The sequence below is a fragment of the Panthera uncia genome (genome assembly GCF_023721935.1).
Source record: "Panthera uncia isolate 11264 chromosome A1 unlocalized genomic scaffold, Puncia_PCG_1.0 HiC_scaffold_17, whole genome shotgun sequence".
Taxonomy (NCBI): Eukaryota; Metazoa; Chordata; class Mammalia; order Carnivora; family Felidae; genus Panthera; species Panthera uncia.
The window spans coordinates 28,875,014-29,019,192 of record NW_026057577.1 but is presented as its reverse complement, the minus strand read 5'-3'; the positions used below and the strand labels follow the sequence as shown (position 1 = coordinate 29,019,192).

Genomic DNA, 144,179 nt, shown 5'->3' with positions numbered 1-144,179 from the left:
AAGCAGGCCTCCGTCTCCTGGGGCTCGCACAAAGGAGGTCTGTTGAGAGGCGGCGAGGTTTCCTGACCACTGTTTCCTGCAGCATTGCTCAAGCCGCTGCATATAAAGTTTTTACGGTGACTGATCAGACTGGGGCCTGAAATCACGGAATGGGATGCCGTCTCCCCCCAAACCCTCTTTGCTCGATTAGCTATTGTATCGTGCTGGTGCTCTTTAGGACCTGAAATAAAAGCTCATGTGAATTTCCAAGTAATAAAATTCACTCAAGTCGCTAAATAGGGGCCCACTGGTAACCACTTCCTGTAATAAAATCCATATGGCAGGCTAGACAAACAGCACCAAAGACTCAGGTTCTTCTCTTTTTGGAAATGCAGCAAAACCTCCGTCTGACAATGTCGTGTCCTTTGACTGGAGGACAGTGTGTGGCCAGCCCCCTTCCTTCCTCCATGGAGTTGGAATCCAGGGCCTCCAAGCATCCAAGTGGCTTCAGGGTCCCGGGTCTCTGTGTGACTGGACACTGCAAAGTCTTCACCCCGAGGCCCTGGGTTTAGTGCCACTTGTCTGCTTTCAAGTTTAAACTCTTCCTCCAGACTTGGGCCCCTTGGTGACCTGGGCTGCCTCCTTCCCCGAGACGCTTGGCTTCCTTTCACCCCAACACACACCTCTGCTCCAGCCTCTTCCCTAAAAATTCTCACTGCCCAAGTCGGCCCCATGCTGAGACGGTCCTCTCTGCTCCAACCACAACTATGTTCCCCATTTCCCACTCTCGTCTTCACCCAAACAAATGCACCAAGGGACCCATTTTGGCTGGAGGGACCCCTTGTCAGCGCCAGCCAACACAGCCCTCTGCCCCTCCCTTCGTGGCCACCTATGGCGCTGAATTCCTGGGGGTCAGATGGTAGCTCTCTCTCTCGGGTCTCGGTCCATGTACACATGTGAACCGCAAGCCTGCTCCTTCTCAGTCTCTGAGAATGGGGACGCGTTCTACTGCCTCCCCTTTCCCTGCCTGAGGCCTCTGGACCTCTTCCAAGTCAGCTCCTCCGATGTTGCATGTGATGTTCCAGGAAGGGACCCTCTTGTCCCGGATCATGAAGTTTTATATCAATTCATGGTTTCCTATCCTCATTTCCTGTTTTTGAAGTCGCCCAAAGCAAAGGCCACATGGAAGAGTTGAATGTGCACGCAACCCCTTCTGCCTCTGCAGGACCGGGTCAACGGCTGGGGCTGGGCATGGGGCGCCGCATGACTCCACGCTACACCTCACTTTCCCCCCCACAGCCTAGCCGCCCATTCCCTATCTACCCCAGGCTTCCCCTATGCTCACTGGCGTAAGGTTGCTGTGCTACCACATCACCACCTCCTTAAAGCCAGACCTTCCCCGAGGGAAGAATGGGCCATCGAGAACATTTGCCAACACACAGCTATGCGGCCTATGCCCTGTCCTGTTACATAGATGAGAAGGGTGTAGGTACTGACAGCCAATAAGCCAAGGTTATGACTCATCGTTGACAGGGGTATCAGCCGGGAACTGCTGAGGAACGTTACCCAGCTACGGTTAACTGGTCAGGCAAATGCTTCTACACAAGGCTGAACAAAATACCACAGCCAACACCACTACCACTCCGAGGCCAACTTGACATTACAGGTGGCTCTCATCTTTAGGGAAACCAGCACTAACAAAAATGTGCAACTCTTGAAACCCAGGGCTCCGAGATGTAGAAGGGCTATTTGCTTGGTACAGGTCTTTGGTCACCTTCCAAGAAGCAATTATGTGCGGCCTACCTCTATGCTTAATTAAGTAATTAATTCACTGTTACATCGAGTAGATAATACACACACATGGGAAAAATCAAACAATACTAAAGACTTTCTTGTTGTTTGTGTAACAAACACCGTGGAAGGACACCATGGAAGGATGTATGGTATAGAATTTGCATTAATCTCTTTTTGTCCACGGCAGCAAACACTGCTGGGTGTTTACTCAACTGAACCCAGAAGGTACGTCCTCTTAGTTCACTCAGCCCTTACCTTTGAGGCTGGGTGTGGTCAAGCGAGAGCCAGCTGTCATGGATCTGCCCTTGACAAGCTCCCAGGGAGCTGCCAGTCTCTCCCCTGCTCTGCCATGAGCCCTAATTTCTCCTGATTCATACCAGGATTGATAATTGCCTAAAGCAGTCAGGGTCACAGGCTGGGATATTTCTTTTCTATGTACATTTTCAGGAAAGAGCATTTTCCCTTCTTTCGCAGGTTATGAAGCCGAAGGAGACGTCTACTCAAAAGCAATGTCGCAAGCAATACATTTAAAATTCCCTAACATGGGAAAGAGTTCAAGAGAGTGGCTTAGAAGCTCTTAATCCTCCTAGTATGCAGACAAGAGGAAGGTCAGGCCCTCAAAAGTGGCCCAGGAGGTTTCTCATAGCACTTCTTCCTGTCTGTAGCAGAGAGCCAGCTTTGAGATCGGTTGACTGTTGGTGCCAAAACAGATTAAGCCTCCTAGGAATTCTGTTAGGACATGCATGCCACCCTGTTTCCACCAGGCAGCACAACTGGGGCGAATGCCACCTCCCTGGATGCTGACAGAGGCACTGAAAAGCCCTGTTGTAACCACACTGGTCCACACCCCATTGGCACTCTCACCACTGTCTGCATGGCCTAGATCTGCAAATAACAGCAGGTAGCATTTACTGAGCATTTACTATATGCAAGGCACCTTATTCAGCCTTAAATGCATTCCTTCATTCGATCCTCATGATGACCCTGTAAGGCAGTCCTTTGTTGTTCCCATTTGACAGATGAGGCAACTGAGGGTTCCAACGGTGAAGCTGCCTGCCCAACTAAGTGGCACAGCCAGCATCTGAAGCAAGGAAGCCTGAGCCTATGTTTTTAACACGTTTGCTGCCTCATAACATGCATGTTTCTAGGCATCCAGTCTTTTGGGGGTGTTTACCTTATGACTGCAGAGCAGGAGTGCTGTGTAAGTTCACCAGTGGGCTCTCTTTCCTAGAGACACAGGCCAGTGGCATCTCTACTGACTCTGTACCACTTGGTGAGTATTGAGAAGCATGCCCACACATACATGCACACACACACCATGGTTCACGCTGCTTATAATCCCACAGCAGCCCTGAAGAATGTATCCAAGTCTTGTCAGGAGCCTTAAAAACGCAAACCAAAGTTGGCCAGCCTCCTGGGGCACCTGCGTGGCTCAGTCGGCTAAGCATCCGACTTCAGCTCAGGTCACAAACTCGCTGTTCATGGGTTCGAGTCCCACGTCGGGCACTGTGCTGACAGCTCAGAGCCTGGAGCCTGCTTTGGATTCTGGGTTTCCCTCTCTCTCTCTGTTCCTCCCCTGCTTGCACTGTCATTTTCCCTCTCTCTCTCAAAAATAAAGATTAAAAAAAAGAATTAAAAAAAAAAAAAAGTTGGCCAGCCTCCTAAAAGCGCCCCTCCCCAGGACACAGCTGTGTGACACGTTTGCACACGCATCTGCTTGACTCCTTAGGCAGCCTAACCTTTCAGAAGGCCGGCCCTGGCCCAGGGGCCCTGCAACTGGCTTACGTGCAGTGTGCCCTCTGAGGTGGCTGGCAGTCTCGAGTGCTTACAGATACTCACGTTGATTTGCCACAGATCTTCCTCTGGTACCACTGCTTGCAGTTGGTGAAGTACTTCTTGTTGGTGCCGATGAGCTTCTGCACAGCACACACGTTGGGGCTGAAATAAAAGCAGTGGTGTCAGCAGGACGGTCGGCACCTCTACCCGACTACCATGTCCTTCCCGCCATGTGGTTCTTCCAGGGTCGTTAGAATGTTCTAGAATGGGTCGTTAGAATGTTCTAGAATTGTCATGGGAATGTATTAGAATGGGTCATTAGAATGTTCTAGATATGGAGAAGGCACAGTCATGTCAGTGTTGGGACCTGCGGGGTGGCTCGGGGGCAGATACTCTCTCCCTTGATTTCGAGCTCCCCTGCAAGTTTCCTACCAAATTAAACCCTGTCAAAGTGTATCTCCCACACTGACATAATTTCATGGAAGTATCCTTCTTTGACATAGGTAGTGGGTCCGTGTAAATAAAAGCATCTTAACATTTTTAGATCAGATTACAGATTGAGAAAGCTAGCTATGTAGTACGTTTGTGAAGCCAGGCAGCTTTGAGAGAAGCCCCCGGCCCTTCTCTGCACCCCCAAACCCCTCTGAGACAAAATGTCCACAGGCTCTAACTGGGCATCCCAGTGCACATAGCCAGCCCCTCTGTCATGAGAGGAGGCCCAAGTCTGAGCCCAGCACCTCCTAGGCAGCTCCACACAGACACACTCCACATCCCTAAGCCAGGAGCCTGGCTCTGAATACTACTATGCTGGCTGAGGTGAGGACCTTGGTAGGCGACACTCTCCCAATGGACTCTCAGCCATTCACTAGTTAGACCCCTGCCTGAGTCCACTGTCCCCAGAAAGCCTCCCTCCAGTGTCCCAGGCGACCCTCTCCTGTGCAAATCTACCCCAAAATACGGCCCTTGTTTGATGCTTGGTACCAAACAGAATCCAAAACTGATCAGAGTACATATCTTTCTTCTCTCCAATTACCCCCCCAAAGACCCTTGAGGGTAGGTGCGCTGCCTTGTTCTCACTTTTACGTTCTACATGGGGCCCAGCCCTGGGTCAGGGTGAAGAAAGAGCTTGGAAATGACCTTGCTGAAGATACTGTTGCTGGGACCACCCACTCGGAGGAGTTCTCGGGAACGCTGGAAAAGCTCAGTGCAATGCCCAGGGTTCTCTTGAGAAGCCCCCCTTCCCAGAGCTGGGGTGGGGGGGTTTGTTGGTGTGTCTTTTAACCAATGTATGGAGTCATGACCCAAACCATGCTCAGGCCACGCAGTGGCAGGATCTTCATTAGGAGCCCCGGGGGGAAAGGAGTTAGCTGTGTAGCGGGAGACAATTGGGAGGGGGTCTTCCTGACCTGAGGCAGGAAGTTCCTCGGCTGAACCACAAATCGGAGGAAAACAAAGCGAAGAGACTGAGGGCTTCCACAAAACCTCTGTGTCCTGAGAGATTCAGGTGTCATTTTTATATATCACCTCCTCTGTTACTTTAAAAACGTGCTTAGCAATCATCACTTGCTGTCAGGAAGCCATGGGTACTGCAGCAACAGCTACACCTACCATCCCCATCATATCAGCTGCAGGAACGTGGTCAGCTCTCAAAAAGTCAGAATCGGGTTATTAGGTAGGAGGGCGCACTGACCTTTTGCTTCTCTGCCCTCTCTCTTCTACCATATGGAGGTCACTTCTTTGTCCAGTTTGTGGCTTAGGAGGCAAAGGTGCACGGGCCAAGGAGGCACACTAAATATTCGTGAGTCGGCATAAGAAGCGGAGGGCAAGGGAAGTCGGGGGGGGGGGTGGCAAATCACAGGCTGGCAGGGAGGTAAGCCCGTGTCCCCTTAGTCCTAGCTGGGTCTGACCAGATGCCCAGAGGATTCTAACCGAAGCCACCTTGCTCCTCTGTTTGCCGCCTGGGATTCACAGGTTACAGCCGTCCCCAAATAACCCCTGGAGAGTCCCCACTGGCACACTCCAGCCCTAGGTACTGTTTATTGCTGTACAACCTCAGAAGTTCTTCTATCTGCCCAAGCAGGAAACAATTACTGTCGATGAATTCCCTGCAACTTTCCGTAGGCGGCTGGCGAATCTTCAGTGAGTCTCTTGTGGATGTGGCTCTGACATTCCTCTGTGGAGTGAGTTTCCACTGCTGCGGCCCCTTTGAGACAGGAGCAGAGGCTGGGGGTGGCTCCCACTCACAGCAGCGGGGGGAGGGGTGGGCTGTATACACAGGAAATCTAGGCTGAAGTTTAATAGAAATGACCTAGCCATTTCTGGGCCCTCTGCCTCCAGCACAACAGTTCTGCTGTTCAACTTGGATTTGAAAATCAAGTGCTTCTTGGGGCACCTGGGTGGCTCAGTTGGTTAAGCGTCCAACTTCAGCTTAGGTCACGATCTCCTGGTGTGAGTTCGAGCCCCACATCCGGCTCTGTGCTGACAGCTCGGAGCCTGAAGCCTGCTTCAGATTCGGTGTCTCCCTCTCGCTCTCTGCCCCTCCCCCACTCCTGCTCTGTCTCTCAAAAATAAATAAACATTAAAAAAAAAAAAAAAGAAACTCAAATGCTTCAGGAAATCCAGTCCAGTTTTGGATGTTGGAAGTCAGAAGTGCAAATGCGTTTCTACTTCTCTGTCTGTATTTCTTTTCCCCTCCCTGTAGCGACATGGATGCAGCTGGGAGTCAAGAGATCACATCACAATCTCTACTCTCCGAACAGCTTCCCGTGTTGGGACTAAGTCACTCCAACCCACTAAGCTGCAGTTTCCCCACCTGTAAGATGGGAACACGAACAACAGATCTCCCGCGCTGTGGTGGAGATGGGGGTGTGGGGTGATAAAACGCTGTCCGTGGGCAAGGCACACTTCCTAGTTCTCCTTCATGTCTTGGAGCATGCCGCATTGCCTGAAAAGAGCAGATTTTTCTTCCCTCTCTGCCACTTCTCACTTTGAATGAAGGGTTGGGGCTTCAACAGGGTTACCCATTTTGCACAGGGTGCCACACCTATGTGCAAGGCCAGGCAGTCCCTCGGAATTTTCAGGGACAGTTAGATCACAGTAAATGCAACTGTGCCTGCAAGCGTTTGGTCACAGTTCACCTGCCTGCACACCCACACTTTACTGGGAAGGGTGCGTGTGTGTGACTTCCCAGACCATTCTCCCCATCCCAGATCTCTATAGGCCTTCCTAGAGGCCTTCCTTTGCACCCCCCAAGAAGCAAAACAACAGGATTGGCCTGCAGGGGCATGGGGAAGAGGGGTGCAGAGGCAGTTGAGCTAATATCTGAAATCCATAACAAAGAGCACTCGCCTTAAAAAAAAAAAGTCCTATTTTTCAGTTGGTCATTGTCTCTTCTGAGCTCTGAAGGGAAGGAACTTCTCTATGGAGATGACTCTTGGTGGAGCCCTGACAACACCTTTGGGGAAGCCTCACTGTGGTGTGCATGGAGATCCCACTCTGGGGGACAGCACTGCTCGGCATGCTATCGGGACCTTCTCCTGACTTAGTGGCTAACATACAGAAGGAACAGAAACCTCCCAGGCAGACTGCGGCACCCAAACAGAACATGCTTCTTTGGCAAGAAAGGCAAGAGAGGAAAGGTGAGCTGGGCAGAGACAATGAAGATGCCAGTCGCACACATTTTGACTTTTACGTCTCTTATGATCCCCCTCAACTTTTTGAGCTGCCCCCCTCACCCTTCTGTACACACAGCCACAGTCGAAGGTGATTCTCCCCCTTCCCTAAAGACCCCAAGACATTCTCCTGTGCTCTACTCTTTCCAGGAGGGCACTGAGGCCACAGCTCACCCTGCCAGTCTGCAGAAATCCCCCTCCCCGCAGCCCTGGGCACCTGAAAGGCCAGGTAAGCCCAAGGCAGAGGGAACTAGGACAATTGCTCTCTGTGGGGGGGCAGCCGGCACCCACCCCTGGAGCACTCCTAAGGGTGGAGAGCCAAGGCATGGTGAGGCCTCTGAAGTCACCTGTAGTCACCCCCAACAGTGAGTTTTGACCTGAGTACAGGTCTGCCCAGTCATGTGGCAGCCTGGGCACCACCTGGGTTCAAATGCCAGACCCAGTGGCATGACTCTATCCACGTATGGTTTTACTTACTTGTGAAAAAAGAGTTGGTGCAACGGGACGGGCTGGAAACTATGGCAAAGCCCGGGTGAGTGTGAAGCGGGATGGTCTAGTCTGGGATGTAGAAATATCACCTGTCCCTGCCTGGGTCTAGGCTGGTGTCTTTACCAGGTCAGACCCTCTGCCTGGGTTTGCCTCCTTCAGCCAACACATCAGTGTCAGTGTCTCAAAGGAATATCTGTGAGATCATGTGCCACATTTATGATCCCAGTTAGTGTTTTAAGGCAGATTCCAGTGTTGGCTCCAGTGCAGGACTAGAGAAAAGGGATGTGTCCTCTCTGGACTCAGTTTCCCAGTCTACACAGCGTGGGTGAGGCCCACGGAATTCTGCTCTTCATCTGGCAGGGGAGGAGGTGCCGCTCGGCCCCTGGGGTGCCTGGTGAGCACTGCCTGGAGCCAGGTGGTGGGCGCGGAGCCTGACCAGGTGAACAGGAGCCCATGGGCTTTGGACTGTGCCACCTTGTGCGGCTCCAGTGCCACATCTGTAGGCGCTCTCCGGACAAGGCCCTGGCTGCACTGGACCATGTGCCCTGCCGGGTGGGCTTCCTCTCTGCCCTGGCCACCTTTCCACGGTTATTCTGGGCACGGCCGCCAACTCCCCCTTCCTACCCCTGGGAGAGGAAGCTGAAAGCCTCGGTCGTCCGGTGCTCTTGTCCCGAGGGCCGGTGTTGCCGCTCAGTTCTCCCACCCCTTCCTCTACGAAGCCCGTGCCACGGGCTTGCCCTCCAGGTCCCCCACCTCCTTCTCTCACCCGGTGCAGGGCCGGTCCCTCCGGCCTCCCCGTGCTGCCTGCTCGGCGTTTTTGCGCTCTGTCCCCTGCGCCCCCGGCCCGTCCCGCGGCCACCCCCGGCGCGGCGGCCGGCTTACCCGTGTTGGCGGCCCCGGAGCCGGCTGTGCTGCAGCACCAGCTGGTAGGGCGACTTGGCGGGGCCCGCCAGGGTGGCGGCGGGGCCCAGGGCCAGCGCCAGGGCGAGGGGCAGCAGCCGCAGGAGGAGCGCCATGGAGCGAGAGGACGCGGACCTCGGGAAGTGAGAGCGCCGCCGCCGCGGGCCAGGTTAAGTAGGCGGCGAGCGGGAGGGAGCGGCCGCGAGGGGCGGGGAAGCCGGGCGCCCCCGCCTCCGACCCGCCGCCCCCGCTGCGCGGCACCCCCGCAGCCCCAGGCCCGCGCTCCCCGCTGCGCCCTCCCCGGGGCCACGGGTCATCCGGCAGCGCAGCGGGTGTGGGGGGCTGGCAGCGGGGACAGCGTGGCGGGCGGGGCGGTGGTGTGCTGGGTTCCTCACACGTCTCTGTCCTCCAGGCCCGCAGCTTGCCCAGCTCCGAGGTCCCTCCCTGGTCTGAGGCTACAAAACTCTGGGGGAGAGGGGTGACTGACGGGCACCGCTGATGCCCACCGCACTCCCATCACACTCGGCCTCTGCATTTCGGGAAGAGCACTCACCCCAGGGCTTGCTAACTGGCAGACAGATAAGGAGTAAACCTTATGCCTGCCAGAAGCTAAAAATACATGGGGCAGGTTTTGTTAGACGCTAAGCTACCCTTGGAAACCCTGGAGAAGGGTGGGGTCCCTTGCCTTGGTACACACTCATTCTCTTTAAGTAAACGTCTCTGCAGCACCACGCGCCAGATGGATGCTGTGAAGAGATGGAAGAAGGGGCAAGATTCCTGGCCCGGAGCAGCGCAGAGTGCCTAAGCAGACAGTCACATGGGAGGGAGCTAAGTATCCATCCAAACACCTATTAATCACCCACCAGTTACCTGGCACCGGTAGCCCTGGGGAGACAGAGGCATGCTAGCAAAGGAGATCGAGGCTCTTTCTGAAAAAGCTCACCGTTTAGAGATCCCTGAGCCAATACCCTGCCATGGAGAGTGGCAGCTGGGGCCTGGGGGGCTGGGAGGAGACCCTTGGCTCTATGGAAGTGACACCTGTTCCTCGGCCTGAGGGTGAAAAGGAGTTAGCCAGGTAACCACGGCATGCATTCAGGAACAGGGAGGTCAAGGAGAGAGGAAGCGGGATGACACGTCACAGGACCCAGACCCAAACTAAGAGTCATGCAGGTGACGGAAAAGCAGGCAAGTGACATGATCAGTGTCAGGAACAGGCTGGGAGAGGCCCAGGCAAAACAGGGCGAGCCTGGGGTGGGAAGGTCAGGTGACTAGGAGGGGGACCATGTAAGAGCTGGACCAATAGTGGTGGAGGTGGGCATTCAGAGAGGCGGACAAACTCCAGGGGTGTGGAGGAGGTAACACACTCAGCAAGACTTGGACGCTGTACGTAAGAAGGGGAGAAGGAGGAGGCACAATGACTAAGGTGCTCTTGGCATGGGCATCTAGGCGGGTGGTGATACCATTTTTAGAATAAGGGACACGGACCGGGTTGCAGGTTTGCCAGGAGAGGGTAAGTGGTTTTGGATCCTCTCAGGTTGATGTGCTTGTGACTCATCCAGGTGGAGGGTCCCACAGACAGCTGGATGTGGGATGTGGCTCTCTGGGGGGGCTGGGGTATGGAGATTCCCACGTGGGCGTCACCCTGGGCCTGCATGAAATTGAAGCTGCAGGAGTCCCTGAACTCTGGGGGAGGGCAGGCAAAGCAGCAGGTGGGTGACGGCAATGATGGGGAGGAGGCAGGGCACAGAGCAGTCACCAGGCAGGTGGTGCAGCTGATAGAGGGACAGGAGATGGGGAGTGTGGAGCTACACTGGGGAGGGGGCCCCGCAAGGAGGGGCTGTTAGCAGCACTACTGTATACATGACAGACTCAGCCTGCCCCGTTACAGAGAGCCCCTGGGGACCTGGTTGTGGGCAGCAGGATGGCTGAAGCCAGACTGCGGTGGTTGGAGTGGTGGCACGAGTATGGAGTAGAGAAGATTCTTCTCAAGAATCCTGTCTGGGAAGGGAAGGGGAGAGTCAGGACGGAGGTCAGGTGAAGACAAAATTAAGAGAGGCTTGTACATGTTATAATGCTAATGGAAAGGAAGAAGAAAGGGAAGAAGGGGTCATCAGAGTGTGGGGTGCAAGGAGAGGAGGGGAGCAGAGCAGTTGAGGGCCGGGGGAAGGGGCAGGAAGAGCTATTGGGGGCCTGACTTGGGGGAACAGAGGGAGTCGAGAGGGGAGGACAAGTTGCAGGGAGATTTCAGGGTAGCCTTGACTAGACTTGGAAACCCCGTGGGCACTGGAGGGTAAGGGAGGGAGGGGGGTAGACAGAGTTAACCAAGGCTTGAGGCTCAGATGACTGGATACATGACGAGCACCCCGGGAAGGGCACACTGAGGTGCCTGTGGGGAGTGAACCACGAGTCTGGGTGTGTCCACATCATGCCTTCTGGGCCCCCTGCATTTCCAGATGGAGAGGCCCAGGACAGACCTGCCCTCACAGGGCCGGAGGCCAGGGGAATCCTGAGGCCTGGAGATGCAGATTTGAGTCAGCACACCAGCAGGTGGTGGCCAAACCGTGGACTAGGTGAGCTCTCTGCAGCTCCTGCGTTGGAAAAGACAAGGAGGAAGAGCAAGGGGACGGGAGGTGAGGAAGCAGGTCCAAGCTTGCGGAAGGATCCATCTGAGAGGTGGAGAGGCAGGCAGAGAAGAAACCCTGAAGGGAGGCCAATGGAGAGGAGGATTTCACAGAGCTACCACCACTGTCAGCTGGGGCACAGAGTTCCAGCTGGATCCTATCACTAAGCGGCTTCTAGCCTCTGGCTGGCACTCAGGAAGCCAAAGACCAGAAGGCTATAGTTTCCGGGAAACCCCACTTGTGTCTTCTGCCCTGAAGACCAGGAGGTGATCTGGAGTGGTCCTGACATTGACCTTCCCTGATGCCCTCCTTGTCTCCTCCCCTCCCCACCTCCCCAGAAGGGAGGGTTGGGACATTCACTCTGCTGGCTAGCTGTGGGGGCCAGGCTCAGCGCTGGGACCTCTGCCACTTTGGGGAAAATATTCCCTTTGCCTATCTCTGTCCAGATGAGGCTCATTCTGCTCACTGGGGAGCACTATCAAATACACACTTCAGTCTGGAATAAATGCACTTTCCTGAAAACAAATTTCTGAGAGAGGAAAATGTCTCTCCTGCTGCCCTAGGTTCTGGGTTTGGGCCCCTACGATTTAGCTCCACTTTATCTATGAATTCTTTCCTCATCATGGTGCTTATTATCATTTCTTTTTTCTTTCTTCTTCTTCTTTTTTTTTTCTTTCTGGACCCTGTGGGAGAAAATCCAGAGATTAGCATAGGAAGAACTATTTTGGTGATTTTCCCATCAAAAAATCCTATCTGCTGACTTTCTGCTCAGCCAGTGGTCAAGCAAAGAGAGAGGTATTTTTGGCAATGGCCCCACTCACTGAGTCAAGATGGATGGCCTCTCAGATCACCAGCTGGGAAGGCTGCATTGGCTGGGCTGAGGTCTGAGCACACAGCAGCCTCCATGGTTTGGCATCTGAGTGTGAGATGCTGTAAAATAACTCCTTTAAAAATTTGGGGTGGCTTTGACCAGAAGGGTAAGGTAAGAAACAACAGGAAGTTTCTGGGAAGGAAAGGGAGGAAGCAGCCCTTGGCAATTTCACTTAATGGTTCAGGTTTGCAGCTGGTTCACGTTTGTCCCCACGCCAGGATCCACCATGTAGACAGCCAGCCTTGCCTGAGTAATGACACCAGTATAACAAAGCTGTTGAGTACAGGCTCTGGAGGCAGATGGCCTGAGTTCAAATCCCAGCTCCTTATAAGCTGTGTGGTCTTGGGCAAGCTGGTCAATTCCTCTGAGCTTCAACTGCTACTTATCTCATAGAGATGATCATCAAAACTACCCCACAGGACTTAGGGTAGATTATAATATAACTCAAGTCAAGTGGTTGATGCATATGAGATGCTTACTTCTCCCCAGTAACTGTTTTATATAATAGAGGTCACTGAGTAGCAACTCTAGAAGCGATCATGTGAAAATGATCTTTTAATTAATTTCAAGCAGAACGTTTCTCTGTTTCAACATGACTGCTTGGCACAGGACATTAGGAAGCACTCAAAGAGATCCAAGCCCAGGCTTGAAATTTCCCCCGGGGCTGGAGCATTAGCTGCATCGCAGTTTTAGGGAAGATGCATCTTGTGTGTAAGAGCCCGGGAGCCCTGCTTTCCCAGCCTAACTCTCCCTGTAGCAAGATTTACGGGCTTTGGAGCCAGTCAGGTAATGTTGCTGTAAAACTTCCCTCATCTGTAAAACTAACATTCGATGACTTGAGTTTTTCCATGAGCTCAGTAAGAGATTACAGTAATATTTCATTGACTGTTTAGATGTAAGTAAAAAATAAATCCCGTTCTTGCCCACCACTGCCCCTCTCGGAAACTGTAAAACACAGAGCGCCGTGATTGTAAACATGCTCTCCCACCAGAGACAGCTGCTTGGAGGGGTGTTTTTGGACCACAGGACAAGATGCAGCTGGAGAGAAAAGCAGGGGTCCCCCATCCCCGCTGACCTGGATCCAGCTAGGGCGAGCACAGCTCACTAAAAGACCGCTCACTTGGAAGGGATTTTCTTTTTCTTTCCATGTCAGACAAACTGAAGAGAAAGACCGGCTTGTTTGGAACAATAATTACTAGGCTTTTTCAGGCACTTTATAAAAATGACTACTTTCACATTCTGTGGCTCATGTAAGATCACCAAAAACAGTTCAGTTTTTGAAAATAACCCTGTTGTGCTTGACGACACGCCTTAAACATCACGATGAATTAGTGGTTCCAGCAAGTTCCCCACAAAGGAAACCGAGAGAAACTGGTTTGGGGGTCTGTGGGTGGGAGAACTGGTGTTCGCAGCTTGGTCCACTTCATACCTCCCTCTGGCCATCCTTCCCAGAGCTCCTGGTGATGTCTGTGCATCAGTGGGGACAGATGACATGGCCAAAATAATTTCCAGAGGGCACTCGGCCTAAAAAAGCTGCCGCCATGTAGCGAATTAGCTCTTCAGCACCCTAAGACTTGCTGGGGAGAAAGAAGGATGAGCTTTGGCATGAGATATCCAACTTAAAGGAACACATGAGTCACATCTGGGGGAAAGCTTCCATTCTTTGTACAACACACAGCATTTAGAGCAGTACTATACACACAGCAGTTCTCTATCCCCCTGACAAATGCAAGAAACAGCCCTGTCTACTAAAATTGAGGGGTTACTGCAGTGCCATTTGGGGAATTTGGATTTGGGTTGTCAAGGGCGTACCATAACCTTGCCCCTGAGAACGTGTGGAACACATGCAGAATCTTAGACACCCACCCCCCATCAGATACTGTATTTTAACAGATCACCAGGTCATTTGTGTGCATGTCAAAGTCTGAGAAACATAGCCCAGTGGCGTTTTAGGTTAAACGGGAAAGCTCAGATGAGTTTAAACTATGATTCAATTCATGTAAAGCTTTTCAAGAAATACAGACATCGACAAAGGGAAAGACACCCGAAAATTTTTAGCAGCGACATGACCACGTTGGAAAGTGGTCAGCTGCTGCACTGAGGCCCAGCTGACTTTCTGAATGTCGGTCAAGATACCGTGGTGACTGGCAGGTGGTTTGTCTTTTGTTTTGCTAAGTCCAGTTGTTAGATATTCAGTGTCTTCTCCACAATGAACAGGGAAAGGAAACTGTGTCTGGTCGGGGTCACCTTCAATTCTTCTTGCTTTTCAAAGCCTGCAAAGGGGGCCTGGGTGGTCCACAGGCTGGTACCAGCAAGCGCTTAAACCTGCAGCGTCAGTCTCTACATCTGAAGGGGACAGAACCAACTGTCACAGTCCTAAAATGGCATGAGGCCCCCAGTGTTTACTTTCCTAAATGACTGGCTGTTGTCACAACTTCTCCAAACACTGGCTTTCTTAATCAGGGCTTGCCAAACGCTACTACTTGTTGGTTAGAACCCAACTTCATTTTCCAGGGAAATGGATTTTTCACACGAGAGTTGCATTGATTTGGCTCAGATAAAATCTCCTAGAAGAATCCGCAGGCACTTTTGAGGTTGCCTGACCTCAAATACTTTCGAGGAGTGATAGCCACAGTAGGGAACTTAAGACACAAAGCTTACCCATGCCTTTTCTCTACTCCCCTCAAGTTTTCCTGCTTGGAGGGCAAAGGCCTCAAAAAAATAGACATCACCCAAAGGCAATGCATTCCAAACTCCAGCAAGCCCCAATGGCTGCTTTGTCTCACTCCTCTCCTTCGTCCCACTCCTCTTGGCTTCTATATTCCTGCCAAGGGCACCGCCCAGGGTTGGAAACCCCACAGCAAATTTTGCCTCTTCCCTCTTCTTGCCCCCCACGTGCAAACGGTAACCAAGACCCTCCAAGCATTCTTTCCACACCTCTCCAGATGTTTCTGCTCCCCCAGGTAGCACTCAAATACCCCACTGCCTCACTTCTCACCAGCAGCAGTCCCCAGCCAGTCTCCTTGACACCCTACCCTCACTGCCGCCATCCACCTTTCCCAACACTGCCTGCCTTATCTTCCCCAAATACCGCTTCTCTGGAAACACTGATCTCCTAGGACACGCCCAATGGCTTCTATTGTTTATGAGAGAAAATCCAGACTTCCCTGTCTGTTTTCTTTCATTTTAATGGACATTTTTTTTTTCTGGTTAAAAAAAGAACGCATGCAGATTATACAGAGCTTGGAAAACACCGAAAAGGCTAGATCATAGAATAAAACTGATCCCATCCATAATCCCTACACCCAAAGTTACTTTCCACGCATTGTCGTTCTTTTGCTGTGCCTGGCCGCTAAGGCTCCTATAGCATGCCTCCTTTTGATGGATCTAGCCTGCTCTCCCACGTATCCTGACATCAGCCTTGGCTCCTGTGGGGCAAGGCACACAGCACACAGCCCACACCCCACACAGCCCCACTTCTGCTTCCGCTATGCAGAGCACTGGGCTCCTCCTGGTCTCCACTCATGTAAGAACAGCTTTGCTCCTGAGAAGCTGTGTGCCCTCAGGCAGATTCCGTAACCTTTCTGGGCTGCTGTGTTATCATCTCGTCTTCGTTCCTTGGCCTTCCCACTTGAGGGAGGCTCTCCTTTCCCATGTTAGCCCTTAGGTCTGCCGTGACACTTAGCCCAAGTGTTTACACATGCTCTTCTTTTAGAACTTCAGAATAGCTCTGCATGGAGCCCAGTTAACAGCTACAGCCTCAGTAATTGACTGCTGTCTGTGTTTTGGAAGGTCCAGCCTAAATCCCTTCTGGTGCAACCCCCACCCATTGCAACAGATGGGTCTGGAGTAAGCGGAGACAGACACCACTTTAGCTGGTGGTTCCTCCACGCAGCTAGGATTCTGATTTAAGTGGCCCTCAGAGTCGGGCAGAAACCAAGGGGCTTAAAAAAATGTTTGTCCTGGCTCCCCTCCCCACCTTCCCTCCCAACGTCACATCCTGATTTTGATGCCCCCCCCCCCCCCCCCCGTGCTAAAATGCAGAGAAAACCTCCACTTCCTCAGCCGCAAGCTGTGTGACCATCAGAAGAAGGGGGAAGAGGTTGCAGCCATCGAGAGATGTGGCTCTACAGCAGCCATCCAGAGAGCCATGTTGAAAGTGCCTAAGAAGTGCTCTGATCCTGCCCCCACCCTGCCTCCCCCAAAAGGCCTCAGGACATTTGAATCCATGGTACAGAAGGTGATTTGTGCAGGCCAGACAGCTTGAGAGATAACAGACACATCTTGCCTGCTGGTTGGCACACTTTGGAACATGCCCGTTCTCTAGATCAGCACCTTTACCCTGAAATGGAGGCAAAATTACTCCGCATTTCAGGGTTCCGTGATACACACCCTGACTTCTCTGGACCCGCCCCGCCCCTCACGCAGCAGTCAGGCTGTGGGCCCAGAGCCCACCTGTCAGCACCAGCCGCCTCTCCAAGCCGGCTCCCTCCCACTCCCAGCCTTCCCCAGCATTTCCTCCTCAGCCTTCCACCCATGGGGCTCCTGACCTTTCACCAAGACTTGAGGGCCTAAATGCTGTGATGAGAGGAGCCACAGAAAGGGGCTTGGACTGCTGCTTCCCAAGACAGCAAAAGCAGGGGTTAGCCCGGGGATCCCCCAGATGAGGCTGTTTCTAGAAAGGCAGCGAGCTTCAGAGCCAGGGGAAGCCGAGAAAGGCACATACGTGCACGCATGCGCACAGGCTATACGTGTACGCATGCGCGCACACGGACTATTTACCCGTTTGCACACCACTCCTAGCTTACCAACGGCAGGTGCTGTCTTAAGTACTTTCTATGCATTAAGTCATTTCATCCTTAACATAATCCTATGGGTTGGGAATCGTTTTTCTGTTTTACAGATATTAGAAAGGCAAGGCTGGGAGAGGCGAAGGAGCTTGCCAGAGAAGTGATGAAGCTGTAAGCGGAAGAATCAGCATTTGAACAGAGATGGCCCACCAGGTCCTAGCAGCCGCACTGCCTACACCACTGTTGAATGCCCCTCGGCGGGCAGTGTAGTTGCACACTTTTCGAAAGCTCTAGAACTTTCTCTCTCTTGCACAGATGTTCACTGAGCAAACCCCGCAAGTCCCCAGCAGACTTTCTGGTGAATGAGGCAGCTTCGGTGAGGAAAGTGGTGACACAGAGCCTTTCCCTCCCACCCCAGAGAGGCAGAGGACTGAGCTGTGGAACCATCGTTTATCTTCACCATGAAATCTGTGTTCCTTTGAGTGACTCAACTAGAATTATTTAGCACCCCTCAACAACCTTACCGTTAGGCCACTCCCAGCCTACAGAAAGAACCATCTGTATTTACTGCTTGGTGAATCTAGATGAGCCCGTGCCTCCCAGATACAGGGGAAGGGATTATCCACCTGCTCCCATAGCAGTGACTCGCTGCTCCTCCAGATTAGCCACTTGCAGGGTCCTCTGATGAAGTCTCCAGAATTTGCGTTGAACAAATAAAAATGCTACTCAGCTGGCATAGGCAAGATGAGAATTGCTTTCTTGAATTTGGGGGAAGCACATCCCTGTCTTTTCCCCAGGGCTTAAGCAGACACCTGAGGGAGTTTGCAGCACTGACACTGGGCTCCCCATGGCCTGGGACCTCCCAAAGGGAACATTCCCACCTGCACCCAATTTACCATCAGGTAGCCTCTAGGCTCCCAGAGCTAACTTATGGTCTCAGCACATGTGGACTCAAACATACTGCAGCAAGCGCTGGCAAGGCCTCATCATTCCTCTTTAATTATCTAGACCCCTCTTTGCAGCCTCCCGTACTACAGCAATGACCTCCATCTGACTCTTTGGCTGGCAAGACAGATCATTTTCTTTCCTAATACATTTCACACTGCGGATGGACTATGTATTCTGAGCCCTCATTTCTCTTAAAGCACCGTAAAAGTGTGTAACATAAGAAGTGAAAGATAATTCTTTGGGGTGCCTGGCACAACCCCACATACGACAACACTCCGGCAAGTCTCATTTAAACAAAACCCCAAACTTTCCTTTTATTCCTCTTTAAATTACTGATCAAACATCAATTATCTGTCCTTGAGAATTCTTCAAATTAACGGCACAGTCACTTAGATTAACATTTAATACAACAGAATCCCAGGACAACAAAAGAATTAAAATGACCCCCAGAGTCTGTAGAAAAGATGTGTCCGGATTAATTAGCACGTTTCTGAAGTCACAGTTGAACTGTAATTTGAGTAAGTCCTATTTTTCTATGTCATTAAAAAAAAAAAGCTACTGCCGATGCATGGGTCAACCGTCTCACTCCACAAAGTGGTTCTGGACTGATTGTACAAACACTCACAGAAATCATGCTACGAGCTCAGCGACAGGCTGCCTGTGGCAGTTGCAGAAATGACTCAGTCATTCCCCGTCCATGAGGCACTCAGTCTGGTGGGGGAGCCAGGCGTATATACAATGAAATAAGTGCTTAATATATGGCTCCATAGAAAGGAGCTCGAAAGGAAAGTACCCAACCACACGGGGCGAGGGGGGGATGGTGGCTGGCTAGTCGGTCGAGGGTGAGAGGAGTGGAGGGGGTTTGGGATTCTTCCCAGAAGAGGTGATTCATCATCTGGTTGGGAGGGAAGCCAAGTCAGCAAGGTAGACTGCAACTCATCAAACCCCAAACCAGAGACAGAGTTAGTACCAGAGACAGACATACTGCTAGTCTGGGTTTCTGGTTCTCGTTAGCACCTTACAGTTTCTGAGACCTACAAGAGCCTGGAAGAGTTGCTTTTCTGTGCATCCATTCTCAATGGCCAAGGAAAATGCCTTCTTGATCATTCGATTTAAGACCATCCTTCTCCACCCTTCCATTGTATAGAAATCTAAATATCCTAACGTTTGAATTTGGGTCCTTTTCAAAAAGCCCATCTTCCATATAGCACTTTCCAAACTTTAGAACCAATAAGCACTCTGGAACAGGCCCCTAGGCCTTGTGGACTATTTCATCTTCAGGGCACTGTCAGCAGCTAACGGCACATGGCACTGGTATGTGCAGACACAGGTCAGCCTCCACTGAAACATTTCAGTTACTTACAGTTTAAAGGAGGCAGGCGGGGAAGGTAACAAGTGTGTCCCTGTGTGTGTGCGTGCGTGTGTGTGTGTGTGTGTGTGTGCACGTGTGTGCACGCGTGCGCAAACAGCAGGCTCTATCTGCATGTCCAAATCCAATGAGCACAAATCCTAGCGTGCCCTGGAGACCTATGTGGCAGAGTCCTGCCAAGTTGGGGAGGAGCATGAAGCTCGAGGCAGAGCTTAGAAAGGCTTGGCTTGGTGATTAAAGTCCAACACACTATGCAACTTCAAAACATGTTTATTTAGATGTAAAGTTCATCCAAGACCCCATAAATAAGATCTTGGCCTGTTTTCGGAGCGTATTGTGACTGTCGTGGCCCCTTTTTAACTTTGGTTCCTGTAACTTACACTGGGGACCTGAGTTGATCACTCCAAACCAGCAAATTAATAAATAAAGCAGCAGAAAGGAACACTGCAGGGTCATGAGGCCCAGGCTTTCATGCCTCTTCTTTCTTCATAACTGTTTCCAGATGTGGGGATTGGCACAGTGCCAGCTCAGTGACAATAACTAATGAAAGTCCTTCCTCCCCAGCTAGCAGCAGGCGGCTACCGGTCCCGGCAGGATGGCCTGTTTGTGTTTTCATTTCAGAGGACTCACTTGGCTGGAAGCATGGCCCTTGTTGAGTGTGTGGCTGGCACAGGCCTTGGAATTAACTGCAGCCAAACACAAGCATCGCAGTGCAAGGTGTCTCCTGGAAAAGGCAGTTGTGCAAAATGGCCTATTTGCAAGAGAGTTCAAAGCGATGGAGGAAGACAGGGGATGGATTTGGGCTCAAACATCCCGCCAGTAAGGAAATGGTACCTGTGGAGTCGGTAGCCTCGGACCCCATCCCTCCCATTGACAAAATGCTTCCTCTAGAGCTGCAGAGAGGACAGTCAAGAAATGGTTTGTTCCTGACTTCACAGGGCTTACAACCCAAGGTGGGGCACACAGCCATGAAAGAAAATCCAAAGGAGTGACCAGGGCCAGGTGAGATCGGTCAGGAAAGACATCCTGGAAAACACACATGTTAAAGGTCTTGTAAAGGAAAGTTGGGATTACTTTTAGGAGCAAAAAGAAGTGCTCTTAGAAACGGCAGACTCACTACTAGGCATTTATATCCAAAGGATATGGGAGTGGTGATTCATAGGGGCACGTGTATACCAATGTTTACAGCAGCACTATTAACACTAGCCAAATTATGGAAAGAGCCCAAATATCCAGTGACTGATGAATGGATAAAGATGTGGTGTATATGTGTGTGTGTGTATGTGTGTGTGTGTGTGTGTGTGTGTGTGTATAAAATGGAATACTACTCAGAAATGAAAAATAATGGAATCTTGCCATTTGCAACAATGTAATATGCTAAGTGAAATAAGTCATTCAGAGAAAGACAGATATCTTATGTTCTTACTCGTATGTGGAATTTGAGGAACTTAACAGAAGACCATGGGGGAAGGGAAGAAAAAAAATAGTTACAAACTGAGAGGGAGTCAAACCATGGGAGACTCTTAAGTACAGAGGACAAACTGAGGGTTGATGGGGGGGGTGGAGGGAAAATGGGTGATGGGCATCGAGGAGGCCACTTGTTGGGATGAGCACTGGGTGTTGCACGTAAGTGAAAAATCACGGGGAATCTAGTCCCAAAGCCCAGAACACACTGTACACTCCGTATGTTAGCTAACTTGACACTTAATTATATTTAAAAAAAGAAAGAAAGAGAGAAAATGGCAGGCTCTAGTATGGTTCAAGTGGCCAAGTCTCCATGTGCAGGGAACTTCACCCTAGACCTCAGACTTTGGTCAATGTACCAGTCAGGCCAACAGAGCCAAGTGTTCTCACATTCTGCTTTACTCTTTTTCTGATCTTTGGGAAAGTCTCCTTCTACTGATTTTTCTTTGTCAGCCAACCTGCTCATCACAAGCAAAGGGAAAATAAACTGAATTTTTTAAACTGGAAACACATAAATTAGTTTGACATAAATGTAGCCTTCGCTAGCAGACGGATAGGGAGTGTGTTTGCCTGTGTGGTGATATCACTGACCACTCTGGAGCCAACCGTAAGAATGAATTTCATTGTTTCTAGTACACAAGTAGCACTTACTTGTGGATTTCCAGGAAAATCTTGCAACTGGGAAGGCTCTGAAAAATCACAGAAAATCTTTGCTTTCATGCCTCAAAAGACATATCTGATCTCAGTTGGTGGATTTGCAGTGTCCAGATCTTGTTTCTTGTTCCAATTGCAGGAGTTAATTTTGCAGACTGGAACAGAAAGCCCCAGAAAGTATGGAGGAGAGAGAGTGTCCAGGGCCACTCCGGGGAAGCAAAAAAGGCTAGTCTGTCTGCTGGTGACAGGATTTGACCTTCAGTCACAGAGAGAGAGTATGAACAGACAATCCTGCTCTCCCTGCCCTGCTGCTGACTCTGTGCTCTTCTCTGATCTTGAGATCGAAAGGCAGACTGGGACAAGCCACACATTTCATCCACCCTATAGACCCAAAGCCCCAGCTCTGAGGCCACGGGGTCTGTCTGCCCCTTGCAGGTGAAGTGCTCCCACATAATCCCGATTTTGATGTGTGAACAGATATTTCAGAGCATGGCTTCCTGGGGATGTGTGTCCTAGGGACAAGCAGATGGGGTGCTCTTAACCCATTTCCTGGCTAGAATGGGTTCTATGCAGTGCTCCAGGAGGTAAGAAATGAGCAAATATAGGGTGAATACAAAAGATGTAGAAAACTCCTTGTGTTTTGACCATCTGGGAGGGGCAATAGAAGGCAAGAAATCAAGCTTAGGACTAGGAAATCTTCATCCATGGTCAAGTTTACTAAGTCCTATTCTCAAAGCTCAGTGGATCTTTTCTTACCTCTAGGCCTATGAACACACCGCTCCTGCTGTCTGACTTCTAATTGTCCATTTGATTTTAGTTTAGACAACACTTCCTTCCAGGAAGCCTTCCCTTCCTTGATGCCCCTTACGTGGGCTTGCGCTGGCCCCTCTTTTTCTACTATTTTGGCATCTGTCAGTGTTGCAATTGTCTGGTGACATCTAGACCGCAAGTTTGGTGAAGGCAAGGAAGTGCCTGCCTCATTCCCTCTCCCCGATTCCCAGCATTCATTCATTCACTGATTCATTGATCTGCTCGCGAAGACCTAGTGTGAGCCAGTCAAATGATCAACGAAAAGAGAGGTCATTGTGAGGCTTTATCACTCAGAGGGGGCATGCTGGAGGAAGTGCACTGTGATGTCTTCTTTGAGGAAATTTGGACAAGGAAGACAAGAGGATGCATAGCTGCCTCACACTACCACCCCCCACAGGGCATTTTATGCCATGGGAATGAAATCTGGGGATCATTAATCAGGTGGAAGGGCGCTTACATTCAGGGAGCTCCTACCACACGCCAAGATGGCTTTCCAGATGCCAACCATGTTAATAATATCTGCCATTCATCCAGAACTGGCTACGGGCCAGGCTACTTCTTGGGCTCTCACATTTGCTCTTTCAGCAACCCTGCTGAGCAGAGATGCTTGTTCCATTTTTTGCAGACGAGGGGCTGACCCTCAGAAAAGTGGGACTGGGCCAAGACTGCATAGTCAGTGAGCCAAATTTTAAAGGCAATAGTTAAAGATCTTTACCATATGTTTAAATAACTGCCAAAGATGCCCGAGTACTGTACTTTGAACATGGACATCACATTGTATTTTTGTCAAAATGTTGGAACTATAGATTGAGTTTGTGAAATTTATAGAAAATGTCAACCCTTACCAGCCATGTGACTGTGGACAGGTTACTTAACCTCTTGTACATCAATATTCTGTATCAACTGGGAATAATAGTACTTAATTATAAGGCCTTTGAGAGGATTAAATCACTGCATTTGTGTAAAGTGTTTAGAATAAGGACTGGTCCATACGGCTAAATAAATGTATGATCTAATTGCAAAGTCAGTCCTCATTGTCAACATTAAGCAAAGTTGACTTACTTCTGGTCAGAAAAGAATGATTTCATCTTTTAAATTCAAATAAGCATATTGCTGCGGGCCCTCCTGAGAATCCCTTACAAGATATGATTCTAGCAGCGATAGAGAAGGCTCTGTGCTCATGAAGCCAAGGGCAACACCGTCAACTATTTCTTGCTTTGATCGCAAGAGCCTGCATTTTCTCGTTGCCCTCTGGTTTGAATCGTGGGGACTTTTGCATCCGGCCACAGTGCCCCATCCGTGGTAAGGCCTATGAGAGGGAAATCTTCCTTCTGCCAAGGGTGAGGGAAGAGACTGGGAGGGAAGGCGAGGAGGAGTAGGCGGGTCAGCATGGAGGAGGGTGCCCTCCGGCGGATCTTCTGTGGGACAGCCTAGCTGTGGAAGTTGAGGAAACGGATCCAGCAAAAGCTGCCCATGCTCGCTCAACCCCTGAAACGTCTTCCTCTAGCCCTAGGAGTATGTGTGCTTCAGTTTAGAGTTCCCATTTGTCCCTGAAGGACAGCAACCGCTAGTGAAAAAGGCTGCCCTCCCTCAGCAAGCGCCAGCATCCCAGGGCATACCAGATGGAAGAGGTCAAATGTTTTCTGTTTTTCCTCCCCAGCAAGATTCAACTGAGGCAGGTGCTCTGCGTGGCCGAGTCCTAAGGACCCTTTTGCTACTCCAAGAGTGGCCCGTGGACCAGGATCACTGGCATCACCGCAAGCTTCGAAAACAAGTCCCACCCCACTGAATCAGAATGCAAACGATTCGTTCTTCACCTTGATAGCATCTTAGAATCAGTGACTATGGGCAGCTTTTCACAAATCCTAATGCCCGTGGCTTCACCTCAGACCATTTAAGCCCAAACTCAGGTTCTGTGCTCCCAGCCTCAGTTTTTAAGCTCCCGGCCCCGCTGACAGTCACTGTCACAGACACGCCTGCAACAGCACTGCCAGACTCGGCTCCTCTCCCCTGGGCCACTGCGGCGACCCCCAGCCCTTTCCCTCCCACACCAGACCCTCCACAACCTGGCCCTGATTACCTTTCTCAGACTCTTCTCCAAACTCTCCTCCTTCCCCAGGCATGCCTCCAACTTCCCCATGTGCCCTCTTTTCATCTGTCTTCTACTCTGTTTCTTGTCCAAATCCTGACCATCTTTTGAAGTGCATCCTAAATATGCCTTCTCCACCTGATGCCCCCTGCCTGGTGGTGATCTCCCTGCAATGTTCTATCAGACTTTCACATGGCCCTTCATACTTTCTGCTTTGGATTCACATTGGATGCCCTCTCTCCCCGTCCCACCTGGCCCCCTCAGGCTCAGAGCTGCCATGAGGGCACAGTAAGGTCGGCTCATCCTTGTTCATCCTGGCTCTTGGCTTGGCACTGAGAGCTACTCGTGAAAAGCTGCACCCCTAGGCGGCCGGCAGGCCCAGGACAACTCCACAGCCTGGAAATTTCAGGCAGGGCTGACAGCCCTTCAGCACTGCAGACCATCTCCACCCCCACTGGGGACTATTTGGCATGGCAGTTTGTTTCATTAAATTAAAGCTCTTTTAAAATTACTACTCTAAGGGGAGTGGGCAAAACCCACATTAGGCAAGTTGTTTTGGTCTCTGCAACATAAAAGCTGTCTGGAAAAAAAAAGTTTTCTATCATTTGTAATAATGTTAATACAGAACTTCAAATGCGGGCCCCCTCCCTCCTAAATAATAGCCTTCTTCTTTGGTGGGATAAGATAGGTTCGCTACCACAGCCAGCAGAGATCTGACCACCAGCTTCAAAGGAAGCACTCTCCAATCTCTGCTTCCAGCTCTCTCTGGCAGCCTGAGCCTGGCCTTGGTTCAAACCCATAATAAATGTTTCTTTAATGCAGAGACTTGCATTAGCATTTAGGCTTGGACTCCTCCTCTGTTTTCCCTTCACGCTATGAAAAGCATTCAGAGATTTGCTCAGGCAGTGAACCAGATATTTAATGTCTAGAAACAGGATGCCGGGAGGAGGGCTCCACCCACCATCACTGCTCCACGTGCCTCTAAGCAGGGCAGACCTGTGTCTTCCTCCCCAGGGACCCGGGGCCCCAGCCGGTGCTCCTTTAGTGTTGGGAGGTCTTCTTCACCTTCACCTCCTGCCCTTACCAGGCACCCACCCACACCTTTTTTTAAATGGAGGGATAATTTACATATAACCTTGTATTAGTTTTATTTCTCCAACATAATGATTTGATGCATCTCGCAAAAATGATTACCCTAGTAAGTCTAGTCAACATCCATCACCATACATATATATAATTATTTTTTCTTGTGATGAGAACTTTTAAGATCCACTCTCTGAGCAACTTTCAAATTTGCCATTCAGTATTATTAACTATCGTCACCATGTTGTACATTACACCCTCGGGACTTTATGATGGGAAGTTTGTACCTTTCCACCCCCTTCACCCATTTTGTCCCCTGCCCCTGTCCCCTACCACCCAGTCTGGCAACCACCAGCCTGTTCTCTCTTCTTTTGATTCCACGTATAAATGATATCAAACAGTAGTTTGTCTTTCTCTGCCTGACTTACTTCACTTTGCATACTGTCCTTAAGGGCCATCCATGTTCTCACAAACAGCAACAGTGCCTTCTTTCTTTCTGAATAGTATTCCATCCCGTGTGTGTGTGTGTGTGTGTGTGTGTGTGTGCACCTCCCCTTTCCTTTAGCCACTCATCCATCAGTGGCACCTGGGCTGCTTCCATATCTATCTGTTATATATTCCATATTTATTATAAATAATACCATAATGAACACTGGGGTGTAGACATCTTTTTGACTTGGTGATTTGGTACCCACTTCTACGGCTCCGCCAGCCTATCTATTAGACAGGGTTCTGATATGCATCTGTGTGGGTCACATTTGAAGCTCATTTTTCCTCTGAGATCAGAATTTATACTGACAAGGCTGCAGGTGTATGGCAGGATTTAGTAAAGAGCTGCAAATTTCGGCCTCCATATCTTCTTAGCACCAAACCATAGGCCTCCAGAGAAATTTGAGAAGGTGTTCCTTCCTTAGTCACATCACTTAAGAGGGAGCATATTTAACAGAGATAGAAATCAGTCTGTCTCTCCATACCTCACCTGGACATGTGGTATTAAGGCAGCGCCCCCATGGGGTCCCCAGATTAGACCAGGGCAAATTTATATTACACATTTAGAGGATTTGCTCTAGTGTTAGGCTTGGGACGGATTGCAAAAGCTGCTGGGAGGTGTCCTGAGATCTTTAGGAGCACACAGCCATGCATTTGGCTGAGGGCAAGCACCGCAGAGAGGGGGAGGGGTGGGGAAAGGGATCTTTGAAAGCTGCTTCTACGTTGGGACTTCTTGAGGAGTGCAGTCGGCCTCATCCTAACTCAGGAGAAGCTGGCTGGGCTTTTGGGTAAGCGTGCAGATCTCCAGATCACTGTCCTACTCCTGCTCTACTGCAAGGGTCCACTCTCACACAGAAAGTGCAGGCCAGAGGGGAAACAATCGAGCTTTCTGGGCCAAACACCAAGAGACTTGTTTGCACATGCCTGAACATTCATCTCGTCAGAGGTAATAGCACAGTCCTCGAAGATCTAAATTTGCAACTGCTCCTTGTTTCCAAAAAATCCTTATGAAAACGCCACTTCAAAGCCAAACAGCCCCTCAGAGATTTCTATTTCAGCTCCGAAATTTCTGATGAGAACAGCAGTTCCGCTACTTATCGGGAAAAGCATGTATCAGACACTTGTAGTAAGAAGAGGAAATGGCTTACCAAATATCAGCGTAAATTCTCCTGATTCCGTTTAATTACACAATACTCGACTTCCTCTTCCTCCGTGAACATGAACAAGCAATTGTCTGAAATTTTAAATGTACAAAACCAAAGTATTAGTAAATACTAACTAATAAATCCTAAAATTATATATGTGTGTTCTTCATGGGCAAAGACATGGGATTCCGGCTTTCCAGCCCCACCCTGTTCCCTGGAGATTCCAAGAAACTATTTTCCAAGTTCGATTCCTGACTTAACAAAACCACAGGCTGATAGCATTAACTGGTTAGCTTTTCAATCTTTGGCTGCAACCACCCAGGGTAAATTACTCCCTTATTAACATAGGGAGAATAATCATCAAGTAAAAGATCGTCTCTTGTTCTTCACCCATGATTTGTTTCAAATGCATCTATTCAGCCCACATCCAATTATTTTTCACATATGTGAACACTTAGACGTGGGAATACGTCTCTTGTTAGCTGTCATTGTGCACTGCATTTCAAAAGATTTAAAAGATCATCAAATAAAATTTAAAAGATCATCAAATAAAAATATTTAAAAGTTTAGAACAAATCTTCCTGTTGTATTCACAACTACTTTTTATCTCTTATCATAAGGTCAAGCAATAGTTCTGGCTGTTTTCCCAAACAGACATATTTTATGCGAGGCGTGAGTCACAGCAGCCTGGCTTTCCTGATTAGGGACAGCCTCCTGGAGTGAAGAATAAAATGGTTCTTAAGTTATTGGTGATGATGGACTGGGAACTAGACATTTATCCAAGTGAAGAAACACAAAATAGGAAAGTGTTGCCTACCAATTTTAAATAAAAAAGAGCTAATGGTCTTAATATGAATGTGTCGACTGAGAAGTATAGAATCATGGCAGAGCCTAGACACAACAGACATTTGCGAGGAGTTAAATCATGAATGAAATAATTTAAACTCTAGATTAAGATGTGGACATTGTAAGTGTTTCAGGAAAAAAAAGTACTGTTTTTCCTCCATCTGATGTTGTTTTCTGTGTAGTAAATTTTATGATGGTGATCTATTTAACATACGTGGGATGAGACAAAAATGATTGATGTATCGGGTGCCTGGGTGGCTCAGGTGGTTAAGTGTCTGACTTCAGCTCATGTCACGATCTTGAGGTTCATGAGCTCAATCCCTGTGTCAGGCTCCCGTGCTGACAGCTCAGAGCCTGGAGCCTGCTTTGGATTCTGGATTCTGGGTGTCTCTCTCTCTGCTCCTCCCCCACTCATGCTGTCTCTCTCTCAAAAAAAATAAACATTAAAAAAATTTAAAATAAATGATTGATGTATTTATATCTAGAGCCTTTGCCCTTTGATGCCCCCATCTGGGAGAGCTTCTTTTCTGCCAGACCACTTAGTGGGACTTTTGTATTTTCAAACCAAGACATCAGGTCAAGGAAGACAGAACCAGGAAGGAAAGAGGAAGAAGCAGGAGGAAAAGGAGAAAACTGGGAAGTCTTCATTGATCTGACTCAGCACTGTGCAAAAGAAATATAACATGAGCAACATATGCCACTTAAAATTTTCTACTAGCCATACTAAAAAAGCAAAAGGAGGGGCACCTGGGTGGCTCAGTCAGTTGAGGGTCCCACTTCGGCTCAGGTCATGATCTTGTGGTTTGTGAGTTTGAGCCCCACATTGGACTCGCTGTTGTCAGCGCAGAGCCCAGTTTGGGTCCTATGTCTCCTTCTCTCTGCCCTCCCCCTGCTTGCTCTCTCTCTCTCTCTCTCAAAAAAATGTATATATACATATATCCCATATATATACATATATATGTACATGTATATATATATATTATATACACATATATATGTACATTCATTTAACCCAATATATTAAAACATTATCATTTCAACTTGGAATGAATATAAAAAATCAGTCAGTTATTTTAAATTTCCTTTTTGAATTTAATATCAAGCCTTCAAAATACAGTGTGTTTTTTACACTTAGTGCACATCTCCTTTCAGATCAGCCGCACTTAAAGTGCTTAACAGCCATATGTGGCTAGTGGCCACCATACTCTGGACAGCACAGATCTAGGTAATTAAATACTAAGAGGAAGAGTAGAAATGAAGAAGAAAGGCCACATGGGCTGTGGGGTTAGGTGTTTTGGCAAGGGCAAGAATTTTTTTTTTTTTCTTTTTTTTAGAGAGCACAAGCAGGGGAGAGGGGCAGAAGTTGGGGGCGGGAGAGAGAAAGAGAGAGAGAATCTTAAGCAGGCTTGACACTCAGTGAGGGGCCCAACAGGGGGCTCAATCCCACGACCCTTGGATCATGACCTGAGCTGAAATCAGGCGTCAGATGCCCGACTGACTGAGCCACCCAGGTGCCCAGGAAGGGTATGAATTTTGAAGAAATCTGTGCTAGAGAAGCTGTGAACTGTCAGGTAAAAATGTACAGAATTGCTGTGAAGCATGTACTTAGATTCCCTTCAGAATTTTCAAAGAGTAAAGAATAAAAATACTTGAGCCATTTTGAAATTAATTTAGATAGATGGTCTGTGTTTCTTGGAACTGTGCCACTTGGTCCTGGCTTTATAAAGGTTTCCTAGCCAATCATATATGGAAGGGAGGTAAATGAAAAGATGCAGGTGGTTGAGGGCAGAGGTCAGAGCTATATTATCATCTCCACCTGCACAAAGAAGGCCTGTCCCTTATCTGGCATGCGTCACAACCAACCCAGGAGGGCACAAAAATCAATCTGTTGCAAGAGAGAATATCAGTTATAATAGCACATTGTGGTTGTGGAGAAATGGTCTCAAAACCCTCGAGGGAGAGAGGCATGGCCATGTGGTATAGATCCTGACATGTGGTGTAGTGTGGGGTGGTACAGCAGCAGGGGACAGGATAAAGGATGCCTGCCACCAACAGGCCATCCTCGGGGGTTACGGACTAAAAGGGCACCACAATCAGGACATGAACAGGAGAGACTGATGCTCAGGCCTTCACATGCACCTTGAGCCCAAGAGGCATGGTAGCCCAGAACTCTGAACTCATCCTGTGTCAGATGGGAGTAAAAGTCATCCCAAATCAGGGGCACCTGGATGGCTCAGTGGGTTAAGCATCTGACTTCCGCTCAGGTCACGATCTCCTGGTTCAAGCCCTGTGTTCGGTTCTGTGCTGACAGCTGGGAGCCTGAAGCCTGCTTCATATTCTGTGTCTCCCTCTCTCTCTGCCCCTTCCTCACTTGCACTGGGTCTCTCTCTCTCTCTCTCTCTCTCAAAAATAAATAAACATTAATTTTTTTTTTTTTAAGTCATCCCAAATCAGCATGTCAGCATCATTCTGATGGCCATCTTGTGAGATCCAGTGAAAGAAATACCATGCTACCCTGGGAGAGTGAACTACTCATCAGACCATCATCCTGGAACTGGGGCCTGTCCACAGGGCCCCAGGATAACCCCACGGATGTGAGTTCTCAAATTCCTCCCAGCCTATGATTGACTCTGTAGGTGAAAGAGGGACCTAATGGAAGAAATGAGGACCAGAGCACCTATAAAGGGACTGATGGCTCCAGCTCCAGTAATTTCAAGGAAGTTACTCCAAAGCATGGGGTCCCCTGAGGCATGAGGTCCAGGACAGACACTCCACCTTGCAGGACTGAAGGCATCTGGGAGGAAGCTCTGCTAGAGTAAGAGAAAATAAAGTCAGTGCAAAGAGAGAAACAGAGTGACAGCTGACAGAGACAGTCCTGCTGACACTGAACCATTCAAGTTCAAGCACAGTCACTATCAGTCTTGGCAGCCGACAAACTCCCTTTCTGACTTTAGCTGGTTCGTGTGGTGTCTCTCTCACTTACAGTTTAAAACAGCCCTGGTCAGGGGTGCCTGGGGGGCTCCGTCGGTTAAGCATCTGACTCTTGGTTTCAGCTTAGGTCATGATCTCATGTTTCGTGGGCTTGTAGGTTTGAGCCCCCCGTCAGGCTCCATGCCTGCTTGGGATTCTGTCTCTCTCCTTTCTCTCTGCCCCTCCCTGGTTCTCTCACTCTCAAAATAAATAAATAAACTAAACACACACACACACACACACACACACACACACACACAAAACCAAAGAGCCCTGGCCAGGGTGGAGTTGTTCAGTGCTTTCAAGCCCAGAGTTGTGGCTTCCGTCCTCCTGAGAGCCAGTCTCTCTCCTCTACAGGCCCAAACGTGCACCGGAAGGGCTAAGCAAGTGAGGTGGTAGCGAAAGAGCAGCAGAAAGTCACGTCCCTCCCTCAAAAGCAGCATGACAGTGGAAGGGTCATCCCACAGAGGATGAGACCCTGGTTTGATCACGAGGTCTTCTCAAAATGCCTCCATGAACAGATTTGTGCCACCCTCCCCCACCCAGCTTAGAGCACCTCAGTGGCTTCATGGCACAGGTAGACTAATCCAGGTGATCTGGCCTCGGCCCACCCGCTTCTTTATTCCCACGCCACCCACTCCCCACTTCCACTCTGTGCCCTTTAGCCATCTGGATGACTTCTTCCTGTTTCTCTAGCATGCCACGTTTAGTTCTGCCTCGGGGCCTTTGCACTAGCTGTCTCCTCCATCTGGAAGGCTCTTCCCTCTGTCTCCCTTCTTTTGTCCCCAGAACTCGCTTTAAAGGACACAGGTCTTCCCTGACCCTTATCACTCTCTATTCATTTTCATTCCTTTAACAACTGCTGCCATTTGATTTGTTGGTTGGTTGTTATCTGTCCCCTCATTAAATTCGAACTCCTTGCGGGTAGGAATCTTCCTCGTCCTGTTCACTGCTGTATCCTCAGTATCTAAAAGAATACCTGGCATAGAGTAGATGCTCAGTAAATATTTATCAACTACAGAAACCGAACACACGCAGGCCGTGTGGGTGCCTTCTGGGGAATGCTGTTCTCTCTGCTCTTTAGCGAAGTCTTGAGCTGACCTATTTATTCGGTGTAAGCAGTCGCTGCTGAGCACTGAGCATGCGCTCTGCATAGGCTGCGTCTGAGGTGAGAAGTGGACATGGCGTGCAGACTGATGGAGACACAGCCACACAGACGAATACGGGACAGTCTGGAAAATGCTGTGACCCAGCTGGGGAAGCAGAGAAGGCACAATCTTCTGCTGACCCTCAGGCAGCAAAGTCCGGGGCAGCCACAGAGAAGGATCCTTTGGGATGCGTGCGTTTCCCCCTCTTGCAACATTTCACAGATACTAAAGATAACAACAGTTCTCCCCACTCTCCTCTCTCCTGCAAGTATGGGTGCATGTGAGAGGCACCAGTATGAGCAGTTTGTCTCGGAAGAAGGGGAAACTGCAACACAACTACCAGGGAGCACTTTCGATGATCTCTCTATTGGGTTGCAGATCAACAGCCAGTTAGATTATTTATCCCCCGCACAAGGATTTTGCGTCAACCTGAGCATCTGGTTTTGGTGGTGTCTTATAATCTGCTAAATTAGCTCCCTGCCCTCCTATCCTGGTGGTGGACGGGGGTGGCGGGGTGAGGAGTTCTCACATGAGATACAGTGGAGGGAAGCAGGGCCTCCCGCTCAGGAGGACAGCCAGACAGCAGTGTCCCCACGGGGAGGACAGTCCCTGAGGCCCCAGGTCTTTATCTCACTGACCCAAGGCAGGGCAGGGTTGGGGGAGTCATACCTAAGACCAGCCTCTTCAGACAGCAGTGTGCCAGGCTGCTGTCTCCATGGGTGGTGACTCACCTCTGCCTGCCAGACGCTCACAGAGAATATGGAATTCTGAACACAGGAAGAAACTCTACCTGGAGCAGAGGAGGATCCAGGCCAGGTCCCGAGGTCTCCGCATACCCTGATGTATCAGAAGTTACTCGAGCCTTAGACCTCTTGTCTAAACTTGGCCTAACAAAAGGGTCATGGCTTATTGTCAGAAGGAAGCAACACCCAACTCCTTAGGGCTAAATTATGAATCAATTATAAAAGGGAGAATGGACTTTTCCCTTTTGAAAAGGCTCTGACATCCATTTTCTGCTACACTGAACACATAAATGCACACAGGCGGGATGATTCAAACAGACAAGACCTTTGTAAACTTCATGCTCATATCGTTTACAGGCCATTATGCGTAAGGAAATCTAGGAGACAAAGAGACAAGCAAGAGACATGGAGCTGAGCAGCCCTGGAGGTATGCAGGCACTCCCAGCACGGAGGCAGGACTCAGGGAGGGGTCTGTAGTTTCTGCTTCTTTGGCCTTTAGAGGTGATCCCTCAGTCCAAAGGCAGCCCATCCCTCCTTTCTACAGAATTCCCACTGAATCACAACAGCTGAGAAAGATGAAGAATGTTGGAGCGGGAGGCATACTGGAACTCTCTAGACCAATTCCCTCATTTGTAAACAAGGGAAGAGAGTTCCAGAAGGGAGCCCTGCCTTGTCCGAGGTCACACAGCAAGTCCATGCTGGACGCAGGAAGGAGAAGCCAGGGTGCCCGAGTCCCAGCCTGCTGTACTCCCAGGGCACCCATCAAAATACACTGTCTGGGATTGTGGGTTATTTTCCACATGTACCTGTCTTAGCCCCTTAATGAGACTCTAATCTTTGTTGGCTGCTTGCAGCGCTTTATTCTTTGTGAGCCCCGATAGCTCCTTAATCAGAAGCTTCCTTAGAACTCGAGTTTTTAAATGATGCTTGGTTAATAGCTCCCTAACAAGCCCTTCCCAACTTCTCATGAAAATACCTAAGATTGGAAACATTGGAAACAGTAAAAACATCATTCAGTGAGTTAAGATCAATATTCAAACAAATGCCAGGCAATGAACTGGATTAAAAGTGCCACGTCAGGACCTCTCATTCCATGAGCCAAGATCCCTAAAACCAGAACCACAGGGCTGACCTGTCCGAAATAGCAGGACACCATCCAGAGTGCTGCGTCCATGGGCACCCCTCTCTTCATGTCCTGGGAAACGGGGGTGGAGAACAATGAGGCTCCACAGCAGCCCAGGACGGGAGTCTTCACAGATACGACACGACAGTCACAGCCTGCAGATGGCACAGCCCATAGGCAGGCACGCCAGGGCACCGTTCTTTCTACGTTCTCCATGTCTCCGCTGCGTCAGAGAGCTATCCAGCGGGGCAGGAGAAGAAGGATTTCAGTTAACAGATACTCAGTAAATGCTACCTGATGGTCACTCGGAGCAAGACCAGGAAGTTGCACCACAATCTATGACTCAACTCCTGGAAAGAACTTTTGACAGACACCACCCCCAATGACGGGGCAGCAATAAGCCTAAGCCCCCATGACCTCTCTTATGGAAAGTAATGGATCGAGATAGACTTCTCACTGTGGAGAAAGGCTGGAGGGGGAGAAGCAACAACATGAAAATAACATCTGAGGAAAAAGCACTCAGGTTTGCAATTTAGACGTGTTTTTTTTTTTTTAATTTTTTTTTCAACGTTTTTTATTTATTTTTGGGACAGAGAGAGACAGAGCATGAACGGGGGAGGGGCAGAGAGAGAGGGAGACACAGAATCGGAAACAGGCTCCAGGCTCCGAGCCGTCAGCCCAGAGCCTGACGCGGGGCTCGAACTCACGGACCGCGAGATCGTGACCTGGCTGAAGTCGGACGCTTAACCGACTGCGCCACCCAGGCGCCCCAGACGTTTTTAATGCAATACCAGACAAAAATCTACCTCCCAACCCTGCATTAGGGGTGCAGGAAGCAGAGCTGAGACCATAGAACCATGAACGAGTAACATGGAGGACAAGCATGGAAATAGAAGACAATGCAGAGAAGACAGGCAAAGTGATGGAAATAAAAAGGAAGAGGGGTGCCTGAGTGGCTCAGCTGGTTGAGTGTCCAAATCTTGATTTTGGCTCAGGTCATGATCTCAGAGTTTGAGAGTCTGAGCCCTGAGTAGGGCTCCAGGCAGACAGAATGGGGAGCCTGCTTGAGATTCTCTCTCTCCCTCTCTCTCTCTGCCCCTACTCACTTTGTGCTCTCTCTCAGGAAAGGAAGGAAGGAAAGGAAGGAAAGGAAAGGAAGGAAAGGAAAGGAAAGGAAAGGAAAGGAAAGGAAAGGAAAGGAAAAGAAAGAAAGAAAGAAAGAAAGAAAGAAAGAAAGAAAGAAAAGGAAAGAAAAGGAAAGGAGGAAAGAAGGAAGAGAAGAAAGGAAAGGAAAGGAAAGGAAAGGAAAGAAGAGGAGAGGTTGTGTCCTCCTTGACTATCTCACCAAATTCAAGAATTATAGAACGTCTTAAGGAAGAAACTTGTACAACCAGAACCAAAGCAATGATGAAAGAATTAAAGACAACTTTATTTAGTATGCAATTTGAAGGGGCTCATCACATTCTAAGGAAAAATAAACTGAAAGAGGGCTGTGCAGAAAAGAGTTAATAAAGCAGACTGAAGCCGCTGCCCTTAGGAAGCCATGCTGGCTGGTATCTGGGAACTTGGCTGGTAACTAGTTCCCTACACTGACAGAAAACTTCGCCTAACTGGAAAGAGTGGCTCACAGTGCCTGAACTGTTTTTACAAATGCTGGGGTATATGCTGACACCTGCTTTCCTTCTGGGAGTCTGGAATTTTGGTCCACGCTAGCTGGAGGGCCTATATGATCAGATGCCAATAAAAAAGTTGAGAATGGAGTCTCTAATGGGCTTCCCTGGGCAGACACATCACACATATGTTGTTCCGTTTTCCTTGCCAGGGGAAGAGTGAGCTCTCTGTGACCCCTAAGAGAAGGGAGAGAGGAAAAAGAAGCCTATATTCTGCCAGACTTGCTTGTGCCTTTGCCCTTATAAGCTAGCTGCATATTCCTATGACTTTGCTATAATATATCTTAGCCACAAGGATACTTCAGGCCGAGTTCTGGGAGTCATTTTGGTGAATTTCCAAACCTAGTGATGGATGGCCTTCAGGACCCATCACACAGGGGCTTCATTTAAAACACATTCTAGCAAAATATTTGAATATTAAGAATAATTTACTTTTACATTATAGGCATCAAGGAAGAAAAAACAACTTCTTATAAAGAACATAAAATATTGATTGGCCTTAGACTTCTTTTCCCACTCTCTGTGTAGCAGCCTTCAGAGGGTTCTGGAAGGAAAAAGTGGGGACCCAATCATTTTGCAGTCTTTGGAGCAAGGGCAATAGACATTCCTGGACGCGTAAGCATGCAAAACAGACTTAGGCTGGTGGCTGAGATCATGAACTCCAAGAATGTGAGAATGGGGAGTTGTGGATATGCACTTCTTCTTTTCTGGAGATCCCAAACTCAAAATCCAGTTGGGTTGCTTTGGTGGAGAGTTCTGCCACTTTACCTCATCTCTTCACTTATTTTCCTCAGCTGTTTTTCAGCTTGTGCAGTTTTGCTGAGGCTAAGAAATGGATTTTTTGGTGCTGTATCTCTCACGTCACATCTAGGAAGAATCTTCTGCCATGGTTGATGGCCATGGAAACTATCGGGTAGTATACGTCTATTCTTAATGATTGCTGAAGTTGATGGCCAGGAATAGGCCTCAATTTATGAGACTTACTATACTAAGGATTGTTGTGTTGGGGAGGAAACCGAGCCACATGGGCACTCCAGAGGAAAGAAGAAGGGGACCAGTGAGTGATGTCTGTCTTGGGGAATCCAATGGAACATGGCAGTAAATGTGTCATACATTTGTTATCTCTGATTACATACTCAAGATACTGCGATTTAAAAAAAATTAATAAACCGAAAAATCTTAATTTTGTCCATGAAAGAATAGTTGGTCTCACAGTGTAAGAAAAAAGAGCATTTACATTTCAAGAAGCTAGAGCAAAAGTTTTGGGGAAAAAAATTCTCCCATTAAATGACTTGGGTCATTTTGTGTGTGTGTGTGTGTGTGTGTGTGTGTGTGTGTGTGTGCGCGTGCGCACATGCGCGTGCACCTGCATGTTTTAACATATTTGGAAAGTTAATAAACTACTCAAATGCAATGATTATCTGTCATCAAACCCTTCTTAAAACAGTTTTTGATTTGGACCTCGGTTTCCTGGTTAACTATGCTTTCAAAAGCAATTATGTAGTAGATCTCAACTGTATAAAAGTAACCCGTATGACAAACTCATTGCAAACTGACCGAAGTGTTAATCAAAGTTACCTCTGGAGGGTGGACTTCCGAAGGATTTTTAATTTTCTTCTCATCTTTATCCTGGCTAATTCTCTGTGTTTCTGCTTGCCATGAGACCCATTCTCCACGTCTCTCGACCTCGGTCTGTGAACTTGGATCTGTAACCTCTATAGGACACAGTACCCAGGCTCTCTGCTCTGGCTTCTGGTTGGGTTTTGCCAATGAGCATGTCTGGAATAGATTAAAGGAAGGAAAAAAAGAGAGGCCAAGGAAATGTAACATTGGAGTAACACTGGCATTCAGTGGTATTTCTCAACAGTATGGTGGATCACTCATGTACATATTTTACTGCTCCTTCCTGTCTTTTGGATACCTTTCCCCATGTATATAAGTAAATGAGGCCATCTATAAAGGTTTTGCAAGTTGGAATCTACCCCATACTTGTTGACCTATAAGATTTCTATTCCTTTCCATGGAGAAGAAATTGAGAAGGCATGGAGGCACCTGGATTGGGGACTTGAGGCTGGGATCAGGATGGCACTCCTTGCTTCTGAGCTCTGTGGCAGAATATAGATGATATCTTAACTCTGAACATGTAGAAACTGGGTGCAGTTCTATGTTAAAAAGTGCTTCAAGTCATAAAATGTTAGCTTTATAATGATTATGAAGAAAATTAAGCAACACTTTCTGATATTTAAAGAAAATACATATGAATTCCATTCATAAGGTAAGAAATGGTGATATCTTCCTTAGAAGTTTGACAAATCACACCAAAAAATAAACACATAAACATTTCTTTCTCCTGTAGTTGTGTGATAAGATAAAACAACATAACTGTGTCAGTCTACATCTCCGTTTCAGGATCGATGTGTTACTGGGTTGTGTTTTCCTGGGTAATTAGCTGGTATGGTTTCATTTCACTCTCTTCTATCACTGAGTCACCCACTCTGACATCTCAGTGCTTTAGTTCATGTTGTAGCAAGTTTAATTTTAAGCAACAGGATAAAATCCACATTCAACATGAATGTTTATGTCATATTGCTGAGGAGACAGAAGGAAGTTAAAAAAAAAAAAAGTAAAGGAAGCAGGCACAAAGAAAAAGATCAATAAATCAGCTGCATAACATTTTCAAGCCTCTAACGAAAATGCAAAAACATCCTAAGGTAAACCGAATTGAATTTTATCTTAGGATAAAACTGACTAAAAGCAAGACAAACTGAGATACCTATCTGCAATCCAGAAAGCAGAGGATTAATATCCTTAATCTAATAAGTTTCTGCAAGTCAATCTAAAAATAAATCACACACACAGTAGAAAACTAGGTAAGGAGCATAAGCAGTAAATTTACAAAAGAATAAATTAAAATTGACAATGAATAAATAAGAAAGTTCATTGCTTGATCACTAAAAAAATAAGTTAAAAGTTTAAAAGTTAGATATAAATTTTTTAAAATGCTGGGGTGCCTGGGTGGCTCTTGGTTTTAGCTCAGGTTATGATCTCGTGGTTCATGAGTTTGAGCCCTGCGTTGGGCTCCATGCTGACAGCAGAGAGCCTGCCTAGGATTTCTCTCTCCCTCTTTCTCTGCCCCTTCCTGGCTTGCTTTTCTCTCCTCTCTCAAAAATTAATTAACTAATTAATTAATTAATTAAACAAACAAACATTAAAAAAATAATAAAATAAAAATGCTTGCCAGTTTGATAGAAGATTATAACACTGAATGTTGCAGGTATAATTTTTCTTAAAGGTGATTTGCCAGTCTTTCAAAACTCTTTCATGTGTGTGTGTGTCCATTCACACAGAATTCCACTACCATCAGATCACGGGAGGTGGGCTTAAAAAATCTGTACTGACTGATCATCTCAGGATCACAATGGCAAAATCTGTAACAATCCAAAACCAGGGAAGTGGCTACAAAGGTTAAGATAAGTCTGTGCAGTGGGATATAGGCAACTGTAAAACCCATGTGTAGAGGGCTATCAAAAGAATGAGAAATTAGTCCCAATTTGTTGTTCAGTGAAAAACTGGACACACATTAGTCTGTATCCCACACAGATGTGTATCGTGAGGTGGTTTGGAGCTGTGGAATCTGCAGAGCCCAGCCTGCTACTGAATCCTGGCCCCACCATCGCCTTGGGAAGTCCTGGGCAGATTTCCTGCCCCTTCTAAACTGCAACGCCTTCATTTGTAAAAATGGTGGTAATAAAAGTGTTGACGTAACAGGGCTGTACTATATGCAGCCTGAGAGCATCCAGGCAAAGTACTTAGAATGATGCCTAAATCAGAAGTGTATAATTAGGTCATTAATGTCTTTAAAAACAATGCTGAAAAACATTCACGGAAAATAGACTGGCAGAACACATACTGACCCTTGGTAGTGGGACTGTCACGAGTTTTCGCTTCTTTTTACTCTTCTGGGTTTTGTGCATCAAATGCAGATTACATTTATAATGTTAAAACACACATACAATAAATACCGCTTTTTCAAGAGGTTACCAGGAGTCTTGAGGAAACAGCTGAAAGCCATCTTTCTAGGAAGAAAAGAAAGAAGAAATGGTCAGATGAGGGGGAACCACCCCCACACTCTAGGAAAGCAGATCCCAGCCTCTGGGGCCACTCCCCAGCCTGCCAGGCAGCAGGCCCGGGGTCACCGCTGCGGCCGCTCTGGGGGCAGGCTGCACACTGGCCCATTATGTTCCATGGCGGCACCGCGGTCAATGAGAAGCAGATGGCCCAGACGCCCTCGCACGCTGTGCTTCCCCTCCTCACACACCTCCGATGCGGGCCGGCTTTGAGCCCCCGGCAAGGCAATCTGCTTTTCATTTTATAGGCAGAGAAAAGCTGCAGAGGAAGGAGGGCGGGAGGCCATAGTTTTGAAAGTGTCAGGGGAGTTGATGTAACAATGATTCAATTCTCTCCTATTCTGAAAGGCAAGGCCGTGCAACCTCCCTGGGTGCCTGCCTTGGCTGAGCTGTAAACTCAAAGCCCATCTTGCACTGCCTCAGGCGGAAGCAAGTCGACCCCTGAACCCATGGTCTGGACCCCGCGGCTCTAGGCTTTTAGGACCAGCAAGGGAAGAATTCAAACTGGGGCTTCTTCGGTTTGCATTGTGTACAGGAGCTAGGAAGGAAGGTGGAGGGGCCGGTGGGTAGCAGGCCTTGCACCCTGCAGTGAAGGGAATCATTATAAGCACTGGCAACAAACAGGTAGCCATCCTGCACGTGGGGCTCTTCCTTCCCCTTGCCTTGAGGCACCATGCTTTCCTGGGTGGGGCATGGGCTCTGGAACCAGCTGTCCTGTCCAGGATTTCATCCCAGCTCTCTGCTTACTTGCTGCGTTACGTTAGGCCAGCTACCTAAACGCCATGAGCCTCGATTTCCTCATCAGACAGATGGGCATGAGACTTCTGTTACCACATAGGAAATATCATGCAGGAGATAATCCATAGCAGGTGTCTACAGAGTAATTGGCACACAATAAGTGTTTGTTAATGACTGGCTATCATTGTTATAATTGCCAGATTCTCGCTGTTTTATTTCCCTCCTCTTTACACCACAGCATAACTGACACCACGGCATGCTCTTGTGCCTTATTTCTTCCCATAGCAGCAACTATTTTCAGTCTTTCCTTGAGGCTGGTCCCTGCCTATGTGCCCCACATGGATCTCCACCTGCAGTCACCAATGATTTATGCTGTCTTTGGGAGGAGTCCGGATTGTTGTATATGATCACTGTGTGACAGTCCAATAAGGCCCTGTGCTTCCCCCCATCAGGCAGTTGTGTAGCAGGGACAACAGTCTTGAGAGCCAGATGGAGGTTTGTAGATAGTCCCAGTAGAGAGGCATCCCCTGAAGCCCTCAGATATGAGGGAGCAGGAGAAGAAAGCCCTTAGTGGAGGGTTGCAAAGGCAGGTCTACGAAGAAAAGGGGGAAACAGTCCTCAGAGGAAGGGAAGCAAACAAGGAGCATTGGACAAGACGTCAGAGAAGGGACAGACCTTCAAAATGCTCAGGAAAGAGAAACAGTTCAGTGGCAGAAAAGAGAGATCTAAGAGAGAGACATAGTCAACACGCAAGTCTGTAAACACAAGAATCATAAAGTCGTCAACATGATGGACAAATTACAGGTGTAGGAAAAGAAAAGAGCCAGGGTCTGTGTTGACTGCACGGTAATTGAGATTTTCAGAAAGTGGGGACAGGGAAACTGCATCAAGCACATCCAAATCAGGAGAGGGTACACCTGCCTGGCTGCTTTCCCCAAATGTGCTAATTACACATATTTGTTCTCAAACAAAAATAGCTTATTTGTCATAATGGCCAAGGTCCCAGGGTGTGAGAAAGCATCTTCTCAGTGAGCAGGTGGGTAGTCCTGCTTGAATGACAGAAAGAAAATACAAGATGACATAGCAACACCATCACTTTTCATGAAGGTTTTTGGATTGGGTCCTACAGCTATATCTCACAGAAGAAAATGGATCAGGCTAAGGTGAGAAGTTCCATAGACAACAACCTAAATGTCCATCAATAGATGAATGGATAAGGAAAATGTGCTATAGTCAGATACAATGGAACATTATTCAGCCATAAAAAAACAGTGAAATCTTGCCATCTGCAACATGGATAAAACTTGAGGGCAATACACTAAGTGAAATAAGACAGAGAAAGGCAAATACTGTATGATTGCTCTTACACGTGGAATCTTAACAGAAACAAAAAACAAAACCAAGTTCATAGATACACAAAATAGACTCGTGGTTGCCAGAGACAGGGGGCCTACGGGGTAAACAAAATGGGTGAAGCACATTAAAAGCCATAAACTCCCGGGGCTCCTGAGTGGCTCACTCAGTTAAGCCTCTGACTTCAGCTCAGGTCATGATCTCGCAGTTCATGGGTTCAAGCCCCGTGTCAAGCTCTATGCTGACAGCTCAGAGCCTGGAACCTGCTTTGGATTCTGTCTCCCTCTCTTCTGCCCCTCCCCTGTTCATACTCTGTCTCTCTCTCAAAAATAAATAAACATTTAAAAAATCTATAAACTCCCAGTTATAAAATAAATAAGTCATGGGGATGTCATATACAGCATGCCAACTACAGTTAATAATACCACACTGCATATTTGAAAGTTGCTAAGAGAATAGATCTTAAAATTTCTCATCACGAGAAAAAAATTGATAACCATGTATGGTGACACATGTGGTCATAAAATTATGCAAGTATTGAATCATTATGTTGTAATGAAACTAATATTGTGGGTTAATTAGGCTTCAATTAAAAGAGAGAGAAGGTGGCAGCAAGATTAACATTGATACTGTCCTTTGTATCAGCCAGGGATAGGCTAGGTTATGCTGCAGTAACAAACAACCCCAAATCTCAGGATCTTTAAACAACAAAGGTTTATTTTTTGTTTATGCCACAGTCCAAGGTGGGTTGGCTGGGGCTTTGCTATCCTCACCTAGGGACCCAGGCTAAAGGAGCAGCCACTGTCTCAAATCTTATTAGTCACTGTGGCAGAGGAAAAAAGAGCGACACAAAACACACACACTGGCTCTGAAAACTCCCACTCAGAATTATAGACGTCGCACCTGCTCACATTCCATTGGCCAAAGTAAGCAGTCCTACCATGTGCTGCTCAGAAGGAGAGGAAAGGGTGTATGTGTGGACAGCCCTAACAACTACACCAACCACCCATTCCACAACGTACCCACCTGTTGTCACTTGGCTGTCCTCTCCCTCAGCACACACCCTTCTCAATGACAGTCAGCCATCTTTGCCCAGCAGGTCAGCACAATCTTTCAGTCACATTTTGGAGGAGAGGATTGGTAACAGAGCTTCCACCTTGAGTCCATAATCATAAAGGAAGGGAAAACACAGAGCAGAACCTCTGAGAGGACCTAGCCGACAACTCCTCGCTTATAGGTGGAGGAAACGGGGAGTCAAAAGAGAAACCAAACCACGTGTGGTAGGCAGAATTCGAAGATGGCTCCCAGCCACCCACTCCTTGGTGTACATCCTGCCTGATCTCCTCCCCTTCAGCATGAGTGGGATCTATAAATATGATATCAGTCCAATGATTACATTACTTTACACGGCAAAAAGGGGTTCTACAGATGTAATTAAGATCACTGGAGTCAACTGAAAGGGAGGTTATCCTGGGTGAAGCTGACTTAATCTGGAGTGCCCTTAAAAGAGACAAAGTGACAGCAGGCTCTCTCCTGTTGGTCTGGAAGAAAGCAAACAGCCATGTTGTGAATTACCTATGGAGGGGGCCACCTGGCTGGAATCTGAGGGCAGCCCCTAGATCAGCAAGGAAGTGGGGACCTCAACCCTACAAGTGCAGGACTCGAACTGTGTCAACATGCTGAATAAACTTGGAAGAGGATCCTGAGCTCCAAATGAGAACACAGCCTCAGCCAACACCTTGATTTTAGCCTGATGAGACCATGAGCTGAGAACTCTACTTAACCTATGTCCCAACTACTGACTCAGAAAACCGTGCAATTAAAACAAAACAAAACAAAACGTGTTGTTTCAGCCACTGATTTTGAAGTAATTGTTATGCACCAACAGAAAACTAATACACCATGACAGAGGTATGTTGTGCGACTTCCCGCCCCCATTGTGTCTCGGCTGCACTCTATGACCAGGCATGTTTTGCAGCTGGGGAGGCCACCCTTGAAGCTGGCAAGAAAATGAGCTCAAATGAACACCTACTGTTTGTTATCTCTATTCTTGCACTCTTTGCTCCATTCAAGCTAATCTGCCCACGAATGATGGGAATCTTTCAAAAATACAGCTTTTGCCCTTCCCTGCTCAAAACCTACAGCACCTCCATTCTTTTTGCTTGGGACATCATTTCTGAGCTTCTAATCCCAGTGTTCAAGGCCTTCCAGCCCTTTTCTCTCCCTCTCACTGAACACAACTTCTCTATTCCAGGTCTGATGGAATCCGCATGGCCCTTCCCGCCTGCCAGGATTGCTCCCTCCTGTGTTCCACTCCTGTCTACTCCCAGGAGCACTTCCCCTGCCCCTTGCTCCTTAGTCCCCATTCACTTGATGGAGCTTTAACATACCACCCCCTCAGATAAAATAACAGTGACTCCCTCCCACTGTACTCCCTCACTCTCTGACTGTTCTATCACACCTGGTACAACTGTTAAGCATCCCTGCAGTTGATTACAACCAATAATACACCTCCACGAATATCACATCATTTAAACCTCTTCCTGCCAAGATTTCAAGCTCTCTAAGGGCAACAGCCATGGTTACTCCAGGTGCTACATCCAGAATCAGAAAAGGCATTTGTAGTCATAATACCCCCTACACTGGACACACAGGTAAAGAGATGAACCAATCGTGCGATTTCCATACAATGGAATACTGCTCAGCTAAAGCAAGGATAAGTTACTAATAACATGCTATCATATGGATGAATCTCAAAGACATTATGCTGACCAGAAGACAGGAAAATAAACATACTGTATGATTTATGTGTATAAAAATCTAGAAAACGCAAAGCTAATCTGTACTGACAGAAAGTAGATATGTAGCTGCCTGGGGCTAGGGGTCAGGGGGATGACTGCCAAGGGGCACAAAGAACCATGTGGGGTGATGGAAATGTTCTGTATTTTGATTGTGGTGCTGGCTACAGGGAAGTATACATTTATCAAAAGTCATCCAATTGTATTTTTAAAATGGATGCATTTTGGGGGGCACCTGGGTGACTCAGTTGGTTGAGCCTCTGACTTCGGCTTTGGTCATGATCTCATGGTTTGTGAATTTGAGCCCCGCAGCAGTCTCACTGCTGTCAGCGCAGAGCCTGCCTCGGATCCTCTGTCCTCCTCTCTCTCTGTCCCTCTCGTGCTCACGCTATCTCAAAAATCAATAAAACATTTAAAAGATAAATAAAATGGATGCATTTTATGATACGTAAGTCATGCCTCAAGACTGACTTAAAAATAAAAAATCTTTGTATATTCGTAATCAACTAAGACTTTGTTGGCAACGTCATAGGCCATACCGTTCTGAAATGGAGATGTGCACGTGATTTGTAAAGGGTGAGCCCGGGAAAATGCCTGGGGACTCATGTTGGAGGCAGCCAGCCCCTAGAACGCTGATAACGCCATCTCTCCCAGACAGATGAGCTCCTAGGCTGAGACCAAAATGTGGCTTATAAGGTGAACTAACCGACTTAAAACAGTGTCCGCTCAGCAACAAAAGCCCAGAAAAAGGAGAGAGAGGAAAACAGAGAGGGGCCAGGTATTCTGAAAGAGAAGCCTGGATTTGGAGGTTCAAAGATGGTCTGGCCACCCCCAAGCTTACCCCATGCCATGCAGCAGGTAAGCCATGCAGAGGTCTCACCATGGCTCAGAGGGAAGAGCTTTCAGGACATACCATGTTGCTCTGAATCCACACGTCCTGGCCACCAGCCTGATTACAGTCTGAACAGGGGGCATGGGGTTTCCCACCAATGAAAGGCATCCTCACCAGGATCAAGGGTCAGAGGGCCATTGCCCAGGTCCTGCTGCCTGGTGCGGCCTGTGGCTAGCCAGCCACTACCCCACTTCCCACTGTCACTCAGGATACTGCCCACGAGATGAGGTTCAGCAAAGGCATTGGCTGGAAAGCAAGGAGACGGCAGCAGGATTCTAGACATGGAGAGAACCAGGTAAAAAGAAAACATCCCCATCTTTGGAAGCAAAGAGCTCACACCTGAGCAACTAGCACCCCTAACTGTAAAGAGGCAGAAACCAAGTCCTGGGGTTAAAACAGAGAGCGCTTACACATGGGCTGGTGGCTTGTGAGAAGTGGAGAGTCTCAGGAGGTCGTGGGTACTGGGAAGAGGAAGAAGGCCGTGAGCTGAGCAGTGGTTAGTGGCAGCAGCGGAGACTAAAAGAGGAAGAGTGGGTGATGATGAGGAAAGACAAGTGCAAAGCGGCTTTAGGGTCTAGTAGGATCACGGGGCCTGTTTATACAAATGGCTATCAGATGGCCCCTCTACCTGACCAAACTCCAAATGCTCCTCTTCTCCCCCTGAACACGATCAACAGCACCACCTTGTATCAGGGCCCCCAACCCCACACTCATCGGCGTGGCCCTGACCCACTTAACCCAGCAGTCTGGACTCTGCCCACCCCTCCCTGGGGAGACTGCTAGAATCACCTCCAGCCACCCCACTTGCTGAATTGCGCCAATAGGTGCTTAGTCACAGACAAGAGAACCAACACATATTAAGTATTTCTTATCCTAGACATTTTAATTACAATTCTCATAACAACCCTGGGAGGAAGGAAGTCCTAGGTCCACTTTGCTGACAAAGAACCTGGGGCCCAGAGGGTTTGACTAATTTGCCCAAATCTAAACAGCTGGTGAGGGCCCCCTGCCATGATTCAAACCTCTTCCCTCTCCTCTCTCCTGATCTAAGGCAGGCGCAAACACAATTCCATTCAATGCATTTCCCTGATTGAAATCCTTCAGTGACTCCCCAATGCCTACAGCTGGTGTTTCTAAAAGTATTTTCCATGGTTATAGACTATTTTCTCCAAAACCCATTGACACAGAACACTAACCTATCACACAGATGGGAGCAGGTGTGAGGGGGGTGAGGCCCGCATGCCCGGTCTGCTTTCCCAGTGACCTCTCCGCTCCAAGCCTCAATCTCCTGTCAGTCTGTTAAAGACGAAACTCTTTGATTGGACCCCTGGCCTCTTCCTGAACTTCCTATTTTAATGAATGGTCAGACCATCCATGCAGGAACCTGAGTGCCACTCTTCTTTCCGTCTTCTCATTCCCTCACCTTCCATACGTGATCAGAAAGCCCACTTGGTTGGCCTTCCACATCTCCCTTGAACTAGCCTCCTGCTCTTCATTCACAGCGCAAACACCCCATCACCCAAGCCCAAGCTATTACCGTCTCTCACCCGGAACAGTGGCACAGCCTCCCCACCCCTACCTGTGTACCCTGAGGGTGTAGTCTACTCCCCACACAGCAGCCAAAGTAAGTTAACACAAAATTCCCAGCCAAAGAAGAGGGCCACTCTGACACAGGAACTTGCAGACCTTTGAGTGGCATTGCCCTTCCCCTCAATCAAATGTGGCCATACATTTCTCCTTATTTTTATTTAAAATACTTATGAGGTGCCTGGGTGGCTCAGTCGGTTAAGCATCTGACTTGGGCTCAGGTCATGATCTCACAGTTCGTGAGTTTTGAGCCCCGCATTGGGTTCTGTGCTGACAGTTCAGAGCCTGGAGCCTGCTTCCGATTCTGTGTCTCCCTCTCTCTCTGCCCCTCCCCTACTCACGCTCTGTCTCTCAAAAATGAATAAACATTTTTAAAAAAATTTAAAAATATACTTTTACGACTTTGAGCAGAGACTATCAACCAAAAAAGTAAGCTGAGAGCCAAAAGGGTAGGGTGCTGGTTACTTGATTTGTGGTGTGACCACTGAGTTCCATCAGACATAGAACAGAGTTAATGGAATCTGTTCCTTCTCTCTTGCCTGCAGTTTTCACAGAAATAAATTATGTAAAATATTCAGAATTACAAGGAACATATATATCTACAGCACTCTTGTGATTCAATGATGTGAGATAATAAACGTGGTTGACAATATGAGGTTCTAAGATTTAAAACAAGTTTGAGGATGTAATTAAGTACCTATCTTTCCCCTTTTACTCATGTTTAGAATGAGATCCCTCTCGGACTCTATCTGTGTTTATACATGGAGTTGGCCACAAATCATATAAATCATGTGAAGATTTGGAGATGTTACTGGGTAGCTGGAATTCTGTTAGGACTACATTTTAATGGAAAAATGACACGGAGCAGACTTCCTACATGCTTCAGAGATAGAGTAATATAGCTACTTGAATATTTATATTCCAGATAGGCTGATTTGTAATCAACGAACCTGATTGCTTACTGTCTGCTCTTGGATGAGTCAGACAGCCGAGGGGGTAGGCATTTCTGGGCAGGAGGGGAGTGAGCCACTGGGGAGAAAGTTTCCAGTATCTTCTCTGTCGGGGTGGTCTTGTGCCCTTTCTCCTTTTGCCGGCTGACAGAGTGCATCTCCCATGGGCTTTCAGCCTCAGAAACTTTTGCTTGCAAGGAGGTGGTAAATGTGAGCTAAACCTGAAACCCCACCAATGACAGAAAAGAGATCTGTGGCTGTGTACATTTCAAAGGTTTTTGAAATCATCTGTTTTGTTGGTGTTGACTTCTTAGAGCCTGTTTCATCTGAAGTCTTTGTTTTGGACAATTTTCTAGAAATGATTTTCTAGGGAGGCAGAATGTCCTTCTGAAGATGCCTATGCTTCTGAGACAAAGTAGGTGACGTTCTGCTTCATGTAGACTCTGGCTCCCGTGTTTTTATCTTTCCCTTTCAAGTTATCAAGTGGAGCAAGCATCACAGAACCATCGTCCAGATAGTCTCCTTCTTCTTCTCTGCCTTCCCCGCCTCCTCCTCCTCCTCTTCTCCACCTTCCCGTCTTCCTCCTCCTCCTTGTCTTCCTCCTTCTCCCCTTCCTCTTCCTCCTCCTCTCCTCCCCACCCCTCCTTCTCCTTCCCCCCCCCCTTCTTCTCTTCCTTCTCCTTTTTCTTTCTCATAACTTAAAAAATGAAGAAGTAAAGCTACAACATTCAATGTGGGAGGTCTGGTGGATAAATGGATTGGAAAAGGACTTAACCCAAACAATGACTCAGTTAGATTTTCTGAGACAGAATAAGGTTGTTGATCTCACCTTAGGTTAGGTGTTCTGAATAACTTAACACACCATTTTCAGCTGGGTGGCTCTCTGTGACTTCAGGGGAGAGGTGGGGTGGGTAGGCAGAAGTGGAACTGTAACAAGTGCTCCCAGAGTACATGCTGGGGTTTGGGATGGGGAGACACTGACATGCTTCCCTCCCCCTGCCGAGCACCTGGGCACAGAGGCCTTGCTGTTAGCGTTCTTCCATGGAAAGAGTCTGGGCTTGGAAAGGCAGCCACGGACCCAGCACGTGGCCTGTGTCATGTCAGAGTAGCCTGGGTTCAGTCTGGCAGAACGAATGACAGACAAGAATGACAAGAATGCCATAAATCCAAAAATCACTTTTCTGGCTGAGGTAATTACAAGGATCACCGAAAACAGAGTAGATGTTATCAATGTGTTTTATAGAGGGGCTTGGGCATGCCTATTAAGATTCGGTACCAAAGCTAGACTAAACTGCCCTTATCACTTTGCTGTTTCAAAAATTCATTGGATAATTACTGTGTACTAAGCCCTGTGAGAAGTTCAGTGGTCACGTGACAACCCAACGAAACAGATTTCCAGGTTGTTTGCATCAGCATAGGGTAGTTTGCATCACACAGAGATACACAGACCCTAAGAACATACAACAAAATATTATCTATGGCCCTTAGGATAATTGGATAATGGGCAATTTTTATGTTTATACAGCATTTAATAATATATACATACCACTACCTAGGTTATGTCTAACTTAGCCTACCAGGAAAATGTCCTCTCGACAGTGAATCATCAACACTTAGCAAGGACAGCACGTTATTTGCTGCTGTAACTAAACAAATTGTTACCGACTGGTCACATACTGCGTTTGCCATTGGAAGCTGGTTGATTTCAATGTCCACTTCTTAGAAGCCCCCAGACTTAGGTCCTTTTGGATTTTCGCAGAGCTTTGCATAGTTCCTTGTTGGACGAATTTGATTCAATTCCCAGAGGACCCACAGGCCAACGCCTAATTTGTTCTGACGTACTTTACGTGCAAGAAAATGGAACGTATGCCAATTTCAAAGCCATCCCCAAAACCAGACCTTCCATTTTCCTCCAGAAAACTGTGACACACTGCTGCTTTTAATCTTTTTTCTTGGGCCAAGTTTAGACAAGACATAAACTCTAGGCAATTCAGAATGCACCAAGGCATGCAGGGACACCTGCTATGTGAACAAGGAGGACTTGAATGAGTAGCAGTGAGGGCACACTCAATGGTGAGTGATGGCCAATGACTCAACTCCTTATAAATGCTGATTGCACTGAGTAAGCATTTTTGGTATTTCATGTAAATATTTCTCTTTCCACATACTTACAGAATCTGTAAGAAAACAACAATAAAAATTATTTGGTGAAACAGGCATGACCAGAGGTCATCTCACTGCAGAGGGTGGGGGGGAGAGGTGTGTGGAGTTGTCTTACATGAAATTTGATACTGTTGTGAGATCCGGATACACCCCAAAGTCACAGGACACTTTGATCATTATCCATAGTGACAGAAAGCCCACCTCACCACTGCTACAACGTTCAGGGCACACACTGTATGAAAATTATTTCTGCTTTGTAGCCAAGTAGTGGAAAATCCCAGTTTTGAATGTGGACCTGCCAAAGGGTACCTCTAAGTTATGCTTTGATTATCTCAGCACAAATTTTCTTAATATGTTTGCTAAACAGGGTAACATTGCCATGGATACTTTCCACTGCCCCACAACTTCCCTTACCCATTCTGGCACTTTCCTCTGCAAGCGACCACATATGATACCAATTGAACGCATTAGCATGTCATTTGTTCTCCCCACGGATGGGAAATCCAGAGGAAAAAGCTGCATAGGAATATGACGAAGAGAGAGGAAACATAAAATGGAAGAAAAGGAGCGAGGGGGGGGGGGGGGGGGGAGAAGGGCAACTTGACTCAGAAAATGTACTTGGCTGACTTAACCCTTTCCTGGCTCATGCAGCCTCCATGTCTGGGTGAATCAGAAGTTCCCTCTTCCGTGTGAGGGAACACATGGAGCTAGCTGACAACAGGGGACACAGAGGAAGGGCAGCTGGAGCACACAGAGAAGACAGGAGGCAGCTTTTCCTCTACTTATCGGTGTGGGTGCTAAGAACCAGCAGCTCCTTGTTACCCCAGAGTGGGCCACGTGCAGAGGGCCTGGGTTCACCTGCCAGCTTCTTCACACACCTGAGCTGCATCGAATGGAAACGTCTTCCCTGCAGTCACTCTGGAAGGCCTGTCTGGGAACCGACCCCTCTGAATGACGTACTGGGCTAATCTGAAGGGCTGATGGCACTACTGGTAATCACCCAGGTACTTTGTGCTGGGCAGTGACAGACTGCAGTGAGCACAGCACAGCACATGAGTGTTCCTGTTATCGTGCTGCTTGTATTCCCTCCGAAATGTCTCCAAACTTTGTCCACTTCTCTCCACTTCCACTGCCAGCGAAGACTCAGCCACTGATACTGCGATGTCCTCCCTGCTACCCTTTCTCAGTCCCTCTTTGTCATTCTCAGTTTCCCTCCCTGCAGCCAGAGTCCTCTTCCCAAACACAAATTCGATCATGGCTCTTATTCTGCTTATAAACACCTTCAGTGGTTTCCCATTTTATTCTGAGATAGACACCGAAGTCTCTCATGTGGTCCATGAAGTTTGTGCGCTGGACTTCTGCACACCTGCCCCAAGCCCCACCTGTGGGCTCCTCTCACCCCACATTCCCTTCTCGTGCCCCTGCAGGACACACAGGTCATCTCTGTGCAGGGCACTGGTGCAAGCTATGCCTGCACCTGGGATGCCCTTCTCTTCTCTCCCCCTTGGCATTGCCCCAGCACCAGCCCCCTCTGATCCCCTGCCCTTCTTGCAGATCTTGGCTCAGGCCATTACTTCCTCAAGGAATCCTTCCCTGACTCGCAGGCTAGGCCAGACTCCCTTGTTATTCACTATAAGAGAAGCACACACTTGTCCTCAATGGCACTTACTAAAGTTTGGAATGAGACATTAAGCAAGAGGGGGAAACGCACACATCCCAAAGGATCCTTCTCTGTGGCTGCCCCGGACTTTGCTGCCTGAGGGTCAGCAGAAGATTGTGCCTTCTCTGCTTCCCCAGCTGGGTCACAGCATTTTCCAGACTGTCCCGTATTCGTCTGTGTGGCTGTGTCTCCATCAGTCTGCACGCCATGTCCACTTCTCACCTCAGATGCAGCCTATGCAGAGCGCATGCTCAGTGCTCAGCAGCGACTGCTTACACCGAATAAATAAGTCAGCTCAAGACTTCGTTAAAGAGCAGAGAGAACAGCATTCCCCAGAAGGCACCCACACGGCCTGCGTGTGTTCGGTTTCTGTAGTTGATAAATATTTACTGAGCATCTACTCTATGCCAGGTATTCTTTTAGATACTGAGGATACAGCAGTGAACAGGACGAGGAAGATTCCTACCCGCAAGGAGTTCGAATTTAATGAGGGGACAGATAACAACCAACCAACAAATCAAATGGCAGCAGTTGTTAAAGGAATGAAAATGAATAGAGAGTGATAAGGGTCAGGGAAGACCTGTGTCCTTTAAAGCGAGTTCTGGGGACAAAAGAAGGGAGACAGAGGGAAGAGCCTTCCAGATGGAGGAGACAGCTAGTGCAAAGGCCCCGAGGCAGAACTAAACGTGGCATGCTAGAGAAACAGGAAGAAGTCATCCAGATGGCTAAAGGGCGCAGAGTGGAAGTGGGGAGTGGGTGGCGTGGGAATAAAGAAGCGGGTGGGCCGAGGCCAGATCACCCTGATTAGTCTACCTGTGCCATGAAGCCACTGAGGTGCTCTGAGCTGGGTGGAGGAGCATGGCACAAATCTGTCCACGAGGGCATTTTGAGAAGACCTCATGATCAAACCTGCATCAAAACCATCCAGAGTTTGTGGGAAACACTCTAGCCAAAAACCTCTGGGTAGGGGACCCAGACATAAGCATGTTCAATAACCATACCAAGGATTCTCATGTGTACTGACATTTGAGGACCACATAGCTGTACTTAATCTTCTGCCTTGAAGGGTCACATCTTTTCCAGTTTTATTCTTCAACTTGAATTTGTAAACTGTTAGGATAGGGAGAAAGAAGGATGTAGAATAAAGCCTACAGTTTTCTTGAATCTTCCCATTTGAAGTCACTGGTACTTGGGCTGAGTGAGGGACTTGTATGTTATGAAGGCTTAAGAGAGAAAGAGTGTATTGCTAACATTACAGGAATTATCTTGAATAAGAGAAGGGCATTCCTCTCAGTGGCCTCTGGCTGAACTGATCCAACCTACTACTTAGACTTACAGTCTAAACAGACTTTAGGCAGCCTAGGAGATCTGGCAGTGGAATCCAGGGCCTGTCAAGTAAAAGACTGAAGTCACCCGCTTTGCTTCAGGGCAAGACACTGAAAATCATCTGCACCCCCAGGGAGTAGGGGCGAAAGAGGGGGGTAGGTCTTGCAGGGACTGTAGCTCATCTGAATCTTAGAATGCTTTTGAGCTCACCCTGGCTTCCTGGGATGCTTTGGGATCTGGCAAAAGCAAACATAATTCCTTTCTAGAATTATAACTGCATCTTAGTCCTCTAATTATTTCTATAAAAAATTTGTAAATATGATGTTCAACATGGGATTCAAAATAACCAGAGGCACACAAAGACATGACAACATGAGAGACAATTAAGAAAAACAATAGAGAGAAGAAATAAACCCACATGGGCTTCAGATGTTTAAGTTACAACACAGACTTAAAAGCAACTATGCTATTTACCTTCAAAGAGATAGGAGATAAGCTTGAGAATATTGGTCAGAGAACTAATAGTTATAAAAAGAATCAAATGTAAGTTTTGGAAATTAAAAATACAATAAATGAAATTAAGAACTCAATAGATGTGTTTAGTAATAGAGATAACCCACGAGAAAATTGGTAAGATAGGCTAGAATATTATGCTTATATTATGGTCTGTGGACAAGCAGCACTGACATAAGCTGGGGGTATTTTTTTAAGTAGATTTTTAAATTTTTAAATAATTTTAGATTTCAGAAAAGTTGCAAATATAGTACAGAAAGTTCTCATATAACTCACACCCAATTATTGCAATCAGTAATATCTTATATTGATATGGTATATTTGTTACAATTAATGAACTAATACTCAAGTCCAACTTTATTCATACCTCCTTAGTTTTTTTTTGTTTTTTGTTTTGTTTTTTTTAATGTTCTCTTCATGCCTGGGAGCATTTTAGAAATGCAGCATCCTGGGCCCCACTACAGGCCAAGTGAATCAGAACCTATATTTTAATGAGATCCCTACGTGATTTTAAAGACATTAAAATTGGAGAAGCATTAGTCAGAAAAAGGAAAATTTTCAGAAAGGAAAAGGTACTAAACAACACAGAGAAGAAAGGAAGAGGCACAGCAAAGATGGTGACACTCTGGTCTTACAAAAGTGTAGTTGCAATCTCCAAACAAGATTACAGAGAGACTGGATCCCAAGCAAAAATTTAAGAGACAGTGGTTGAGGGCTCTCCAAAAATGATACAAGATATCAAGCCACAGAGCTTAGAAGCTCTAAGAACCTAACAGGACTAAAGGGAGAGCCACAATAGGACCATCACAGCAATTCTGTTCAAAATCACAAACAAAAATAAGCAAACAAAAACAACTGTAAAAACATCCCAGACAAACATTAAAAACAGATTACCCGGGAAGGAGTAATTATTGGATAGACAGGTGAGAGCACAGAGCCTGTAGGCTGCTTGGGATTCTGTGTCTCCCTCCCTCTCTGTCAAACACAGAATCCCAAGCAGCCCCTCCAGGCTCTGTGCTCTCAGCACAGAGCCTCCAGGGGAAGGACAGAGAGAGATGGAGACACAAAATCCCAAGCAGCCTCCAGGCTCTGTGCTCTCAGCACAGAGCATCCAGGGGAAGGACAGAGAGAGAGGAAGACACAGAATCCCAAGTAGCCCCTCCAGGCTCTGTGCTCTCAGCACAGAGTCTCCAGGGGAAGGTAGAGACAGAGGGAGACACACAATCCCAAGCAGCCTCCAGCACAGAGGCTCTCAGCACAGAGCCTCCAGCGGAGGGACAGAGAGAGACGGGGACACAAAATCCCAAGCAGCCTCCAGGCTCTGTGCTCTCAGCACAGAGTCTCCAGGGGAAGGACAGAGAGACTGGGAGTCAAAATACCAAGCAGCCTCCAGGTTCTGTGCTCTCAGCACAGAGCCTCCAGGGGAAGGACAGACAGAGAGGGAGACACAGAATCCCAAGCAGCCCCTCCAGGCTCTGTGCCCTCAGCACAGAGCCTCCAGGGGAAGGACAGAGAGAGATGGAGACACAAAATCCCAAGCAGCCTTCAGGCTCTGTGTTGTAAGCACAGAGCATCCAGGGGAAGGACAGAGAGAGTGGGAGACACAGAATTCCAAGCAGCCTCCAGGCTCTGTGCTCTCAGCTCTCACAGAATTCTATATCCACCAAAAAATTTCTTCAGAGATGGTGACATGAAAAAATTCAGACAAGTAAAAAATGAGAGATTTTTTTCATCAGCAGGCTTGTACTGAAGTAAATACTAAAAAGTATTTTTTGGGTAGAAGGAAAATGATCCTAGACAGAAATCTGAAGATGCAGAAAGAGACAAAGAAGAAAAGAAATGGACAACATGTGGATAAATCTAAATGACATTCAAGTGTGTAAAATAATAATGTCTTATGTGTTTAAAAGTCATAAAAATGAAAATACAACCAAAAGCAGAGAGTTAAAGTATTAAATAAAATCACAGCATTGTCCAGAAAGAAAAACACCAATTCACACTGGATTTTGGAAAGTCATAATATGTGCTAAAATCTCTAAAATAATTATTAAAAGAATGACTAATAATCTGCAGATTCAACACAATCTCTATCAAAATACCAACAGTATTCTTCACAGAGCTAGAAGAAATGATCCTAAAATTTGTCTGGAACCATAAAAGACCCCAACTAGCCAAAGCGATCTTATCAAAGAAGACAAAACTGGAGGTATCACAATCCCAGGTTTCAAGATATACTACCAACTTGTAGGAATCCAAACAGTATGATACTGGCACAAAATAGACACATAGATCATTAGAACAGAAGAGAGAGTCCAGAAATAAACCCACAATTATATGGTCAATTAATCTTCAACACAGGAGGCAAGAATATGCAGTGGCAAAAAGACAGTCTCTTCAACAAAAGGTGTTAGGAAAACTGGACAGTAACATGCAAAACAATGAAATTGGACCACTCTCTCACACCATGCACAAAAAAAAACTCAAAATGAATAAAGACCTAAATGTGAGACATGACACCATAAAACGCCTAAAAGAAAACACAGGCAATAATCCCTTGAACATTGGCCTTAGGAACATTTTTCTGGATGTGTCTCCTGAGGCAAGGGGAACAAAAGCAAAAATAAACTATTGGGACCTCATCAAAAGAAAAAGCTTCTACACATCTAAGGAAACCATTAACCAAATGAAAAGTCAACAAACTGAATGGGAGAAGATATTTGCAAATGATATATCCAATAAGGAGTTAATATCTGAAATATTCAAAGAACTCATACAACTCAACTGCAAAAAACTTGTAATAATCCAATTAAAAATGTGCAGAGGATCTGAATAGACATTTTTCCAAAGAAGACATAGAGATGGCCAACAGATACATGAAAAGATGCTCAAAACACTAACCATTAGGGAAATGCAAATCAAAACCACAATGAGATATCATCTCACACCTGTCAAAATAGCTAAAATCAAAAGCACAAGAAATAAGCATTCGTGATGACGTGGAGAAAAAGGAGACCTTGTGCACTGTTGGGCAGAAATACAAACTGGTACAACCACTGTGGAAAACAGTACAGAGATTCCTCAAAAAAATTAAAAATAGAAATACCATGTGGTCCAGTAATTTCACTACTGGGTATCTACCCAAAGAAAACAACACCAATTTGAAAAGATACATGAACCCCTATGTTTACTGCAGTATTATTTACAATAGGCAGGATATGGATGCAACCTAAGTGACCATCAATGGACGAGTGAATAAACAAGATGTAGTGTGCATGTGCAATGGAATGCTACTCAGCCATTTTTAAAAAGGATGAAATCTCACAATGAGTGACGACAAGAATGGATCTAGAGGTATCATACTATGTGAAATAACTCAGGCAAAGAAGAATACCATATGATTTCACTTATATATGGAATCTAAAAAGCAAAACAAATGAACCAACAGAGGGAGACTCATGAATACAGAGAACAAAATGGTGGTTGCCAGAGGGGAGAGGGGTGGGGGAAAGAGCAAAATATGGGAAGGGGATTAAGAGGTACAAACGTCCAGTTATAAAACAAATAAGCCACAGAGATGAAAAGTATAGCATAGGGAATACAGTCAACAATATTATAACACCACTGTATGGTGGCAGATGGTGACCACATTTGTTATGGTAAGTCCTGCATAATGGAAAGAATTGTCAAATCACTATGTTGTACACCTGAAATTAATAAAGCGTTGGACGTCAACTATACTTCAATAAAAAAGAGGAAAAAAGAATGACTAAACATACAAAATGCTTCTGTTAACAGAGGGACTAATGCCAATATAAAAATCCTTAGTCAAAAGAAAGGAAAGAGTGGGGAGTAAAGCTAATATAGAATAGGCAAGAAAAATGGAAAGGGACTAACATGATGGATTTAAACAAAAGTATCAGTTTTTACATTAAACGAATGGGTCTACGTAACAAAGAGAGTCTGCCTCCATTTTTGGAAATTTCAGTGCCGACAGGTCTTAAGTCTCACCCTTCCCTCACCCTCCCCCACATCCAGGAAAACTGATAAGCTGGTGCTCTCTCCTTTGGCACCAGTAGGAGATGCAAACCACGTAAGCCCCCAACCCAATACTCTAACCACAGTCTCCCTTCCTTGCTCTCTCAAGCCATTTCAGACCTCCTCTGGGAGCCTGACGTGTTCTCCCAGACAGCTTCACTTATGTAAGTGATAAACCTTTTCATATCCTCTGGCATATATGTGTGGTGCCAGCAGCCTCAACGTCCAACACATTTTGCGTAGGGACCTATCATGCTTCTTCAGTGTGGCTAAGGCAGTTTACGTATTCTAATTAAAAAAAAAAAAAGATTATGACACCTGATTTAACAATACAAACCCCAACTATATACCATTTATAAGAGATGTACCTAAAACATAGGGATCCAGAAAGGTTGAAAGTGAAGGAATGAAAAAAGATTAACACGGAAACCTCTAAATATATTTGACTTTGTTAGATTAACATTTAAAGATAAAGGAGACTTTAAGGTAAAGTGTATTACCAGAGATGAACACTTTTTTAAAAATAAGTAGTTCAACTCACTACTATACAATGGAATACTACTCAGCGATCAAAAAGAATGAGATCTTGCCGTTTGCAACAAGATGGATGGAACTAGAGTGTATTATGCTAAGTAAAGTACGTCAGGCAGAGAAACACAAATCTCATATGATTTTGTTCATATGTGGAATTTAAGAAACTCAACAGATTAACATAGGGGAAGGGAAGGAAAAATAAGATAAAAACAGAGAGGGAGGCAAACCATAAGAGACTTAAATACAGAGAACAAACAGGGCTGCTGGAGGGGTGTTGGGTGGGGGGATGGGCTAAACAGGTGACGGGCATTAAGGAGGGCACTTGTTGGGAGGAGCACTGGGTATTACATGTAAGTGAGGAACCACTGGGTTCTACTCCTGAAACCAAAGCTCCACTGTAGGTTAACTAACTTGAATTTAAACAAATTAAAAAAATGTTTCTGAATAGTTCAATTCAGAGGATAATGCAATTATTCTAACACTGTATGCATCCAATAAAATCGCCTCAAAATATAAGTGTGTGAATAAAGTATCAGAGAGGATACAGGCAGGAGATTGTTGTGCACCTATTTCAATAATCAAAAGAGCAAGCAGCCAGCCAACTGAAATATAGTAAATGTAGACAACATGATTAGCAAACTAACACAATGGACACATCTTCTACAATCCCAAACACAAAAGATACATTTTTGTTCTCAAGCCTACATGGAATATTTACAAAAATGGACCAAGTGGTAGTTGCACGGGGCTTTCTTTTTTGATAAATCATTGTGCTGTATATTTGTATTTTATTTACATTACTGTTTTTATACTATTTCTCCACATTAATCTGGAAATTCTCTGCCTAGGATTATTAAGACCCTCCACTGTGTCAGAGACTGAGGCTCTTTCTATTTCCTGTTTTCACAACACATATATATCTTCCATTTTCAAGGCTACCCCTGGTCCAAAATGACTGCTGAAACTCCAGCTGTTGGAACCACTTTCCAAATATGGGAAGAACAAGATAAGAAAAGGGATTTCACAGCTCATTTAATTAATTAATTAATTAATTTAGAATGTGCAGGCGGGGAGAGGGGCAGAGGGAGAGGGAGAGACAATCTTAAACAGGCTCCATGCTCAGCACGGAGCCTCATGTGGGGCTCAATCTCATGACCGTGAGATCATGACCTAAGCCAAAATCAAGAGCTGGATGCTTAACTGACTGTGCCACCCATTTAAAAACAAAACAAAACTTTTTTTTTTTTTTTACAAGCTCATTTAAAAATTTTTTTTCAAGAATTTGCAAGTCCTATTTCTGCTTGTATCTCTTTGGCCAACACTTGTTACTTTCACATCTAGCTTCACAGAGGCTGGCAAGGGAACTTTTATTTTGGTTGGCCACGTAGCCAGCAAAAAAGAAAAAAGAAAGAAAGAAAGAAAGAAAAAGAAAAAGAGGGTTTCAATGCTACACAGGGAAAACTAAAATGATATCCAGACACTGAAATGGAAAGAGAGAAACAAAAGATTCCCATTTTGATCTTATCTTATTAAATAAACAATTTTTTTCCAGCCCCAGCCTATCACCACCACCACTATCAGAAAAAGACAAACGTAGCTCCCTAGGGTCCTCTTTGGCTGTATTCTTTTGGGGTAGTATAAGGTGGGAATGGATGCATCAGGGAGGAATGCATGAGCAAGCAGTTACTAGGTCAAATGAGTTTTGCATCCATACCCTAAACATAGTAGGTTTAACAAATAGCTATGGAAGTTGTGAGTTCCAAGTTAAAATGAGTGAACTGCATGGAAACTGAAGTCATTAATAAATACAGCCTCTATTTCATGTGGGATGTCCAAGGCTAAATCAAATGCAACTGTTGAAAGGCCAGATGTTATTCCCATTGCTACATTTCAGTGTTTTCCTGGAAGTGATCTCACCGTGATGGCAATGCTGTTGTCCAACTGTGCATACTATTTATATCTAGAACCCCAGCTTTCAGGTTTATAATGCAACAAACTGAAAACAGCTATTGCTTTGAATATTGAGCCTGTCAAGGGAATTCAAGCAGAATCCTCGGACTGTGGTGTATTAACTCTGATGGCTGTCCAGAAGGCAAGAACTTATGTAACTTGTAAACACGTGGGGGTTATTGTCATGGGGATCTGATGCACGGCTCAGACAATGCTACCACATTGACCCATGTGGGGAATCAAAGTCTCCACTGTCCTTCACTGTCCTCTTCTGTGAAGAAACAAGTTAACCACAATTATCACCTACACATTACAAAGTGTATGTGGAAAAGGACTTTGGGTCAGAGCCATAAACACAGTGCCAATCCTTAAAAGAAAAAAAACACAACAGAAAAGAAAAAAAGAAAAAACAAAACAAAGAGAGGGGTGCCTGGGTGGCTCAGTCATTTAAGTGTCCAACTCTTGATTTTGACTCAGGTCATGATCTTGCAGCTTGTGGGATTGAGCCTTGCGTTGTGCTCCATGCCAACAGCATGGAGCCTGCTTCGAATCCTCTCCCTTCCTCCCTCTCTGCCTCTTCCTTGCTTGTGCTCTCTCTCTCTCTCTCTCTCAAAAAAAATAAACTTAAAAAGAAAAAAGAAGGAAACAGACTATCAGGAAGAAATGTGGTGATGCCTTTGATCTGGAGTGTTTTCTTATTTTTGTTTTCATCTTTTTATATACTTTTTTTTTTAACATTTATTCATTTTTGAAAGGCAGAGAGAGACAGAGCATGAATGGGGGAGGGGCAGAGAGAGACAGAAACAGAAACAGAAGCAGGATCCAGGCTCCAAGCTGTCAGCACAGAGTCCGACGCGGGGCTCGAACCCACAAACCATGCGATTGTGACCTGAGCTGAAGTCAGATGCTTAACTGACTGAGCCACCCAGGTGCCCCATGTTTCGACCTTTGTAAATGTGAGGGTGAAGAGATGCATCAGGAGAAAACAAACTGTTTTTGAAGACTAGCATAGAATTTTTTAAGCAGAATTATAGCACTTTGGTTTTATTTGTTCATTTCACAATAACATTATTTATATGAAGGACAAATGATAGAGTTATTAACATATTGATAGCTAAATATACTTTTAATATTTTGCTTACAGTATAAATGGGAACATAGATAGTTCTTGTGTTGTATATCAATATGAAGGAAACTAATGCCTTAGAACGATAGAAACAATAGCTAACATTTTTGGGGTGCTTCCCATGGGCCAGGTTATCTGCTAAGTGGCTTGTATGCTTTATTTCACTGAATAGAAGGAGGTTCTAGTATCATCCCCAGATTCAGCAGAGGAAAATGAGGCACGGGAGGGTATATCACTTGCCCCAGCCCACAAGTCTCTTGAGAAGCAGAGCTGGTATTTGAGCGCAGGTTGCTGGCTCCAGAGACTGTCCTTATGAGGCTGGACTGCACAGCCTGGGATTAAATGAGACATAATGCATTTGGGGAGCTTAGCCTAGCACTTGGCATACAATGACCGGCCAATAAGGGCAAAGTGAAGGACATTTATTCAAAAACAGACCAATACAAGCTGCAACTCACATACCTTCCGCATCACTGAAAATGCCAGAGAGGGCAGTTAAGGTAATGAAAGCTACGAGGAACCTTGAGTTGAGGGTCACTTTTTGGGTCGACCTCTGCCTCACAAGTATCCCTGGGTTCCAGCCCTCTGTGGGGCTGGGTGGCTTCCAATCACTTAATCCTCTCTGGATCTTTCTTCTGTAAAACAAGAGGATTTGACTAGAATGACTCCTAAGCTTTCACTCTGCTCTGAACTTTTACAACTTAAGTCATCTCTAAGATTTTGCCTGTGAAAATTAGTCCAGGAGCCCAGGGAGGATGAAGCCTGCCTTGAATATGTAGGAAGAGATTAATTGCCTATTAAGAGAGCAGAGCAATAGAAGGGTCAGCATTTTCCACAAAGGATGAACTGTTTTGATGGCAACAGGCTGTGGTGGCAAAACAGCAAGCTTCCAGTGTGGGCATGACTCAAAACCAGAGAGCCAAGGAAGACCTTCAGAATAGCTGATGGCGTCGAATTATGCCCAATGACTTTCCTAATCCTATGCCATTTCAGACCCAAATGCGTCAGTCAGGATGGGAAATGCTGCAGGCTACTCCAGAGAGCAGAGGCAGAGGCAGTCTCTGAAGTCTGCTCAATGGCACCCACTAGTGGAAAGCCATGATGTGACCATGCAGACTAGCTGGCGGCAGGGGTTCCAACAGCTCTGAATACTGCTTAGGCCAAAAGTCCACTCGTGCATCTCATGGGGGTGGGGGCGGGGGGCGGGCAAGGAACTGAAGGAGAAAGAGGGAACACCTTGTCCAAGGTCACCAGCTAATTAGAGGTAGAGTTGGCCTGTTGGCAGTCATTTTGGTCCATGCCGAAAAGTCACCTTCTGTACAATACACTAATCCTTCATCATTCATTTAATATTTATTTGTTGCTAGATACTAGTCACCATGTTACAATAGAGTGCAAAGTTGCTCTACGCTTAATCCAAGGAAATATAAAATATCTGGGAGAGTCTTAGTTCTTTTGATTCTGTCATAATTTAATAAATGTGAAAATAAATGCTTGGGAACCCCTCTCCCATGAACATTTTATTGGAATCAAATGGTTCATAGAGATAAATAATATTGGAAATAAGAATTATTTGACACATATTCTGAACTCCTCATGAGTGACCAGGACAACATATTGCAAATACTCAAATATAAAAAATCTGACAAAACCCACCAGTCTCAAAATAAGTATGTGGTAGTAATGCCATTTACTGGATAATCAACCAATACTTTTTACTTTTATTTTATTTTATTTTATTTTATTTTATTTTATTTTTAATGTTTAGTTATTTTTTGAGAGAGAGACAGAGCACGAGTTGGGGAGGGGCAGAGAGAGACAGAGAGACGGAGACACGGAATGTGAAGCAGGGTCCAGGCTCTGAACTGGACCCCATGATCCACAAGATCATCAAGTGAGCTGAAGTTAAACCTTAACCAACAGAGCCACCAAGGGTGCCCCTCAACAAATACATCATAAATTAAGCATAGTTGTGTTCAAATAGCATTTAACCATGTTAGAGAAAGAAAAGTAGCATATGACTCCATTCCTACATCAGGACAGGTTGCAAATCTTCACAAGGAAATAAGATATATATACATATAATAGATACAATATAGGACTATAATTTTGAGGTAATTTAAGTGGCTCAGAAAAAAAGTTCTGAGGGAGTTTTGAGAAAAGGTGCTGACAAATCTAGAAATAGGAGAACTTCGTGGAGCGGGTAGGACAACTTGACCAAACTTTAAGGACAAGAAGGGCATTCGAGTAGAATGGAAGGAAGAAAAAGTGTTCAGGGAAGCAAATTCACAAGGATTCATGGTGGTGGCTGAAGCAGGAATGAGTTCCATGGATAGAAAGAGAGTATTCAGACTAATCCTGCCATCACTCATCTCATGACTTTAGCTTCTCGAACTTCTTCCAAGTTCCCATCTGGCCTCTTTCTTGTTTCTCTGCCTAGCCTAGAACTCATGGTCAGCACTTTCCCTCAAGCGTGTCAATCCTGGGCTTTAGATACCTTTCAACCTCCCTCTGCTCATCACATCCTCTGTTCCCACTCCTGGGCAGTCAGACACTGCTGGAGACTCAATGCCTGGCTTCCTGGGCCCCAGCTGCTTCGCCATCCTTTTCTTCATTTCTCATTTCTCAGCTGCAGTTCCAACCATGCTTCATCTCAAGCTCATGGTTGTTTGTTCACCACCTTCATCTTGTTTAGTTACCCAATCTTAGAAGATTGTGAAGCCATTCTACATGACTTCCCAACATACCCTGTCACCACTTTAAAATGTTTCTTTGTGGTCACTTACTCTCCATCCATCCTTCAGACCACCCTTCATCTTCCTATAGCACTGCCTTAGGTAACATGATATAATCAGGTTCCCTGACTCTTACATTTTCAGTCTCCCACAGAAGAGAGCACCATTATTACCTTCGGGTATTCTGTGCCTTAGGTGAATGTGAGATACAAAAGGGAAAATCTCTTTCCGACTTATTCACACCCGGAGCTCCCATGGTTCCAAGAGACCAGGAGTGAAGAGTCATCCCAGAGAGACCATCCTCAGAGGGCAATGGGTGCAGAAGAGAGCTTCCCAGGAATCAAGGCCAGACAGTCATCACTTAACTCATCTGAGCTGCAGTTTTGGCATAAACCAGGACCACAAACGAATGAGTCAGTAAAGGAAAACACACAAAAAAGCGCTTTGTTCTTTTAAAAAGAAACACACCAAGAAATGAACTCCTCTGAATTGTTAAATAGAGGATTTTTGCATAACATTCCCCCACCCCTTTTTTTTCTTACACCAAGATTTAGGAAAGAAAGGGACAAACTGTAACTTCTGATAATGAAAAGATGTTTCAAAATATTTGATAATGATCAACAAATGCACTAAGTCACTGACTAGGTGATTTCTGTTTCAAAACCCATGGCCAGAAATCCCTCTTCCAACTGACATTGCTCTTACATGATGAGTTGGAACAGACTGTGCTATTTGCTATCGAAAATGTGGGGCCTCAGGCTAACCTGAATGCCTGCTCCCTTGTGGGATTCTCCGTTTGCTCTAGCACACCACCCACTCTCTGCCCTTCCCGGGCCGCCCTTCTGTTTCTGTACGGTTTGGCACTGGTAAAATACAAAGAGATGTGCAGAGTGCTCACAAAATGCAAAACATGCTAATGAAACGTGGGAATTAGGGACGTTTCCCTGGCTCAATCATTTTCATTATGTCTTATTTCTCCTCTAACTCCTCATCAAAAGTTTTAAATTGGACAGACCATAAGGAAAGTTTTCAGTGACAATGTAATTAGGTACATAAAGCTTCCATAAATTAAACCAATATAATGAAATTTCCTGAAGTCCTGTGAAGGCTCCCACAGCTGCAAGTCCCCACAGCATGTCAAGTTTTGCCTCTGTTCTAGTTCAACTCTTGAAGTCAAAGCACATAGTTAAATTCTTATTTCCGAAGCAAAGGCGCTAGGCTCGTTAATTTTATGGATTAACTTGGCTAGGCCATGGTATCCAGATATTTGGCCAACACCAGTTTAAATATCTCTATGAAGGTAGTTTTTGGATTAACATTTAAATCAGTAGACTTTCAGTAAAGCACATTACTCTCTACAATGTTTGTGAGCCTCATTCAACCAGTTGAAGTCTTAAAAGAAAAAAAGATGGAGGTCCCTACAAAGAAGACAGAATTCTGCCTCCAGACTGCCTTTGGAATCCAAGCTCCAACATTAACTCTTCCCTGGGTCTTCATCCTGACTGTTTGCCTTGTAGACTTTGGACTTGCCAGCCTCTACAATTACATGAGCCGATTTCTTAAAATAACTCTTCCCTCACGTTTTTTTTCTCTCTCTAGTATGTAGTCTATAGAGGGTTATTTTGGTATACATGGACTATATACATAAGTAGATAACATAAATATAAAAAATAATAGAGCTATTTTGTATGCACATACATGCAAATACACATACACACACACACACACACACACCCTACTGGTTCTGTTTCTGGGAAGAACCTTAATTAATACAAATGGATATTCTTTTGTTAACCACAGAAAGAAAACATCTCCAGCAGAAATAAAATTAGAGTTGACCCTGGAACCACATAGGGGTTAGGAGCACTGATCCCCTGAGCAGTCATGTATAATTTTTGACTCCCCCAAAACTTAATTATGAATAGACTGTTTGATCAGAAGCCTGTTTATCAAAATAAAACAGTCAACTAACTGCAACAGACAAGTTTTGTATCTTCTACATATGTTGTATTCTTTAATAAAGTAAGCTAAAGAAAACGTTATTAAGAAAGTCAAGGAAGAGAAAATACATTTACAGTATTGTATTGTATTGTATTGTATTGTATTGTATTGACAACCCCCCCCCAATCTGCATATAAGTAGACCCACAGAGTTCAAATCCCTATTGTTCAAGGGTCAAAAACATCTGAATTTAGAATTACAAAAGATCCTTCCATCCTAGAACTATTCTATTGTCCCTGAAAACTTCTGTTTACCTTGCTGTCTGGATCAGGTTCAGTTTAGGTAGGGTGATGAACTCTGAATGTCACAATCTCTATCTTTGATGTCCAACAGGTCCAACTACATTTCTTTTCCTGATGGTTTCTATTTAGCAACCACAAAAAAATTGTTTTATATCTCTGATATTACTTCTCATAAAACACTTTAAAAGTAAACTTTGAAGACAGAAACACAAATGTACCTCACCCTTGCACAAATGTATTTACATATCCAACAATTACTTCCTTATCCTCTTTCATAGCATCCAACGCAAATCTTCCTGGAGCAGTTCCAGATCTCCCTCGAGTCAAATGAAATCCAAAAATCCCATCTTTACTCCTGGAAACAAGCAAACAGTAGGATTGGGCTGGATTTATAAGGCGCTCTGAAATCCTTCATGGGCTCAGGGAGCTACAGGACAATCAACACTCCCTTTGCCTGTGTCGTACATTCTGACCCATTGTCATCCTCATTCTCATGTGCAGGGTTGACCCCTCCCGAGTTCTCAGGCTTTCCTGGCTTATTTGCCTCCCGACTCCTCTTCCATTCTCACAGTGCTGCACCCAGCGCCTTGCACACACACTGCCCACCAAATGTGGGCTGGCTTGAATTGTGGAACGGTGAAGTAGCACTGTAACTTTCGAAGTCAGTTTCTTTTTCAGGAGGTATCAGTAGCTAGAGAGACATTTTAATCCCTGAACAGAAGAGCATCATTTCTTCCATTGTTGTAATGAATTTATCATACAGTTTAAGAAGTTCAGCTGGTCTGAGTCAATCAGAACAATGGTGCCAAGAATGTGTGTGTTGTAACCTCTGGCAGTGCTCTGACCATGTCTGTGTGTGGTGCAATTTGAGGGTTCAAAGCTCAGTGGGCCCATTACATCTGTTTACCATGGTTTGAGGTAATCTAAGTCTGTGTTTCCCTAGGTGGCCCTGGGCTGTTTGCTCTCTGTTGGTCAAAGTACTAGCAGATGGTGAAACTGGGTGAGGAAATATGCCCACTGTGGGTCTGGAAGTATTTGATAGAGTGAGGGTTGTCTATTGACTGGGGCTTAGTACATTCTAGAATCTTATAATCAAATGGTCAGTGGTGAGACAAAATCCTTAGGCAGGATTTTAAAACCAAGAGTCTCTCATTTGCGAAAAAAGTGGATTTAAATGAAGAGCAGGTATAGAGTCTTTGTTGGTTATATACTTGTGCCCAATGAGATAAAGAAAATTTTTATTGGGAAAAATTCATGTATAATTTAAATCTTGCAGGCTAGAGTGGTCTTGTTTTATTTTATGTCTTTTAGCTATAAGGTTTGCCAGAGATGGAGAATCAGTCAGTTCACAAGAGCTCTTGAGAGCAACCTCAGGTAAAATATTAGTGGCTGTAAGCTGTGAAGGCAGAAAGTGTAAGTTTGATGAGTTGCAAGGAGTAACCTCCTCACTTTTGATCCTTTGTCCTTAGCACACAGTACAAATAAAGAGAGAGGACATTTACATTTTATACAGGTACAAGCACTTCCCATGGGGGTCAAGGCTCTGACAATCAGAAAAAGCCACACAATTTTATATGAGGACTCAGCACAGAGAGCAGCCAATAGATGTTGTCATTAGGAAAAGCAGATGCTGCACAGGCTAGACAAAGATTATAAGTCAGTATTTTAAATATGCTCAAAGAACTAAAAGAAATCATTTATAAAGAACTGAAGGAAAGTATGAAAACAATGTTTCACCAAATAGAGAATTTCAATAAAGTGACAGAAATTTTATATACGTTTATAAAATGTATGCATATATAAAATGCATTCTACAGCTGGAAAACACAATAACTGAAATTTTAAAAAAATCTCTAGAGAGGCTCAACACCTGAAGGGAGAAGAAAGAATCAGCAAACTTGAAGATAGGTCTATTAAGATTACCTAGTCTCAGAAACAATAATAATAATAATAATAATAATAATAATAAAGACAAATGAACAGAGGCTCAGAGACCTGTGCAGTATCCTCAAGAATACCAATATATGCATAACAGAGTCCCAGAAGGACAGGAGAGAGAAAGAGAAAGGCAGAAAGAATATCTAAAGAAATAATGGCTGGAAACTTCTCAAATCTGATGAAAAACATTAATGTACACAACTAAGGAGCTCAACAAAATCTAGGTAAGGAAAACTCAAAAACTCAAAGACCAGACACATCATACTCAAACAATCAAAAGACAAAGGCAAAAACAGAATCTTGAAAGCAACCATCACATACAAGGAATTCTCAAGGAGGCTAACAGTTGATTTATCATCAGAAACTGTGGAGGCCAAAAGGCATTGGGAGGACATAGTACAGAAAACAAAACAAAAACAAAACAAAACTGAAAGTACCGAAAGAAAAACACCTGCTAAATAAGAATTCTACAACTGGCAAAACTATCCTTCAAAAATGAAGAAGTTAAGATATTTGCAGATAATCAAAACTGGAGAGAATTTGTTGCTAAAAGACCTGCTCTACAGGAAATGCTAAGAAAGTCCTTCAGGCAGAAATGACAGGACACTAAATAATAACTCAAACCCATACAAAAATAAATAAATAAAAAGTACCAGTGAAGTAACTACATAGGTGAATAAAGCAATAATTCTAAATCTGGGTGTTGATGAGCACACAATAGATACAGGTATAATTTGTATGACAAAGCAAAGAAGAGGAGTGACAGAATGGAGCTATATGGGGGAAACTTTTTGTATATTATTGCAATTCAGTTGGTATTAATCTGAATTAGACTGTTAAAGTTAAGTTTTAATTACCAGGGTAACCATTAAGAACTGAAAAATATATGGTAAAAGAAATGACATGGAAATAAAAGGTACACTAGAAAATATCTACTGCACACAAAAGAAGGTAGTAATGAGGAACAGGGGAATAGAAAGGCCTATTTGCAGATGATATAAGCTTGTATATCAAAAAAAAATCTAAGGAATCCATCAAAAAATGAAAACTCTTAGAGCTAATAAATTAATTTGGCAAAATTGTACGACAGAAGATATATATACAAAAAGCAGTTGCATTTCCATGCACTAGGAAGGAACAATATGAGAATGCAATTAAGAAAACAATTCCATTTGGGGCACCTGGGTGGCTCAGGCAGTTGAGCATATGACTCTGGCTCAGGCCATAATCTCACAGTTGGTGAGTTCGACCCCACATAGAGCTCTGTGCTGACAGCTCAGAGTCTGGAGCCTGCTTCAGATTCGGTGTCTCTCCCTCTCTCTGTGCCTCCTCCACTCATGCTCTGTCTCTCTCTGTCTCTCAAAAATGAATAAACATTTAAAACAAAGTTTAAAAAAATTCCATTTGTAAGAGCAGCAAAAACCATATAATACTTAGTAATACATTTAACAAATGAAGTGTAAGATGTATACCTTGAAAACTACAAAACTCACTGAAATAAATTAAAGAGGACCGAAATAAATGTTCAAAACCTGGGGAGGGGAGCCTGGGTGGCTCAGTCGGTTGAGTATCTGACTTCGGCTCAGGTCATGATCTCATGGTCTGTGAGTTCAAGCCCCACATCAGGCTCTTCTCTGACAGCTCAGAGCCTGGAGGCTGCTTCAGATTCTTTGTCTCCCTCTTTCTACCCTTCCCCCACTCAGGCTCTGTCTCTCTCCCTCTCTTAAAAATAAATAAACATTGGGGCGCCTGGGTGGCTCAGTCGGTTAGGCGTCCGACTTCGGCTCAGGTCATGACCTTGCGGTCTGTGAGTTCAAGCCCCGCGTCAGGTTCTGTGCTGACTGCTCAGAGCCTGGAGCCTGTTTCAGATTCTGTGTCTCCCTCTCTCTGACCCTCCCCCGTTCATGCTCTGTCTCTCTCTGTCTCAAAAATAAACATTAAAAAAAATTAAAAAAAAAATAAATAAATAAACATTTAAAAAATTAAAAAAAAACTTGGGGGGTTAATATCATTAAGATGACAATACTTCCCAGACAGATCTACAGCTTCAACTCAATCTCTATCAAAATTTCAGCCACCTGTCAGTCTTTTTCCAGAAACTGACGAGCTGATTGTAAAATTCATATGAAAATACAAAGAATCCAGAATAACCAAAACAATTTTTGAAAATAAAAAGTTGGAAGACTCATACTTCCTGATTTCAAAATTTACTAGAAAGCATAGTCAAGTCTGTGCATTATTGGCATGGGGCAGACATATAGATCAATGAAACAGAATCAAGAGTACAGAATTCCAACAAGGGTACAGAAAATAAAATTACATGAGGGGTTCCTGGATGGCTCAGTCAGTTAAATGTCTCATTTCAGCACAGGTCAGGATCTCACAGTTCGTGGATTCGAGCGTTGCACCAGGCTCTGTGCTGACAGTTCAGAGCCCCTGAGGCTTCCTTCAGATTCTGTGTCTCCCTCTTTCTCTGCCTCTCCCCCACTTGCGTTCTGTGTCTGTCTATCAAAAATGAATAAACGTTAAAAAACTTTTTTAATAAAACAAAATTAAATAAATAAAAATAAATAAAACAAAATTACAGGAGGGAAATGATATGTCTTTTTAACAAATGGTGCTAGAAAAACCAGATAGCTACATACAAGAAGATAAATTTGGAACCCCTACTTCACACCATATATAAAAATTAACTCAAGATGAATCAAAGACCTAAATGTAAAATTTAACACTCTTAGAATAAAATAAAGGCATAAATCTCCATGACCTTGGATCAGAAAATGATTTTTTAGATATGACACCTGCAACACCAGCAGCCAAAGGAAAAAAAACACAGTAAACTTCATTAAAATTAAAAACTTCTGACCTTCAAAGAACACCATCAAGAAAGTGAAAAGACAACACATACGGTGAAACCAAATATTTGGAAATCATATATCTGACAAAGACTAGTACCTAGAAGATAAAAAATAACTCTTACAACTCAACAATAAAAGGTTAAATGACTCAATTGAAAACTTGGCAAAAGATTTAAATAAGACATTTCTCCAAGGAAGATATACAAATGGGCAATAAGCACACGTAAAGGTGTTCAACCTCACTGGTTATGAGAGAAATTCAAATCCAAACCACAATTAGATACCACTTTGTATCCCCTAGAATAGCTATAATTAAAAAGAGAGATAATAAGGGGCACCTGGGTGGCTCAGTCAGTTGAGCAACCAACTTCATGTCAGGTCATGACCTCATGGCCCCCTCGGGCTCTGTGCTGACAGCTCAGAGCCTGGAGCCTGCTTCAGATTCTATGTCTCCCTCTCTCTCTGGCCCTCCCCCACTTGCACTCTGTCTCTCTCTCAGAAATAAACATTAAAAAAACAAAAAGAGATAATAACAAGCATTGGTAAACACATGGAGAAGATGGAACTTTCATGCATTGTTGGTGCAAATGTAAACTGATGCACCTGTTTTGGATAACAGGTTAACAGTTCCTCAAAAAGTTAAACACACAGCAATTCCACTCCTAGGGACAGACCCAAGGGAACTGAAGACACATGGCCACACAAAAGCTTGTAGCTGATTGTTTATAACAGCATTATTCATAATAGCCAAAAGTGGAGACCTTCCAAATACCCATCAACTAAACAATGTAGTATGTTCATGCACTGGACTATTATCCAATCATAAAAAGGAATAAAGTTCTGATACATATTACAACATGGATGAACCCTGAACACATTATGTTAAGTGAAAGAAACCAGACAGTAAAGGCCACATATTGAAGGATTTCATTTATATGAAATGTCCAGAATAGGCAAATTCAAAAAGAGGAAAAGTAGATCAACAGGTGCCAGGAGCTGGGGATAGTAGGAATGGGAAGTGGTTACTAACGTGTATGGTTTTTCACTTGGGGGTGACAAAAGTTCTGGTAATATTTGTGTGATTTTTGTAAACAGACTAAAAAAGGGTTTTATTTAATTTAAAATAAATTTTACAAAATTTAAAAGGGTAAATTTTATAATATATAAATTAAATATTAATTTAAAAAAGATTTAATATATCAGCAGATATAAAAAAAACACACACTTACTATAGTAAATAAATAATGGTTATTCCTCTTCCTCTCGCCCCACTCCCAAATCCTAAAAAAATAGATATCAAGTGTCACTGCTTTTGTGTTACCTGGCCTACATCCAGGTACTCCCAGTTGAAAAACATGGGCTTAGGGTGCCAGAAAGGGAATCAAAGAGACAGAGGTTCATGGGTGCATTTGGTGTCACTCAAGAGGGACATGTTTTCTAGTCCATTTAATCGAGAGGAAAAAATTTAAAAGATTCCACATAGTTGGTTGGAAAAGCCCTTAAAATTCTTTATCTCTTATTGTTCTCATTCCAAATTGATCAAACCACTTCTCCGAGGGCTCCAACATCAAGAAGGGAGTACAACCCCTCAGTAGAGAGGAATCACCTCCAATGAAAGTAATACCTACTTATCTATCTACCTCTGTGTTCATTTATCTTCCAGTAACTTGATGAATTTGAGTCACTCACCCTGCCTGTGTCTGAGTCTGGGATACTGAAAAAAAATACAAATACAATTAAAAAATAAATAAATAAATAAAGTAAAATAAAATAAAATAAATAAGAGCAGACTCTGGATTAAGATAAATTTACCTCAATCAAGAATGACAAGTAGATTTTATTTTATTTTTATTTGTAATTTTTTTAATGTTTATTTTTGAGAGAGCGCGCGCACATGAGCACGTGAGCGGGGGAGGGGTGGAGAGAGAGGGAGACACAGAATCTGAAGCAGGCTCCAGGCTCTGAGCTGTCACCACGGAGCCCAAGGAGGGCTTGAACTCACGAACTGTGAAATTATGACCTGTGCCAAAGTTGGACGCATAACCGACTGAGCCACCCAGGTGCCCTGAGAAGTAGATATTAATCAAGATGCTTTCCCAGTTGGGAAAGACTCTGTGAGGAGCAAGATCATGAGGACACATCTGAGTAGAGTTTGACAGATGACCGTGCTTGATGAGTAATGTCTGCCTTGGATGTAGGCAGGAAAGTAATGGTACCTGCACTTCACAGTTGCCACTCTGACACAATGTTCCCTCAGAAGCCTCTAGTCAGCAAACCTCCTGGCCACATCCCTCTAACCTTGAAATACTGTGTTAGACATGACACAAAGTTGTGTTGTATGTCTACATTTCATAAAGAGAATTTTCCCTTTTCAGTAGTTTACAACTTATTTTAAAGCAAATAAAATCCAGGGCGCCTGGGTGGCTCAGTCGGTTGAGCGTCCGACTTCCGCTTAGGTCATGATCTCGTGGTGTGTGAGTTCGAGCCCCACATTGGGCTCTGTGCTGACAGCTCAGAGCCTGGAGCCTGGTTCAGATTCTGTGTCTCCCTCTCTCTCTGCCCCTCCCTCGCTTATGCTCTCTCTCTCTGTCAAAAATAAATAAAACATTAAAAAAAAAAAGCAAATAAAATCTAATGCCGGTTTTAGGAATCACAATCTGTCCCCTCCCCCCCCCCATTATCCTATGAGTGAAAAAGTAAATGGCTTATTAGAAAATGCTTCAAGTTCCTGTTTTCTAGGATAAGTCAACTGCCCCATACATTGGAAAACTTAGGAATGATTCTCCATATTAAAATTATTTTGGGGGGGATCCTGGGTGGCTCAGTCGGTTAAGTGTCCAACTTTGGCTCAGGTCATGATCACATGGTTTGTGGGTCTGAGCCCCAAGTCGGGCTCTGTGCTAACACTTCAGAGCTTGGAGCCTGCTTCGGATTCTGTGTCTCCGTCTCTTTCTGCCCCTCTTCCACACTCGTATGCGCACTCTCTCTCTCTCAAAAATAAACATTAAAAGTAAATTTAAAAAGAAAAATAAAAAGAAATAAAATAAATACATAAATAAAAATAAAATGATTTTTGTAATCAAACCCCTCCCCTTTGCTAACTGCACTTCCCAAACCTGTGGTGACTAATGTGTCATACTTGCAATTGTTACCGTTGTCTGTCCGCACAGAGGATTTGTGGGGGGTGGCAGGAGTGAGGGGAAGGGGGTAGGAGAAGGAAGAATGGATTTAAATGTTCATTCGGCATTCTAAAATCAGAGATGGAAAGTGACACACAAGGCCTCATCATGAGGCTAAGGCTCTACTGGCCACAACTTGTATTTAATGCCTTCTTCATTCTTATCATGACTAGGACAGACTTTAGCAGAGCAGTTCTGGACTAATTTCAGATTTCTGAAGGCATTTGTTTAATAAATCAGTAGCTTAACACAGCATGCTATTTCTAGGTAGGTTCATTTTAGTGAAACACAGAAGGAAGGAGCCAGTGCGTTTGGTCAGGTCCCCAGGCCAACAACCCTTTGCAAAGCACGCTGGCCTCCTCTCTTTCACAAAGGCCTCCAAACTGCAGAGCAAATCAAAGATCAAAGCTACCAAAGAAATTATATCTTCACCCTCTAGCCCACTATTCCCACAGTTAAGGAAAACCAAAAAGGTTTCATGTAAATTGTTCCCAAATGGAAGCACTCAGACATACCCAAAACTTCAACTCTTCTGTGATTTAGTGTTCTGTAATATAGCTACTTCTTAAAAATCAATTAAGAAACTATTAACAAAAGGATACAATAGCCCTGAGAGAAGAAAATCAAGTGCTTTCTTTGGCTAATCAGAGAAAAGCATACGATTCAGTGGTTTTTATCATAAGCAATTTGTTCATTGGCTCCTGGAATACAGCCAACCCTCTCACTCTGGTATTGAACTACCCATCTCAGAGGAAGCAGGAGACAGGTACAGAGAAGCCGGGGCAAGAGGAAGAAACAATCTGAGTCTTGCAATTGCATGAGCTCTCATGTAATTTTACCTCAAACTCTTCTAACTAGACGGGAGAATGATGTGGTGAAAGAGGCAAGTAACTTTTAGTTAATCTCGATGCCGGAAGTAGACTTTAGCACCACTGCCCTCAAAGCTAAATTATAGCCAGTTTGAATTTCTCCTCTTCCTCCAGGTTCCCTCTGGCTTTGGTGAAAGTGCTAAGAAAAGTAAAACAGTCAAAGCATGGGGGAGAAATGAGAGGTCAATTTAATGCTGATAGTTGAGCTTGTCTTGCAAAAGTTAAATGCCCTTCAGTAACTGTAGCCCACCAAGTCACCTTACTTCCACACACATTTCCTTATGAGGAAGTAGAGCTCAGAGAAGATAAAGGTCTTATGCAAAACTGTGAATAGGTCAGAGTTTCTCATCGCAAGATCTCTAGCAAGCAGCAACCACCTCAACACTCCTTACAGTCATGGACGATACACAAGAGAACAGTGACAGTGCCTCCTACCACTTCAAAAGGGGCATTAGCCAGCCTTTCAAACAACTGTTGGGTTAGTTAGCTTATATTTGCTTCAACTCCTGTAGTATTTCTTTGAACACCATGGAGTTTACTCTGTTCAATAATTGTGAGAGCTGATGATTTTCTACTATAAATTAAGGGGTGTGCTAGGCTGGCTTCAGTTAGTGTGGCTTGGCTACAGTGACTCTGTTCCACGGGACTTTTACTCTCTTCCTGGGGCCAGCAGGTTAGTCTGGGAGGGCTCTCTGCATGGCCAAGGCAGAACACAAGAAGGTGAAAGACACGACACCCCGTAGGGCTCAGGCTGTACTCACGAACTGTCACTTGTGTCTCCTTTGATCGGTCACAGCATGTCATACAGCTGAAACACATACCAAAAGTTTGAAAGGCCTTCTGCCTCCTTAGAGTCATGGGAAGGGTGTGGATTCAGGGAAGGGTAAAAAGAACTGGGGCCACAATCTCAGTCTCCCACAGCTACTGACAAATTATTTAAAGGGGGATGTTTCTGTAGAAAATCCCAAGGCCTCATATAATATTAAGCATAACAAGAAAGAGATGCTAATACACAGAAATAGTGTCTATTTGTTGAAAAATATAGAAAAGCACAGAGACTCATATAACAAATAGCCATGTATCTACCTCTAATAATTAACAAATACTTTCACATGTTTCCTTCTCACATTTTTACTAAGTATTTTAGAGTTTAAGCACTCTGTAGAGTCCTCCACAATTCTATTTCCCTCCTTCCTGAGAGGTACCTATTATCTTAAAATTAATCTGTGCATATTTTTGTATTTTTCCTATGTACGCAGCCATTCATGAAGTTGCAGCCCAGAAGACAGTCAGCTACCTTATCACTTTCTGTTAATGTTTAGTCAGCATTTCCAATAAAATTAACTCCTTCTTCAGATCAAACAATTTTACATAGGCCCTACATGTGAACCAAATAGCTACCCAGGGAATATTTGACTTTGACTTGCTTTATTCTTGTTTTTGTGTGTGTCTCACAGTAAACGAAAGACCTGAATGATGCAGAATTCCAAGGCTACATAATTCAACCTTGGCTATTCTTCAAAGAGTGTGGGGGCAATTCCAATTATCAGAGAAAGAAACATCACAAGGAAAGCAAAAGCCAAATGTTTTCCACAGAAGTCCTCCTTTTTGCTGTCTTCATTTCGACTGGTAAGTCTAAAAAACAATTTGAGAATCTCGGCTAATTTTAAAAAATGGATTTCAGTAATAGATTCAAAAGTCAGGAATATCACAACCACAAGAGAAATGTGTGTGTTTGACTACTGAAAATGGACTAGGAAGAAGAATACAGGGGAAAGGGGGACTTCTCCTGACTTCCACCTGAATGCTGTCCTTCTTGAACAAGGGAATCATAAAAGTGGAATAGAGGACTTTAAGGAAAGTCTATTAATCTTGGCCTAGGGTTTAATTGGAACATAATTAGAAAATAAGAAGTTTGTATAAGAATTTGATTTGGAGAATTCCTTATGCAGCGACTGGCGTGGATTATGGCAAAGGGAACTCTCGCTCTCTTAACCATCACAGCAGGAGAGGAAAAATGAATATGCTAATAAATCACCTAATATCTGCCTCAATTCCCCAGGATAAATACTAGCTGCCAAAGTGATGGTATTGTATCTTGATCAAGATGTTGACTTGAAGTGTGGCTCAAAGGTATAAGACATTTGAAGCCCATCTTCTAAAAAATATATTAAAGAATATACTTAAACAGCCATATAAACTTAAATGGCCATATTCTGTTGTTCCTCTCACAGCACATATATTAATGAATAGTAAAATATCTTTGACAAAAATCAACAATCAAATTAGCTGGTTCTTGCTTTTGCTTCTGTTTTGTTAGTTTATTCTGAAGTGAAAGGATGAGTTGGCTAACTACATCTCTCTGTGAACGTTAACATTGGAAATCTGGGAAATTTAATTCAATTGAGCATTTATCTCAATTTAGCATATACTAAAGAGAAGATGCACCTAAAACAAGTGTGCACAAAATACACTGAGAGAGCCAGCCCTTCCTCCATGTTTTACTACTTCACAATTTTTCATATAATTATTTCTACTCCCTTCCCTTGTCTTCTCCCTCCACTCTAGGCTAAATTGGTCCAACATGTTCTTATTTCTAAGAATCTCCCTCTTCCATGTTTGCAGACAGAAAAGAGATCTATTTAGTTCAGAGTCTGCTTTGCTAGTTCAGAGTTTGCTTCTTCAGTTCATACATTTTCTTGGATTTGATTTTTAGGACTAACGATAAAGGAACATCTCAAAGTTACTTTAAAATTTCTTGAATTATTTCTTGGCACCATGCTGTTTGATTATTTTTGCTTAACCTAAACACAGCAGTCCCAAATAATAAGCCAAGAAAGTTTGAGAATCATAACTTAGGGCATTTATTAGTTGATAATATGAAACAAACTGTAATGATGGAGATTAATGCTTATAAATAAACACATTTACAAATACGGTGTATGTCATAAGACAGAATTTTATGGTAAGGGAAAAAGCGAACTTTACACCCGAATCAGGAATTAAAGGAACACCTGCCCATAAAATATAGAAAGTTAGAGAAAAACTATAGTGAAAACAGAAGCGTTGAAGCTACCAGGAGACTGACAAGGTAAAAAGAGACTGGAAATATGTGAGGTCAGGAAATCTGCTTGTCATGTTTCTCTTTTTTAGCTCTGGCTGGACCATGGGCTAGTATCTGTGCTGGCAAGTCTTCCAATGAGATCAGGACATGTGACAGGCATGGTTGTGGCCAGTATACTGCTCAAAGGTATGGGGTTTCACAAATAACCATAAATTCTTTTGGTTCTTAACCTCTTTGCTTAGTGTCCTTGCCTCAAACACTCACGGTCATCTCCCTTTAACAGCAGGACACAACGATGAAACCAGCTGGACTACTATCTTTAGAGCAACTTCCGAGACCTCTGTTTCAAGGATAGCCTCTGAATTGGGGATAAAGCATGTAATAAAGAGAAAGGGGAGCAAATGCAGTGTTTTCCTTCTCAGTGTTACCCACCTGGTTTTTCCAAGGTGAAAATCAACATTACTATCACATTTTATTCAAGAGGGACTTGAACTGAGGTATGAAGGGTTAAGGCACCTGTCCACCACAGTTGGAGGTGGGAAAAGCTGCATAACGATTCACACTTTTGGTTCCTCTTGCCATCACACCATGATGTTACTGACCCAGGATGTGGGAGTTCAACATCAGAGGCTGGCCCTCGACAGGCCATTTCTTCTAAACAATAAGGGACACATTTGTGAATTTTCAATAATGCACAGCACCACCTTAGGGGTGCCACTCTCTGATGAAATAGCCATGTGTCCAATTGCATCATCGATCTCCATCCTAATTATAGTGGAGCTCTCACTTAAACAAATGCTACTTACAAAGCAGCCTCAAATACCTGGAGCAGCAGGGTTGAGGTGGGAAATATGGAAAAATGGCCGCTCAATTGCCAGAATTAAGACTTAATTTGTTCATACCCGAAAGTGTGTATGCACTTGACTTCTACAATAATTTACTGGTTTTTCACTTGGAATCCCACTCAGTGTTGCTTTATACACAATTCTAACAATCCTCACAAATTGGATTTTTCAGGTGCTAGCCTATTAGAAGGGAGAGGGGGCTGGAAAGAGTGAATGTAAACAACAGTGAGGATTTTCAGAGACAACTTCAAGAAATCTCACAATCTGGGATCATTTTGTGTTTGTTTTTGACCCACTTTAATAAACTCAGGAGGTATCACTCACTGTATTAAAATACCATATACAAAAAATGTTGTTTATGACAACTTCTGGTCACTGAGACAAAAATAAGATGAGGGTAACATATGATTCTTTTACGATAGGTTTCCATAAAGAGATAACTCTTTTACAACTGGTCTTGAAGGGGTGAAGAGTCACATATCTATAAAATTTACTTACATATGGGGGCACCTGAGTGGCTCAGTCGGTTAAGTGTCTGACTTCAGCTCAGGTCATGATCTCACGGTTTGTGAGTTTGAGCCCCAAGTCGGGCTCTGTGCTGACAGCTCGGAGCCTGGAGCCCGCTTCGGATTTGTGTCTTCCTCTCTCTTTGCCCCTCCCATGCTCATGCTCTGTCTCTCTTTGTTTCTCAATAATAAATAGACGTTAAAAAAATCTTTTAAACATTTACTTACATATGGACCCCTGGGTGGCTCAGTCAGGTAACTGTCTGACTCTTGATTTCAGCTCAGGTCATGATCTCACAGTTCAGGGGATCAAGTCCTGGATCAGGCTCTGTACTGACAGCATGGAGCCTGCTTGGGATTCTCTCTCCCTCTCTCTCTGCCCCTCCCCTGAGCTCTCTCTCTCTCTCAAAATAAATAAACTTCAAAAGAATAAATAGGTTTTAAAAATTTACTTACATAGATTGTCTCATTTCCCCAAAATGCCACGTAACAATAATAGCTAATGAATTCTTAAAGGCTCTCCATATACCAAATACTATCCTAAAGACTTTAATCTTTACAATATGGTTATTACTACCTGTAGGAAAGGAGGTTAAAATTGTGCTAAAGAGAGTGAGGAAACCTGGGACCTCCCAATATGGTGTGGCAGTTTCAGGGTTTGATATCCTAGTCTGGGAACAGTGGGCTAACACCACGTTTCTGGGCAATAAAGTTCCTAGGACAGTTTCCTCAGTCTGTTCATTCTTATTTACATTTTAGAAATCATAGGCCTCACCAGGGTGTGGACGTCTTGTGCTCTGATGGATCGACTGTGTATGCGCCTTTCACTGGAACGATTGTAGGCCAGGAGAAACCTTATAAGAACAAAAATGCCATTAATAATGGAGTTCGGATATCTGGAAGAGGTGAGAGGTGCTGTCTATACCTGGGGCACATGCTGGAAATGTTTGATGCTTATTTATTTAATGCACATGCTATATGCCGAAGTGTCATACGTCCTTCAAAATAGTAACATCTAGAATACAAAGGCCATAGGGTACCAAACTAAAACAGCTAGATGCATTTTCAAATACATTCCACCTCTTCCTCTGAAATCATTTTCTTTATGGACACACTCTACCTAACCCCACAGCTGACTGAAGGGCTTTCTTCTTGTGGCCCATGTGGTTTTGCCTAATAGTCTACAAACAAGGTCACTTTCAACAGTATCTACTATAATAAATAAATACTTTCATTCATCAAAATCCTACAATTCAAAGATGTTGGCATTCCTGCAAAAGTTGGCTGGAAAATATTTTCAAAGGCTTCTATGTTCTAGGTTAAGCTGGGTCACCCAGTACTCCAGGTATTGGGCTTACTGTTTACTTGTATGTGTCGTTCTAGTTCCTTCATTCTCGTTGATGTAGAGGGCTTGATTCTCTGCATAGATCTTCATCTATGTAATCATTCTTCTCTAAATGGACATCTGGGTAGTGTTGAGTTTCAGGCAATTATGAAAATTCCATGAACTTTCCTGCATGTGTCTTTTAATGAACACAAATGTGCATGCCTGTCAGAAACGGGCCCTGAGGACACTCCCCTCACCACCATAAGAAACACTTTGTGAGGGAGCTCACATCCTCAAGGGCTCCATGGTGGCTATTCTCTATAGGACCCAAATGACAAGAGAAACTGCTGCCACTGGATGGAGTCCACTTAGTAAGCAAGGCCAAGGTTGGCATGGTTACCTAACAGGCTGCAGAGCTGAAGAGGCCATCAGATTCATCTGAAGGACAGAGATCTGTGGCATTGTCTAGTTAATCATGGTGACCCAAGAACTGAACAAACGGGCAGCCTACTAAAGCCTGATTTGATTTGTATAAATGGAAACACTCTAGGTCTGATGAACAAAATCGTGACTTCAATCATCACCATACTGGGTCACAAAACTGCCTCCCACCCCCAGACTTGCACCAGTTCACAAGCCCAGGGCCCCTTGAAAGAAACCAAGGCTCAGCCCCTTTGAGGAAGGGCTCCGTCACACAGCCTAAAATTTTTTTTTTTTTCAATATATGAAATTTATTGTCAAATTGGTTTCCATACAACACCCAGTGCTCATCCCAAAAGGTGCCCTCCTCAATACCCATCACCCACCCTCCCCTCCCTCCCACCCCCCATCAACCCTCAGTTTGTTCTCAGTTTTTAAGAGTCTCTTATGCTTTGGCTCTCTCCCCCTCTCCCCTCTTTTTTTTTTTTTTCCTTCCCCTCCCCCATGGGTTTCTGTTAAGTTTCTCAGGATCCACATAAGAGTGAAAACATATGGTATCTGTCTTTCTCTGTATGGCTTATTTCACTTAGCATCACACTCTCCAGTTCCATCCACGTTGTTACAAAGGGCCATATTTCGTTCTTTCTCATTGCCACGTAGTACTCCATTGTGTATATAAACCACAATTTCTTTATCCATTCATCAGTTGATGGACATTTAGGCTCTTTCCATAATTTGGCTATTGTTGAGAGTGCTGCTATAAACATTGGGGTACAAGTGCCCCTATGCATCAGTACTCCTGTATCCCTTGGGTAAATTCCTAGCAGTGCTATTGCTGGGTCATAGGGTAGGTCTATTTTTAATTTTCTGAGGAACCTCCACACTGCTTTCCAGAGTGGCTGCACCAATTTGCATTCCCACCAACAGTGCAAGAGGGTTCCCGTTTCTCCACATCCTCTCCAGCATCTATAGTCTCCTGATTTGTTCATTTTGGCCACTCTGACTGGCGTGAGGTGATATCTGAGCATGGTTTTGATTTGTATTTCCCTGATAAGGAGCGACGTTGAGCATCTTTTCATGTGCCTGTTGGCCATCCGGATGTCTTCTTTAGAGAAGTGTCTATTCATGTTTTCTGCCCATTTCTTCACTGGGTTATTTGTTTTTTGTGTGTGGAGTTTGGTGAGCTCTTTATAGATTTTGGATACTAGCCCTTTGTCCGATATGTCATTTGCGAATGTCTTTTCCCATTCCGTTAGTTGCCTTTTAGTTTTGTTGGTTGTTTCCTTTGCTGTGCAGAAGCGTTTTATCTTCATAAGGTCCCAGTAATTCATTTTTGCTTTTAATTCCCTTGCCTTTGGGGATGTGTCGAGTAAGAGATTGCTGCGGCTGAGGTCAGAGAGGTCTTTTCCTGCTTTCTCCTCTAGGGTTTTGATGGTTTCCTGTCTCACATTCAGGTCCTTTATCCATGTTGAGTTTATTTTTGTGAATGGTGTGAGAAAGTGGTCTAGTTTCAACCTTCTGCATGTTGCTGTCCAGTTCTCCCAGCACCATTTGTTAAAGAGACTGTCTTTTTTCCATCGGATGTTCTTTCCTGCTTTGTCAAAGATTAGTTCACACAGCCTAAAATTTATACCATAAACCTTACTTCTAGCTGTCCTCAAAGGGAACTGCCACCATTAAGCAGGATGGCTGTACACTGGGGAAGAAGAAAGAATTGCGCTTCGCAGAGACTACTGGACACTTGCTCAACAACTGAGACTTAATTCTTGGACACTCAAAAGGCCAATGTGGCCAATCAGTCAGAATAGAGGCTTCTAGGGTCAGGTGATCAACGTAGATTTTCATTAGGGTCCATCTGACAGTGGTCCCAGTGTGTCCACAAATCCACTCTCTGGTAATTTCCCCAGTTTCAGAATGCATAATTGGAATCAGCACACTCACTGATGGCAGAATGTTGTACAAGTGGAAGAGCTGGATCACTTGGTACATATGTACCTTCTGCTCTAACAGCTACTGTGTTTTCCAAAGCAGTGCTTCCAATTTACACTCCAACGAGGAGTGTGTTAACAGTTCCAGTTGCTCCATACACAATACTTGGTGCTATCTTCCAACTTTCCACTTCAGCAATTCTTTTTTTTTTAAGTTTATTTATTTTGAGAGAAAAAGAGAGAGTGCAAGCAGGGAAGGGGCAGAGAGAGGGAGAGAAAGAATCCCAAGCAGGCTCCACACTGTCAGTGCAGAGCCCAACACGAGACTCAAACTCATGAGTCATGAGATCATGACCTGAGTCAAGATCAAGAGTTGAACACTTAACTGACTGAGCCACCCAAGTGCCCCCCCCCCATTTCAGCCATTGTGATGAGTATATGGTGGCATCTCATTGGCTTTATTTATTTTTATTTAGATCCAAGTTAATTAACATATAGTGTAGTATTGGTTTCAGGAGTAGAATTCAGTGACTCATCACTTACATAAAACACTCAGTGCTCATCACAAGTACCCTCTTTAATACCCATCACCTATTTAGCCCAACCCCCACCCACCTCCTTCCATCAACCCTGTTTTTCTTTATAGTTAAGAGCTTCTTATGGTTTGCCTCCCTGTTTTTATCTTTACTTTTCCTTCCCTTCCCCTATATTCACCTGTTTTAGTTCTTAAATTCCACATATAAGTGAAATCATATGGTATTTGTCTTTCTCTGATGGCCTTATTTAGCTTAGCATAATACACTCTGGTTCCATCCATATTATTGCAAATGGCAAGATTTCATTGTTTCTGATGACTGAATATTCCATTATATATATACCACATCTTCTTTATCCATTCATCAGTCAATAGACATTTGTACTCTTTCAATAGTTTAACTGTTCTTAATAGCATTGTTATGAACATTGGGGTGCATGTGCCTCTTTGAATCTGCATTTTTGTATCCTTTGGATAAATAAATACCTAGTAGTGCAACTTCTGGGTCATAGGGTAGTCCTACTTTTAATTTTTTGAGGAACCTCCATTCTGTTTTCCAGAGTGGCTACTCCAGTTTGCATTCCCATCAACAGTGCAAAAGGGTTCCCCTTTCTCCACATCCTCTTCAACATGTTGTTTCCTGAGTTGTTAATTTTAGCTATTCTGACAGGTATGAGGAAGTATTTCATTGTGGTTTTGTTTTTTATTTCCTTGATGTTGAGTGATGTTGACCATATTTTTCACAAGTCTGTTAGCCATCTAATTTCTTTGGAAAAGTGTCTATTCATGTCCTCCACCCATTTCTTTACTGGATTGTTTTTGGGTTTTGAATTTGAGAAGTTCTTTATAGATTTTGGATATTAACCCTTTACCTGACATGTCATTATTGGCTTTAACTTGCATTTTCCTGATGGCTAATGCAACGGAGCACCTTTTTGTATTTATTGATAGCATGGATATTATCTTTTGTGAGGTGCCTATTCAAGTATTTCTCCCTGTGTTTTCTGCATTTTTCTTATTGGCACGTAGGAGCTTTTTGTATATTGTAGATGAGTCGTCTGTCAGATCTATGTATTGTAAATATCTTCTCCCACTTCATGGGTTACCTTTACACTTTATTTTTGCTGTCTTTTAATAAACAAAAATTCTTATTTTTGTTTTAGTCCAATTTGGTAGTATTTTCCTTTATTGATAACATGTTTTTACCTGTTTAAGACACATTTGCTCATCATAAAGTCATAAAAGTATTTTTTTCTTCTGTAAGTTTTATTGCTTCATCTTTCATATTTAGATTTATAATCCACTTGGAATTGGGTTCTGTGTAAGGAATGAGATAGGGTTCAAGATCTTTTTTTCTCACATTAGTTTCTGACTCAGTACCATTAAGCTGAAAAGACTATTTTTTCCCCCTACTCTAATGCAGTATAGTCTTTTGTGGTAAGTCATGGTCTGAATAAACATGGGTTTGTTTCTGATTTTTCTATTGTATTTCATTGGTCAATGTGTCGATCTTACACAAATATCCAACTGTCTTAATTACTGTAGCTTTAAAATATCTTGGGAGCGCCTGGGTGGCTCAGTTGGTTAAGCGTCCAACTCTTGATTTTGACTCAGGTCATGGTCTCATGGTTCATGAGATTGAACCCCACGTGGGGCTCTGCACTGACAGTGCGGAGCCTTCTTGGGATTTTCTTTCTCTCTCTCTCTCTGCCCCTACCCCACTTGCACTCCCTCTCTCTAAAAATAAATATTAAAAACCAAAAACACATCTTGATATAACATAAATCTTTCAAATTTATTCTTTCAGATTGCCTTGACAATTCTTCCTCATGTGTATTTCCAAATATATTACAAAAATCAGTTTATCAGGGGCATCTAGTTGGCTCAGTCAGTTAAGCTTCTGACTCTTGATCTCAGCTCAATGATCTAGAGTGCCTCATGATCACATGGTTGATGAGTTTGAGCTCTTCATCAGGCTGACAGCGTGGAACCTGCTTGGGATTCTCTCTCTCCCACTCTCTATGACCCTCCTCCACTTACACACACACACACACTCTCTCTCTCTCTCTCTCAAAATAAATAAACTTTAAAAAGTACATTAAAAAAAGAATCAGTTTATCGATTTCCACCAAAAATTCTGCTGGGACTTTGGGTTTGCATTGACTACACAGACGAAATCGAGAACTGATATCTTAAAAGTAATGAGTCTTCTAATTAATTAACATGTTATATTCTCCATTTATTTAGTTCTTCCTGTACTGTTATATTAGTTGTCACATTGGCTTGCAGGGTTGAAATTGTGCACATATTGTTTAACATGCATATAAGACACATTATATTGATTTTGTTTAGATCTTCTAAATCAGCAATGTTCAACAGAAATACAAGTCACCATAGATAATTTAAATTTTCTAGTTACATTAAGAAAGTTAAAAAATAGGTAAAATTAATTTTAATATATTTTATTTAATTCAGTGTCTATATTATTTTAAAATGCAACATAAAAATTACTAGTATTTTACTTTTGTTGTACTGTCTTCAAAATCCAGCATGCATCTTATACTCAAAGTGCATTTAATTCAGATGAGCTACATTTCAAGTGCAGACTGGCCACTTGTGGCTAGTGGCTACCATGTCAGACAGCACAATTCTGTCTACTTGACCGTTTTCACTGATATGTGTATTAAAATCTTCTAGTGTGTTTCTATTTCTCCCTGTTTCTCCAGTAGTCTCTGCCTTATATAGATGGTTTGTGTTTAGTGCACAGGGGGTTGTAAATGCTGTATCTTCATTGGATTTAGCATTACAAATTGTCCTCCTTTGTTACATTTCAATGCTTTTTGTCCCAAATCCGAATCTCTGATAACAGAATCATAACCCTTGCTTTCCTTATTGTTTCCATTTGCTTGACAAATCTTTTTCCAGCCCCTTATTTTTTGCCTTTTTCAACTGTTGTGTTTTACTGTATATAGGATATAATTGGGTTTTGCTTTTTAAGCTAGTAGGAACATTTTTTTAACAGATGAGTTAACATTTATAGATATAACTCATATATGTGGTCTCAACATTGTCATATTACATTATGATGATAGTATTACAATAACTCCACCTATCTATTTGGTGGGTCTTTGTCTTTAAAATTATTTTCTTTGGGTATTTAGTAAGAGTTTCAATCTTGTGCCAATTATGTCCATTTTTATTTGTCTTTGAAGTCTCATCATTTTATAAGAATATGTCTTAGAGTTGAAATTGTTCTGGGTGAGAACAAGAAAATATGTTAATAGTCTCAATTTTCTCAGCTAGCGTTTTTCTGTTATTCCTCAATGTCTTTATTAAATTTTCATATGAATCTGTTTTCCCTTCGGCATCTTGTAATTTTAGTCATTTCTGGTATGATTTTGTCATCTTCCTCAATTTCCTCATTGAGTTCAATCAACTCATTTTTTTGGTCTTTTCTTCCATTTCTGTTATTTTTTGAATTCCTGATTCAAGGCTACTAAAACCCAGATAAAAACTAATTTAATTTCTTTTCTTTTAGGTTTTTGTATAAAAATGTTCCATATTAAGCCAATTAAATATAAAGGTTCCATCAAGAAGGGAGAAAAACTGGGAACTGTATTGCCCTTGCAGAAAGTTCATCCTGGCATACAATCCCATATACATATTGAAAACTGTGACTTGAGTGATCCTACTGCATATCTCTAAGTAGAAGACAGATGACCTGATCTTCTAAATAGAAAACCATCTTCTTAAAAACGTGGATGCATATCCTACTTTTCAAGAAATTTGTGTCCAAATAAAAACATGATGAGTGCAAATAGAAAATAGTGTTTTATTTCAACTCATTGCCACTCTGATTTTTGATTGTCAACTAATTTCTGAGGGTTCTCTGATTTTTCTGTTACATATGGGATCTGAGGGGTTTTGCTTGTTTGTTTAAATTTCCTTAGTCTTCAATACATAGGATTAACAAACATGACTTCCAGCTATCCAGGCTGCATTTTTGGTACTTCTAAAACTAGCTACCTTTCTGCTTGAAAATAAGAAAAAGCCTGAAGTTATTTTCTTGGTACAAGAAGAGAATGTTGCACAATGGTAGACACACATGCACAAATATTGAGTGAACAAATGAGAGTTAAACTTTAGTTAAGGTATTAAAAAGTTTCAGCAAAGCAATATCCTCAGGTATGTCAAACTGGTCACAGGGTGAGGAGCTTGCATGGATTAAGACAGAGTTTGCTGGTCTGCACAACCACACTTCCCCACACTATATCAACAAGATTTTCTAAATCATAAATTATGGCATTCCAAGAAAATACATTAGGAAGCACTGGAATGAGAAAGAGGTCTATCTTAACCTGAAGTATCTCCTGGAACCAAGTCAGTCAGCCTCATCTAGCCATATGCATATCGTAGCCACTTATTTCTACACATTATTTTTTTTTAAGTAGGCTTCATGCCCAGCACGGTGTCTAACGTGGGGCTTGAACTCACAACCCTGAGATCACAACCTGAGCCGAGATCAAGAGTCAGATGCTTAACCCACTGAGCCACCCTGGTGCCCCTCTACACATCACTTTACATCTAGATCATTCTTCCTTAGTTATGTTGACAACAGGTAGGAAGGGGAAAAAAGACCATACAACTATTCAAAGGACCAGAAATAACTGGCTCCCTGGATTTTAGTTAGTGAGAAATGAGTAGGTTGATTTATCATTCTGGAAACTTTTCACGAATTTTTGCTTAAATCCTTTTGGAATTCCAGTGAGAAGATTCCATTCTTACAACAGATGTACTAATGGAAAATGTAATTAACTGAACTTTACTAATGGAGAAGTAGCTGCATCTGTATGCTAGGACATACACATACAAATGTTCATAATGTAACTATTTGTCATGGCAAAACCTGAACAACTCACATCCCCATGGACAGCTGATATGAAAAATGAACTGTGTGGTTTAGCACAGAATGGAATAGTGTCTAGAAGTCATAATCAATGAGCCTCAGCTAGACATGACAAAATGGATGAATCACAACAATATAATTTTGAGTAAAAACAAGTACTTAAGGTTACATATAATATGATACTCTTTTTAGAAAGTCAAAATAATTAAAACCAAAACATAATTTTTAGGAACACATACAAGTGTGGTAAGAATATACAAAAAGGAAATCAAGCAAATAATGAAGACTAATTATCTCAGAAGTGAATAAGGGAAACCACACAGAAAAATTTAAGTTCTTGTTATGTCATTGTTGTCATTTTAGAGCTGGGGGGTGATTTCATGAGTATTTATTCTGATATGTTATACTGGTAACAAGACGTGAAGGTGGGTGGTCAAGAAGAACGAGTTAATGAAGACTCAGTTCAGAGTCTCTACTACACAACTGGTTTATCCTCACATCCAGGTAGATATTATTCTTTACCGTATCATGACACTTCATACAAGGCTAACAAGAGTTTGATTCTTAGTTAAAACAAAACCTATAACCAACACTCTCTGGTTTGATCATCTACCTTATTGATCCCTTATGGCCAAATAACTTTAGGTTGTTTCCGGAAATTAAATTTGCTTTCAAAGGACAAAGACTGTGTTCCCACTGAGAACACAAAATAGGCAATAGCATGGAGACTTCAAAGACAGTTTTTAAAGGAGCCCTAAAATGTTTGAACAATAAATAATCAACCTTCTTAAGCGATTGTTTAAAAGACCAAACTCATTGCCCGGAACTGAGAGCTTCCCCAAGAACGCTGCCTTCTGCCTAGAACTGGATAAGCACTCTCATATCTGTTGAATGGAAATGCAAACTTTAGACCCAAGGATTACTCTTATGAAGAACCAGAATACAGCGCCCTCTGGTGCATCAGAGGGTTTTGTTTTTTAATTTCCTTTTCCTTTTAGATCTGGGTGTCAACATCTTCAAAGTATTGTTAAGGTTCAAATGACAGGAAAGTGATAGTACTAAATAACTTATTTTTCCTTTGTGAAATGATAGCAAAATATACTTCAAAAATGGTGTCAGGTTTGATGACTAAATTAGTAACGGAAACAAAATTACTTTTTACTTACAAAATGTTCTGAGTTTTCTGCAGGAAGGTAATTTAATGGAAGGACAAGATAAGTGGCCATTTTAATCTAGAATCCTCTAATCTTAAGTAAACAGTACTTTTCATAAGCTTCCAAAGTAAATGGAGACATCTTCATTAGATAAAGCATCAAAAATACTCTGTATTTTCTTGTCTTGATTTTGGCTATCCTAAAAATGTTTGCTATTCAATTTATAAAGCCAATAAAAGTCAGACCAACCAGGGTCATGTAATTGAGCTGATCAATTTTACTGAGTTGTCTTTGTAAGGGTTATTTTATTGTCTAGTTCACTACGTCTGACTATTGGGTCCCTAAAAACCACCAATTAGAGCAGCAACTGTAAAAGAGGCCACTGGTACTCATTATCGCTCTGCATTAGTAGGTAACAGGGAGAAACTCCATCTTGATCTCCCTTCTTTAGTCCCTCTCTTTGCTCTCTGGTGAAACCACCACTGGCATCCCACCACCTTACCATTCAGGTATATATACTCCTCCCTGACTCCTCCACCATGCCATGTTAGAGTAATACCCGGTGAGACCGAAAGTTTACCTCTTCACTATTTCCACCATCACTCTGATCTTCAACCAGCCCGACCCTCCATCTTGGTTATCCTATTTCCTTTATGTTTGTCCCGTTATCCTAACCAGACTTTGAGTGCCTTCTTATATGCCGCTTCTGTAGTCTCCTGGAATCTTAAGGTATAAAGGACATGCTCTGCAATAGTAACAACTGTCTTTAAGAAACTGGTTTTATTTTTTAACCAGTATATGAGCTCCACTCCCACTTACTGAGGGTATACTAATGTACCACACACCAGTCTGAGAGTCTCAAACACAAAAGTAAATGAGGTAAGATGCCCGCTCTTACACAGCTTGCCCTGAGAAAGAACACGGGGGCAGGGCTGAGAATGCTTGCACAAATACACGCTCTAAAAAAGGCAGATCTAAAATATGCTCTTTTAAAAAAAACTACCACGTACAAACCACAATGTATTCTATTCTAATTTCTTTAACAGGTGAGAATATTTAAAATTTTTTCCTAATTAAAAAATGTTCAGAACTGTAAAGTAATAAACATTTCTTTTTTCTTTTTACTTTAAGTTTAGATGAAGCAACTTTTTAAGTTGCTTTCTGAGAAAGAAACAAGATATTAAGGGAAGGCATAAGGGAACAAGTCTGGAAATGCAAGTACCTAAGTAAAATTTACTAAGAGTCTACTATTTGCTAAGTATTATGCTACATGCTAGCATGCAACAGTGAGCAAAACCCAACAGTGATCTTGCACTGATAAAGCTTACAGTGCAGTAGAATTAACAGATAATAATCATAGAAGCAAATGGCAAATTTCAATAACGCTGAGTGCCACAAACAGAAGTCACAGAGTGTGGAAAGTCAGAAGCTTCCCTGAAGGAATGACATCTAAAGAAAAGATCTGAGGGAGCAAAGACAGTAATCTAAGCAGAAAGAAGAACACATCCTCACGCCCTCTGACTAGAGAGTGCATGGCAGTCTTAAGGAAGTGAAAGACAATGGAGAAGAGCCAAGGGGAAGTTTGGTACAATTAGGGAAATGCCACACTATGTAGGGTCTTGTAGGTCATTTTAAGCATATATCTTCACCCTCAAGTCAATACATAACTACTAAAGAGTTTTAGTTGTGTCACTAATGAAATTAGAAGATCACTTCTGCAAAGGACCTCTGGGACAATTTTAGATACAGAGGATTAGGTCAGTAAATGCTGATTCCCTCCCAAAGACACTCTGCAAAATTTACTTTTTAAATTTTTCAGAAGCATATTTAATCAATGAACAATTAGAATATTTTTATTAACAATTAGTATTAATTTTAATCTAATGCGCATTTTCTCTCAAGCTAATGTAATAAAGAATTCAAAGTGTATTAGAAATTAGAAATCGTTTACTGAATTATAATATGATCTTATATAGTACTAAAAATTAAGTACAATTAAGTCAGCCTCTGTAACTATACTTTTATTTTACTCTTAGTTTTTAATACTACATATCTTGTAAAACACACTAATACCAAGATAAAAGAGAAGTAATTAAAGCAATATAAAGTTATAAACATCATAATTTAGGGATCCGAAGCTCAATATTATAAATTTATTTAGCAAGCTAAAATATCCCTTCGAGGAAGGCTGAGGAACTCATCTACAAACCACTGATAGCGTTTAGCATATCAGCTACCTAATCCACAATACAGGATCTAAGCCCTGTTTATGGATATTTCTCGCTCTTAAAATTTCTCCTACTTTTTTTTCAAATGTTTTTGCTGCAATCCATTAAGACAGTTTGCAAATGTTAATATACCTTACCTAAAATATTTCAACAATGCATCTTAAAATTTACATTTGCATAGACAGAAAGAAGCTTATCTTACCAATAGAAAAAAAAATTAAGAATCTTTGGTAGCTAATTACCAGATAGGCAGGACATCAGGGAACCATATTCTTCCCAAGTATTTGGAGACTTCAGTGTGAATTTCATCTAGGTTATAATTACCATCAGGGATCAAAACGTCTTCCATTATGGAGAGGTGGGTCAGCCTTTTCCCACACCGTCTTACAAAATCAATGAATGCACTGCAACTCACTTCACATTCACTGAGGCCCAAGGCTGTTAAGTTTTTACAGCATTCAGCAATGCAAATAAGTTCATCGTCAAGAGTCTGAAGACCATTAGCACATACCACTAACTCAATTAGTCGTGGACAGTTAAGACCTATCCGGCCTAGAGCTGCTTTGCTTACCGAACGACCAAAATAAAGGTTAGTAACAGGGGTTTCTTCTCTGAAGAATGCCTCAAATTCTTCTTCATATAAAAAGAAATACATAACAACATTAACTCCAGGGGAGTGTTTAATAAGTGCATCCCAACTTTGTTTTTTAATAGTGTGAAATTCAACCTGTCCAGGATTTTCACTCACAACATCAATTCGAAGATGTTCAAGGCGAACATGAGTTTCACTTGAAAGGGCTAGGAGAAGTTCATCACTTAGAATGTAATAATTCAATGCCAATTCTCTAAGGCCTTGACAATGGTCAGCTATACAAAGGATTCCTGCAGGAAACAGGGAAAAACTTTTAAGAACCAAGAATTACTGATACTAATACAACATTTCATAAATCTAAATTTGACATTAGTTATTCATTATTTGCCAAAATAGACATGAAATGATTTCTGAGATGGATGCCAAGATACAGGCATATAATTATATGTAGTAATAAAAAATATATGTATAATAAAATATACCTACGACTAAAATACTTTTAGATGCAATTTAAACTATGCCTAGTTTACAGATTAAGACTTCTTTTGAAAAAATATTACTTTTTCAATTGTTTCATAAGCATGTACTTTTCAGTATGAAATTACATTGTGACTATTAGTATAATAAAAAAAAAAACATCAAAAAAGCTTAAAAAGATATAGTGTACCATCAGATGAAACATGAGGACAGCTACTCATTTTTAGGAGTCTTAGAGTGTCACTATTATTGGCCACGAGAATCTTCAGTGAAGGATCATCCACTGGTGTATCTTCAATTTTGACCGATGATAATGATTTTGAGTTGACAAAAACAACTGTAAGTGCTGACACAAAATGAGACTTCCGCGGCAATAAGGAAAGAATTGTGGAAACATTATTCAAACATCTAAAGCTTCAATCAAATAGGCCATTAAAACTACTTATATCAACACTTACTAACAAAAACACAGTAAAAGCAATCAACATGTTAGTGTTTTTCATGACACCATTAGTCAGTAGAAGACAAAGTATACTTTCATACTTTTACAATTGATAAATGGAATGGTAAGAAAGGAAGAAGGTTTCCAAAATTTCATACACACATCTTCCAATTATTTTCCATCTTAAGAATGTGAGTGCCAATATTAAAAGGATATAATTATATTTATTTCCTAGAAGAGGGGCTAGCAACTTATGATCTGCTGGCCAAATCCAACCTAGTATGTTACTGTATGTCTCTTGAGTTCAGAATGGTTTTTATATTTTTAAGCGGCTGAAAAAAGTTTTGTAAAGAATAATATTTTGTGACATGTGGAAATTATATGAAACTTCCAGTGCTCACAATTAAAGTGTGGCTGGCACACAGCTGTGCTCCTTCACTTACATGCTGTCCGTGTCTGCTTTCACACTACCATGCTGGAGATGAGGAGCTGCAGAACTACAGCCTGTGGAGCCTAAACTACTGACTGTCTGAATCTTTTCAACCCCTGCCATAGAATAAACAAATTTTTCATCTGTTTTATTCACTCCTGTATTTCTAGTACCTAAAATAATATCTGGCACATAGTAGGAGATCAATAAATATTTGTTGATGAATGAGTAAATAAATAAATAAATAATCTTATTCTTTAGTGATATGCCTTTTGTAGAAAATTAAATAAAGACTCCAAAGTGCATACAATTTCAAAATTTTTGACAGATAGCCTGAAAACCAAATCCATGCATGATCATTTTTCCTTTTTCAAAGTCCATCCAGATTCTGCCAAAGGTTCTATTACTCCTATTAGAACGACCAAATTGGAGGGGCCCCTGGGTGGCTCAGTTGGTTAAGCAACAGGCTTTGGACTTTGGCTCAGGTAATGATCTCATAGCTGGTGAGTTTGAGCACCATGTCAGGCATGTCAGGCTCTCTGCTGAGAACTCAGAGCCTCGAGCCTGCTTCAGATTCTTTGTCTCTCTCTCTCTGTCCCTCCCCCGCTTGTGCTCTGTCTCTCTCAAAAATAAATAAACATTACAAAAATTTTTAAAAAAAGAATGACCAAACTGGTTATGTCTCAGTTCATTTATAATCAAGCACACTGGTTTATACTAATTGTAAATTGATGTATATAAATTTTTAAACAGTGGATAGCTAGATCTCTTTACCAAATTTTATTGTGCCAAAAATTATTAGAGAAATACATCACGTTTTCCTTAAGAAATTTAAGGTTTACTTTCCCTTTCATCAACTCTCAATGGACCCTTATGGTCCTGAAGGATGTTTTTAAGCATTGGAGTACACACTTCATTATCGTATCCATATATTCCTTCAGCAAGCACTCTCTACGCCTATGCCTAACAAAATACTGTCCTTGTATTTTATATTTCCTCAGTTTACAAGTGAAAAAAATTGACACTCAAGAGAGATACACAACTTTACCGGAAGCCACTCAACTCATTTAACTGTAAAGGCAGAGCTTGAAAGGAAGTCTGCTAATCACTGTTGCCTCACCCTCGTGACTGCATCAGCTTACCCAGAAAAGAAGCTGATGGGCTGCATTTGAGACAGCTTAGAATCTAACAATTTCAGGCTAATCTGATTCCATCATTCATATACAAGGAAATAACTGTTTAGAAGTAGTAAGTTTCCATCGGATGGCTTATATTACTCTAATCCCCAAATGACCCATTTTCCCTGTCTCTTAAAAAGGTAAACAAGCTAGTGGAAATGCTTGAGAGCCATGACCCAGTTTATGAGAGAGAAGATGCTACTATTCCTCGGTCCTCTTCAACAGGAAGGCTTCCATCAGCCGGTTTTACTGGCACCCGTAATTTAGTGTTTATTACATACCAGGCACTACTTAACTCTAGGTTTACAGTGGTAAATAAACAAAATAGAACCCTTGCCCTCAAAAAACTTACATTTTGTTCTAGGAGAAGAGAATGAACATGCTAAATAAATAAGGTAATTTCAGGCACTGATGAATGTTATAAAGAAAATATTGACATATAGTGGAGTGTAACTGGGGGAGGGGGCACTGTTTTAGCAAAATTGGTCAAGGAATGCTTGTCTGAAGAGATGGCATCCAAGCTGAAGCCTGAATGAAGACAGTTACTAGTTTATGCAGCAGAGACTGCTGACTGCTTCCTAACAACCATTCATCCCTTCTTTTTTGGTAATCCAGTCTCAAGTTTTAGCTGGACACATTACCAGTGAGCTAAGAAATATTCCCCGTCAAACAGAAACCTGATGTGGCCCCACAGCTAAGTGCTGGCCCCTGACATACCAACAGAAGCATTATGTGGTGCTCATGGCTAGCGTCCTTGAAAAGCAGGGGGCGTACCCTTCTTTCCCCACTTCTTCCACCTGGCTGCCTAGAACAGGATGTGATGGCTGGAGCTCAGAAAGCCATCTTGGACGGTGAAAATGAAGAAAATGCCTTAAAGAAAATGGAATGCATGGAAGGGGTTCGAGATCCCAACAGCTTCACCCAGCTATGCTCATGCATAGATTTCTTTAATGTAAGAGAAATAAACTTCAGCCATGTTGTGTAAGCTACTATCGTTTTAGAGTTTCTATTTTATAGAAACCAATATCATCCTAATTGGTATAGTTCATTTAGAATTATGCTGTTCTACCTCCAATGCAGAAGCTATAGAATTACAAGAAAAACATCCACTATTGGCCATACACACTCTATATTCAAAGAAACTAAGTAAGGCACTTGAAAATCCTAAGCACATCTGAATTTTACATTAACGATAGCTACTGTAGAAACAATTATTAAAATTACAAAATATATGTAAAGAATGAAACCATGCATAAGCTATTTCAGCAAAAATACGTGCTAGTCAAGAGAAAACTGCCTCAATTAACTCTCTGAATATAAGGAAGACACCATCTACTTCTAGTAAAAGAATCCTTTTTGCCTAGATTGAAATATTTAAGAACTTTTGTTTATCTCACAAAAAAGCCTGGCATCTTTACCTTTGACACATTCATAAAACTTGGTTTGGCTGTCGAAATCAAGCCCAAGGTCTGGAGAGAGCAGTTTACCAGCTGAGAAAGTATATCACAGGCAGCTTCTGCTGATTCAGTACTACTGTCAACCTACAAAGACAATTTTAAATCTTAATCTCCTGAAGGTAAGTTATCAGAAAATTATTGGCAATATAACTATTTAACAGAATTCAATTGCAAAACTGTATTTATCCCGTCAAGCTATAAAACAAATTAGTATTTTTTCTTTATACAAAAGGTCTCAGACAAAAAGTGAGAAATAGAGCTAGTGACACAGTAACTTTTTAGGTGCTCCATGCTTTCAAATCCTCTACAATGACCTGAATTTTAGTAGTACAATCCAGAGGAAGCAAAATGAAGTTTAAGTTATAGCTCAAGTTCTTTACCTCAATCTATGCAAATAACTACAGAAAAACAGGAAATTGTTCAGAATAAAAATCCTGCAAACTTCATTGACCGCTTCAATATTGGGATCTAGATCTACAAAAAAAATGACATTAACAAAATGCAAGTCGTTCTATTTAACACTTTTCTTACCTTCAAGCTGACATACTGGAGATGGGTAGCATGCTTTTTAATGATCTGCTGAATGAGATCAGGATGTGTAGACTTAAAATATGAAGTTGCTGATTGGTTCAGTTCAAATTCAAACTTTCTCCAAAGGTCAGGAATATGAAAAACTTCATTCCATTTCCTACATACTGAAGATGCCCGGGCCCGATCTATTAAAGGAAGATACTGAAAAATGCGTAATACTACGTGGTGAGGCAAACTCCCCCAGTCTAGAAGAACAGTGTGCATGTGGGTGTGGCTGAGAGAAGAGTAGAACCCAACTTTTGGTTGTTTCACTGCTGGTGAAGACTGGACAATTTTATTCACAACAGATACACTGTTCCTCTTCATTCTGTAAACATCAAAAGATGTTAAGTGATAACACTTTCCTCATTTCCTAGACATGTGTCTTCTAATTGTAAGGATTAACATTAGAAAATGAAAAACAGTTTAACAAATTTTAATAGCAATCTACTTTCCTGCATTGATAGGTACTGCGACATGCTAGGGATATAGAGGTAAGAGAGAACTTGCTCTCAAAGAGCTATGGTCAAATCGTGAAATAGCATGAGAAATGCCATCCCTGAAATTGGGACAAGTCGCACTGGAAGAATAAAGCAATGGTATGTGATTGAGTTTGTGAATGGGAGGGAGTGGTTGGGGAGGCTTCTAAAAGGAAACGTCTATGGAAGCAGTGTGTGTCCCAGGCTCATTCCTGGTCAATTACTGTACTCTTACTAACTTCTACAGAGAAGAAAGCATCACAGTGCAATTGTGCTAACAACTCCTGGGGGTTCTGAAAGACAGTAAAACATAATCAAAAGCATAGGCCTGGAAAAGTCCCAGCCGGGCCATTTACTAACCATGCAATCTTGTCTGAGCAAATTTAAGCCTCAGTTTCCTCATCTGAAGAGCAGGGAGAATAGCAGTACCTCATCTCATAAGGCTGTTGTGAGGATTAGAGTACCCTAAGTACTGGAACATAGTAAAGGCTTAATCATTGTTGCAGTCATTGTTGTTATATTAAATTGTCCAGTGCCTTCTTCTGAACTAATTTCATTTCTTAAATTGAAGCACAATTTTCAGGTGACACCCAGGACAAAGGAGCTCTACTGAAGCTGGACACACCAGGGACAGAGCCTTGTAAGCAATGCACCTGATGCTCAATAGCAAAGGAATGAGTAGTCTTCTCCAACAAAAAGACATGATGAATCTCTAGGTATTAGCCAGCTTGAGACACAACTAAGTTCCAGCAAATTTCAGGTCCAGATATACCCAAGTATATAAGGTTATCTTGTGTGTACGTACATTCTACGTAAGAATCCAAAGTGTTTAAGCACGCAATTATTTCAGAGGCAAAATAATGCTAAGAGTGGTTCTGAACTTTATTTAACTTTGGTAGACTATTTAACCCTCTTTTCATCCCTGAACATTAGAAATATATATATCTCTGTATGATGTGAAACATTTCTTAATTACAGGAGAAAGTTGGATCCCAAAAGCAGGACAGACCTATTAAGTTGCTACAAAAATGAAATGTCATCTTTAGGGTTTGGAAAACTAAAATGAAAAGCAAAAATAGTTGCAAAGGTATATCTCAAGAGCTACCACACACATTTTAGTATGAATCAACCAGTTATGCGCATGACTGAGAAACGGTCCAGTGACATAACATAAAATATATCAAACTGCTGACATCAATAATTCAAAGCTTATTCAAAATATGCTTATTTTTGTTTTCTTTTTCCAAAATACACTTATTTTGAAAGGGCTGACCTACTCTTTAATTTTAATGCCCTAAAATGAAATCCAATGGCCCAAGTAAGGTAAAAGAATGTACAGTGGATCCTAAATTGAGAGCACATTTATAAACATTTTGCCTGTACGTGTTTTATTCGGTAAGCTTACAGAATGTATTGTTAAAATCTTACAAATTATCACCAAGAAAGTTGTCGCTAATATAATCCCTCACTGGAAAAGCAGTGAAACCGAAAGCCAAATGAAAATTTCATCTAAGTATCAGGTTAGAAAACTGCCTTGCAGTTGTAAACAAAGGGATTGTGCTACACATTAAATCTGATTCTACATAACATGGATTGTTTTGTTTATTCAGTAAAATATTAAATTGCCAATTCACTGATAAAATCACCAGAAATAACAGATATTAGATGAATACCAGTAATTCTGTTAAAAATAACATTTCATTTCCCTTTTCCTTGTGTACATTTATTTTCAGAGTATAAAACCCATCCACAAAGTTGGGGTTTTTTTTGTTTTTTTTTTTTTTTTAAGTAGGCTTCATACCCAGCATGGAGCCCAACACAGGGCCTGAACTCATGACCCTGAGATCAAGACCTAAGCTGAGATCAAGAGTTGGACGTTTAAGTGAATGAGCCATCCAGTGCCCCCACAAATCATAAATTTTATACAATCTAGTTCCAGGAAGCACCATTAAAATATATGTTAGAAGGCAAGACAAATTAATCTTTATTAGCTTGAAAACCATGACATAAAAATTCTAACCTAAACATACATGATCATTGAAAAGAATTGGTGATTTCTCTTTCAAACTCCAACTTTCTTACCTAAAGGAGGCTTCCAAGTTATAGTTCACTCCGAACGAACCACATGAAGTAACAGCTGCCATGGGGTACTCACCAACATCCATGTGATTTCACTTCCTAGCTTGGCAAAATACCACAAAAATACATTCATCAGAATATATAAGGAAAAATCCAATAATTCTTATGCTTAGGATATTTAGATACGATCGCATTACGGTGAAGGATTTTGTTTAGCAATTATTGATTCCCAAACAATTATTTTCTACTTGGGAGGAAACCAGTCCATAAAAACAACTCAGCTGGTTAGTGGGAACGTCACCACTCAAAATGAGACTGGAGGTTCTACTCAGAAGGCTGCGATCAATCAGAGAGTTCTGAAAATTCATATTTTAATGAGCATGTATGGAGAGATATTACAGAAAGTTTAAGTAGTCCAAGATTTTATGTAGTTGCTTATGGGCTGTGTTAAATCTTTCAGTTCCAGTTTTTAGGAGCACATAATGCCACTAGAGTAATGATAATTAAATAAGAAGACATAAATTTTTATCAAATATCATTTGACTAGTCTCCTATTAACACATGCTTTTGTGGTTTTTTAAGTTTTTCACTGATGTTGATAGATATAACTGATTCATTCATAATCGATTCATTCCTAACATCTTTGAGGTCTGACCAATTTTAGGCACAGTGACCTACCAGAGTTGGAGGCATTCTATGCACATAGAAGAAAACAGTAACAGGTCTACATCGGGATAAAATTCACTGCCTTGGCATCATGAATAAATGTCGTAAAGTAAAAAATAAATAAATAAATAAATAAATAAATAAATGCATTCTTACTACTTTCATAAACCAAATTCAACTATACAGAGGAGGTGGTGGGGGGCAATCTATTAATCCACTAAAAATTTCTAATAGCTGCTATCTACTACCTGCCAGCTCTCAATTTCTCTCTGAATCCAACTCCTAACACAGAGCTTTGGAGCACAGATAGGGAAAACGTATTTGAGTTTAACATCCACAATTTCATTTCCCCACCACTACCCGTTGTTCTACTACTATCTGAACTACTATTTACAAGCTAATGGCAAGGCTGGTTCTCCCACTTTGTATTCCACTCCGGAAGTAGGCAGAAAGGAGCTACTGGCACATTTTCAAAGGAATATCACAAAAATAAGGGAAAGGTAAATGACCTGTAGTCCCCTCATCAGATGTCACACAATTTTATTTACTGCAGAAAATTTTCTGCTGAGGTATCAAGTTGACTAATTCTGCGTTTGCAGGCCGTTGTGTATGCTGGAGAATACAGCAGTAATCTAGCAAGGGTACCACAACAGTGAATTACTATCTAAAACCCCTAAGAAGATGATAAGTAAGTACCTATCACCGATCAATTCACTGGAATCTTCAGAATCAGATGAACTACTTCCCTGGGTACTGAGGACACTTGTTTGCTGTTTCAGAGTGACTATCTGGAATTGTGAGCCACAGAAGAACATAAAATCAGACTATGGGACCCCATCAAGTGATAAACCAAACTTCCAAAAAAGGATAGCTTGACACTGATCTTTAGTGCAAGTCTCGAGTTTGAAAAGATTTATTAGCATTCAGCAAAGAATGTAACAATGACTCAAAATCCACTTAGTGGCCTAATCACCCTAACCCAATTTCCTTTTTTGTTATCTTTACTAATTTGGCGGAACAGGTGAACATGTGAATTGGATCCTCTAAGAGTATTTAAGAAATCTCCAACAGTATTCTTGAGAAGAACATTCTCAAAGACATTAAATGAACATCTTGAAGCCAATCTGGTGGCAGCAATGGAAACAACTATCTTTTGCATCATCACTTCTTCCAGAATTGGTTAAATGAATACACAGGAAGTATTTTAGAAAGTTTCAAGTTTTCAGTCATCACAATGCTAGAAATACTGTGTGAATATTACAGATAACAGAAGATTCAAAACTACCTAAAACCCTAGACAAAGTTGTTGGAAGCAGCAACATGAAAATGAACAGAAATTATTATCAAATGTCCTTTATTTAAGCTGCTTTCTAAAACAGCAAACTAGAAATCTCATTGCTGCTACCACAGATTAAAAGGCATCTGCTAAGGGGTCTGAAATCCTAATCATGGGTGCAATGACAAGAAAGGTGGGGCCTGGACAGATGGGCTGAAGATCAGCTTTAAAACACATAGCTTTCTTTTTTTGTTTATTTTTTTATTGTTTTAATGTTTATTTGTTTTTTTTTGGGGGGGGGGGGAGGAGGAGAGGGAGACACAGAATGGGAAGCAGGCTCCAGACTCTGTCTGAGCTCTCAGCACACAGAACCTGATGGTGGGGCTCAAACCCACATCGTGAGATCATGACCTGAGATGAAGTCAGATGCTTAACTGACTGAGCCACCCAGACACCCCAAAAAACACATGGCTTTCTAATGGAAGAGTCAATTATGCTAAGGGCCAACATTTCTTCCCCAGAGTTTATCATCCAGGTAGAAAACAAAACATAATTTTTTAAGAAATATTGTAAAAAATATTTACAGTCTTTGCAATCCACATGACCTCAGCTGCCTTCTAAATCTAAAAACTGCAATTTCAAAAAAATATGAAAATCAATTACAGTATCATCGAGGGTTCAATAAGACAAAAAGAAGTATTATGTCAAATAAAATCTTTCCTAAAGCAGTGATTCCAGCATTTTGGTGTTCTCACCACTGATTTAGCAATTTTTTATACTCTCTCAAAAGTCTCTCTGTGCCCTTAAGATATGCTTATTGAAAAAAAAAACTTTAAATTTTAAAATAGGCATGTTTCCTTTGAATGACTCATAGGAAAACTGAAATTTTCCAAATATGTGTAGATTGAAAACACCTTTTGAGATGCAAGGAGAGGGTTATATAGAACCTGAACTGGGCAATCTGTTAGAATCCCTGGATGGAGGAGGGCTGTGTAAGCTTTTTACTCTCCTTCCCCATCCCCAACCTCTGCAGCCAGACTCTGAAAGAGAAAAGGCAGGCCAGGTCCCAGACCAGGAGAAGCCTTCGGAACTGGGGAGGGTCCAAGACCTAACAGTTAAAACAAAGGATTCAAGAAAGCATTTTGCAACATTTTTTTTTTTTTTTCCTGAGAAAATCCTCCTAATCCATTCAACTTCACATTTTGGGAAAAGTTTCCGGGCACACGGGCCAAGACAAAACGAGTCCCCTTTGAGTGCAGAATGTCCCAAGTCGCGGGAAAGGTCTAAGTCTACCTCTGTCTCGGACATCTCTTTATGGCAAACATAAACTCCGCCGCTACCCTCCCGGAACCTCCCCCCCTCCCCCCCCCCCCCCCCCCCCCCCCCCCCACCCCGGCAGTCGCGCAAAAGCGAACACGCGGACCCGTGACCACTGCGCATTTTCCGCAACTACCGTAAAAACAATATCCCCGAGTGCGCGCCCGACGGCCGCGGGAGGCTGCGGACGGCCCTCTCAAAGCTTACCCTCCACAGAGGAAGAAAATTACTGAATTCGCGCACGCGGGTCCTGCGCAGGGCCCTATGGAAAGACACACACGTGAGGAGCGAACCACCCGAGGCTGTAAAACCCGCCAGACGACCCCACCTCGGGGCAAATCAAATGCCGGGTTTGCGAGGCGCCTGGGGGCCGGGATCCGGGGTGCGGCCGCTCCTCGGGGCTCCCGCCACCCCCCAGCCTCGGGCGACCCCCGCGGGGATGCCAGGTCACGCCTCCTCATGCCCGGAATAAAGCGCGGGGACCGCCGGCGCCTCCGGGTCTCCACCCGCCGGAAGCAGGACCCGGCCTCCGGCCCGCGTCTCCTTCTAAGCAGGAGGAGGCGCACTCCTCGAAGACCACCGCGACCCCCACAAGGAAATGCTACCTTCACGCACGTAACCTCGGGGCTTGCAGCGCGCGCGACTCGGCGGCGTCCCTGGGCCGTGCTGCTCGACAGGACCCGCCCACCCCGACGGCGCTCCGGTGTCCCTCCCCCACCCAGAGCTGGCGGCGCCGGGTAGCGGACCGAGACCCCTGAAGCAGCCGGTGTCCTCCACCCTAGCCCCGCCCAGGCCCCGCGTCCGCCCCTCCTCGCATGCGCCCAGCCCCGCCTTTCTCGAGAGGGGGACGCGCCCGAGTGCGCACCTGCTCCGTGATCCCCGGGGCGCCTCCCTAGGCGATGAGTGGGAGGTCATCTGCCTGCTGCTCTTTAGCTACACCTCTGTGACCACAAACGCCGTAAAACTGACGCCCAACCAAATAGTTCCAGTTTCTAGAAAAAAACCTCCCAGAAAAGAGCACACCTTTATTAATATACAAATACCTGAAACTTAAAATATCAAAAGTGGTAACCGCTGGATGTTAAATATGTGTGTATTACCTCCCTGTCCTATGCCACATCTCATTCCCTGGGGCTAACCACTGCAATCCATTGTGTAAACTACCTGAGCTTCAATACATACACCAAAAAAGGACACAGAGGTGAGGATTTTATTACTTTTTCTTAATCATTAGTTGTGTTTTTTTTAAGTCTGAGGTCAGACTATGCATAATATTCTGGAACTTCCATTGTTGCTTATCATGGACATAGTTCCAAATTGACACAAATTGTTTCCCCAGATTTTTTTTTTCCAACAGCTTTATTGAGGTGTAATGGACAAACCACATATACTTAAAGCATGGAATCTGGTAAGTTTTGACATCCTTGAAACAATCACTACAATCAAGATAATGAATACATGCATATCTTCCAAAAGTTTCTTTATGCCTTTCTGTAATCCCTCCTTCATCTCCTCCCCCATCAGCTTTCTGACACTATACATTAGTTTGCATTTTCTCAAATTTCTCAAAAATCATTTCTCAAAAAATCATTTCTCAAATGATTTCTCAAATCGAGTCATAGAGTATGTACTTATTTTTACCTGGCTGTTTTCACTCAGCATAATTGTATTGAGACTTATCCATGTTACTGGATGTATCATAGGTAATTTTTCTTTTTGTTGCTGAGTAGTATTCCATTGTGTGGGTATACCACAATTTGGGTATCCATTCACCTGAAGATGGATATTTGGATTATTTCTAGTTTGTGACTGTTACAAAACAAAGCTGCTGTGAGCATTATTGTACGTATTTTTGTATATGGTTATGCCTTCATTTCTCTTCGGTAGATACCCAGGAGTGGAATAGCTGCGCTGTATATAAGGCATATGTTAATCTTCTAAAGACTGGCAGTATGTTTTCCAAGGAGGCTATTTTACATTCCTGCCTACAGTTTATTGGAGATCTATTTCTATCACATCCAAACCCACACTTAAAAAAATTTTTTTTAATGTTTATTCATTTTTGAGAGAGAGGGAGACACAGAATCTGAAGCAGACTCCAAGCTCTGAGCCTGTCATAGGGCTCGAACTCATGAATCGTGACATCTTGACCTGAGAGGAAGTCAGATGCTCAACTACTGACTGAGCCACCCAGGCCACCCAATGTTGATTTTTTCATGTAGTTATTTACTATCTTTACATTTCCTTTGGTGAAGAGTTTATTCAAATCTTTTGCCTAATTTTAATACGTTGGCTTTTCTCATTATCGAGTTTGGAAAATTGTTTATATATTCTAGGTACAACTCCTCTATCAGATATATGACTGTTAGAAGCTAGGGGAGGGACTAGAAAGTATTGCCCAAACCAAGAATGCATTTTGAGACTGAAAAATGAAGGAGGCCTCACCATACAGTTAACACAGAGGTTTTTTTCAGGGTAACTTACAGACAAGGAAGATCTGCTGGGCAACAGTCCAGCTGTGCAATTATTCTCCATAAAGTCTGGACTGTAGACCTTAGTCTACAGATTTTATAGTGCAAGGGAACTGGCAGAAGGGCACTGTAGTGAGATAGAAGGGTTCATGTGTATTTCAGGGGGTTTATGTGCATTTAATGGGCATCAAAAATTCTATTAGATCTCGTGGCACCATCTGTATGACAGGAAGGGGAGAGACTATCTCCAACAAATTCAGGAAAGGGAGAGACAAATTCAAGGAGAGCCAAAGCAAGCTTCCCCCCATCCTGGCCTTGGTGGGCATTTCTAAGGTAAGTATATTAATCTCCAAGGGGTCCCAGGACATGAAGCCCAACAGTTGGGGGAGAGAGGAGTCATCAATGGGACATGAACAAACAAATAGAGCACTAAAGGTGGAGTTAATACTGCTGACTCTCTTACATAGGACTTATAACTACTTTTCATCCCAGTCTGTGGCTTGACTTTTTCCTCTTCTTTTGAAGAGCGTAAGTTTTAATTTTGATAAAGTTCAGGTTATCAGTTTGTTCTTTTATGGATCGTGATGTCAAAACTAAGAAATCTTTTCCTAAGCCAAATTCACAAAGATTTTCTCCTAAACTTGGTCTGCGAGTGTTCCTCAAAATGAGCAAACATTCAGGGACACCTGGGTGGCTCAATCGGTTGAGCTTCTGACTTCGGCTCAGGTCACAATCTCACAGTTCGTGGGTTCGAGCCCCACATCGGGCTCTGTGCTGACCGCTTGCTCAGAGCCTGGAACCTGCTTCAGATTCTGTGTCTCCTCTCTCTGCCCCTCCCCCGCTCACACTTTGTCTCACTCTGTTTCTCAAAAATAAATAAATGTAAAAAAATTTTTTTCTAAATAAAAAGAAAGATGAGCAAACATTTCTGATAAAATTTTACTTGATAAACAAGGGATGTCTTGCAATACCAGTGGTATGTGATCCCAAATGTCACATGATCACAACTGAGCCAATAGTTCTTGAAATTCACTTTGATATACACATGCTTTGGATGACAAGGATGTTTGGGGCAGGAATTATGCTCATAAACCAAGGTTTTACTGTACTTCATTTCAAACTAAGGAGCACAGAATTATGCTAGGAATAATTTTTTTTTTTTAAACAGCAGTTTTGTGTAGTAATTTTGTCACACTTTGAGCAGATAGTGATTCTAGCAGTGGGAATCAGTATAGTCTAGGTTATTCTGCAGGAACAAACAACTGCAAATCACAGGGATTTAACACCACAGAGGTTTAATTCTCAGTAATACGACATTTCTTTCACAATTCAGCTGAAAGCTCTGGGCCCTGTTGTCTTCTTTCCAGGATCAGGGAGGATGGAGTGGTTCGTACCTAGCAAGTTGTCATTTTGTCACAAAGGGAAAGAGAGAGTGGGATGAATATACTGCAATTTCTGCTTCTAACCATATGTCAATTCCACTCTTATTGGCAAAAGCTAGTCAAAATGGCCATGCCTACCTTTAAGTGGGTAAGAAAATGTAACCTTACCACATGCCTAGGAAGGAGAAACCTGTAATGTTTGGGAACAGCCAGAATGACTGTCACATTGGTAAAAATGTACAACCCAAATCTCACCAAAAATATTCTCATGTATAAAAAGATATCTCATTTTGGGGAGTTTTATAATGTTTGGAGAGGGGTTCGGGTGCCTGGGTGGCTCAGTGGGTTGGGCATCTGACTTTGGCTCAGGTCATGATCTTGTACTCCATGAGTTCAAGTTCCATGTTGGGCTCTGCACTGACAGCTCGGAGCCTGAAGCCTGCTTCAGATTCTGTCTCCCTCTCTCTCTCTGCCCCTACCCCGCTTGCACTCTCTCTCTCAAAAAAAAAAAAAAAAAAAAAAAAAATTAAGTTTGGGGAGGGGTAGTTCCTAAGACAGCAGTCACTCCTGATACCGACAGTAGATATCAGGGCTCTCCAAGACCACCCTGCTTCTGACACCAATTACAAGCTCAGGGGTCCCCAAGACCACCCTCAGACTGAAAATTCAATATATTCAATATAAGGACTAACACAAATCAATGAAAGCTGTTATACTGTTATGATTTATTACAACAAAAGGCTACAGATTAAAGTCAATGAAGGAAAGAGATGCATGGGGCAGAATCCAGGAGAGTTCCAGATGTGAGCTACCAGTTGTCATTTCCTGGTGGAGTCGTGGACTGTACTGACTTCTCCAGGCAACAATGTATGACGATATGCATGGAGTACTGCCAGGCAGGGAAGCTCACCTGAGCCTTATTGTCCACAGATTTTACTGGGGCTGGGTCACGTAGACATGGTTGACTGTGTGGCTGACCTTTATTTAGTCCATAGCCCCTCCAGATGTTGAGATGAGACCTCCCGGCCCAAAACCCTCACCATAAATCACATTGTTAGACTATTTGGTGTGGCCCAAAGTTCCAGATACACAAAGATACTCTTATCAGGCCGAACATTCCAAGGACTTGGATCATACCATAGGAGCTGAGGATAAAGCCCAGGCCTCTCTTTGGGTAAGGATAATTCTTAACTACACAGAGTTAAATCATATTAGATTAAACATGATTTCAGAACTCTGCAATGAAATTGCCTATGTACCCCATTGGGAAGAAAAATGCATTTGAATTATGTCAGTAATATTTGCTACCTAATAAAAAGTCTTTATTTTTGACAATGTGACAGGGAAAAAAATGCCTAATTTAATTAATTTGTCCACTTCGCAGAGAAAAATTCAGATACATTTCCCACTTTTTTCCTCTCACACATTGCCAAACACAATACCTACATAAAAAGATACTTGCTTTGTTATTCCTGAGTGGCTCAGTCAGTCAAGCGTCTGACTTCAGCTCAGGTCATGATCTCACGGTTAGTGCGTTCAAGCCCCGTGTCAGGCTCTATGCTGATAGCACAGAGCCTGCTTCAGATCCTCTCTCTGCCCCTCCTCTGCTTGCTCTTTCTCTCTCTCAAAAATAAATAAACATTAAAAGAAAACGAGATTTGCTTTGTTACAGTTTGTCTCAGTTGAGTACAAACATGCTCTGAAGATCCATCCTGCCTTTCTTTTAAGAATTCGGATTTTCAATATTTAAAAAGATAATCTATTTTCCAAATATTCTAAATATTTTCTAAAGATTCAGCTTTCACTTCATATTCTTTTAGATTAAGTTTCCCCAAAGGAAGTAAAGGAACCATTTAACTTTACCGAAAAGGTAAGGCTATTCATTTTAAGCCACAAATGCCAGCGACGTCTCTGTAAATGTGGCAGAATTTGCTGCTGTTTTCACGGTATTCAGACATGGCACGAAGCCCCTGTAAGTAGGAGGAATTATGAAATGAGCACTTCTAAATGGGTCAGAGTTAGTCATCACTGACAACATTCATTCAAAGCCATTGCCTGTTTTGAAGGGTGAATAAAATCATGAGGATTAAGTGGATCTCACGATTTCCTTAATCCCACATTTTATCAGGTGTGAAGTAGCCTTGTATTCTTCTGGTCTCATGGGTCTGAACTTTTCATTTCTTTTTTTTTTTTTTTTAATGTTTATTTATTTTTGAGAGAGACAGAGACAGGATGCGAATGGGTTAGGGGCAGAGAGAGAGGGAGACACAGAATCCAAACCAGGCTCCAGGCCTTGAGCTGTCGGCACAGCGCCCGATGCAGGGCTCGAATTCATGAGCCGTGAGATCATGACCTGAGCCGAAGTCAGTCACTGAAGTCAGTCGCTCAACCCACTGAGCCACCCAGGCGCCCCTGAACTTTTCATTTCTTAAAACAAAGAAGCAAAGTTATTTTTTAAGCTGTTGCTTTTCACTTAGGCTTTTCTAGTCAAGCCTTTACACTGCAAAGTCTTTAAAATGAAATGTACTGAATTAGGTTTTCCAACTTTGTAGATTACCTGGTTTTAAAAGCTGTAATTCAAGTAAAAAATTCTGCAAATACCTGCAAATACCTGGTTTTAAAAGCTGTAATTCAAGTAAAAAATTCTGCAAAATTTTGTTTTAAAAAGCAATGAATGCAATTATTGTCTGGTTTTGTTTAACTAACATTTCATGTAAATACTTTGTCAATCTAGAGGTCATTTTTTGCAGCCATTTTATTTATGAAAGGTAAAACCTGTATTGTTAATTTGATTGTCAGCACAAATCTGGGATCACTGAGAGAAACAGGGACAGTCATTCCAAATAATTTAATAAAAGTAGGTTAGTAGGTCATGTTTTCTAGCTGTTCTGGTGGCCAGCCATTTTTGAGGGCATTTCAAAAAGTAGTCATTAATAAAAATGAAAATTTCTTAGTATTTTTAACAAACGGAACATTCTAACACTGAGCTGTTTTTCTTATTAAAAAACAGTAAACCCTTTCAAAATACTAAATTTAAATTTCTTCATTTATGGCAAGCTTTCCTGGGCTAATTCAAAATCTTTTAAAAACGACATATCTAAAATTAAAAATTAAGTACACAGCAGTTTAATTTGACTTTGTTTTCCCTAATGATTATTGTTCACTAACATAAGGAATATACTGCATTGCCAGTCAATTGCAATGAGATCATAAATTAGAAATGTCAGAGGAAATAGAAAAATACTGCGATATTTAATAGAAGTAACATTTAAAATGCCATAGGATAGCAGTAAACCGCGGGCAAACAAACTAATCAAGTACTCGAACAGAAATAGGGCAGCTCTTTACTACCAAAGAGCTCTTTGCTACCAAGTTATTAAGGAGACACTGAAAAACAGGCTCCCAAACATGGACAAAGTTTCCCAATCAGCAATGATGGTAACCAATCCAGGAGAGAAGAGCAGTACAAAATAACAAACTGTGAGCCACAGTCATTTGTGCAACACAGGTAGGTGCTCACAATGATAAAGGAAACTCACATCACCGCTGCACGCACGCACACACACACACACACACACACACACCTCCCACACGGCTGCTTGACAGTGGTGGTAATCACATTAATTACAACAGTAGAAATTAAAACAGAGCACAGCAAGGCTGATTTTTCCATTTCTCTGTAAGGACTCCCTGTATGGAGTAAAAGTATAAAGCTCAACATTTTACAGGGAGAGTTATATCTTCAAATCTTTTCTATGAGTATTCCTATTTGCACCTTTCAAAAATAGGATGAGGTATGCAGAACATGTACAGATAAAAATCTAAGCAAAACCACTTTCCTGTCCACATGTATATCCTGTACTTAGAATGGCATGGGATCTAAGATGGGCTTTGGGGGAAAGCCCAGGCTTTTGAGAATGCACACAGCTCTGGGTTTAGGGGGAATGACTTTCCTCTCAAAGGAGGGAGCAGATCTCCTGTGCGAGAGCTGAAGCTATTTTCTTCCCACAGTGATGATTCAAAGCATATGTACCCATTTGGGTTGAATCATAGTAAAAGAGTGTGTTTAGATCCTCAAACTCTTGTTAAGCATCTTTGCTCTTATGCTTCATAAAAAGGGTTTTCTCTTCGGAGAAAATTTTGTTACCCATCTTCCTTTCTCAACATCAATCATACCTTCTTACCTTTAGGGAACTTTTCCAATCTCTGAGAGGAAATCACGACATCGTCCACTAGTGAGTGAAGTGTGTTTCATTAAGAGCAAATTGCTGTTGAGTCATATCCTGAAAGCGAGTCGTTACTTTTAGCAGGATTATTATACAGGGGCTTCAGAAGAGAACCCAGTCAAGCTCTTATTATATTGATGTATTTCCCTTTGGAACAGAGTTTTCATTTTCAATCCAGAAAAATTCACAAACATGAAACTTGTAGAATGACGTACGTAGGTTGCTTTAACAAGTGGTATTGATGATGCATCTACTTCATTGACTCTTAAATATAATTTAGTTGTACTTCCTTAAATTAATTACAGGCATACCTTAGAGATAGCGCAGGTACAGTTCTGGACCACAGTGATAAAGCAAATATCACAATAAATTGAATCAAATGAACTTCTTGGTTTCCCAGTGCAAGTTACTGGGGGACACTGAAAAACTGGGCTCACAAACCTGAACATGAAGGTGTGTCAATCAACCATGATGGTAACCAATTCAGGACAAGCAACAGTACAAAGGAACAAACCATGAGCCACCAAGTCATCTGTTGTGCAACACAGCTAGGTGTTCACAATAATCATGTTCACTACAGCTCACATTGTTTAAAAGTTGTGTTTACACTATACTGTGGTCTATTAAGTGTGCAACAGCATTGTGTCTAAAAAATGTATATGCCTTAACTTAAAATACTTTGTTATTGGGGCGCCTGGCAGTTTAGTTGGTTAAGCATCCAACTCGACTTCAGCTCAGGTCATGAGTTTGAGCCCCGCATCAGGCTCTGTGCTGACAGCAAGGAGACTGCTTGGGAATCTCTGTCTCCTCTCTTTCTCTCTCTGCACCCCACCCCAACTCGTGCAGGCTCTCTCTCTTGCTCTCTCTGTCTCTCTCAAAAAGAAATAAACTTTAAAAATAATTAAATAAATAAAAACACTTCATTGCTAAAAAATGCTAACCATCATTGAGCCTTCAGTGAGTTGGCATCATTTTGCTGGTGGAGGGTCCAACTGCAATGCTGATGGCTGCTGACTGATCAGGCTGGCGGTTGGTTGCTGAATGCTGGGGTGGTTGTGGCAGGTTCTTAAAGTAAGACAACAATGATGTTTGCCACACTGATGGACTCTTCTTTTTATGAACAATTTCTTTCTAGCATGTGATGCTGTCTGACAGCATTATACCCTCAGCAGAAGTTCTTTTGAAACTGAAGCCAATCCTCTCAAACCCTGCCACAGCTTTATCGACTACGGGTATGGAATATTCTAAATCCTTTGTTGTCATTTCAACAATCTTCACAGCATCTTCACCAGGAGTAGATTCCACCTCAGGAAACCACTTTCTTTGTGCATCCATGAGAAGTCACTCCTCATTCATTCAGGTTGTCTCACGAGATGACAGCAATTCAGTCACATCTTCAGGCTCCACTTCTAATTCTGTTCTCTTGCTGTTTCCACCACATCTGCAGTGACTTTCTCCACTGAAGTCTGAAACCCCTCACAGTCATCCAGGAGGGCTGGAATCAACTTCTTCCAAACTCCTGTGAATGTTGATAGTTTAACCTCTTCACATGAATCACCAATATACTTAATGGCATCTAGAATACTGAATCCTTTCCAGAAGGTTTTCAATGTGCTTTTCACAGATCCAGCTATGGGGGAATCACTATCTATGGCACCTAGGGCTTTACAACATATATTTATTTATTTTATTTTTTTTAATCTTTATTTTTGAGAGAGAGAGAGAGAGAGACAGAGCATTAGTGGGGGAGGGGCACAGACAGAGGGAGACACAGAATCTGCAGCAGGATCCAGGCTCTGAGCTGTCAGCACAGAGCCCGACGCGGGGCTCGAACCCACGAACCGTGAGATCATGACCTGAACTGAAGTCAGACGCCCAACTGACTACACCACCCAGGTGCCCCTACCACATGTATTTCTTAAAGAATAGGACTTGAAAGTCAAAATGACTCCTTGATCCACGGACTGAAGAATGGATGTGGTGTTAGCAGGCAGGAAAACAACATTAATCTCATTCTACATCTCCATCGGAGCTCTTGATTACCCAGGTGCACTGTCAATGCACAATAATATTTTGCAGGGAGTCCTTCTTTTCTGAGTGGTAGGTCTCAACAGGAAGCTTAAAACATGCAGTGAACCATGTGGTAAACAGACGTGCTGTCACCCAGGCTTTGTTGTTCCATTTAGAGAGCACAGGCAGAGTCAATTTAGCATGACTCGAGGGCCCTACGATACGTGGAATGGTACACGAGCATTAGCTGCAACTCAAAGTCACCAGCTGCATTCGCTCCTAACAAGTGAGTCAGCCTGTCCTTTGAAGCCAGGCATGGACTTCTCTCTAGCTATGAAAATCCTAGATGGTATCTTTTTCCAAGAGAAGGCTATTTTATCTACTTTTGGTAAAACCACCTTCACAAACTGCCTCAGTTAGATCCCCCGGGAAAACCTGTTGTACTTTCCGTATCAGCATACGCTGCCTCACCTGCACTTTCATGCCATGGAGCTTGCTTCTTTCCTTAAACCTAATAGCATCAGACTTTTCTTCTGCAGCTTCCTCACCTCTGTCAGCCTTCATAGAATTGAATAGAGTTAGGGCCTTACTCTGGATTAGGCTTCGGCTTAGTGGAATGTTGTGGCTGGTTTGATCTTCTATCCAGATGACTTCAACTTTCTCCATACCAGCAATAAGACTGTTTTGCTTTCATATCATTTGTTCAGTGAAGTAGCACTTTAAATTTCCTTCAGCAACAAGGGGCACCTGGGTGGCTCAGTCGGTTAAGCGACCTGCTTTGGCTCAGGTCATGATCTCACGGATTGTGAGTTCGAGTCCTGAGTTGGGCTCTGTGCTGACAGCTCAGAGCCTGTAACCTGCTTCAGATTCTGGGTCTCCCTCTCTCTCTGCCCCACCCCGCTCACTCTCTCTTTCTCAAAAATGAATAAACATTTAAAAAAAATTTTAAAATATACTTTTATGACTTTGAGCAGAGACTATCAACCAAAAAAGTAAGCTCAGAGTCAAAAGGGTAGGGTGCTGGTTACTTGATTTGTGGTGTGACCACTGAGTTCCATCAGCCATAGAACAGAGTTCACACCTGTCTCTCTCCCCTCTCTCTCTCTCAAAAAAAAATAAACATTAAAAAAAATTGAATTCCCTTCAGCAACTTTTCCCATGCATTCACAATTAGGCTAACCGTATGGTGCAAGAGGCCTAGTGTTTGGCCTCTCTGAGAATTCAACATGCTTTCCTCACTAAGCGTAATAATTTCTAGCTTTTGATTTAACGTGAGAGATGTGTGACTCTTCCCTTCACTTGAATGTCAAGGCCCCTACAGGGTTATTAATTGGCCTAAACTGCAACATTGTTGTGCCTTAGGGAAGAGGGCAGCTTGAGGACAGGGAGACAGATAGGAGAATGGTCAGTTGGAGCAGCTTGAACGCACACATTTATTGATCAAGTTTGCCATCTTAGGTGGGCACTGTTCATGGCACCCCAAAAATCTATTTGTTACTAATAGATTACTAAATAGATTACTAAAAATCTAATAGTTACTACTATTAATGATAGTAACATCAAAGATCACCACTCACAGACTACCACAACAAATATCATAACAATGAAAAAGGTTGAAATATTGCCAGAATTACCAAAAAGAGAGACATGAAATGAGCGAATGCTGCCTGGAAAATGTTGCCAAGAGACTTGCTTGACACAGGGTTGCCACAAACCAGTTTGTAAAACAACAACAAAAAACCCCACCAGATCTGCAAAGAGTAACAAAGCAAAGCTCAATAAAGCAAGGTATGTCTGTACCTAGAAAACTGTGCTAAAAACATTAATCAATAAATCACAGACTTTCTTATCCAACATTGATAGCCTCTCTAGCACTTTTCCTGATTTTTCTCAGTATAGAACTAGCTAGAACATTATCCAACCACAGAAGATAATGAATTTGACTATGAGGTCAATGGATTTGACCAAAGGTCATTTTCACAAACTCAGATTCTCCTATGTTCTGGAAGTGGTAATAAAACCTATTTTCAAATAGCCTAAATTTAATTTACTTGTTTTTGTTATTATTCCACAGAAATATCTCAAGGATGGTAATGACTTCTCCCAAATTACGCAGAAAAATATACCCAAATAATTTTTAAATCAAATGTTTCCACTTTTAAAATCTCAGAGTGCAGTCTCTTATAAAGTAGGAAGAATAATGGGAAGGCATCTCTAGTTGGATTTCTCTGACCAGATGACCTCATATTATCTTATTTTTTTTAGCTTTAGTTTGTCTGACTCCCAGCCCAAATCCCAGACAGTTTTTCCAGAAAGAGGATAACAACATACAATGAATTTTGGAGTACACTATTTAATTACGTCCTCTTCCGTGGTGAAAGACCATGAACACAACCCTTAGTCTTTCCCAGTTGCTCTGGCCTCTCTTCTCCTTGGCTGCTTCCCCAACATCTCCTCACCCTCTCAGCACTAGAGTGCCCCCAGCTCAGTTGTAGAAGCACTTCTCCTCTCTGCCCATGGTGATTCTTGGGGCGATACCATCCCATCTCATGGCTTTAAGCTCCATCTCTATGTTCCTGACTCCTAAATCTGTATCTCTAGTCCTGACTTCTCTCTCGAACTCCAGACTTTTACATTCAGTTCTCTATTTGACTTCCCTTGGACTTCCAAAAGCCACCTCAAACTTATATTCACAGTGACTTGCAGCTCGTCTCCTTCAAAACCTGCTTGTTCTACTGTTTCCCCACCTCGGTAAACAGCAGCACCACGTTTTCAGTTGTTCGGGCACACTCTGGAATCATCTTTGACTCCTGAATTTTCTTTCCTATTCTATGCACAGTCTGTCAGCAAATCCTCTCCATTCTATTTTCAAAACATGTCCAGAATCTGAATACTTTTTTTTTAGTTAGTTAATTTAGTTATTTGAGAGAGAGAGAGAGAGAGAGAGGCCAAGTGGGGCAAGGGCAGAGAGAGAAGAGACAGAGAATTCCAAGCAGGCTCCACCCTGTCAGCACAGAGCCCTATGTGGGGCTCGAACTCACAAACCATGAGATCATGACCTGAGCCTAAATCAAGAGTTGGCCGCTTAACCGATTGAGCCACCCAGGTGCTCCCAGAACCTGAATACTTCTGACCACCTCAACTACTACCATCTGGTCCAAGGCACCATCATCTCTCACCTGGAGTGTGCGGTGGCCTCCCAGCTGGCCTCCCCGTCTCCACTCTTACTCCTATAATATGATCTTAATGCAGAGTCACCCTGTTAGAATGTCAGCTCATGTCACCCCTTTGCTCAAAAACAGCCAGTGGCATCCTTGCCCTCAGTGTAAAAACCAATCCTTACGGCACATATGAAATTTCCCCCAATCCATTCTTCCCACCCCATCTCTTCAACTTCATCTCCTGCTACCTGCCCTCTCCCTCCACCCCTCTGCTCTAGTCACAGGGGCCTCTTCCTCCCTGCTCCCCAAACCTTTCAGGTACTCTCCTGTCTTGGAGCCTTTACATTCACTTTTCCCTCTGTCTACGGTGCTCTTTCCATAGATCTTGACAAGACTCACTCCCTATTCTCCTTGAGGGCTTTACTCAAATGCTGTTTTATTTATTCACTAACCACTGCCTAATAAGCTATATGTTTTGCTTATCTGTCACTCCCACTAAACTATAAGCTCCAGACAGGCAGAGACCTTTGTCTCTGTCACAGACCTTTGCCTGTCTTGCTTTCTGGTGTATCAGCATTACCTAGAGCAGTGCCTGTCACGTAGTGGGTACTTAACGCACAGTTGAGGAGGGGATGAGTAAATGAATATCTTGTCATCTAACATTACATCATGTCCCAGCAGACAGAAGACAGATGGATCTGGATGGATAGATAGATAAAATGAGTCTGTAGACAGGCTCATAGGACCTATCACTACCGTGCCTTAGCCTCCTCCAGGTAAAGCAGCACAAGTACCGAGGCAGAATTACAGAGAGAAATCTCCCATGTTCGGCTACGGACAGCATATAATCATTATACATTTTATACTTCTCAGAAATTGAGTATTAAATAACACCTTTCATCGGAACACCTTAAAATGTGTTACAACCCCCCCCCATAATTACCTGCACTTATATATCACTATTATACATCAGGTAGCAGTGGAAGCCTTAATGGATCTCTCAGCTTTTGACACCCCTGTATTGGAACAGAAAATGTAAGGTGGGCCCAAGAAGTAGTTTGACATTTATAAAATGTCATTTAAGCTTTAGAAAGTCTATTATTGCCTGGCTTATTAGCATAAGAAAAAAGTGAAATGACTTATAGACTGTCAACAGAGTGCCATGGTGACCCCGGGCCGGTCAGTTACCTCGGCTAACCTCAGCCGGTTCTTCCAGTCTGTGTGGGCACGACACGGTTGAACAAATTAGTCAGGGACGGCTCTGAGAAGGAAGCAGGGCTCACTCTTGGCGGTTAACCAAAAGTGTTTTTCTGAGGTCAAAGTGTGATTGCCACATGTCCTCTGTGTTGACCACACCTACAGTGAAAAGACAAGTGTTCCTCATGAGACTGAGCCCCTACAAGCATGCCGACTGTCTAGAATGTGGCTGTGGTACCCTGGCGTCCTGATGGCATGCCCCTAGGACTGTTAATCGCCTCTTTGGAAACCCGGAACCTTGACTCTTCTTCCTTTCAAAACTATCACATAGGAAAGCCTCTGATCACAGCTCAAACAAGCTGCCTCTTCCACGGTTGTTATGTGTCCTTTCGGAGAGAAGCAAAGTGAATGCAGTGCCAGGGGTGAAGCATCAGAAATCAACAAGCCAGGCCCAGCCTCTGCTTTAGGGGGCAGGATTTTGCCAGTGTCTTAGAGATAAAGCCACATATACAGACACTCACAGCCCCTATGCCCCAAGCATGTCCCTGCTCTGATTATTAAAGTTAGGAATTAACATTAAAATTAAAATTACTTAAAAGTATTATCTCTGCTCAAGGGTCTAATCTCTGAAAGAAATCCATCAGGCATTAAAGCATGTACTCGCAGACTTCAGGAGGACCTTAGAAACCACTTTGTCTAACTTTCTCACTTTATAGATAAGGAAATCAAGGTTCCAAAGAGTTAACTGCTGGCCTGTGATCTCCTCCACATACATTCCTATCTTGCTTTTATGAATGCTTGGAAATGACTGGACTGCATTTCTTGCAAAAGGCTCTGTAATTCAGCATAGTCATTCTGCACATCTTCTGTGTCTGAAATAGTAATATTTGACAGAGCTTGTCAACCAGGATGCTCTAAAATGCCCATGTTCTAGGAATATAAATTGTACAATAAGAAGTTTTCAGGGGCACCTGGGTGGCTCGGTCGGTTAAGCATCCGCCTCTTGGTTTCAGCTTGGGTCATGATCTCACGATTCATGTGTTCGAGTCCTGCATCAAGCTCTGCACTGTCAGCGTGGAGCCTGCTTGGGATTCTCTCTCTCTCTCTCTCTCTCTCTCTCTTTCTCTCTCTCTCTCTCTCTCTCTCCCCTCCCCACTCTGCCCCTTTCCTGCTCTATCTCAAAATAAATAAATACACATTAACAAAAAGAGAAGTTTCCAAGGGGAAGCCAGGAGGAACTAACTTGTCATCTGACTCTAAACTAGATTAATCCCATGGCCATAGGCATAGGTGGTAGGTCGCTATTACATGAATGACCAAAGGAAAAGCCTGTGAAGAGGTGTGAAGAGGACAGTGGATGGGAGAATACAGATGTGAGTTTGGGCCCAGATTTCACTTTGGGCAAGCACTTCATCGCTTTGGGGATGAGAAACCCTCCTGGTAAGTATCCAAACTTACTATCATCTGGTAGGACAGGATAGATTAATGGGCAAAGCAAACGGGCAATAGTTTTGCTTCAAAGGTGAAATACCGCTCTGGTTCAGTATCTCCTTATCTAGCAGAGACTTGGAGAAACAGATTGTCTGGAAAGTCTGAGAGTACACTCGTGCTATCCCAAGACTTTCTAGCTCCTTTCTTTGGCCAGAGAATGGACACCAGGGCAGGAAACAAGAAGACCTTTCCCCAACTCAGTTGCAGGGATAGACATGTGACCCATACTTGGCCAATGATGGTACCTACTCCCCTAGCAACAGAGATAGGTCCAAAAGATAGATATAGGATCAAAGCAGACCCAATCTAAGTTCTTCCCTCAGATTGACATACTGATATTGGGAAATAAAATTCCTTTTCTCTAGAGTTAACAAGCTGGAATGATGCAGGCTTAAAGTTACAGTGGCTCCTTCCCTTGGGCCCATAGCAGAAGCCCCTCTATATAGGAGGGGAGATGAGGCCAACACAGAGATAAACAGAGCTGAGAGAAAGACAATGTTTCACTTATACTGTCTGGTACCTGATGATGCCTGAAGATGATTGAGTCAAAAAATTCTCTTTTTTTCCTGAAATAGTTTTGGCTGGGTTTGTCACTTTTGATTAAAAGAATCCTCTAATTTTTTAAATGAGGAAAGTGAGGTTCATACCAAGGGAGTAATGGACTCAAGTTACATAGCACACGGGGGACAAAATTGGGACTTGAAATCCAGTCTAATGGTTTCCAGTCCAATGCATTTTCTACTACACTGTGCTTTATATATTCTAGCTTGTGAATTGTTCAACATTTTCTGAGTGATACTACAGGTCTCTTTTCACACCATATTATATCATGGCAAAATCTATTCATTCATTTAAACAAAAGATGGAGAATCATTCACTAAGGATCCTTTGATACGAGGTGGCTGGGTGACTCAATTGATTAAGTGTCCGACTCCTGATTTTGGCTCAGGTCATGATCTCACGGTTTGTGAGTTCGAGCCCCGCATTGGGCTCTACACTGACAGTGCCTGCTTAGGATCTTCTCTCTCCCTCTCTCTCTCCCTCTCCCCTGCTCTCTCTCTCAAAAAAATAAATAAATAAACTTAACAACAACAACAAAGGGATCGTGTGGTACAAGAAGAAAGCTCAGACTAACTGATTTGCATCTAGGCAAGTACAAATAAAAGATTCAACTATGTCAGGATCAAAGGCAGAAATCACGCACTTGGTTCTATTCCTCACCCCCCACTAATGGAATGATCTACTTTGTTCTAGGCATGGCGATAGGGTCTTCGATAAATATGTTCCTGTGTAGTTACCTCACAGTGGGCCTCATGCATAACTGAAAATCAAAAGGTATTGGAAAGAGAGAAGGAAGGAAAGGGGATAAGAAGGAAGAGAAACAAGGAAGGCAAAGAAAAGTAGAGTGGGTTTCAAGTCAAAATTAACTTTTTTCTTTTGTTCAACTGCGCTTATATTATATAATGTCTTAGAGTGACCTCACAACGTATCCATGAAACCCAGTCTACTATAAATTGACCAGAAGTATCAAGTCGGAACCACAGACCATGAGCCCATCTCAGTAGGAATGAATACTAAGAGCAAATGAGGTAACTGACAATGGCGACACTTGACAAATACCCTGATCGTAGTAATTCTGCAAACTGGTTACAACAAGGTTCAGCCATAATCAGTAATATTCATTGACAGGGCTGTATGTTAGAGTAAATGGTGTGCAAGTGGGCCATTCCTGGATTTAGTAACACGATGAATAATATTTTAGGAAACTTGAGCCCTTGATGATGAATAGATGTTAAGATAATTCTATTTGAATTATTGGTTAGTGTGTGTTATATCATTCTTTGTGATCAGAATTTTTAAACCACAAACAGGATATGGAGAAATAGTGAAAAAAAAAAGTTTCAGAGTCAGAAAATAAGATGGTCATCAAAAGGCTGTGTTTCTCATGGCCACGTAAAAGTACTCAACCACTTTAAAACTGGATCTTTTCTAGTTTTAAACTGAGCAATGGAGGGGCTCCTGGCTGCCTCAGTCAGTAGTCGGTGGGGCATATGACTCACTGTCTCGGGGCTGTGAGTTCAAGCCCCATGTTGGGTGTAGAGATTACTAAAAAATAAAATCTAAAAAAAAAATAATAAATTGAGTAAGAGAAGGAAAAAGATTCTGTAACATCCTCATCATGCAGCTGAAAGGCATCTTTGATCATTCTATCTTCAGCTATAATTTAGACAGTATAAAAACGAAAGGGGGAGATATTTCACTATCACTCTGAATTAGCATGATAGAGTACATTGCCTGAATTATTTATTAAAATAAGGTTTTCTTTAAGTGAAAAATCTTTAGCCCACCTCACAGAGTAATCTAGAAGATCTAATTTCAGTTGTAAATAGTTTTATATTTGACATAGAGTCCATTAAAGTAACTTCCAAAAGTTTTTGAACTTTTGAAGTATTTACAAAACTTCACTTAAGTATAAATGCTGTTAAGAGTCACTGATGGCACTGACATCAACCTCTGATGTCATTTGTTATTGAAACACTTACAACGTGAGTGTATGATTTGCCATCCGAACTGTTCACTGGTTTCTGGTGTTTATTTGTCCACATGTATGTCTGTGGTGCCGCAATACTGTCTCTTGGAGAAACACTAAAATCTTAGCTTAGCTGGTCAGCAATGTGCAGTCCTTTTGTGAGACGCCGACAATAGCACCACATGCAATTTTCACCATTGATTCTTTCATTCAACTGTTCATTCAACAAATACGTGTCATTCACTGTTCAAGACTCTGAAACCCAGAAGTGGACCAGACAGAAATGGTCCCTGCTTTTGGAACTTTTATTCCTGCGTGAGAGGGAAGAGACAAGGAACGAATGAATGAATGCATGAAAAAGACGATTTTATTTTATTTTATTTTATTTTAATTTTTTTTCAACGTTTTTTATTTATTTTTGGGACAGAGAGAGACAGAGCATGAACGGGGGAGGGGCAGAGAGAGAGGGAGACACAGAATCGGAAACAGGCTCCAGGCTCCGAGCCATCAGCCCAGAGCCTGACTCGGGGCTCGAACTCACGGACCGCGAGATCGTGACCTGGCTGAAGTCGGACGCTTAACCGACTGCGCCACCCAGGAGCCCCAAAAAGACGATTTTAGAGGTTGATAATTGCTATTGAGTAAGCAACACAGGTCATCTGATTCGAGGGATGGGAGGATGGCAACATGAAGATGTCATTCGGAAAAATCCGTACTGAGTGGGTGACAACTGAGACCAAACCCGGATGAAGGAAAGCAGCCAGCCTGCATTTCCCAGTCTGGGAATAGCAAGACCCCAAAAGATGGACAGGCGTTGCATAGAGGAAGAGAAAGTGGCTGTGAGCAAGTGCGACAAGGCTAGAGACAGAAGCAGGCGTCCCAGCACACAGGACGCCACAGGCATGGTGGCAAGTTGAAACTTTGTCTAAGGGTTTGGGGAAGCTGTTGAGGGTCTTCGCGCAAGGCAATGATATCTGATTTATGTTTTGAAAAGATCACTGTGGCTGCAGGTGGATGATGAATCCTAGGCTGGAGCACAGGAGGGAGAAGGGGTACCGGCTGTTTTCGTAGCTTGGATCCTACACAATGGTGTCAGGCAAAGAGGCTGAGTGGGGAGTTGCAACCTAGCCTTTGTGCCACACACCAGGGCCCGTGTCCAGCCTGGGGCTATGTTCACCTGTACCAAGGGGCATCTTTTTCTATCATACACAAGGCACCAGATGGGCAGGAAGCAGCCTCATGGGTGAGAACGGGGTGGGGGGGGGGGAAGAAATTGCAATAATCTTTGCAAGGATAAAAGTTATGGTGGAGAAAGAGAGAAGTGGGTCTAGGACACCTGCGGGGGTGGAGCAGGCAGGACTTACTGATGATTGGATGGGAGACTGAGGGTAAAGGAGGAATCAACAGTGAGCCTTAAACCCATGGGGATATGCTGTTATCACTGACTGAGGTAGGGAAAACTGGGAGTGGACCATGTTCTTTCTTAGGAGAGAGGTCAAGAATTCAGTTTGAGCTAGAGACAGTCTAAGATACACGTTTGATGTCCAATGGTCAGATTTATGAGCTGAGGAAATCTGTAATTCCAAAAGACAAAGAAATTATAGCCTCTTCTCAGATCTTCTTCATGATTCCTGACCCACTGGGGACTGGAGGCAGGCAGAGGGAAGGAACTGGAGTTAGTCTAGTCTGATATTCTTTGCCCAAGGGAAGATTTTTAATATGTTCAAACTCTCAGCTCTCCATCCCTGAACACTTCTCTCCCCCAGGGTGGTGGGAACCCACGGTGCTCTCCCAACTGTGCCTGGAAGGAGGCTTTGTATTTTGTGGCATCCTCTACTTCCTGTAAACTCTATAGCAATGCATCTTATTCACAAGGCCTTGTCCCTGCCTGCCTTGCTGGCATTGACTGTGACCCTGGCAGCCAGTGTGGCTTGGTGAGAGCTTGGTGAAGGCTCTGAGACGCCCTGGCAGACTCGGCCTCATGTGAGCTGGCCCTGTACACCCATCTGCGTGTCGGCCGTGTGCTCCCCCCCAATTCCTGGTCCAAATACCCACCTTGGCTCTGTGGATGTTTACTAGCTCCCTATCCAGCCATGACCCATGGACACATGGCCAACATGTGGGGATTTCTGAGTTGCATCCTCACCAAGTGGGAACTGGGGATAGCTTTAGAGAGCTACCATCCAGCCTATCGCCGCCTGACCGTGCCATACCGCTGGCTTTGCTCTTATGTTCATCCACCATCTGCTCCCCACCACCAAGGCTGGCACAAAGGCTAACTAGGTGATGCTCTCCATTCAGAGCCTCCAAAGTAAAATGCGCAAGGACTCTCAGCATTGCCCTCAAAAGTGACAACACACCTCCCTCTGCCTAAGTGGAGAGGGAAGATCAGCACCCCTGTGTCTCCCTCTGCCTCTTCTGCCCCACCTTCTTTCCCCTGCAATCCTTTAATACCAGAAGAGGTGGGCTTCCAACTTTCATTCTTCTTGGTCCATGCCTCTCCTGCCCCGGGGCAGCAAGCTTCACAGCCCAGCCAGCAAAGTCAGGGGGCAATCTTCTCTTTACATACTGAATCCTAATATGTTGAAAGATACAAAAATTCCTTCTGGTCTCACTGCTAAACCTTGATGGCTGAGGGAGTGTGAGAAGTGGTGATATGAGAGGCACCTGGGTGGCTGTCGGTTGAATGCCCGACTTTGGCTTGGGTCATGATTTCATGGTTCGTGAGTTCGAGCCCCGCATCGGGCTCTGTGCTGACAGCTCAGAGCCTGGAGCCTGTTTTAGATTCTGTGTCTCCCTCTCTCTCTGCCCCTCCCCTGCTCTCTCTCTCTCTCTCTCTCTCTCTCTCAAAAACATATAAACATTAAAAAAATTTTTTTTAATTTAAAAAAAGAAGTGGTGATATTATCCTTCACAGGGAGGCAGAATCTGGGCATATTTAAATATATTACACTTGTAAAAAAATTGTTTAATATTTATTCATTTTTGAGAGACAGAGAGAGACAGAGCATGAGTGGAGAAGAGGCAGAGAGAGGGAGACAGAGAATCTGAAACAGGCTCCAGGCTCTGAGCTGTCAGCCCAGAGCCTGATGTGGGGCTCAAACCCAGGCACCAAGAGATGATAACCTGACCCAAAGTTGGATGCTCAACCGACTGAGCCACCCAGGTGCCCTAAACATACTACACTTGTAATGCAAGTTTGTAGCTTGTAGCTCAGTGAAGCTGTCAGTGCTAGAGGTAGAATTTGAGAATCATCAGCAGTGGATGGGGCACAAGCCAGGACTTAGGGAGACATCTCAGTCATGATAAAGGAGAGTTGAGAGCCCAGAAGTGAGTACTGGCACAACCCCATATGGAGACGCAGAAAAGGAGGGAAGGAGCCAGCAAAGGATACTGAGAGATGGTGTATGAGGTAGGAAGAAGAGCATGTGGTGCCATTGAGGCCAAGAGAGAGGCAGGTTTCCAGAGGAAGGGAGCACTCAGGGGAATCAAAAGTTCCCAGGAGGTCAAGACTGTAAAAGGAACCTAACCCACACTCTGACCCTGCCCCTGCCCTGCCACAAACTCTCCACTCTTCCTTAGAAGGATAATGAGGCCAAATGGAAATTAATAACAGTAATAAAAAAAAATAATAATATGCCAGGTAAAATGACCAGTGGTAATAAAGCTTCATAAAATCATGGCACCATTTTTAATTAATATGATGCTTTATTCAGAGAGTGCTGTGCTGTTTGAGGCAGACTGAAACCCCATTGGGATGACTGAGGTAATGAGCACTGGCGAGTGGGGATCCCCTGCTGTTACTGAGAACTTTTAGAAGTACTCCACAGGATCCTTCAGTTGGTTTCTGATGAAGCATCATGGGAAGCTGAGTAACAGTTTCTTTCTTTGTTTTGCTTATCTTTTTCTGAAACCAACTTGAAAAACACATTCTTTCAGATGGACACCAAAGCACATGCTTTTGTGGGTGGGGCCCTCCTGGGTGCTATGCTTGGCGTCCCTGGTGTTGTGGAGACAGCAGAGGTATAGCCAGAGGTGGAGCCTCCTTTCCCACCAAAAGGAGCTGTGAAGTAAACCCTTGGGGTGTGCATGATAACCCTACTCACCATGGTTCTGAGTTCCCGCGGCCCTACCGCTCCTACCCTGACCTTCGCTTTCAGTTGTGACTATGCACAGCAGGAACTTTATTCATTTTCTCTATCCCATTTTACCTATTTCATCAAACTGGATTATCTACACCATGGAAATAATAATTCCTGAATGGTGTTTGAGTGCAGAGTTTGAATCACCTATTTAATTTACTGGTCAGCCTCTGCAGCACAAACGGTAATGCAAAGAGAGTGGGTTGGATCCTGGCTGTTCCTCTCACTAGCTGAATGACCCCGGAGGTCTAAGTAATATAGTACTTTCGGGAATGGTGGTGGGAAGCCTGGCCACTAACTTGGGCTGGGTTTCTAGAACTTGTCACTAGCCATGGAGGGAGAGCAGAGCTTTCCCTCTGGGGAAAAAGACTGAGGCAGGAACTAAAAAGAGAGTCTTGTTGAAGAGCTCTATCTAAGGGAGCAGGATAGAGAGGTAGAAACAGAAGCCAATAGTTTGCGTTTAGGGCCAACTAGATAGTTAACCAACCAGCGGGGGTGTGCAAGAAGTAGATCCCCCTACAATCCTGAAATGCTGGTACACAGAGCCCCGCCTCCTTTGCGATGGAGACCAGAGAGGGCCTCTGTGCTGGCTGATGTCCAGCTTCCCAGACAAGAGGGAGATCTGGGTCCGGAGCTAAGGTGAGATTCCAAACCAAGTAGCTCTCAGCCCTGCTGACCGCATTATCCCTGAACAAACGACCCACCCTCTCAGCTGCTAGAGAAAAAGTGTACATCTAAATTTGTCTCCTATTTGTGTTAAGGACAGAAAGAAATCGCAATGGTTGCCACAGGCTCTGTTGGGACCCATCTCGTTTAGGTTATCTTTCCGAACGACTGTTCATATGTATCAGGAAAGCAAAACATTACCAGATATGTAAAACCTCAGCAGTTTAAATAGAACATTCAGAGTGAATAACCCAGGGTAAAAAAAATAAATAAATACATAAAAGAGCTTCTCTTTCCTTTGTTTCTCCTTTCTCTTCTCTCTCTCTCTCTCATATATATATATGTATAATTCTTATTCTTACATTGCATTGATAAGATGAGAAGACGAGAGCAGGCAATTATGGCAAGAAAGATAAGAAAAATAATTGCACAACTGAAAAGAAAAACAGAATCCCAGTCGCACTAAGCATGGATAGCTTCCATCTTGCTTTTTGATGCCAGGCTCCAATAAAAGGAATCTGCACTCTTTGCAGAAATGGCTGATTCCAGGACTGGCACAGCAAAGTGACAACATGAGCCTGGAACATCTTGTGGTGCCAGAAAGTAACATGGTGCTCACAAAACAAAACCAAAAAAGGCACAACGGTGGAGTCGAAAAGGACACAGAGGACAAATGAAACAACTCCCGATTACCAAAGCTGGAAAAGTCCAAGTAACAAAATAAAGCAGTAATGGATTGCAACCCGAAATGGAAAACAAATTCTGATGAGTCTATACCGAATTAAATAAATAACTGAATCAATCAATAAATGAGGAGACAAATGTCCCAGGCAGAATAACCCCAAGTAATTTATGCAGATACTCAGTCCTCAAGGAAGTGAACATAACTCCCCACTCTTTATCTGTATGGTGACTTTTTCCCCAAAGAGTACAGTATGGAAGGAGGGGAAAAGAGAAATCTACAGGTGGTTTCTGCCAGAGGATGAAGGTCATCGACAAGGATAAGTCATGCTGATGCAAATGCTCTGATACAATGTGATGAAAATAAAACTTGACTTCTGTGGTCTTCCCCCCTAACCTCAGTTTAATCATGAGAACATCAAGCAAATCCCAAAGTGAGGGACATTGTACAAAATACCTAACGAGTACTCCTCAAAACCATCAAGGTCATTAAAAACAAAGAAAAGCCTGAGAAACAGTCACAGCTAAGAGGAACCTAAAGAGACATAATGAATAAATGTAATGAGGTGTTCTGGATGGGATCTTAGAACAGAAGAGGACATTAAGTGAAAACTAAGGAAATCTGAATAAAATATGAACTTTAGTTAAAAATAATGTACGAAGGGGCACCTGGGTGGCTCAGTCAGTTAAGCATCAGACTTCAGCACAGGTCGCGATCTCACAGTTTGTGAGTTCGAGCCCCACATCGGGCTCTGCGCTGACAGCTCAGAGCCTGGAGCCTGCTTTCGTTTCTGTACCTCCCTCTCTCTCTGCCCCTCCACCACTTGTGCTCTGTCTCTCTCTCTCTCTCTCTCTCTCTCAAAAATAAATAAATAAACTTATTTAAAAAACCCCACAATGTTATCAATATTGGTTCATTAACTGTAACAAATGTATCGTGTATATATAACAAATGTTAAAATGTTAACAACAGGGAAACTTGATGTGGGTATATGAGAAGTTTCTGTAGTACATCAACAATTGTCTCGTAATCTTAAACTGTTCTAAGGTAAAAACTTTAATAAAATTCAAAAAAGAAGACCAAAAGACACTGGTGAAGTATGGCAGAGTGTAGGCTGCCTTTAAGGTCTGGCAGTGGGTGTCAGATTTTGGAGAAAGAGAGGCTGGATGGCTGTGTCCAGGACAGAAAAACTTTAGTAGAAGTGAACGTTTCAATGGAATTTTTAATTCATTTAATTTTAGCGGAAAATGCAAGGCCATTTTGTGTGTCTTTGCCATTTGTATATACCATCTTTCTTCCACATTTTCACTAAAAAATGGTGCAGGGTGGCCCTCATGAGCTTGTTACATGCTTTTTGGGATGCATATTAAAATTTAAAAATATTAAAATGGAAATACGCATTGGTGGGAACAAAAACACTCAGTAGAGGTGGTTAAAAACAGAATGGATTCTGCAGATAACTGAACTGGTAATTAAAAGACCCAATCCAGAAGACCCCCCAGAAATCCGAAGTAAAAAACAATGATAAGAAATTCAAGGGGAAAACAAAGCCATGAAAAATAAGCTTAGAAGATTTCAACCTGTGTACGATAGAAATTACAGAAGGGGAAAAAAGAGAAGTGGAGATCAAAGAACAAATAGAAAAATATTTTTATGGGAGAAAGACTGTGATCTTAAGATCAAATGGGCTATGTGCTGATCAGGGATAAAAACAGAATAGCCACAACTAGACAAATTCTGGCAAAACTTCTGAGTTTCAAGGATGAAGATCATGCAGGTAGAAAGCAAAGGGTTTCCCAAAACGATTTCCTACAGAGGAAAAAATAATGGGAGCTTCATCAAAGAAGAAACCAAAATGGGGGCACCTGTGTGGCTCCATCGGTTGAGCGTCTGACTTCAGCTCAGGTCATGATCTCATTCATGGTTCATGGGTCAAGCCCCGCAACCGGCTCTGTGCTGACAGCTCAGAGCCTGGAGCCTGCTTTGAATTCTGGGTCTCCCTCTCTCTCTGCCCCTCCCCTGCTCACACTCTATCACTGTCTCTCTCTCTCTCTCAAAAACAAACATTAAAAATTTCTTTAAAAAAAGAAGAAACCAAAATTGAAATTATAGACTGTTAAGAAATCAATGCGAGTGAGCTGACCACATACCAAAATCTACGCGATGCTGCCCAGGCTGTGCTCAAAAGAAGGTGGCCCCTAATCTGGGAATAGCTGTGTAATCCTAGGAAAGTTGCTTAACTTTTTAAAGCTTCAATCCCTCATCTTTAAATAATAATATGGACTGCTTCCATAGTGCTGATCACGTGCCGGACTCTGTTCTAGGGACTCTAAGAACTAATTTATTCATTCCCCCACAACAGACCTGTAATGTGGATTATACGATTATCCCATTTTATAGCTAAGGAAACTGAAGCGCCGAGAAGTCATGTGCACGAGGCCACAGAGTTAGAAGTGGCAGCAACCATCTAGGTCAAGTCTGCACTCACCACCACTAAGCTACAAATATTTCTTAGGAAGCCTCAGACGGTATTGTGAGAATTCAGTGGGATAATGCAAATGAAGCATGTAGCGCTCTGCTTGCCACACGGTGTGGTCAGTAACTGAAGCTAATATTTGTTTAAACACTGACGCAAACATATGACTCAAGGAGCTAGAAGAGGAGCAAGAAGATAAATCTAGGGGTGGCCTGACTGGCTCAGTCAGTAGAGCATGCGACGCTTGATCTCGGGGTCATGAGTTCGAGCCCCACGTTGGGCACAGAGATTACTAAAAAATAAAAATAAAAAACAATCTAGGAAATCCAAATCACCTAAGAAGGAATGCACGTGCATAAAATGCCAAATTGGAAAGATGAGGAAAATCATATCCAGAAATGATCAATAAAAAGCATAACCTAAATATCTGAAAATAATCAAATATACACATTTCTTACAAGTTTCATCAAAGAGAAAATGTGGGTAAAATGCACAATCTTACTACTTTGTTAGCATTATTCAGGGATCATTTTCCAGGAAACCACACATAGAAAACTAAGAAGGAGAAAACCTAAAATAGCACTAAAAAGAAAAAAGCATAAAATTCCAAAAAATTACCGCCCCAAAGCCATCAGATGCACGTCTTCTGGACAAGTTTATCAGAACTCAATTCATTCAGAAAAAAAAATTTTTTTAAAGAAACCTCGTTTTCCATCAAGCTTATTTCCGTTTTCTACTTAAGAGTCTGGAAAAACAGCTTAAGACCACTCAGTGGTTGTTCCTACGCATTAACCGCCGGCCAGTCCTCAGTGGCGGCGGGATGGGGCGGGGGGGGGGGGGGGCGGGGAGCACCCAGGCTCCGTGGGGTGGGCTGCACCAGCACCGAGGCACCGCTCACCTTCAGACCAGCCTGCCGTGTGGGGGTGAGAAGCAGTAAATTGGGGCGCTGGAGCAGTCCATGCACCCTGATGTGCCTCCCAGGTCAATCCCTCTCAGCAGCGGCCTGTTCTTCCCCTCCAGGGACCTCCTAGTGGTCAGGGTGAGGCGTGATCGCTCGCCAGTTCCCGGGGAAGAGCGCTGCACACGCGCAGAACTGCCTGCGCCAGCATCCACCGCGTCAGAGCCGCTGAGGGAGCAGCCTGGTTGCTGCAGGGGATGGCAGAGGAGAGTCTGTGTTACACAGAGTGATGGTAGACAGGTTAACGTAAGAGGCCTCCGTGAGAGGCTGGGGTCACCCCCGGGGTCACTAGGCGCCCGAAGCCATGGCTCCTGGATCTGGGTGAGGCTGAGGTCACCCCCGGGATCATTGGTGAAGGCTCCAGGAGCAAAGTGACCAGCACCAGGAGTGGCTCCAGTGGCAGCAGCAAACTTGCGGATAGCTTGCTGGTCAGTATTCTGGGAGGACAGGACTCTGACATCAGCCAGGTTGTCAATGGCACCAATGGCACAAGCTGCTAGTAGAAACCTCCCAGGTTCTCTTCAGATTCATGACATAGATGTTGTAACTTTTCCTATTGCAAATGCACTGTTCCACTTGGAAGTCAACCTTGGTGCCACCTAAGTGGGTTCCTGCTGCAAGGAATTTGAGGACATCCTCCCCTTCATTCGCAGGACATCAAGTGCTCTGGACATTGTGAAAGTTTCCCTTTAAGTTACGACAGGTACCCAGAACAATGCCGTATAGGTGGGTCAGCAGAAATACAGATTGATATATGGCATAGGCCATGAGAGCACAGGCTCTAGGATTAGATAAATCCAGTTCAAATTGTTAGCTGTGTGATTAAGGGAACCCTCTTAGCCCTCCTGAGCTTCAATTTCCTGAGCTTCAACATCTATAAAGTGAGGCTAATAAAGACTGGAGAGGGCTGAGTGCATTAATACATATGAGGTGTTTAATATATTACCTTGCATATAGTAAGGGTTCAACAAATGGTAGTGCCTTCCCCAATGTGGCCCAAAACAGGAGTTCTCATCCTTTTTTTAAATTTTTTTTATTATTATTTTTTAGTGTTTATTTTTGAGAGAGAGAGGGAGACACAGAATCCAAAGCAGGCTCCAGGCTCTGAGCTGTCAGCACAGAGCCCAACACGGGGCTCGAACTCACCAATGATGAGATGGTGACCTGAGCGACAGTCGAACGCGCAACAGACGGAGCCACCCAGGCGCCCCTTTCATACCTTTCTTTAGTAGATGAACACCAGTAAATTGTACACAGCAAAGCGGGGTGGGGTCCCACAGACTCTTAAGAAACACAGGGGCAGGTTTCAGGCAACAAAGGGCTGTATCAGTGGGAGAATGTAAAAATTCCTTTTACGAGGATAGCCTGGGTCGTTAGTCACCTTTGGTGAGGAGTAGCAGTGTAGAAGGGGTGGGGGCTGAGAGGAGTGGAGCCTGCATCTTGTAACTCTGGAAACTTCATGGAAGCTAAACGGGAAGCACAGAGCCCCAGGTCCATGGCCCCGGAATTTGCTTAGGAGCTGCGAAAGGAGAGGTACAGAGCTCCCATGTAGAAATCCCCCTTCCGGGGGGAGAAACCCCAGTAGGGATAACAGTGCACCCAGCGAGGCTTGCCCCTCACAGTTGGCTGGGAAATAATGACTTGGAAAGAACTATTTGATTAAGAAATTAGTGCTCAAGGATTCTCATAACGTTATCTCTTGGCTATTCAGAAGAAAAGACAGAATGGGTTTTACTTAGAAATTTAGTGTCTTTTTGTGTGTGTCATTTCATGCTGTGGCTTCCTAGAACAAATAACCATTTTTGTTTTATTAGAGAAATAATCCCTGACACATGGGTGTTTAATCACAAAATAAAAATGTCAAACTTTATCTTTGAAACAAAATAAATGGTGGGGTATTGTCTTTTGTCATTTATTGTAAAATATGTAATCTACGCTACATCTTGGTAAGCATCCCACTCTCCAATCTTCTTGATATTTAAAACAAGCGAGTAGTTCATTTCTGAGCTTGGTGTATTTCCTCTGCAGGAGATCATTTGCATACTCACATTCCGGTATCGCAATAAATCCTAGAAGCTAAACCTCAAAAGCTGTAGACTTTGCCTAGATAAACATCTGCTGTTTTAACGGTGTTTTAAAATGCAGAGCTGCCATTTAAATATTCTTAATTCTTTTCATTTTTATAACTGAAGTGGCTGGGAAGATAGAAAAGAATTGCAAAGAACAGTCACCTACCTCTCTCTCTCTCCCTGTTTCATCCTGTACAGACTCGGAGTTCCTACACCTGACCTGCCTTCTTCGTGCAGTTGCTAAGAGAACTGAAAGGGAGAAGAGCTTGAAGAACTCTTCAAAGTTCTGAAGGGACTGCATTGCAGGAGGGTGTATTTTGTTCATTGCTTACTCTTCAAATGCTTTCCTTGCTCAGGTTTTGTAAAGGCTCCATCTGTTCTTTGTTACTGATCCACTGGGAACACATCTTGGTCATTTCACAAATCACATACATTTAATACATTTTAAGAAAAGGACAGCTATTCGTCATTCATTCACTTAACCAGCAATTCCTGAGCACTGAGTATGGACTGTGCCCTGGGAATACAATAATGAACCAGAGTCTGACATCCTATCAGTTCTCCTGGAACTCAGTCCCGCTTGGAGGAAGAGACACAAGACAGCATCACGCAGATCGCAATGACTCTAGCACATGCTAATTTCCATTTCTCCTGAGCGTCAAGATGCACGGTCTTCAGCAGGCAGTGATATCTAGCTGGAACTTAGTACCACTTTGGTATTCTTACTGTTACTTTCTATCGTCGCTTTCATGGTTTTATTTTTGTTTTTCAGGACTTTTTTCCATTTATGTAAAACGTTAGAGTTGTTATTGCTACAGTTCTCTGGTCCATCCCTGCATGGTTAGAAGATCGCTTCCGAAGCTCTTGCTAGCACATTCACGCTCAGATCGCAATAAGGTGGTAACGACGGGTTTCAGCTACTTTTGTCTCCTGTTACCGGAAAAGCAAATGAATTCTACAGACGTTGCAACCACCAGAACACGTCACATGGCCACCTGCAGCAGTGCAGCATAGTGACTGAAAAAGTGGGTGTTTGGCTGGGTACATTGCCATCCTGAACTAATCGAGCTTCTATTGGCAAGAAAAGGGCATCGCTACCAGACTCTGGCATAAAAGTATTTGGCGCAGGCTGGCAGGCCTTTGAAACGTCTCCTTGGTGCATACACAGGGCAGACATGGAGGCCAAGCTGCAGGAGGATCTGGGGAAGTTAGCAAGAAGCCATTTTTTTTTACCTTCTTTGCTACCAAGACACCCCCTTTCCCCATAGTCCAATACCGCTCCTAGGGAACAGCATGCAATGAGAAAGCAATATTACCACATACTCTTCCAGCAGTGGTGAGAAAATCTTACGAGTGTGTCCCACTTGCTAGTATGGCTCAAAATGCTAAGCCAGAGAATCCCCACTTTTTCAGCCTCTAGCGTGTAGAAGATAAATTTTCTTAAGCCCACACACCTCCACATACACGTCCAGAAACTAGATTTGTAAACTTACACAATCATAGTTTTTGAGCACCTGTCTTACTACTTCAAAAACTGCCTTTCACATTCACGTTTTGATTCAAGAGGCATTTAGTGATAGCTCACTGCTCCTCAAGGAGTTTTCCAAGGGCTGAGTATATAAGGGTGAACCAGACCCATACGGGGCATATATCCCAGGGGGAGAGGCAGGCAAAAAACAGAGAAGTAGGGGGGCAGCTGAAGCTGGGAGCCAGAGTTCTGGATTTGAATACAGTGTTTTGTTTTGTTTTGTTTTTTCTCCCTAGCTGTGTGGCTTTGGGCGAATTACTTGCATCTCTGTGCCTCAATTTCCCCATCTACAAAAGAATGGGAATAACCATAATACTTATAGGGCTACAGTGAGACATCTTTCTGGTTCACAGTGGTTAAGAACAGCTTCATCGAAGGGCTGGGAAGCTAGGATACAGACAGTGTTCTAATCTAAGATATGAAGAAATGGGAATGGCAAATTAGTACCTACCTCATTTGGTGGCTGTAGGTACTACATGACGCAATTCCCGTAAAGAGCTGAAAACTGTGGCTGGTATGCCGTAAGCGCTCAATACAGGTGAGCCGTTATCCTATCTCAAGCACCGAGTTTTGACTTGACAGCTGTGCAGGGTGACATAAGTTCCCTAAAGACACTAAGGAATCCTCAAGACCAATCTTAACAGACACTGTGGCTACATTCTTGCTGGTACAGTTGAAGAGTTCCCTCCTTCAGACACCTGTTTAAAGAGATACTGGCACAAAAATGCCTTGTGCTAGGCGGAGAATCTGGCCCCAGGCATGAAAAACGCTGTTAAGATTTGAGAATAAAATGTAGTAAGATTAAAGTTGCAATGACTTCATCGAGCTTGAGCTTGCAAAAACCCCAACAGAGCAGCTCTCCTGCATGATTTCTCACCCTCCCGCCCCCTCCCTGGCCCCTTCATTATAATACCTGTGACTGGCTATTATATCAGCATTTCCAATAAAGTAAAAAGGGGAAAATACAGACCTGGGCTTTCATGGAAAGTATTCTAACTCACACAACTAGAATATCTGCCTTAAAAAAAAATTATGGTTTTTAGATCTTTAACTTTTCCTACAGTATCTCAGTACCCAAATTTTGAAAAGCATCTTTTCTGGGGAATGATATTTCCTAGCACAGTGTAACATAGTCTTTGCCAAGTGACTCAGTTCAATGTATATATGTATTTTTCAATGTCAAGTGGCCCAAACTTACATAGAAGTAGTGGGCACCTGGTATCAGTTTGATGTCAGGGTTTTTCCAGGTTTGCAAGAGGGAGCTTTAAATACGACTCGATTTCAAGGCAACTACAAGCCACCCTGCAGCTCCAAGTCAAGATGCTCCTGTCCGTGGTCCTTGCCTCTGCCCTGCTTCTCTGCTCTGTGGCCAGCCAGAGGTGTTCGACCTTGTCAGGGATCCATGATGTCACGTACCTCATTAACAAACTGCAGGTAAGCTGCAGAGGGGGGCGCCAGTGGGAAAGGGAACTCTTGAAAGTTTAAGTGAGGGGCGCCTGGGTGGCTCAGTTGGTTGTATGTCCTACTCTTGATGTAGGCTCAGGTCATGATTGTGGGATCGAGCCCTGCATCAGGCTCTGTGCTGGGCATGAGGCCTGCTTAAGATTCTCCCTCTCCCTCTGTCTCTCTCTCTCTCTCTCTCTCACTTAAAAAAAGAAGAAACAAAGAAACAAAAAAATGTAGGTGAAACAAAAGGATGAAAAGCACACCACCCATTATGGGTTCTTGTTTTTCTATTTACTTTAGGGACATCCACCTTCAAAATGTGGCTGTGGCACCAACGTGAGTAAATGCTCTTTTAAGAACTTTCCAAACTGATTTTAATGTTTGCATCTGGAATCTTCACCCTGGGATTATTCTTTTGCAGGTGACCGATTGTTTGTGTCTGCCCATTCCTTCTGTAAGTACAGTAAAACAATATAATCTTGACAGTGTAATTTTAAAAAGTTTTCAAGTAAAAATAAATTGCTCGATTTGATATTTGAAATAAGAAAATGTTGCTTAATTGCAATTGTTACAGTTCAGGATTTCCTTTTAAAACCAGGCCCTTGAATTCTATACTAGATACATCGCTAGTATACATTGTATTTGGTCTGCTTTTATGCCCTTTGGGAAGTTTGAACACTATTCAATACTTTAAAAAGAATCTTGTATGTCTTCTTAGATTAGTGGCCATGTGCACAATTAAATCAAACTGGAGCTGAGAATGTAACAAACAATATAGCTTATATCGTACTGCTTACTAATTTATTTCCTAAAACTCAAGGGTTGCACAAGGAAGTAAAATAACTTTTTTTCTTTCCTATTACAAAACCTCTCTGGGTGCTATACCTTCTCCTTCACTCCTCCCTTCCTGTCTTTTTAGCTGATTTGGGGTGGCCCTCTCATGGTTTGAATGCTGGGAGGACAGGGTGTCTAAGGTAGAGAGAAAACGAAAAGCACTTCCAGAAGGTGATTCCCCACTTTCACAAAGAGTAAGTGAGGCAGGAATTTTCTGGTTCAGGGGAGGAGGAAGGTGCCTCCTGTATTATTATTGTCCCAAGCAAGGCCTGGGAGAATCTGAACTTGTCATCCTCGCTGGGGTCAGATATTACACCCCATCAGGCTGCATCCATTACACGAGACTAGGGTAGGGGGCCTTCTGAGGAGGAACCATGCATTTATAGCCCAGTCCCGCCCTTCAGTTTATGGTCCGTGATTTTAGCTACTGCTGAAACACTGGCTGTATTCAACTGACTCATGCCATCAGACTGGTGTGAGAAAGCTTTTCCTTTCTTTCTCCTTGGGAACCTACTATTACAAGACACGGAGCCCAGGAACATCGGTTGCAACGGAGACTAGAACGAGATGTTTTCCAGAGTCCATCGGCTTTGTGTTCCTCTGCTGGAACATACTGGAAATCTCCAGGCAGTGACACTGTGGAAAAATGGCCTTGACTTGAAATGCTGAAAGTCCTTTCCCACATGGGGAGAGGGACCTGTCTAAAAATAATACCAGTTTAGGTTACATTGGTTAAATTAAGGTAGTGTCTGAAAGCAAGCTCTTTGTGGTTCTTCTCAAAGTGGTCCTCAAGGTGTTTCTTTTAGTAAATTCTTTTCATTTACCAGGACGACTGCACCACACCGTGCTTCCAGGAAGGGCTGTCCCAGATGACCAACTCCACGGTGCAAACAAGTTTCCCCCTGATTTTCAACCGACTAAGAAGAACCGTCAAAGACCTAAAGAGCAGCAAGTGCCAGGTGAATTTGTTTTTCCCTGTCTTCCGCTCTGGTTAGTTCTTTTTATGTGAATGTCAGTGACAACTCTAGCTAAACGAGAAACGGCGATAAACTTGGAATTGGTGGTTCAAGGCCAATACGAGACCTGCAAGAAATGTACTCAGAATGACAAAATTAAAGTGAGATCTGCCCCTATAGCCCTGTAATTCCCCCTGGTTTAAAAAAAACACTCACACCCATGTTACCGTTTACTTCTTTCCACCTATTGAATAATGAAAGAATCTGTCCTGATTGTAATAAGAAGCTGAGATCTAGAGAATCAGAGCTGTCGATTTGTTAACCCAGTGGGTGTTGTGGCCTGTAAAAAGAAGATTTTTTTTTTTCCGACTGGCTAAGAAGGTATTTAAAGGAAGGAGCACTCAAATCCAGATGGAGGCTTGCCATTTGCCTTAAGTGCCCATCAGTATGTTCTCTTTTTCTGCATGTGCCCTGGTCCCTGGAGGGAAGGGAGGACGTGAACTCTTTGGGAATGAGCAAATCCATGTGTGTCCTCAGAAGGCTAAGAGCCTTCACCCAGCTACTCAGCTGAGTTACTTACCATCAACAGCTTGTAGTTCTAAATGCTTAATATATACTGTTTCATGACAATAGCATTTCAGTAACAATTGTTGCAATTATCATTTACCACCTTCACTTCATTCGGAGGAAACAGATGCTCCGTGAGGTTAACTAACTTGCCTAAGGCTAGATACTTAAGCAATGGCAGAGTTGAGATGGGAACTCTGGTCTACCTGATGCCAAATTCCCATTCTCGGCCATAGAGCTCTTCAGTGACCTTGGAAGGACGACCAAAAAAGGATAATAAAACGTTAGGATTCAAAGATTCCTGAGAAAAGGTTCCTTCTAATGAGGAGATTTAGGATTATTTGATAGGTGGGGGTGGGGGGGGCACCCCTGAAATGGTAGCACAAAGTCAGCCATCTACACGGTCTACACGACATGCTAGCTCTGGACCTCCCCATGCATTTGCTCTATGTCTCAAGCCCTTGCTGTGTGCACACCCCACCCCACTGCACCCCTACCCTGCCTCTCACAGGGCTGCAGGCAGGGTGGTTCCTGGTCCACACTCTTTTAGTCACTCCATTAACTTTTCTCCCCACAGTTTTTTTCCTGTGAACAGCCGTGTAACCAAACTGCAACAGGCAACACGCTGACGTTCCTGAAGAGTCTCCAGGAAATTTTACAGAAAGAAAGGGTGAAAGGCACAGTATGAAGATGAAATATTATTTATGCTATTTATTGAATTAAAAAGCCTCCTCTTTGAGTTGGGGCAGGTAAAAACATTAAGTAAAGCCATGATGAATCAAATTCAGTTGTAATAATGTGTTTAAAATTATTTCTGTATTTTGGAATAAATATATATGAAGAAAAAGAACACAATCTGGTTGCTAGGTGTTTATTCACTCCTTGCTGCTCAGAAGAAAGCAAGCTACAGGGGCACCTGGGTGGCTCAGTCGGTTAGGCATCTGACTTCGGCTCAGGTGGTGATCTCACAGTTTGTGAGTTTGAGCCCCGCATTGGGGTCTGTGCTGACAGCTCAGAGCCTGGAGCCTGCTTCGGATTCCGTCTCTCTCTCTCTCTGTCTCTCTGTCTCTCTGTCTCTCTCTCTCTGCCCTTCCCCCACTTTCTCTCTCTCTCAAAATAAAGTTTTAAAAAAAAAAACCCTACAAACTCTGTCAAGGGACTGAATGGGTCAAAGCCTCCTGTACTAAGACCCGTTACCCTAAACAGACTGGAAGTCCCACTAGCTGTGCCTGGAGACGGAGAAAGCACAGTTGTGAAGGGTATGTGGGGACAGTCTGACCATTGCTGTTAGGGAGGCTGAAGGCACGCCTGAGGCACCCTGTGTGTGGGCGCTGGGGGAAGGATGCTCCCTGGGCACTGCCAGGGAGTTTGGGGTCCCTGCCTGCGTCCCTGAAATGAGAAGCCACCTGCGTCCCTGAAATGGGAGAAGGCAGTGTGGTAAGGCCAGGAGGCAGGAGCCTACCCGGGAATGTAGGCACGTACACCCAGAACAGAGGGAAGTACTTGAAGCTCAGCCAGGGGAAGACCCGGGGAGCAGACCTCCTGACTTAGAGCACAAAGCCCAGAAAGCTTGGGATCAATACAGTCACCTGTTCACTTGCCAAAGACCTTCAGGTAAGAACCCGCCACCAGCCAGGCGGAGTGCCCGGCTGACGTGCGGAACCTAATGGGGGGTCTACCCAAGGGATCCCTGAACCAGGTTGTTGGCTTGGCTTACAGTGTGGCTGTCTCTGATGGCAAATTCTACATGTCAGCTTGACCAGCCCGCAGGGCGCCCAGATATTTGGCTAAACGTTGCTTTGGGGTGTGTCTGGAGGGCGTTTCTGGATGAGATGAGCATCCAAATTGGTAGACTGAAATGCTCTGCCCAGTGTGGGTGGGCCTCATTCAATCCCACCGAGGCCCTGAAGAGGCAGGGGAAGAATTGGCTCTCTGTCTGACAGCTTGAGCTGGGACATTCTTCTATGCTCGGACAGGGACTTAAAACACAGCAGCTTTCTGGCTCTCAGGCCTGTGGACGCGTATCACCACCCCACCTGTTTTCCTGGGCCTCCAGATTGCAGACAGCAGCTCTTGGGGCACTTCAGCCTCCTCAATCACACGAGCCAATTTCTTCTTATCTATCTGTATATCTATCCCTCTGTCTATTCAGCCTATTGGTTCTATTTCTCTGAAGGACCCTAATGTACTACCCATCTTACCTTAATACTCAACCTGCCCCCCGCCCCAGTACCCCAGATCCTGTCTTCTGTTCCACAGTACTCACTACCTTCTAAGATGCCCTCCCACTTATGACTTTACCCCGTTCGGTGTCTCTCCCTGCTCAAAGGGCAGCTCCCCGAGGACGGAGAGCTTTGCTAGCCCACTGTTGAATCCCGGTTGCCTCCCCGAGCCCGCACTACCCCTCTACCAGAGCTGGCACTCCATAAATATTGGCCGAGGGAACGAAAGCCCTTTGAGACGCCAAAGCAGAGTATGAACTGGTCTGTAGGTCAGGAAAGTGCTCACCTGGAGAAGAGATGGTATCCAGAAACACGTTACAGGTGCTCAGAAAGGAGCGGTCCCTCCACAGAGCTCCAGGCAGCCTCCAAGCTTGGGGTTCACATTATCTGGCCCCTGGGGAGGGAGCCGCCTGCCAGCTGTGTGTGATGCATTGTGGGGGAGGCCGGGTTAGGTCTTGGATTGGGATGGTCTGACAATCACAATCGCCCTCTCCCCCGCTACCTGACGGGTGAGAGGATTGGGGAAGAATCTCCCGTGGGGAGTATTTTTCCAGGTACGGTCAAAATTAGAATCGTCCCCCCCCCTCCATTGAGCTAAACCATCCTTGAGTACCTCTGACTACAATAATATGGAAAGTTCAGAGCATCAAAGGTTCCTCAAAGAGCTCTGCTCTGCCTTTCACCAGTCACAACGTCAAGCAATATCAGATGTGATCTGCACTTTAAACAGCCCTTGGCTAAAGGTGAGATTCTCTGATACTCTAAGTAGCCCCGGTCCCCGGAGTTGTGCAAACCTTTTAGCGATGGAGTGCCACAAATTCGGTCCTGCACCTGCGGCTGAGTCCCTCCTGCCTGGGGCAGATGCGGCGGTTTTAGCGAGGAGTGCCTAAGGGCAGCTGAGCCATTCTGCTATCTTCTGGGCTGCAGAAATGGTGTGTACACAATCATAATTATTTGTGGACATCCAATTATAATTATTTTACTTCGCACAGAAAGAAAAGTTTCTTAGTGATTTCTTTATAGTGGCATGCATATGAAAGGGCCAAAAGTCAGATTTTCGTGGTCAAGAGGCTGTCAGAAGGAGACCACTGGTTTAGCCTTTGTCCTCAGTGCTGAAGGCTATCAACATGTTATAGGGGACACAGACCCTGAGACAAATAGACAGTCATCACATCTTGTTGACCCCTCTGCTTCCCCAGATAAGTGAGCAGCATCATGTAGCACTGGTGGGGGGTAGTAGGCAGCACTGGGGCACAGATTCTGCCAAAGAGGATTTCTGATCATCTCTCATAAGAGTGGGTATGAGACTTCATGTTCCATTATTACTGTTTTTTTTTTTTAAGTTCGTTTGTTTGTTTATGGAGAGAGAAAGAGAGAGAGAGAGAGAGAGAGAGAGAGAACCAGTGGGGGAGGGGCAGAGAAAGAGGGAGAGACAGAATCCCAAGCAGGCTCCTCACTGACAGCGCAGAGCCCAATATGGGGCTCGAACTCACCAACCATGAGATCATGACCTCAGCCAAAACCAAGAGTCAGACTCTTAACAGACTGAGCCACCCAACCGTTATTACTGTTTTTTAGTAGCATATTCCAATATCTTCCACATAATTTCCTCTCTAAGACCGGAAGTTCTGGGCACTAAGTGTCCTCAGCGTCTCACCCCCCTTCCTGTACAGGGTTCCCAAAACTGGGATCCCGCTCCCATACACTGAGCACAGAGCCCAGGCGCGGTTGTCTGGCCTGGCTCCCTAGCTGGTCTGTGGACGCCTGTGCACATGGCACTGAGGAAAAGAGTCCATCCAGGCAATACATATATCATTATCTATTAATATTAAGCCTGTAATCAATTACTAAGCCCTTACTCTGTATGTGCTAAGCATGCATTATCTCATTTAATCCCCTAATAACCACAGGAGGTAGGGATTATTATTTCTGTTATATAAGCAAGGAAATCGAGGCTCAGAGCGGTTAAAGACATTCCCAGGGCCCTGCAGCTGGTGAGAACTGGAGCAGGACCCCTGCCCCAGCTGTCTCATCCCAAACCCAAGGCTCTATCCTCTCTGTTCTTTTCTTATTCTGTGTATAGCAGGTGTGTTTCCTCTGACTACAGTCTGAGGGTAAAATAGATTCATAATAATATGGGACACATGCCCTTATCCCAACACCTGAGGACCAGATCGTTTTCAGAAATTAAACTGTTTGGCCTTCTAGATGGGGAACCCATAGCTCATGAGCCATATGTTACCTAACACCCAGGACCTGGGGCAGGATTCTGCAATTAAATACATTAATATTCTGCAAAACGAACAAACAAACAAACAAGACAACACACAGGAGTACTCAAAGCCAGGTTTGGCAGCCAAATGAGTCTCAGCAAATCTTGGGCTTTCAGAGCCGTTTGGATTTCAGAATTGTGATACTTCCGTAGCTCTGGCCCCAAGTATAGGGGGCACTCTTTCCCAAGGGCTTATCTGGAGCCAGTCTGGGCATATCCAGGAGGGACAGAGGCTCCTGTAGCTCCCTGGATGGCCGCCACATGGGCCTTGGCCACAGGGCCTTCTCTCATCTCCTCCACCTGCGTTTTCTGAATGGCCTCAGACACAAGTCACACGCTGTGGTTTACAGCCTGCAGCACTGACAGCTGCCACATCACCAGTGCTTGCCCCACACAGGGATCATAGCAAGGACAGACAGACGCTGGTGGTTGGAGATGGTTTCAGAACAATCGGCTGCCGGAGAAGACGGGCAGAGAGATGAGCGGCAGCCCAGTGTCCCAGATTAGTCACCAGTGTAGCTTGGTGGTTTCCCTCAGCTGTTCTGCAAAAGTCATATAACCCACAGGATACACCCCTGCAGACAAGCTCAACCCAGAGTTCTCAGGGCCTGTGATGAAGTGCCCAATAATTACTCTCCTGCCTGTGTCAGGAGAGTTGAGATTTATCTAAAAAGCACTTTGGAGAAAGAAGAACGAATATGTATTGAATGTACCAAGCACTCGGCTAGGCATGTTTTGTGGAATATCTAGTTGGATCTTTGAAAGAACCTCGTGAGGTAGATATAGAATTATTGTATATACTTATTCCTAGCGCACAGATGGGGAAACTGAGGACCAGAGAGGTTAGTGTAACTCGTCCAAGGCATGCTGCTCAAAAGAAGTGAAGCCAAGGTTCCCACTCAGGTAACTGAACTCTAGGGCCATATTTACATCTAACCGACAGGAGCATGGAAGCTCTCCACAGCTCCAGTAGCCTTGTCCAGGTCGGCCAGGCCCAGGCAGTGTTGTTTCCAGAATATTCTAGTCCAGGGCACACTGATGCTGACCAAACTAAGCCCAGAGGTTACTGGTCTTGACCAGTCCCCATCCATCTGTCTCTTTATTTGCACATCCAACCAATTTGAAGCAGGAAGATACTGTGAAGAAGGCTCAACTGTTCCATTCCATTCCTAGCCTGCTTTCCTCACCTACCCCAGACCAAGGCCTCTCTTCCTCTGCAAAGGGACCCTCGGCAGAAACATAAGGCCACTCACCCACTTAAAGTGTACATTTCAGCGCTTTGTAGTGTAGTTACAGGGCTGTGTGACCATCACCGCTGTCTAATTCCAGCACACTTTCATCACCCCCAAAAGAAACCCTGCACTCATTAGCGGCCATTCCCCATTCTCCCTTCTTCCAGCCTAATCAACTAATAATCTTTCTTCTCTGTAAATTTGCCTCTTCTGGATTTTTCCTATAAATGGAATCATATGTGTTCTTCTCTAACTGGCTCCTTTCACTTCGTATGATGTTTTCATTCATGTCATAGCATATATTAATACTTCGTTTCCTTATTGCCAAATAATATTCTGTTGTGTAGATACACTGCATTTTATTGATCCACTCGTTAGTTGACAGACGTTTGGGTTGATTCCACTCTTTGGCCATTATGAATAATGCTGCTATGAGTATTCATGTAAAGGCTTTGGTGACTCCATATGTTTTCATTTCTTGTGGGCACCTAGGAGTGGAACTGTTAGGTCATATGGTAATTCTGACTGGTAATATGGTAAAACTGCCAAACTGTTTTCCAAAGTGGCTGCACCATTTGACATTTCCAGCAGCAGGGTGTGAGGGTTCCAGTTTCTCCACATTCTTGTCAATACTGGCTATTTTCTATCTTTTCAACGATAGCCTTCCCTGTATCTATAAGGTGGTATCTTATTATGGCTTTGATTTACATTTCCCTAATAACTACAGACACATCTTTTCATATGCTCCCTGGCCACTTGTATATCTTCT

The 144,179-nt window shown here is 43.6% G+C and overlaps 4 protein-coding genes and 1 long non-coding RNA gene across 5 annotated transcripts in view; 3 read left to right on the top strand and 2 right to left on the bottom strand.

Annotated features, from left to right (window-relative positions):
- Window positions 1-6,121, top strand: part of LOC125935521 (uncharacterized) — a 77,413-nt gene extending 71,292 nt beyond the window's left edge. The window contains exon 2 of the long non-coding RNA XR_007461702.1: window positions 5,982-6,121. This is a non-coding gene — a long non-coding RNA (uncharacterized LOC125935521). The remainder of the gene's footprint in view (window positions 1-5,981) is intronic.
- The window catches only part of TGFBI (transforming growth factor beta induced), a 58,063-nt gene extending 24,018 nt beyond the window's left edge, over window positions 1-34,045 (bottom strand). The window contains exons 1-4 of the mRNA XM_049649230.1: window positions 33,782-34,045; window positions 26,946-27,031; window positions 8,592-11,913; window positions 3,613-3,711 (exon numbers count right to left, since the gene is read on the bottom strand). Of these exons, the coding sequence (XP_049505187.1) occupies window positions 3,613-3,711; window positions 8,592-8,725 (233 nt within the window). The 5' untranslated portion in view covers window positions 8,726-11,913; window positions 26,946-27,031; window positions 33,782-34,045. The remainder of the gene's footprint in view (window positions 1-3,612; window positions 3,712-8,591; window positions 11,914-26,945; window positions 27,032-33,781) is intronic.
- A 42,410-nt stretch (window positions 34,046-76,455) lies between these two features.
- On the top strand, window positions 76,456-87,476 carry LECT2 (leukocyte cell derived chemotaxin 2). Its single transcript, XM_049649229.1, has 4 exons — window positions 76,456-76,645; window positions 78,170-78,266; window positions 80,191-80,336; window positions 87,180-87,476. The coding sequence occupies exons 1-4, from the start codon at window positions 76,600-76,602 to the stop codon at window positions 87,344-87,346; spliced, it is 456 nt and encodes a 151-aa protein (XP_049505186.1). The 5' UTR covers window positions 76,456-76,599; the 3' UTR covers window positions 87,347-87,476.
- Window positions 87,477-91,592: 4,116 nt separating this feature from the next.
- On the bottom strand, window positions 91,593-103,161 carry LOC125935518 (F-box/LRR-repeat protein 21). Its single transcript, XM_049649228.1, has 6 exons — window positions 103,100-103,161; window positions 99,637-99,732; window positions 97,037-97,403; window positions 96,467-96,589; window positions 93,189-93,360; window positions 91,593-92,811 (listed from the first exon to the last, which is right to left on the bottom strand). Exons 2-6 carry the CDS (start codon window positions 99,717-99,719, stop codon window positions 92,168-92,170), a joined length of 1,389 nt encoding a protein of 462 aa, XP_049505185.1. The 5' UTR covers window positions 99,720-99,732; window positions 103,100-103,161; the 3' UTR covers window positions 91,593-92,167.
- Window positions 103,162-135,201: 32,040 nt separating this feature from the next.
- Window positions 135,202-138,372, top strand: IL9 (interleukin 9). The gene is made up of 5 exons (XM_049648834.1): window positions 135,202-135,315; window positions 135,628-135,663; window positions 135,749-135,781; window positions 136,989-137,120; window positions 138,262-138,372. Exons 1-5 carry the CDS (start codon window positions 135,202-135,204, stop codon window positions 138,370-138,372), a joined length of 426 nt encoding a protein of 141 aa, XP_049504791.1.
- The last annotated feature ends 5,807 nt before the right edge of the window (window positions 138,373-144,179 follow it).

Coding starts and splice junctions, on each gene's coding strand:
- LECT2 (XM_049649229.1), top strand. CDS start 76,600: ATGTTTTCCACAGAAGTCCTCCTTTTTGCTGTCTTCATTTCGACTG. Junction 76,646..78,169: donor TGCTGTCTTCATTTCGACTG/GTAAGTCTAAAA, acceptor TCTCTTTTTTAG/CTCTGGCTGGACCATGGGCT. Junction 78,267..80,190: donor GGCCAGTATACTGCTCAAAG/GTATGGGGTTTC, acceptor TTTACATTTTAG/AAATCATAGGCCTCACCAGG.
- LOC125935518 (XM_049649228.1), bottom strand. CDS start 99,719: ATGGATGTTGGTGAGTACCCCATGGCAGCTGTTACTTCATGTGGTTCG. Junction 97,404..99,636: donor AACTTGGAAGCCTCCTTTAG/GTAAGAAAGTTG, acceptor TGATGTTTACAG/AATGAAGAGGAACAGTGTAT. Junction 93,361..96,466: donor GTTTTATGAATGTGTCAAAG/GTAAAGATGCCA, acceptor TTGCCGCGGAAG/TCTCATTTTGTGTCAGCACT.
- IL9 (XM_049648834.1), top strand. CDS start 135,202: ATGCTCCTGTCCGTGGTCCTTGCCTCTGCCCTGCTTCTCTGCTCTGTG. Junction 135,664..135,748: donor AATGTGGCTGTGGCACCAAC/GTGAGTAAATGC, acceptor ATTCTTTTGCAG/GTGACCGATTGTTTGTGTCT. Junction 135,782..136,988: donor TGTGTCTGCCCATTCCTTCT/GTAAGTACAGTA, acceptor TTCATTTACCAG/GACGACTGCACCACACCGTG.